The sequence below is a fragment of the Gobius niger genome (genome assembly GCF_951799975.1).
Source record: "Gobius niger genome assembly, chromosome: 4".
In the NCBI taxonomy this organism is placed as follows: domain Eukaryota; kingdom Metazoa; phylum Chordata; class Actinopteri; order Gobiiformes; family Gobiidae; genus Gobius; species Gobius niger.
Genome location: NC_136855.1, coordinates 17,743,582 through 17,849,451, shown reverse-complemented (window position 1 = coordinate 17,849,451; position 105,870 = coordinate 17,743,582). Strand labels below are relative to the sequence as shown.

The 105,870-nt window shown below is 40.5% G+C and overlaps 4 protein-coding genes and 1 pseudogene across 5 annotated transcripts; all 5 read left to right on the top strand.

Annotated features, from left to right (window-relative positions):
- The first annotated feature begins 2,927 nt into the window (after nucleotides 1-2,927).
- LOC306962197 (ATP synthase F(0) complex subunit C3, mitochondrial-like) lies at nucleotides 2,928-4,434 on the top strand. The gene is made up of 4 exons (XM_079555284.1): nucleotides 2,928-3,069; nucleotides 3,439-3,510; nucleotides 3,599-3,795; nucleotides 4,084-4,434. The coding sequence occupies exons 1-4, from the start codon at nucleotides 3,031-3,033 to the stop codon at nucleotides 4,196-4,198; spliced, it is 423 nt and encodes a 140-aa protein (XP_079411410.1). The 5' UTR covers nucleotides 2,928-3,030; the 3' UTR covers nucleotides 4,199-4,434.
- A 908-nt stretch (nucleotides 4,435-5,342) lies between these two features.
- nsun3 (NOP2/Sun RNA methyltransferase 3) lies at nucleotides 5,343-8,839 on the top strand. The gene is made up of 6 exons (XM_079555769.1): nucleotides 5,343-5,613; nucleotides 5,843-5,934; nucleotides 6,017-6,504; nucleotides 7,532-7,686; nucleotides 8,190-8,311; nucleotides 8,512-8,839. Exons 1-6 carry the CDS (start codon nucleotides 5,455-5,457, stop codon nucleotides 8,816-8,818), a joined length of 1,323 nt encoding a protein of 440 aa, XP_079411895.1. The 5' UTR covers nucleotides 5,343-5,454; the 3' UTR covers nucleotides 8,819-8,839.
- Nucleotides 8,840-36,572: 27,733 nt separating this feature from the next.
- Nucleotides 36,573-91,625, top strand: LOC306962233 (ephrin type-A receptor 6-like; annotated as a pseudogene). The gene is made up of 19 exons (XR_013794275.1): nucleotides 36,573-37,121; nucleotides 43,991-44,055; nucleotides 50,699-50,827; nucleotides 50,918-51,067; nucleotides 51,555-51,716; nucleotides 52,444-52,672; nucleotides 65,250-65,405; nucleotides 66,023-66,367; nucleotides 78,516-78,640; nucleotides 79,379-79,541; nucleotides 80,605-80,710; nucleotides 83,299-83,369; nucleotides 86,288-86,413; nucleotides 87,323-87,647; nucleotides 87,761-87,970; nucleotides 88,271-88,420; nucleotides 88,762-88,955; nucleotides 89,400-89,549; nucleotides 90,927-91,625. The product of XR_013794275.1 is annotated as an ephrin type-A receptor 6-like (transcript).
- A 625-nt stretch (nucleotides 91,626-92,250) lies between these two features.
- On the top strand, nucleotides 92,251-95,435 carry arl6 (ARF like GTPase 6). Its single transcript, XM_079555575.1, has 8 exons — nucleotides 92,251-92,431; nucleotides 92,986-93,137; nucleotides 93,240-93,301; nucleotides 93,381-93,449; nucleotides 93,518-93,612; nucleotides 93,713-93,842; nucleotides 94,439-94,494; nucleotides 94,942-95,435. Exons 2-8 carry the CDS (start codon nucleotides 93,018-93,020, stop codon nucleotides 94,965-94,967), a joined length of 558 nt encoding a protein of 185 aa, XP_079411701.1. The 5' UTR covers nucleotides 92,251-92,431; nucleotides 92,986-93,017; the 3' UTR covers nucleotides 94,968-95,435.
- Nucleotides 95,436-97,408: 1,973 nt separating this feature from the next.
- Nucleotides 97,409-102,876, top strand: slc5a7a (solute carrier family 5 member 7a). Its single transcript, XM_079555849.1, has 9 exons — nucleotides 97,409-97,563; nucleotides 98,002-98,226; nucleotides 98,450-98,563; nucleotides 98,701-98,856; nucleotides 98,943-99,091; nucleotides 99,208-99,351; nucleotides 99,491-99,644; nucleotides 100,053-100,270; nucleotides 100,465-102,876. Exons 2-9 carry the CDS (start codon nucleotides 98,043-98,045, stop codon nucleotides 101,134-101,136), a joined length of 1,791 nt encoding a protein of 596 aa, XP_079411975.1. The 5' UTR covers nucleotides 97,409-97,563; nucleotides 98,002-98,042; the 3' UTR covers nucleotides 101,137-102,876.
- Nucleotides 102,877-105,870: the final 2,994 nt, after the last annotated feature.

Sequence of the window (105,870 nt, the reverse complement as noted above, 5' to 3'; positions counted from 1 at the left end):
TCTGTGCGCATTAGGCCCGCCCCTTCAAACTGCTCCAATTGCTCCGTGACCAGACTAACTCCCTGCATGGAATGGACAGGGAAGAGTATGGCAGAGCCAGGCAAACAGACGCCTAACCTTAACCGTTCCTTAAAGAGACATGTTCAATAATGTTTAAAATGTCATGTTTATTGTCCGTTATTTGTCTGTTTCGCCTTGTTTATAATGTCTGCTTACCGTTATTGTGTGTTCATGTTCTGCTTTATTTTTTACTAATCATTTCATATTGTCTTTTGTTCATGTCTATTGTGCTTGTTGTTCTTCGGTCTGTGAACAGCAACCTGTCCTGGGACTACAGATGAAAATGAGCCATTGTGGCTAACTCTGGCATATTTACATGTGGACTCATATCAATTCATATGCACTGTCCAATCTTAAACAAATACACGTCTTTGTCTCTTTAACCTTTCATAGGGCAAGTGACCATTTTTGGTCATTTTTGCACACTTTACACATGGCCTCCCTGCTGCACATCAGTCCGTTAAACTGATCAAGTTTGCAGACGACACCACCTTAATCGGGCTCATCTCAGACGGTGGTGGAACGGCTGGTGTTCTGGTGCAGCCACAACAACCTGGAGCTGAACGCCCAGAAGACAGTGGAGATGATCGTGGACTTCAGTAAAGTCACAGCCCCACCGTCCTCCCTCGCCCTGACAGACTCCCCCGCCCCATCTCCATCATGGACTCCTTCCATTTCCTGGGCACCATCATCCCCCAGGACCTCAAATGGGAGCCAACCATCAGCTCCCTCATCAAGAAAGCCCAGCAGAGGATGTTCTTCTTGCGGCAGCTGAGGAAACTTGAGCTGCCGACCAAGATACTGGTGCAGTTCTACACGGCCATCACCTCCTCCATCACTGTGTGGTTCCCCGGCGCTACAGACCGGGACAGGCACCGACTACAATGCATTGTGCGTGCTGCTGAGAAGGTGATTGGCTGTGAGCTCCCATCTCTCCAGGACCTGTTCACCTCCAGGACCCGGAAGCGTGTGGGTCGGATCACGGCTGACCCTTCTCACCCTGGACTCGAACTATTCACCCCTCTCCCCTCAGGAGGCTACATCCAGACCTGTACCTCCCGCCCAAGAACAGTTTCTTCCCCTCTACCATCAGACTCATTAACAAAAAAATATACCCTATAACTCTGTATTAGACTCATGAATGCAATAACCTGTTCCAGCCATTTGCACTGCTCTATTGCACTATGTGGTATGTCCACACTCAGACCTGCTGTCAACACTTAATGCACCTGTAAATCCTTCCACGCTTTTGTTCTGTGTCAAATTGTTTTTGTATTCATATTTCATTTTAATCTCCTTTATGCATGCCCTTATAGTCGTATAGTTTTAAAGTTTATTATTCATCTAAGTTATATGTCATAAGTTTGATGTTTCATGTTGCACGATTGAACCAGAAAAAAAATCCTAGTTTGTGAACCTGTGAATCAGTTTAGAGACATCAATTTGAAACTTTTGCTGAACATTACAGATATAAATATGAGAAAAAAAGGTATTGCAAGTTTTCATTTAATTTCATGTTTTCATATAAAAAATGAGGCATTTTGTGCATAAAAATGGCCAAAATTGCCTATCTCAGGGAGCCTTTGCAGGACACGTGGATATAAAATATGTAAATATTTGTGAATGAATGTACGGGGGAAAGCCGACTTTGTGAAGCGATGCTGTAGCTACTTCCGAGAACTTATTTCATTGAACGCTTTTAAGTCCAGATTGAGAGCACTTGAGTCGACCCTTTAAAAAGGTCGAAATCTGTGTTGAAATCTTTACCTTTACATGTTTCAGCCGCCATCTGCAGGCCGCTATCAGAAGAACAGGTACAGTTTTGGAGCTTCAGCTCTTGTTGTCCAGTTGTTGGACGGTGGCTGCTCCGCGGACAGGGCCGAAGACTGCGATACTGCGACCAGCCATCTGAAACAGCGAAAGACATACTGTACATCAGGGAGAAGAGGAGAAGTTAGGTCTGGAATTGGCCAACAGAAGGCGCTGTGGGGCTACATTCATACCAGTCAACGCAGACTGCTTTTTGCCAAGTTTTATTTCTGGTCTATGCCGTTCTGTTCCACATTTTAAGAACTCATTGGGCAAAACTTTGGATTTTACAAGTGGTAAATTCTTTCTAAATGTTTCAAGAGATGCATCGTCTCATAGGATAAAGCTCAACATTAAGTTGTCATTCAATCCGAATATCACTGATCACCAATAAAAGCCAGCACTTGGTTAAATTAGACAAATATTAAGTCATGCTTTATTAATCCCCGTAGGGCATCCTCAATGCTGCAGGGGCGGTCTGTAGGAGCAGTGGGCAGACGTGAAGCCAGGCGGTCAGAAACGCGTGGCTGGAGAAGACGACCAATTAACTTTTGACTATTGCCATAAAACTACAATGTACAACTCCGGGTTTTTTTGTTGTCAACCCAGCCTAGCCTTTTTTTTTTTCAATCTTTTTTTTTAACTTTTCACATCTTCTCTGTCAAAAAATAAGCAACCAAAAGACGTACACATTTTTATTTTCTAAAAAAAAAAATAATAATAATAAAGATGCGCTCGTGCGTACCATCGTGCGTGCGTCTGAGGAAACCGGAAAGGAAGATATTCACTGCTGCGCATGTGCACACCTCTCGTGCGTTCGACCTTTACAACAAACCGGTGAGTGCTAATCGTAACCTCCACTGTTGCAAGGTTTTGTTTAGTAATTCATTGAGGCAGCATCATACAGACTTTCTGTACTGTGGTTGCACTGTACTGAGTGACTCTGTCTTCGTAGTTTGCTGCGGTATTTGCGATAATTGTCGGGTGGGTAGCGGATTTTGACCTTATGTGTGTGCACTAACCAAGAACACAATGTACTTGAGCTGCCAATTTCCTATCACTTTAAGAATGAATGACTTCTGTGTTTGAAATGTACTGCTTTATATTACAGACTACGCGTAACACCCGACTGGTTGACCTGTGCGATACGTCCTTCTAATCATGTATGCCTGCGCGAAGTTTGTCTCCACGCCCTCTCTGGTGAGTCGAGATGAATGAATAGAGTTTACTTTGTGCACACATTATGTATCATCATAACCCACTATAGCTGTGTGTAAGCTGTGATGTCATTTAATCACAGAGTTTGTACTGTACACAACTATTGCCCAAAGTCATGTCTCTGTGCATTTTAATAATAACATGCAGCACCTTCTGAACATTATGCAACTAACTTCAGTGTGTATTTAAATACTTAATAGTTGTAGCCTATGTTATCAAACGTTTGTTGTCCATTCTGTGACATGCAACCAATATCATAAATGAAAATATGTGTAATATTTAAGTGTAATATCCGAAGTGCAAGAATTCATCTTTAGGTTGGAATTTTGTTTTGTTTTTCTTCAACACTAGGTCCGTGCTGGATCTCGGGCTCTGTACAGACCTGTGTCATCCGTAGTAATAAGTGATGCAAGGAATGGACAGGTACCGGTATATGGTTTTCCGAGCTCTGGTCTTTTTTTTTTCCCTTTCCTCGTGTAAATTAATAACTGCATCGCATCATCTTTTGCAGACTGCCTCTCTGCTCCCACAGAGTCCGGTTGGCTCTCAGCAGCAGATGGCAGTGCGTGGATTCCAGACCAGTGCGGTGAGTCGTGACATTGACACTGCTGCAAAGTTCATCGGCGCTGGAGCAGCCACTGTGGGAGTCGCTGGATCTGGAGCTGGTATTGGAACAGTGTTTGGAAGCCTCATTATTGGATATGCAAGGTATATCTGATTTTGCTGCATTATTATTTCATGATCAGCCTCCTATCATTTGGACAAATCTCATTCTAATCTCCAAACTCTACTGCATCTTTAGGTATCATTGGCTTTCTTCTGCCAAATCAGAATTTTTTATTGCAACCAAAAATACACTGCCAAACTCTTTTATGAGGCTTCAAAAGTGTTTGTTTTCACAAAAATCTGAAAATATGACTTGGGCAATTGCTATCAGGCTGTTCTGTATTTGCATAATTGTTTCATTGTTGCTTATTTACTTTCATTATTCTACAGGAACCCCTCTCTGAAGCAGCAGCTCTTCTCCTATGCCATCCTGGGCTTTGCTCTGTCTGAAGCTATGGGTCTTTTCTGTCTGATGGTTGCCTTCCTTATTCTGTTTGCCATGTAAATGGTAAAAACTGTAGTAAGGGTCAACAATGTTAACAAGAACTGTTCAAATGAATTGTCAATGTTGATAATACTTGTTCACTGGTGTTTCTTAGAGGACTGTGACCTACACAGCTGTAAAAAACTATAACAAACCAAAATCATTTTTGATTATGGAGATGTTATATTGTATATTTAATCAAATGTTTTTGTTAACCAAACAGTCAACCATTGAGACAATAAAATATTGTATTCCTACATTCTGTGACTGTTTTTATTTTATGTTTAATAATCTACATTGATTTGGAGTATTTACAAATACAATTGTTATGTATTATAAGTATCTACACCTTTTGTCCTATCTGCGGTCCACCAATTCATATTTAAAGTGCCGTTTTTAATTCAGTGCTCAATCCCCAAATGTCAAGCTAATAGATAAGCCCTTGCAAGATAACAAGACAACTAACAAATTAACTATTTAGTTATGTGTTAACGATTACCAATCAGTGTTAATTTTGACAACACATTTTAATTTAGTTTTAGTCTTAGTCTTTTGACGAAAATGTAATTCGATTTTAGTCTAGTTTTAGTCAAAAAAATATCTTCAATTTTAGTCTAGTTTTAGTCGACTAAAATTGCAAGTAAATTTAGTCGACTAAATTCAAGACAAATTTAGTCACTTTGCATTGATAATATTCATTATAATCATATTTAATCTTGTTCCTCTGCTTCATGGAGCTGCTCCACATGAAGAAAGCTCAGAGCTGTTCATTTGGCAGAGAATTTACATGATCTGAGGCTCTTTCAGACGGTCAATAGAAGTTTGGATGATTTTAGTCTCTCCTTTTCATTATTATTTAGTCTCATTTTAGTCGACTAAAATATCTGGACATTTTAGTCATAGTTTTAGTCTCATGAAAAATTTTAATTTAGTTTTAGTCCAATTTTAGTCGTCAAAAATAACACTTTGACTAAAATTAAGACTAAATATTTTAGTCGACGAAATTAACACTGTTACCAATAGATATGGTTTACATTTTTTAAATTGGTAGATGCAGTGTGTGTGTTTTATTTGGATTCATTTTGACCTCTACAAGAGCAGGCTTTATGTGAAGGCCAACGGCGGAACCAATGTCCATCGCTACGTTTGTCAGGGGACGGATATACAGAGCGTACACAAGTGACATTTCGCAGTTTTCTTTTTAAACACTTACACAAATGAAATAAACACATTTCTTATCACATGTTGATCTCACAAAGGTACATCTCATCATTTTCATGTTTTCCGTGAAGTATTGGTATAATCCATGGAAAAATACCTGGTCTACGGTCGGAAAGCGTGTAGGCTGTTCTTGGACATTTGGCTGTAGCTGTCACCATGCACAAGGCTCTTTGGTAAATCCGAGCAATAAGAAACAAAGAACTGCCACAAGCCAGGTAGGCGTTTCCTTGTACTTAAACAGTATGGATTTTAATAAAATAATATGTGGGGGGCTATATGATTGCCAACATTTTCAGAGAAAAGCTTGTAATTAGATATTCAACAACGAGCCACTCGATGTCGTTTTCGCGCATTCTCCACTAGATGTAGCCAGTTTTACATTTAAACAAACCAACTTCATTCACTTTGTATTTTTTCCTCATTCTACTGTTCTTTTTCTTTCAGCTAAGGAGAAAAAAGGTCCCATGTCAATCTGTGTTGGACCACTTTGACCATCAGTACAGGCTGGAGCTTGGGGATTTGTGGACATCTGCGAGGTAGACTTTCACAAAACTCAATATTCATCAGTCAATGTCATGCTTATATTATGGTTTTCATTGACCTTTAGCTTCTCCACAGGGCGGTCCTTTTGAACCCTGACTCTTGGCAATATGGGGTCATGCTCAATAGATTCACTGCTGTGTCAGACGTCAGACGAACTCTCAAAACCCAGGGATTTTTCAGTGTTCGGTCACAGACGGCGGAATCATCACCGCCTCCAACACAGCCTTGTTTGAAACAGCCAGAGGGAAATGGCCCAATGTCGACGGCTGAGTGCATCACCAAAGGCCTCTCTGATGGCTCTAATCTCCAGACTGATTGTGGATCTCATTGTCTGCAATCAGAGCTATCAGAAAGTCCTTTACTACAGTGCTACATCCATCCGTATCCTCAGAGATTTCCCTCACAAGCCCACAGGCCCAGCTGTTTAAAGCAGTATTACCTCCTGAATGCTGCCTCTCTTCTCCCTGTGCTGGCATTGCAAGTCAAAAATGGGGAGAACATTTTGGATCTATGTTCAGCTCCGGGAGGCAAAGCTATAGCTATAATGCAGAGCTGCAACCCAGGTGAGCCACATATACCACTGACTTTCGTGGTATTTTGTTAAAGCTTTCATTTCTTCTGTGCACAATCCTGTCAGTTTTTTTGTATGTTGTTTGAAAAGTAAATAAGCTGAACAATTGTATGGCCCATTATAGGCTTTATTAGTCAGAACAGTGGGGCGACGGTGGCACATAGAGTAGAGCGGGTCGTCTTGTGATCGGAGGATCAGTGGTTAGAATCCCGCAGGGCAAGACACTTCACCCACCTTGCCTCCAGAGTCTTCGTAGACTGTTGTTTGAATGGGTGATTGGTTCCTTGATGTACAGTGCTTTGAGTGCCTAAAGCAGGTAGAAAGGTACTATATATGTAAATGTGACCATTTAACAGTGAAACAGCTTTAACTTCTAGACTGCTGCACTTATGACCCAGTTTTAACAACAAATACCATGTTTCTCTCCCAGGCTTGTTTCTTTCAAATAATACTGTACATCTCTCATGTCCTCGAGATTCTTCTTCTTTAAGGAATAGGCCACCGTTTTTACATTCTGAGATATGTTCTTACCTGAGCTTAGACGAGTTGATGCGTACCTGTCTGGTCTTTAAGCATGCGCTCAGTCACGCAAAAACACCCAACATGTTCTTTGCATTTAGCCTCTCCTCATGGACCCAAACGGGGGTTAAGTTGGAAGCGACCAAGCTCTTCCACATTTCCTCTGTTTAAACACGGTTATGTGAGTAGTTACACGATCCAAGTATAGTCACACAAAATTAAACATGTCGATTTTCCAAGCGGATATAAAGGGTTACTATATTGTCGGGCGTAAAAATACCTTAGGATTACTTTGACGCCCGCACCGTAAAGTCGCTTCTAACTGAGCGCACTCATAAAGGCCAGACAGGTACGCATCAACTCGTCTAAGCTCAGGTAAGAACAGTATATAAAAACGGCAGCCTGTTCCTTTAAAGTAATGATCTAAAGTAGTGTGTGTAGTGACAGTTAAAAAGATTATTTAAAGGCAAACATGCTAGTTTTAATCTGTTTTGTTCCAGCACTTCTCTGCTGTAATGAACCGGATCCGCACAGGCGAGACTGGCTGGCCAAAACCCTGGAGTCTTTTCTCCCTCCCTCAGTAAACAGCTGTGTGATTGTTTCTGCACAAGACGGCCGTTATTTTGGCCAAAGCGAACCGTCCAAATATGACAAGGTGAAATGAACAACGCTGCCATGTTCTCTGCTTTTGTAGCTGGAGTTCAAGATTTAACAAATGCTGGTTCATGCTGCCTTTTCAAGGTTGTTGTTTGAAAAATATCAAAAGAGCAAGCTTTTGAAATGTGCCTAATAAGCCCAGTGGAAGTCTATGGAAAAAATTCAAAACTAGAGCCAAAGAACAAAGTGGCTGATAATGGACCAAAATGTTAAAAGGAAAGCGGAGAGCGACTTGCCATACATACTGTGAAAGTGAACAGTGGGGGACTGTGTGGATGAATAAAAGTACCTAACAAATCTAATCACACATGTCCAACTGTGCTGCAAATATTGGGTTCTGGTAAGCTCACAATTTTGGATCAATATTGGAGAACAAAACCTATGAAATAAATCATTCCGGGCAGCTATGGTCTATGGGGAGTTTTTTTTTTTTCATAGACTTGAGTTTAGCCACTTTTGTTGCTCAACCTTGTTAAAATAGTTTTATTCCATTTTCAACAGGTTTTAGTGGATGCCCCATGCTCCAATGACAGGAGTTGGCTGTATTCCTCAGGTGGTCAGCAGGGGGAGCAAAGATTAAGAGAAAGGGCAATGCTGCCTGCACTGCAAACCCAACTTCTGAAGTAAGTTACCGTTTAACAGTCTTTGGGTGTTCGGGTTCAGTATATCCTGTAACACTGGGACTTATTCAGGACGACTGATGCATAAAAGAAGAGTATTAGTATTTAGTAATGTATTATTTTAAAGGTGTCAGCTCACAACTTAACATTACTAGAAAATAAAAAAAATCATTACTCCTATTTTTCCTGTTAATTTGCTGCAGGTCTGCTTTGTCAGCTGTGTGTCGGGGGGGCACTGTGGTCTATTCAACTTGCACTCTGTCCCGCGCGGAGAACTGCTTGGTGGTGGAGGCAGTGCTGAAAGACTGTCCTGAAGCTGAACTCGAAGACCTGTGGGAGGAGCTTGCTGTTCCTTTTTCCAAACACTTTTGCTTTAGTCATGACCTGAAAGCTCCTCTTCAGAATGGCACAATTGCCCCCTGTGATTCCAAACTGGGCATTTTAGTAGTGCCTCATCCCGGTATGACCTGGGGACCCATGTTTGTATCTCGAATTCGAAGAAAGCTGTGACTTTATTTAAATTAATATGAGTCCTTATATTTATATAGTTTTATTGTGTGGTATATTTATAAAATCCTCCTTCCATCTGAAATCCCTCTTGCCTATTTTTATATTGACGGTATATTCTTCCCCTGTATCTTCAACTATGGTATTTTCAGTTGTGTTTTCCCACAAAAGTTAAGTTTCTCAACACCAACTTCTGGAAAATGTACCAAATTTAACAAACATAACGCCGCTCCAATTCCCATTATTCAGGTTGAGAACATAGCTGTGACGTTTGCAGAAGCAGTCGACAGTGTTGCTCCTGCTGTTCCTTTCACTTGAGATTCTGTTTATGACTCAAAATACAGCTTGACTTTGCCTTTTTCAAAGAGAATTCTGCTAATATAATGTGTTTTAGATTTCAAAATGTTCAGCTCGCATAACAGGCGACACATATAATACAAATGAACCACACTAAAGTTAGATGTGTGCTTAGTCACTCTCTACATCCACTACCCCAGCACCTGCCCCCGACCCAGTGTTAATTAGTGCTAGTACAGCTGCCTGTAGTTAAAGCTCTGTGACTATGGAGTTTAAGTTTCAAATGAAGAATTCGATGTCTATGATAAAGGCAATACAAAATTCAGGTGTCGTTGTGTCTTTATAAACCACAGAGAGACCATCTGACCACACAGACATTATTATCCTTAACAATTTGACACAATAACCAATTAAAATACAGTGTTCAAAAGTGTCCCTGCAGTAGCTGAAGTCACAAATGGTCAGAGTAACACATAGCTATAATAAATGATAAATATATTAAATTGTATAAACTAAAATGTGCTAATATTACACCAATGTTATTTTATCTTTGTGTTGTTAATCTATTAGAAATGCAGCTATAGTCTTTTGCAATCACAATATTTAAGTAATACAAAGATTCTATGATGAAAATGAGTTTTGCACATTCAATAATGAGTGTCTGTTCACGGTGCGGCTGCTTTTCAGCTTTATGTTGCTAAAATCTGAAATTCTGTGGAAAGCCTTAAAGGAATAGGCAACTTTTTTGCATACTGAGACATGTCCTTAACTGAGCCTAGACAAGTTGATGCGTACCTGTCTGGTCTTTACGCGTGCGCTCAGTCATGCAAAAATACCTAACAGTCACTTTCCTTGCCTGTCCCGCTGTCGTACACTTTGCTCTATTAGGTGTTAGTCCATTAAGTTGCAAGTTCAATAATAATTTTCGGACCATTTCTCCACTGCCCTTCTGTGCAGAATCTTGGACCTCATATATGTCTTCTCTTAATGTAATATTACTGTGAGCTTTAGCTGTCTTCACATGGAGATGAGCTCATTCTTGTCCATCGAACAAGACCATTTTGCTTCTTGTGGGACACTGGGTACAAGAACTATTACCGGAAAGGGCTTGGGCTTTTGCAGAACATTTTGTATGACCAAAGTTTGCTTGTTTTTATGTGACTATTTATAATCACTTGCCCCACTTTTGGCTGTACTTTTGCATGTCTTTGCAAAGTAGCCCCGGTATCAGGTATGTACATGGCACTGTATAACATAGCTGTGTCGTATAATTATGCATGTTATAGGCCAAAGTGAGTCTTCATTGGGGTTAACCATGTTCGTGACCTTTGTGTGAACTCGTGCTTGTTGATGCTCCCCATATTGCTGTGTTTCCTCTGGGGTAGAATTTCTAAGCAGCTTTGCCTCCACTTCAAAGGCAGCGAATGTAGGCCTGCTTTGCATAATCAGGTGGGGAACAGCTTTTTGCCACAGAGGCAGGAATTAATTTGTGGCACCGCCAGATGTAATCATTAAAAGCCCGGTCATTGACAGTGCAGTGGGAGGAGGAGGGGAAATTAGCTAGAACAGTAGATGGAGATATGTGGCATTGAGTGGTCATATGTTGGAGAGGACAATAGGCGGATAATCCCAAAGAGCTTAGTTTGGCCATGAAGACTTTTGTTCAGAGTTAGTCCAGAGTGTAACATAAAGCTGATGATGACTTTCACACATTTAGACAGTTTATACTTGTTTTTAGTCTTCAAATATTAAATACCATTGATAGGAACATCACAATGGTGTTAATAACAGAATAGCTATTGAATAAAATGGCAAAAGACATTCGGCTAAAAATAATGAACAGGCGCAAAACCCATTACAAAAGCTGCTCTAACTAGACCATGAAGTAGTCACAGTTCTCTGTTGAGATGTAGGTCCCATGAGGAAAGGTTTTGGAACTACAGCTCTATTATGTAGAGAATATGCAGCCGCGAAGGATGGAGAGAGAAAGTAAGAACAAATGGAGCGGAACCTCGGCTGTTGCGTTGAAGCGCTTTATTAGCTGAAGTAGTTATGCTAAATGTACTTTGGGCGGCAGGGTGGTGCAGAGGTTAGCTCTTGTGCCCCACAGCAAGATTGTCCAGGGTTCAATTCTCACCTGGATGCGTCTGTGTAGGTTTCCTCCAGGTACTTCAGTTTCCCCTACCAATTAAAACATGTACAAATGTGAATTCTCCAGCCATGTACCTTAACCTGCATTGATTTTAAAGTTTCTTTACCAGAATCAGAATGTTTTTTATTGCCATGTTTGAGAACAGGAATTGTTCTTGGTGCAGACGTGCAACATAAAACATATAACAGAGAATTTAGATAAAAGAATAAGCTATAAAACTTTAAACTACACTGCGTTCCAAATTATTATGCAAATTGGATTTTTGTGTCAAAAAGGTAAAAAATAATAATAATAATGAAACTCATGGATGGTATCGTGTCTTGGGGCTGACATTAATCTCAGAGACCTGGGATGATTAGTTTTCAGGTTAAGTCCAGTTAAGGGAAAAACTACTGAAAAAGGGTGTTCCACTTTATTATGCAGTGGCTCAGAAATACATGAGGACTCATTTTCAAACAGTCTTGTTCACTGATGAGCGCTGTGTAACCCTGGATAGTCAAACCAATGGAGTAGTGGATGTTGGTGAATGGCCACAATGTCCCAACAAGGCTGTGACATCAGTAAGGAGGTGGCGGAGTCATGTTTTGGGCCAGAATCATGAGGAGTGAGCTGGTCGGCCCCATTAGGCCCTTTAGGCTCCCTGAAGGTGTGAAAATGACCTTTGAAAAATATGTGGAGTTTCTGACTGACCACTGTCTTCTATGCTACAAAAAGAAGAGCCGTGCTTTCCCGAACAAAATCCTCTTCATGCATGACAACGGCCCATGTCCTGCTGTAAAGAATACCTCTGCATCACTGGCTGCTATGGGCATAAAAGAAGAGAAACTCATGATGTGGACCCCCTCCTCCCCTGACCTCAACCCTGTTGAGAACCTTTGGAGCCTCAACAAAAAAAAACTTCTATGAGGGTGGGAGGCAGTTTTCATCCAAATGGCAGCTCTGGGAGACTATTCTAACATCCTGCAAAGAAATCCCAGCAGAAACTGTCCAAACCTCACAAGTTTAATGGGTTTAAGAATTTTGAAGCTGCTATCACACAAGGGCTCCTATGTTAAATATAACTTGACCTGTTCATTTTTTTTTTTTGATTGAAATAGCTTTTGATTTCAGTAAACATGACCTCCTAATGCTACAAATTCAACAAATGACCATTTTCAGTTAATTACAAGCTTTAAAATGTATTGAAACAATGAGTTGCATAATAATTTGGAACAGTGGATTTTGAGGTTTTTACTATATTTATTTTTCACTAGGACATTTTTTCCACCACATTTAAATGATCCTCTACCAGTTAAAGAATCATTTGAGTTGACAATTTAGAAAATCTTAGAAAAATGTCATTTGCATAATAATTTGGAACGCAGTGTATAAGGCTACAGGGGGCATGCCTAAGGAATATTAAAATAAATAAGCTAAAAAATAAAAATATGGTAAGACGACAGCAACAGACATAGAACAACAGCGGGATTATATTTACAGATGTGTTGGTGTATAAAGTAATAAATTAATAAAGTGATAAAGTGATAGCAGCAGATCTAAGTGTAGACACACCACACAGTGCAGCAGGGCAGATTACATCCATGAGTCTGTAATTAACCTATACGAGCGATCGCTGTTATTGTTTACTTCCGCAATTTTCGCCGGATGTTTTGGTGAATGGTAGGCAACAGCTGATGCATACAGGCCTCTAACTCGGTTTTATATAATGATAGATCTGTTACAGCGCAAGAGAAGCAATGCACTGTTCATAGACATTGTTTTTGCTGATTATAGGATTTTAATAAAATGTTTATGAAATATGAAAATGTAAAATGCCTACCACGGCCAACGGATGTGACGACATTGCGATCGCTCGTATTGGGTCTTGTTTTGTTCATGAGTCTGATGAGAGGAAAAAACTGTTCAAGTGGCAGGATTTATGTGTCTTGATAGACCGGAACCCTTCTGCCTGAGGTAAGAGGGGTGAACAGTCCGTGTCCAGGGTGAGAAGGGTCAGCAGTGATCCGACACACACGCCTCCAGGTCCTGGAGTTGAACAGTTCCTGGAGAGATGGGAGCTCACAGCCAATCTTCTCAGCAGTACGCACAATGCGCTGCAGTCGATGCTTGTCCCGGTATGTAGCGCCGGGGGGAACCACACGGTGATGGAGGTGAGGATGGACTCGATAATGGCCGTGTAGAACTGCACCAGCATCTTGATCGGCAGCTTAAGTTTCTCCAGCTGCAGCAGGAAGAACATCCTCGGCTGGGCTTTCTTGATGAGGAAGCTGATGGTTGGCTCCCATGTGAGGTCCTGGGTGATGGTGGTGCCCAGGAAACGGAAGGAGTCCTCGATGGAGATGGGCGAGGGGGACGGTGGGGTCGTGACTTTCCTGAAGTTCACAATCATCTCCACTGTCTTCTGTCAGAAACCTTGACACTGTGGTTTCAGCTCCTCTTATGTTCTACTAAATGAACTATGAACTTACTTTCTTGGTATGTGTGTGTTTGTGTGTATAACATGCAGTTTACACAGACATTCCATTTTTTATTGGATAAAAAGATGTTTGACTCAAAACCTGTTGGTGTATTTTGTTGGTTTCTAACTAGCTCAGCATTTTAAAGCATTGTAAAGTTTTTTGAAAAAGACAAGACTGAAGTTCTTGTAACTAAAACAGCAGCAAGCTTAAATACAATGCACTAAATGTGTCTTCTTGGCAATATGAAATTGTAAAGTGCCTTTAAGTCTCCAGCTCTATAAGACTAATGCACGATTGCTCATCTACTAAATAACTTGTAAGCAACTGGCACTATTCCACTCCATCCTTCACTTATACATGTTTTCCCACCTACCACGCAGCAGCACAATGGATAAATGCTTCCTTGAGTCATTCTGGAGACGGTCCAGTTGTAATCAAAGCACATTAACCACACTGTCATCACAAGTGTCTGAAGATGATTGAAGATCACGGCGGAAATAACCAGTGGGTGTTATAGGATCTGTATTCATCATGTACTCATCACTCATTTTAGACTTCATTTGTCAATACTCTGTCAGATAAAGTGAGAAGAGACTTGCAGAATATGATGGATTGGTGCGTACTATTCTCTGAGGTAAAAGTTGAGAAAGATTTTGGACTTTTGACTTGTTTTGTTGAGATTTACTATACTTTATTATTTTAATGTTAAGTGACATTTTTATTTGTTGACCATTTTATTTGGTTGGACAGTCCATCCATCCATCCATCCATCCATCCATCCATCCATCCTATTTCTTCCGCTTTATCCGGGGCCGGGTCGCGGGGGCAGCACCTCCTCCAGCTGTTCTGGGGGGACCCCGAGGCGACACCAGGCCAGCTCGGAGACATAGTCCCACCAGCGTGCCCTGGGCCTTCCACGAGGCCTTGTCCCACTAGGACATGCCTGGAACACCTCCCGCGGGAGGCGACCAGGAGGCATCCGGAACAGATGCCCTAGCCACCTGAGCTGGCTCCTTTCGATGTGAAGGAGCAGCGACTCTACTCCGAGCTTTTCCCGGGTAACTGAGCTCCTCACCCGATTTCAAAGGGTGCGCCCAGCCACCCTGCGAAGGAAACTCACTTCGGCCGCTTGTATTCGCGATCTTGTCCTTTCGGTCATTACCCAAATCTCATGACCATAGGTGAGAGACAGTATATGAAGAATTAAATGACAAAACTATTAGGGCATTAGTGGAAAACTTGACTAGTCAACATGGCCCTATCCCTAGTTTCTGTACTGGGCTAAAGCAAACTGGGTGCATAATTTTGAAAAAATGTTTTAGGGGAGTTATTTCAGCGACATGTTCAATCAATTAATTTGACATTTACGACTCATATTTGAGTTGTACTGAAGAGATGTTTTATAAGGCCTGTGAGTGTGCAATTAACCAAAGCTTAATTAAAACTGCGATTTCAGCAATGCTCAATCTTGATTATCATCATTAGAAATATGATATGATAACAGGAATGAAAAACAATTTGAAGACACATGCCAGAGTTGATTTGACTTTGAATGAGTTTTAACTATTCATATTGTCTTGAGCTAAAGGACATTTTGGGGCCCTTATTCAAGGATAGAGGAAAGCTCAGAGTGGATTGTGAGGTAAAAGTCAGCATTGAGCAAAATCTGCAAATAGGATTTTGAAGAGTATAGCTTAAATATGAAGAGCTATGGACTTCACAGCAAATGAATGACATGTGTTTAAGATGGCAAGTGGCTTAGTTGGAGCGTTCCTCCACAAGGACAAAACAAAGGTCAGTGGTGTGACTGGTGACTGTAGTTGTGTTGTTGGGCAAGTTGGGCCTTACCTGTGTTAGTGCAATAATAACAGCCATAATAATAAACAAAGCTCTATGAGAAATATTCTCTGAGTTCATTTTAAAGTTTGCCAAACAACTTTGAGAATGTCACCAACGCACAGGATCATTCACATTGTTTACATAAGGAGAGTCTGTCACAGTGTCATTTTCTCTGTAATTACGACATCTCACTGTCCAATTTGCATATATCTATAGCATGCTGACCAGACAAGTTCAGTGGCCGCTGTTTCGCAGGTCCTGAATCGCCATACAGCCGGTGACACAGGGGCCGTAACGGTGCATAATCTCCAGTCAGCAGCGCTCAGGCAGGTGGCAGAAGTTGAATGCCTTTTATTTATCCTCCCTGTCGATTGCTCCCTCTTCCCTTGCCTCCTCGGCCCCGTCTGTGCTTTCAAAAACTCCCTATTCTTCCTGTCTCCTTGTCGCTGGATGACTTTTTTTTTTTTTTTTTTCGCACCGTGCCTATGCATCAGGCTGTCTCCTCTTGGGCTCACAGTCAGCCTTTGATCTTGCCAGTGCTAGCGCAGAGGTAGACAGTGATGCGCTGTGGCTTTTCGCTACCTATTAATGTCTTAACTCCAGCTCTGCCTGGTGCTGCAGGTCTACTGAGACATCATTTCCACCCAGCACACACAATGACAGACCTGGACATCCTAATCACCACTGTATCGGGAGTGCAACCCCAGCTACATTCAAATTGGACTGGTTTAAAATGTGTATTCGCTGAAATGCAGCAGCAAGGTGAAGCTACATTATGACCACTTGGCTCATACTGTTGGTCACAATTATGATGACAAATTTATGGCCTCAACTGCGTCCTACAACACAAGGCTAAATGTGTATGGGGTTGGATACCTCTCATGTACATGAATGGTGTAAAGCTGTAAAGCTGAAATCAATCATCAGTCATGTAAACAGACTCAGGTAATGTATTTCTACCTTTTCAGTAGGGAAGCGACGATTCACACAAGCCCCGATTCCATTCGATTTCCGATTTTAAGTTCTCGATTTCAATTTTTTTTTTTAGAGAAAATGAATGACTCATTCATACCAATAGATGTTTCGTTCTGCATTATGCATCTGCATTTTTGTCCTTGTAACATACTGTAACTGTCACAATAAGAAAACTTTACACTACAAAAAATTAAAAGACATGAAAATGAACTATAACCATTTTGACATGTGTGCTTGTACATTTTTTCTGCATAAATGAGATATGTAGCAATATGCAAATATGTTTTTTTTTTTTTGCAGTTTGAACATAACACCATTTCGAACTAATTTTACAGTGCAGTTTTTCGCAACAAATGAACGCCTCACTCGGGGCAGCTTTTATAATCATTAAGAGGAAAGAGTGACAGCTCTCTGTTTGGACAAACAGACATGAGGATTTCAGTAGAATCAGAGCAGGTCAGTCAGATGTTTGTCAGTTTACGATCTTTGATAAACTTCTGTCATAATGCTGAGCTCTGCATCAGCCGCTAATGCTGATCTATGACTGTAGCTGCTGCTGATGCCTACACGTGTAGGCCTATGTGTTTACATGGTGTGTTGGGGGAGGAGGAAGGGGAATTTTGGAGCTTGTCTTGAGGGAAAGTTAGGCTGCTGTTTCTAGCGCTGCAATGTGACAATGCAACTATTCTGGCCGGGCAAATTGGAGTAGCTGAGGGTGGCTTTAACATTGATTCTTTTTTCACCTTTTAAGTAGTTTAAATCGATTTAAAATCGATTTTCGATGAATCGTTAGATTTATGCTTTTTAGTTCAAATATTGAAAGAAATGTTAAGCATACACGCTACTGAAAATGTTTCTGTGACCCACCAGAGAACCACTGCCCTTTAGAATCACCAATGAAGTAATTTCTGTTTAAAAACGCAAATAAATCAGCACTGCAATTGCTATTGGTAGAATGATGTGTTTTCATATCTGGGGACACAGATGTGTCAGGTTAACAAACAGGATTCAAATGAACACCTATCTCTGGTTCTCCATGCAGTCGTTCCTTCATTAGAGCCTTTGACAGACACAGACCATCAAAACCACACACGAACTGTACATTTTGAGAAGCCCAAACTTATTAGCCACTACTGTGCTTCATCACTGGACTGCTGTAAACAAGTCTTATTCACTTACAGACCAGGAAAACGTGACAAAAAGACAATATCAGCGAAGTCTAGATAATAAATAACGATGCTGAGATGAAAGGTTTAACCAATATAAAACCTGGCCATGTTTTGTTGAGAAAAGTGTCAAGAAGTGATTCCTGCACTGAGGCAATAAGCAGACTGCTAAATTGAGATAAATGCTCTGTGTGCTCGGTTGCAAAATTGCTTTCCTGGTGTTTCACACACAAATAATATCAAGAAATCATTACCCTCATAACAGTGAAGAATTAGTGGGGGGAGATTTGTTGAAAGTTATGTGGGAAAATATTACGCTGTTCGAAAGAGTACATGGAGAAGACTAAAATTGGAACAAAAAGGACATAGATGGAGTCTAGATGTTACAGAGCAAAACATAAAACAGGTCTAATAAACAGGTGCCAAAATACTTATAGATGAAGAGAATGTGCTAGAAATCCAGTTACATAGTTTTTCATGACTTTATGCACTTTGAAAAACATTCAACCAGAAAACCTATGAAGTGTTTTGAAAAGAACAAGCTCCCTTTTTCATGGCAGTGGCCCACCTGTTGCCTCATACCTCTTTCACAACGTACGAAAAAGCGGCCCAGTATAATGCAACTCTACAGTACAGCACAGTTCAATAGATTGCATTCACGTGGGATCATAATATCATGTTCGTAAAGGTAGGCGTTTATGTCTATGAACATAATAGCATCCAGCGGTGAAGCACTTATAACTTCAATCAAGGGTCAGCAACGTCAACCAGAACTTGGCAAGAAGCCCATTGAGACGGAGCGCGGGTGAGATTTTGTTATGGGGGTACTTTCTTTTCAACTCATTTGCCACTGTGTAGATGACGTGTATCCCTGTATTGTAGTAAATGTCTTCAAAGTTGCCAACTTCGAGAAGACACCTCCAGTCACACCAGTGCGTTAAACTGATCAAGTTTGCGGACGACACCACCCTCATCGGGCTCATCTCAGAGAGAGGTGGACCGGCTGGCGTCCTCACTGAGGTATGTTCTTACCTGAACAAATAAGAGCTTACAAAAACATTAGTATCTCTGCAATTACTGGGCACAGCTGCATGAAACAAAAACATCAGAAAGTGGTGACATCCATGCAGGCTCTATTGATTTCAGTTCAAAAGACCAATTCACACGTTATATTATTGTGAGTAATAAATCCATTTTGGAATTCTGTGAAACTGCTTCACCGCATCTCTCTGTCATGTATTTATTATTTATTAAATTCTAGCCAACCCCTGATAGCTGCAGTGTAATTTCTTACGTTGTTGTGTCATACGAGTCGATGCATAAATTTGAACTTGAGTGGTCTGGCTTATCATAGTTACACACAATAGACTCATCACGCGACACCATTGAAACTAATCCACTCTGAAAAGCATTTGCCAGGATAATCCTTGCATTAGGTTTCCCCACACTGCGCAGTATACAAGTCCTAATTGGATGCAGCACTCATTATGAAGAAGTGACTACCCTCCCTCTCCCTGTTTCCCCCCACTCCTGTCTATTCATCCTTCTGCCCTTCGTTGGAGTGATGGCTCAATTATCATTCCTCACACCTGTGCTTCACAAGTGAACAAAGTGGAGGAGGATTACTCGGCCGTATTTGAAAAAAAAAAAAAAAAGACAGAGATTTAATTTGGCGCTGCACCCTGTTCGGTGGCTGTCAGAGCTCACGCTGCACTGGAGTGAATGTGACAATGGTAATTTAAGAGATTTGGAGCGGGAGCTTCAGATCAATTCACTAAGCGCAGTACTTAACAAAACAAGATCTTAAAGCGCATGAATCAACGTATGAGCAGATAAATTAGGTATAAAGGTAGGGTAAAGGGGATCACCGGTGCATATTAGATTGAACGGGAACGAAAAGTCAAGATATTACAGATTTCGTTATATGAAGCTCATCCATCCATCCATCCATTTTCTTCCGCTTTATCCGGGGCCGGGTCGCGGGGGCAGCAGTCTCAGCAGAGATGCCCAAACTTCCCGATCCACACACACCTCCTCCAGCTGTTCTGGGGGGACCCCGAGGCGACACCAGGCCAGCTCGGAGACATAGTCCCACCACCGTGTCCTGGGCCTTCCACGAGGCCTTGTCCCACTAGGACATGCCTGGAACACCTCCCGCGGGAGGCGACCAGGAGGCATCCGAAACAGATGCCCGAGCCACCTCAGCTGGCTCCTTTCGACGTGAAGGAGCAGCGACTCTACTCCGAGCTCCTCCCGGGTAACTGAGTTCCTCACCCGATCTCGGAGGGTGCGCCCAGCCACCCTGCGAAGGAAACTCATTTCGGCCGCTTGTATTCGCGATCTTGTCCTTTCGGTCATGACCCAAATCTCATGACCATAGGTGAGGGTGGGAACGTAGATCGATCGGTAAATCGAGAGCTTTGCCCTCCGACTCAGCTCCCTCTTCACCACGACAGACCGATACAGCGACCGCATCACTGCTGACGCCGCACCGATCCGTCTATCGATCCCACGCTCCATCCGTCCCCCACTCGTGAACAAGACCCCGAGATACTTGAACTCCTCCACTTGAGGCAAGGACTCCCCACCGACCTGAAGAGGGGAAGCCACCTTTTTCCGGTGGAGAACCATGGCCTCGGATTTGGAGGTGCTGATCCTCATCCCGGCCGCTACACACTCGGCTGCAAACCGCCCCAGTGCGTGCTGAAGGTCCTGGTTCGTTGAAGCCATCAGAACAACATCGTCCGCAAACAGCAGAGATGAGACTCTGAGGCTCCCAAACCGGACACCCTCCGGCCCCTGGCTGCGCCTAGAAATTCTGTCCATAAAAGTAATGAACAGAACCGGTGACAAAGGGCAGCCCTGGCGGAGACCAACACGCACCGGGAACAGGTCTGACTTACTGCCGGCAATGCGAACCAAGCTCCTGCTGCGGTCATACAGGGAACGGACAGCCCTTAGCAGAGGGCCCCGGACCCCATACTCCCGGAGCACCCCCCACAGGGCACCACGAGGGACGCGGTCGAACGCTTTCTCCAGATCCACAAAACACATGTGGACTGGTTGGGCGAACTCCCACGAACCCTCGAGTACCCGATGAAGGGTATAGAGTTGGTCCAGTGTGCCACGACCAGGACGAAAACCGCATTGTTCCTCCTGGATCCGAGGTTCAACTATCGGCCGGATCCTCCTCTCCAGCACCCCGGAATAGACCTTACCGGGGAGGCTAAGGAGGGTGATTCCTCTGTAATTGGAACACACCCTCCGATCCCCCTTCTTAAAGAGAGGGACCACCACCCCGGTCTGCCAATCCAGGGGCACTGTCCCCGACCGCCACGCGATGTTGCAGAGACGTGTCAGCCAAGACAGTCCTACAACATCCAGAGACTTAAGGTACTCAGGGCGAATCTCATCCACCCCCGGAGCCTTGCCACCAAGGAGCTTTCTCACCACCTTGGTGACTTCAGCCCCGGTGATGGGCGAGCCCACCTCCGAGTCCTCAGCCTCTGCTTCCTCATTGGAAGACGTGACGACGGGATTGAGGAGGTCCTCGAAGTACTCCTTCCACCGCCCGACGACATCCCCAGTCGAGGTCAGCAGCCCCCCACCCGCACTGTAAACAGTGTTGGTGAAGCACTGCTTCCCCCTCCTGAGGCGCCGGATGGTTTGCCAGAATCTCTTCGAGGCCGACCGATAGTCTTCCTCCATGGCCTCCCCGAACTCCTCCCAGACCCGAGTTTTAGCCTCCGCGACCGCCCGAGCCGCAGCACGCTTGGCCTGCCGGTACCTCTCAGCTGCCTCAGGAGTCCCACAAGCCAACAAGGCCAGGTAGGACTCCTTCTTCAGCTTGACGGCATCCCTTACTTCCGGGCGCCACCACCGGGTTCGGGGATTGCCGCCGCGACAGGCACCAGAGACCTTACGGCCACAACTACGAGCAGCCGCATCGACAATGGAGGAGGAGAACAGAGTCCACTCTGACTCCATGTCCCCCGCCTCCCCCGGAATCTGGGTGAAGCTCTTCCGGAGGTGGGAGTTGAAGACCCCACTGACAGAGGGATCCGCCAGACGTTCCCAGCAGACCCTCACAACACGCTTGGGCCTGCCAGGTCTGACCGGCTTCCTCCCCTGCCAGCGGATCCAGCTCACCACCAGGTGGTGATCAGTTGACAGCTCAGCCCCTCTCTTCACCCGAGTGTCCGAGACACGCGGCCGGAGGTCAGATGACACAACTACAAAGTCGATCATCGACCTCCTGCCTAGGGTGTCCTGGTGCCACGTGCACTTATGGACACCCTTGTGCTCGAACATGGTGTTCGTTATGGACAAACTGTGACTAGCACAGAAGTCCAATAACAGAACACCACTCGGGTTCAGATCGGGGAGGCCGTTCTTCCCAATCACCCCCTCCCAGGTCTCACTGTCGTTACCCACGTGGGCGTTGAAGTCCCCCAGCAGAACAATGGAGTCCCCAGTCGGAGCACTATCTAGTACCCCTCCCAGAGACTCCAAGAAGGCCGGGTACTCTGCACCGATGTTGGGCCCGTAGGCCGAAACAACGGTGAGAGACCTGTCCCCGACCCGAAGGCGTAGGGACGCGACCCTCTCGTCCACCGGGGTGAACTCCAACACGTGGCGGCTGAGCTGGGGGGATATGAGCAAACCCACCCCAGCCCGCCGCCTCTCCCCGCGGGCAACTCCAGAAAAATGGAGAGTCCAGCCTCTCTCCATATGAAGCTCATATTTCCCTAAATAATTGTCCAAACCTGTACACACACACAGAGCTGATATAATGATCTCGTCTTTGAGCGCATGATAGAAGCCATAGGAGGATGAAACTCATCAACTAGGCCGTCTGCGCGATGGTGTGGGAGGTCGGCACGTTTTTGTCATTGAACTTTGCATTTATAACAAGTTGAAGTAACATTTTTTTTTAGTACTTTCTTCACCTCTGAAAAATGTATGCGTGAAGATATAAATTAGTCATGTTTTTCCTCGATATAAAGACATACAATCCATCTTGCATCCTGTATCAAGATCAAGTGTTTTGTACATGTACATCTGTTGTTCCACCATACAACAGCCTTATACCCCATGTGTCCATCCACCATAGTGTCAGCTCCAATGCATCCTATGAATTTTTCTGTCGTTGAAGGCGGTCTCTCTCTTCGTCTCTTAATCCTGCGTTCCCCTAAGTGCTTCCTCCCGGTCTCGAGCCTCAGGGATCCACACGACTTGATTGTGTTTTGATGTTCTTGCGAAACTTACAAGTGCACTCAGCTCTCTGCACCCATCGTATACATTTTCAAGAGCAGTCAAGCAGAGGAGCAGACGGAGGGGAAGGGGCATATTTACCAGCAATATCGACAGTGGGAATACATACAGAGCATGTCTCTGTGGCCACACTTGACAGGGCGTGAGTAGATTGGTTTAACGCCAGGCGTGTAGTCATAAATATTCATCTTCATTGTTAAAAGTGTTATTATTATTGTGATTGATGTTTAAAGCCACAGTGCGTAAAAATGTAACCATAAATAATATTAAAATGCAAGCATTTATTATATGACAGATATTTTCATAATTAAAAAATACCTCAAAAATGTACAAAGAAACATGGGCCTTTGTCATGAGTTTACCGGGAGTGGGTACGTGTCCAGCTCGTCTCCATGGAGATGTTGACGAAGGGCAGCAGAATTTTAGATTTAAACAGGTTAGGTTCTCATCGAAAGCCATTCCTTGATAACCCACAGCAAATATGCATTTACTTTGTTGAGTTGGCCATTAGGAGCATGTTTTTTGTTGGCAAGTGTATAGTCCAAAATGTTATGCAGTGTGCCTTTAAATACTATGTGAGGTAATCTCTACAAGGTACTACATGTGCACAAAAAACTTCTACTTGGCTACCAAACTGTGGCCACCAACCACCACCACTTACAGACTTCAGGGGTTATTAAATTTCTGCATTTATTTATATATCAGATTTGGGGCCCTAATACTGTTATACTGGCAACATCACATGGAAAGTTAAGTGCAACATGCCAACAAAATAGCAATCTTTTCTGCTTGCATTTAGCACCTGCCTTGATAAATGACCCCCTTAACAGTATAAAAGGTGGTTTAAGCGTCTTGACCAAGAACACAATAGGACCATTCCCTGGTTAAAGCTGTGACTGAACCACCAACCCTCTATAATAATAAAACCACTCTGAGGTGCTGAGAGAATCGATAACCTTTATTCTGTGAATTTTCATATAACTGACCAGTGACTCTATTAGTTTTCATTCAGAGATGGATGAAATGAACATGCTCTTGTTGTGCCCTGGGGCGAGACTTATCACGCACCTATTCTGTGAATGAATATTTGTGTAAGTGATTGATTTGCAATTGGAGCAGTATGTACTATTTAACATCACACATTTCATTCACAAACATATCTTACTATTACACAGTTTCAAACTGTGGGGGTGGTTGTTCATGCGTGCTCACTTCTTGTTGATACAAACAGAGGCCTGTGGTTGACCCAGTCAAGAGAATCGTGGCTGAACATTAACTAAACTACAGAGCGTGGGCCTGAATTTAATGTTTAATTTTCTCATGACTCAGAAAGTCTTTTTCTTTGAACTTCTTTGTCCAATTTCACGGTGTGCACGCTTGCAGTCAAATGCACAAACACAAAACAGCAGAGAAACGTAAAGAATGTACTAATTACTGTGTGCACATACATTTATTAAAAGCTACATCTTCAAAGCAAAGGCAACCCGGTTAATACAATTAATGTTTTTTTTAATGGCAATAATATATAATACTGAAACACCTTTTATAAGTGGTATAACAATTATACAAAAAGGGTTGTGAAAATATGTTGAATTACTAAAAAAAAAATCCAAGTCATAAGTTCATAAATTAAACTGCTGCTGCTAGTGTCTCACATTTATTATGCAGAGTGAGTGATCATGAATAAAGTATGATGCCATAGGTTTGTCCCCTCAAATACATTTATCATTTATTTATTTATTTTCAAGGATTTTTGGCCCGTAAGCTTTATTGGACAGGACAGTTCAGAGTGAAAATCGTGAGCGACATCCAGAAAATTGAGTTTGGACTCAAACCCACAACATTGAGATCGAAACAATGGCATCAGCCCCAACACCTAACTGCACCATTATTCATTAGTTTTAAACTGCAGCCACTATTGACATCATTCATAAAGGATAGAATTTTTCTCAATCAGAAAAATGGGCATTTGTTGGATCAACATTTCGTGGGAATAATGGCATCAATCCTGGCTTATCGAGAAGGAGAAATCTTGGCAACTCACCTAAAGCAATGTAAAATATAGGGCTGTTTTGAAAGTGTTTATGGTCAGTAATAATGCTGTGACAGATTCTAGTGTCTGACAAAGTAGTTTATGGATACAGAGGTCTATATACTCTGTGTACTCAGTCCTGTGTTTGTGGTCAGGGAGAGGGCAGTGTCCTGGTGCTGTCTCAGATCTGCCCCCGAGGCTCCTCTCTGAATCTACTCTTCAAACAGACCCTTTATCTGGACACTGAATTATAATGGAAGTTTGCCTTTGTGGCTGTCAGGAAATGTCTTTAAAACAAACCTTTTGACATTTAAACATACATCAAAACAAATGGTAACAGAATAATGCAATACTCTGCAGCAGGGTTTTGAGGTTATGCATAATGAACACCATAAATAATTCATGTAGAAATATATGTCTATGTTATATAAAGTACATAATAACCAATATAGATATTTTGGTGTAAGAAGCTGCCATCTGTAGGTTGTATTAAGATTGAGGGCATTTTGCATCTCGACTCAAAAGGCATTGTCAGCAACAAATCATCTCTAGCGTCAGGCTGAAAAAGCTATAGATTGGTATATGCTTTAGACAAAAATAAATGATTTTGACCGGACTTCTAGTTTTGATTTACACTGAATAGATTGTTATAGATTGCAAGTTGCCTGATATCTACATGTCTTTGAGCCAAGACCACATTAAATTAGTTTCTGACAGAGGCAAAACATTCTCAAGTCTAATACAACCCAGTAGAATAATAATAATAATGGCGTAGACTTACGCTTTACAAGCCTGTATTACCAAGTTTCTCAAAGCGTAGACACATGATTATGGTCTGCAAGCCCTTCACTAACTCACACTACACCCACACGTATAGGCAAGGTGGGTGAAGTAACTTTCCCAATGACAATGCAACAACAGTCTGCAAAAGTAGGATTGCAACTGCCTTTCGATTATAAGACGATTCTACCACCTGACCTCAGCTTGATAACCTTTTTCTATGAATCATACAACATTTACATTCTTATATGCCTATAAATTATCTAGCTCTTATGGGCTTTAGAACTTGTGTTAATTATTAATGAAATGTTTCTTTTTATACCCAGAGCTGCAAATACACCAATCAGGTTATAGTGACTTCCAGTGGTTCCATTAAGTTAAGTTATAATTTATTGACCCCCGTAGCGAAATTCTTTCTCTGCATTTGACTCATCCTCAATGCTGCTGGGGCGACCTGTAGGAGCAGTGAGCAGCCAGCGTAGGCCGGCACTCGGGGACCCATCTCCAGATGTGAAGCCAGGCTAATGGTCAGAAACACCTGGCTGTTGGATTAACCAGAGGAAACCTACGCAGACACGGGGAGAACATGCAAACTCCAGGCCCCGTCCAGGTGGGAATCAAACCCAGGACCTTCCAGTGGTGTATGAAAATTGTATTTATTATTATTTTTTATCACATAACACTAAAGTGGCATCACTTGAGGACATGTTGATGGATAAACTTAAAGTGAATGTTTTCTGATTGGATGAGACACAGACGGATATTTATACAATTTTTAATGTACAAAATACTACATACCCTAACTTTAAAAACAGTAGGTTTTCATTAAAAAAAACTACACAATTTTCATGTCATTTTTGCTCTATTTGAGTCTGTCTTTACTAGAAAACGATTAATCGATTACTAAAATAGTTGTTGACTATTTCAATAATCGATTAGTTGTCGATTAATCAATTAGTTGTTACAGCTGTACATTACACTTGAAGCAATTAAAAAACGGGTTGCTGGTTACTGCTCTTCTGTCAGATGGCTGGACTCAAAAATATGATAGTTTCGAAGGGCATGGAGCCTTTAATCATGGCAGGATTGGACGTCCCGCTGTGGCTGATACACAGTTAACCCGATCTATGAGGCACAGCTCAGGCCGCTCCTCCTGCCTCGGACATCGATCCTATCGACAGGTGTTTGTCAGTTTGAACACAGATGTTTCATGTTACCCTCCAGACCGAGAGCCTCAGAGCTCAACAACAAAGGCCATTAGCTCAGTGGGAGGGAAGCCAGCCAAAGAGATGTCCTTTAGAGCCGCAGGATGTCACCTTCACTTTCACACCAATTAATTTTAACAAGTATTTTTACTTTTAAACTGCACATTTTTGTTTTGATTTTGATAATGATGGTGTTAAATAGACATTTTCGAAATAATATTCTTAGAAATAGTTTGGTTACAGAGAGGTTTGTAATTCATATCACACTCTTGTACCAGAGGACAATAAAACATCTGGTGAACGAGTAGCCAGTACATAAACATCAACTCTATTTGAGTGTTGACAAGTGACCACTAATATGGGTCGTTATTAGACATTTTTAAACTGGATTTGGCATAAACATTTAAAAAAGTAGCAGCTCAACTTACACCATAGAAATTATTATGGGGCTTTGTTTTTGTGATGGTGTGATATACTGTACAGCTGATGTTTGCAGCTCTTACAATTTGCTAATTGGACAACCTGAAATTGTCATACGAAGTCAACAGAAGTTAAGTTAAAGGGGCTAGATGCAAGTTGGCCATGTTATACTCACTACTGCCACCTCATGTGTAACTGCAGCTTCTATATAAAGCTCGTGCATGATGGCAATTCAGACCCAGAAGGCGCATTGAGTTGCCTTGTGTACGAAATGCGCGGTATAAATAAAGTTGCCTTGCCTTGCGAGACCCGAAGTAAAACTTTGAGTGACAGTGCAGGATTTTAGAGGCAGTTGTGGTGAATAGGTCTGGGCTCATTCTACACACTAGGACATTGCTAGAACATGAAGGGGGAGGAAAATACTTAATTTTAGCATTTTTAAACTCTGTATAGTTCCTTTAAGACCCATACCAACATTCACTGCATTTTGGGTATGACTTGGTACAGCATCTTCAGAAGAAAGTGAGCAGCACTTTTTATTTAGGGGCTGCTGTCTCAGAAAATATCTTCACTTACCATTAACATTTGCATTTCTTTTAACAATAACCGACCTATATTTATTTTCATAGTTGCAGCAGCTACTCGTGGGATCTCAGAAACATTAAGGAAATGTTAATTGTGACCTTTTTTGCTTTTGAATAAAATGAAATCGCTCCTTAGGGGGAAGAGAAACTTTATCAATCAAGCCCGGTGCTTGCAAAGGGCAGAACAAGCTTAAGATGAATACTAAACATTACTTAGACATCTTTTAATTTTCATATGCCCCACTTTTACTGCCCACTGTTGCATGTGGTTTAGCTGTGAATAGTGGAAGCTGTCAGAGTTTGGCTTAGTCCAGTGGAGCCTAATGTAAAGGCTGCACTCGCGGTGAATCCTGCTGACTCCAGTCTTTGAAGCTCAGAGATGCCTGTAGCTACATAAAGTGTCCACTTTGACCATACAGCGTTTAACCCCACATGCTTCTTACCTACATCAAATATAATGGATTCTCTGTGGAGTGAAAGATGAATAATCGGAGAGGTCACTACTGTTGCTAATGTTTTGAGCTCTAGCAACAGTTTGTGGCGGCCTTTAATTTGCCAAAATATAGACACAGTATATCTGCAAATCCTTTTATGAAGAAATATGGAAAATAATTCATGGCTGCCCCCAAGGGAACATCCGGGATAAGGTGAGTATGACAGGTGAAGGAAACACAACAAAGTAGTTTACTTTTATTTACATATAAGATTTGGGGCTCTTACATGGTGATATTTCAAATGTTAAATTAAATGCAACTTGCCCACAAATATTCAATTTTCCATCTTGCACTTGTTATTAAGCACCTGTCTTGATGAATTACCCCCCAACTGCCCATGCTACAAAACCCTACCTTAAAGCTTAAATATATTTTATAAGTAAAACAGCTTAACATGGTCTTACTTTTACTGACTGATGAAAAAAACAACTATATTTAAGGACACCGTTTTTCCATACTGATATATGTTCTTACCTGAGCTTAGACGAGTTGATGCGTACCTGTCTGACCAAACATGCTGTTAGCATTTAGCCACTCCACCTTCTATGGACCCAAACGGGGGTGAAGTTAGAAGCGACCAAGCTCTTCTGCGTTTTCCCTATTTAAATACGGTTACGAGAGTAGTTGCACAATCCAGGTATAGTTACACAAAATTAAACCTGTGGAGTAACCAAGGGGTGCTATATGGTAAGGCATAATAACACCTTAGGAACATTTCAACATCCGTGCAGTAAAGTCAAAGTGCTCCTAAGGTGTTATTACGCCTTACAATATAGCACCCTTTTTTATCCACTTAGAAAATCATGTTTCATTTTGTGTGACTATACTTGGATCATGTAAAGGAGGAGAGGCTAAAAGCAGGTGAGAACATAGCTCAGTTTAGAAAAACAGTGGCCTATTACTTTAAAGGATCTGTTTTTTTGTGTGTTTTTGTTTTTTTGTGACACTGTAATGAGCATAACGTCTTTTTCAGGAGTTCATACAAAATCGATTACTTTACTTTGGCAAAAATGTAATTAATCCTCGATTCAGTGTATGCACAATAATTCCTGTACACAACTATTGAAAGTTGTAGTCAATGATTATTAATGTGATCACTGGCCACGGCTTACTCAGCCAAGTTGATTCTAGGGCTGGGAGAAATGAAAAATGATCATGCCAATAATTTTCTTTTCTCATATTAATCTCTCTATATATATTTAATTCCTTTTCCCCCCCGTTTTATTTATTAACAAAAACAAACGTGGCAGTTATATGGTCTAATTAGGGGTTATGAGATATATCATTTACACAATAAAGTCCAGTTAACATAATTGTTATTGTTCCAAGTTGAATTAAAGGAGTGAGGAACAGGAAAACCTCTTCTAAATGCATCCATTTGAAATGTTGCCGCATTGACCACCAACTCTGCACTAGATTTGGAACAAACTGTCTCTATTTTCCTAAATATCTAGTGTCTGCCATGTCCATTTAGCTCTCCTCCTTTCTTCCTTCCTTCCTCCCTCACTCTTCCGCATGAGCAGCTCAGAGTCTGCCCTAATTGTGTTTTGATGTTTCTATATAGACCTGCAATTGTGCACCATTTTCACAGTGATAACACCACATGCATTTGTCAACAACACGCTGCCTCCCAGAGATGGTTTCTTCTGAGATACACCTCGTCTTTCCCCCCTCTTAGCTTTCAGAGAATCTATCACGTATCTATCTATAAATGCTTGAGGACTTCAGAGGATGTGCAGTGGACCAATAACATCAATGTAGGATGAGACCAAAGAAGACCTCCTTTCCCCTCTGGGGCACTTGTCACTTGTAATCACTGTAACTTATAAACCCAAACACATACAAGCACACACACACACACACACACGCACACTTAAACTAGACCACAAGACTCAACCGAGAAGAGCTTTGGGAGTAAATATTTGTGCTGCGCAAGCTCTAGACAGAGAAACCCTCCTCACCTCAGCAGTGTGCCATCAAATCATGAAATATTCAGGCAACGAGATGGAGGGGAGAGACGAGTGAAAGTGAGAGAAACAGCCGGGGAAAAGGCAGGCCAAAGATGGACGTCCAGAAAAGAATATTCTTGTAAAAACTGCGTGGGTAGGAGTCGGGTTACAGCTTTGTTTGTGGAGAGGGATAGAGAGCGGGAGGAGGAGGTGTGAGAGGGAAAGGCAGAAGGAGCGCGGGCAGAAGAAAGAAAAGGAGAGGTGTGACAGGAGCGAGTCGGTGAGCTGAGGATGAGCCGCTACATGTGCAGGGCAAATAAAGATGTCCGCTGACAGGCAGAGAGGCAGAGGGAGCACAGAGAACAGAGCGGCACCTGTGTGAGGCGCAGCATAGTGAGGACAGGCGCCAGGGAAAAGGGGAAAACTGAAACTGGAAGCAGAGGGTTCAAATATGGTGGACAGGACTATGTGATGATTTACACAGGGGTTTACAGTGAGAGATATGGGAGCAAGAACTTACGTGAACATTTTTACTGAAAGGATGACAGTATCCAATTCCTAGAAGTATTCAGCAGAGAGTCCATTATCTTTCTCTAAGTGAGTGAAAAAAAATGCTGTTCATAGGCTCTCAGTCATACAGGAGTTTTCCTTCATGGTTTACAGTTGTGGATGTTTCAACAAACAAAAGTCCTTTCATTCTAATGATTACAGTCATGCTATAGTGAGGTGAATGTGGGAGTGATGTGTTGTCAGGGCATGTGAGTCAGGCGTCGGATGGCAGACTTTTGGACGTATTAGAGCCTGTTTTAGTTCTGTCTTGATGTGGATATCAGTATAATGAAACGTTTTTTCACATGACCACTTTTTAACACACGTTATAGCATGTTTTAAGTGTAGCATTGATGATGTCCAACATAACAATAACAATGGCTGCGCCATTGCGATTGACTGCGGAAATGCGGGAAGCGAATGCAGAAATTGCATAAACTCTTCAAATTGCATAATCAAATTTGCATAAACTGGTAAAATGCATAAAATGTCATGTTGCATAAACTGTATAAACGGCATAAAGTGGTAAAATGCATGAATGGGATAATTTGCATAAATCCTAAATGGCATAAACTCTTAAGTTGCATAAACGCTTTAAAATGCATAAACTGGTTAAATCCCATAAAGGGGTTACTTTGCATAAATTGTTAATATTGCATAAACTTTTATATTCCATAAACTGGTCAAACAGTTGAAATGGCCTCAGTGCTTGATTGGCAGAAGCTGCACAAATGGCTGAAAGGCCTGGAGTCTCCCCATTGGCTGGATTCCCACATACAAACCAATGCACAAATTTCAAACTCTCATATAAAAAAACTGGAAATCTGCAGAAGGACAATATTTTCTCAAAACCCACAAGTTGCAGAAGCTGAACATGCACAAAGTGCAGAAAATGCAGAAAATGCAGAAAAAAGTGCAGAAAAGCATGGATTTGTGGCAGCCCCATTTTAAGTCAGTGGGAAAAATCTCCGACATTTCGGCCGATTGCGGAAAAAACGTAAGTTGCAGAAGTCCCAAAAGTAATAGCACCCTTCTCCTCAACATGCGGAACGTTTTGATGCATAACTTGCATAAATTGCACAAAGCATGAAGGTGCTGAAAGCTCTAGAAAATCGGGAAAAAGATGGAAGAGGAATAATAATAAAGAACATGAAAACCAATAATTGACTGCGGAAGAATTCCGCAGTCAATCAATAAATGTTGACACAACTTGAATGTGCATTAGCACATTCAAGTTTAAGATACACAATAGGCCTGATTTATTGAGCCAGGTGCTAAACTGCAAGCACTAGGCTACTTCAAATTGTATGGGCACGTTGCACCTGATTTATCATTAGAAAAGTTGCATATTATTCATTGTGCAAATCATTGTGGCCTCTTTGCATTGGCGAGAGACAAACATCTCAACGGTACCTGCTTTAGTATTACCAAGCCAGCAAGCGGTATTGTGAGTTTACAAACACACGAGAATCCATCTTGAACTGCTCCTGCCTTCACCAAACGATTCAAGCCGGCGCGGTCCCAGATCAATGTCAGTGTAAATGTTACTGCCACTATAATATCAATCTGGCTCTTGCTAGGTTAACTTTAGCACATGCTATCCACTCTGCACACACTTGGTAGTGATAAGTTGCTATTATAACCTCAGCTATCCTCATGGACACTGACAATGATGTGGCTGACCAGGGGTAAAACCACAAAACTGGTGGTTTTATGAGGTGCTTCTCTACCGCCTGAGAAACTGAGATGAGGAAAACATGTGTTGTACTAGATTGTAAAGGGGAAAAGGTGTAAGCAGCACCTTGGAAGAAATGGGCACAGAGAGGTGTCGGAGGACCTGGTCTTAGTGGTGTTGTGTTCAATCTGTTGCTATCCTGTGTACCAACATCAAATCCAAATATCCAGTGTATAAAAGGCAAGGAAATGTATCTAAAACTTTAAGTGCTTGGTAATTTGGTCATGTGACTTACAGTAGAAACAACAGTTGACCCATTCTAAGAATTGATTGTTACTATTGTAATATTAATATAATTGTACTGACCATTTAGATTTTTGATACCATATCTGACACATTTTGATTTAGGTCCAATTTATCCTGCCAAGTGAGCTGTATTTTTTATTCCTTAAAAAAATTAAGTAAAAAACAGACTCTTATGTAAACACAAGAGACATATGTTGTTTAAGAGAGTATGGGAAAGTGAAAACATCAATAACAGGTGTTTCAAATCTCTCTTCTGTGCAATGGCACAACATAACGGGACAGTTGTTGTTTGCAAATAGCACACGGTACAGAGCGAGGCTTGAGCAGATGGTCAAAGTAACCCTGCCTGACATCCATCCATCATGAGGGAAAGCATGAATATGTAGGCCTCTCTGACTATGTGAAGATAATAGTCTGAGATTGACCAGCGCTTTCAAAACAAATATGAAGAGCAGAAAGAGCAGAACACACACAATGCAAGGGCATGAAAGAAGAAACACTTTGGGAAAGTACTGCACAAAAGAACAAAATTACAGTCCTATGGTGAAAAGTATAAACATAGCATTATCAACAGTGAAAGTGAATTGATGATTAGCTGTCCATGGTGCTAAAACTAAACTTTTCACAAATAATTAAACTATAGAATGGGGCTGTTTTTGGCTCATCCCAAAACACTGTCATGCTTGCAGCCTTTCTAAAGTGACGAGGAACCCGGTACAAACAGAAAAATCATGCACCAAAAGCCGTGAATGTCTGTCACTGTCCATGGTGCTGATATTCAACTCTATAAAATGCCAATCCCAAAATGTTTATCATCAAGTGACACATAAATTCTGCAAAACAGTTCAACCAATATCAAGACTCAAAGACTGTTGTTCTTAAGTCTTAAGTTTATAAGTTGAATGTCTTCTTCCATCGGCACAAATCATCAAATAATTATAATTTCAGTGCCCATATGGTGTGACAATACTCATAAATGTGAGATTTTTGGATATCATACTCCTCCAATTCATGTCTTTCCTATGCATTCCAGCTCATCTCATTAAGGTTGTGTGTATTTGTATTTGTTAATTTTACTGTTCATGCCATTTATCCTTTGCATTTGACTAAATCTTCAACCCGTTATGCTGTATTTTGGCACCCCAAAGCAAAAATAGTCATGTTGGTGTATCACACAGTATTAGGAGAACATTTTGTATCACTAGTTGGTTTAAGTTATGGGTTTTATGAGTTTTAAATGCTATTGTCATGCAGCACATAACTTGGAGTGTCCCGCTGTATGGCTTTAAGTAGTGGCTTAATATATTGATCAAAGTTAGCAGGATACTTCAATAAAGAGGATTAAACTGTCAGGAGACCCATTTGAATCCTTTGTATGCTTTTCAAAGACATCACTGGCACTGGCCAATGATGAAAGTGGAGGAAGTGTACCTAAGATTCAATCCGTAGTTAGTAGTTTGTTTAGAAGAATGTGCCAAATCCCAGCCGAGCGCTAAAAGAGATTAGTGTCTTGGATCTGGAAGTGTCTGGAAGCTGCTGTAAACAAAAACGTTTCCTCCATGTATTAACGCGTGTACATCTCAGTTCAATAGCTCTCCCCCCTGAGGTGTGCGCCGTTATTAAAGTCAGGATCGCATCTGAGTGAGTGGCTCTGAATATTGCCTGATCAAAACTGAATCTGATTATCTTTGAAAGTGTGTTTTATTGCAAACTGTTTGCTTGTTCCCCGCTGAATTAAATAATCTGACATAAACATCTTAAAATGCTTGAAGTCACATAAACACATTAAAGGATTAAAATGGTAATCCTTATTTTGGAGATGTTTTTGGATGAAAAAAACAAAACAAAAAACGACACAGTGTCAACAAAATTTGTGAGCATAGGAACAACAGGTGCCTTACAGAACATGCAGAAAATCAAATGAGCATGTGCTAAATGGTGAGAAAAGGTGAAGCACAGCTATGTTTGCACGGGTACTGTGGGTTCAATTTTGTTTATTTACATATCTTTGGACAGTTGGAGAAAGTTGGCGTGAGCACCACAAGAATCTCTTACTTTTTCAAATGTAATTAGTATTTTTAGAGTGAAGTCACACCTCCGGTAGCCTCAGTTGTAGCTTACAGATAATAAAGACTTGAGTTCAAGTGCACTGTTTGCAGGAGCCCATCTCTGTTCAAGGTCAAGAGTACCTCGTTGGAGGATTAGCTTAACCCTTTATTGGGCTCTCATTGAAATACTTCTAAATAAATAATTTCAATGTGAGAGTGTTATTGGGGGACATAACACAAGTTTATTTCTGTTTTAACATTTTTCTAGAATTTTCATTTTCATGCAGAAAATCAATGTGAGTGAAGTTACCATACGGTTCCTTGCCCTTTAAGTGGTAAAAAAATACAAAGTTTTATATATAAAATATGCAAAAAGTACTTTCAGGTCTCGGGGGTGCTGGTATTCAGGAGGCGTTGTGTTTTGTGATACAGATGTTTGAATGATCACACCTGTCATAGGCAAGAGTTGTTGTCATGTGATTGTGATTTACAATAGTGGGAGGGGTCAGTCCCCTCTAATATTGTTCGCCTACATTTTTTGCTTTTTTTTTTTAAACCAAAAATAACCTTTGGCAACATAAAAGCATAGTCCTAAGGTTTATTGGTTCTTTTGTCAAGAAAATACTGTAAGTATGAATAATAGGTGCAACAGGCATGTCCAAATATGGACAAAACTAATGAATAAACTTAATCAATGAATGTATGATCAAATATGGTGCCTGCCTTTTTCATTTCACTCATTTCACTGCGTCCAAGACCAACACATATACAATCACTGAGCCCAATTATTCACCGATAAAATGTGTGAGTTTCTTCAACTTACCATGGTTAGTTTTCAAGTTATGTAAAGAAATGTACCATGAATTTGGACAGACTTGGGACTTTTTTTTTTGCGTTAGTTTAGAGCGTGACCGGTCTAGTGGGATCTGTGATGTAGGGTGATCTCTTTGGATTGGCTGAGTGAGGACTACATGCTTCTTTACCTTACTCGTGTTACCAAAAATAGTCACTTGCCCTATAAAGGGATTGATTGTGAATGTTGGAGAACACAAACACTCTATACAGAGGGTCTTCATGGTCCGGGAATCAATCTATGAGGCTAAAGGTTGCGCTAATGATTTGAATGAGATACGTTTTATAGTTCTATAAATACAACTGTAAAAATGTTGTCAAGAATAAATATGCAAAGTGTACACCTTCAAGAAAGTGAGCCATCATTGTGCCATTGTGCTGGTGTGTTGTAGTCTATCGTCTGGTTGGCTTCCTCCCCAGCCAATATAAATAGCATCAGGCCCAGACACATTACTATTCCTCCACCATAATCCAATGCAGTCTAACCTACATCATGACACGGTGCAGATACTGTACTCTCATTATGGTCTCAGATTTCTTTCCATCTTTTCCACCTCTGCTGCGATCAATAATACGCAGCGGCACCCACACATTACTGGCGTCTGGAGGAAACATGTGCCTGAGTATAGGAAATAAAACAAAACAAAGTTGAAAATTTGGCGCTCACTTCAGTCAGCGTGCTGTTGTATAAGAAGCCCCTTGTGTGCTGCGCCAGTGCATCCGTCCTGGGCAAAGCGAGAGAGGCAGAGGAGAGTTAGTGCGCGCACTCAGTAACACCGAGACGCTCCTGGAGGGGTACACTGGATAGAAGTGATGCGCGAAGTCGTGGGATGTGCTTTTTTCCCCTCGCATTTTCCGCTACCATTTTCGGAATAAACACCCCCCCAAATAAGTTCACACGCCGGCACCGCTGGGATTCTACCTTCTGAAATTGATTCGCCTCAACTTAAAACTCGCTCAAGTTTTTGTCGAATTTTTTACATCCTCAGTGATTTTGGACACGTTCTGGATTCAATAGACTAAAACCCTCAACTTCTGGGTCGACACTGGAGTGCGGATACAGGGATTTCTCACGCGTTTTTCATGAAAGCCTCTTCCTGTTTTGCTTTCGGAGGATCTGTACGGGACACTTGCAGTGATTTTAGCTCGGAGCGCACGTGTGTCTGTCACGATGTGCCCCAGAGGGAGTTACTGCGTGTTTTTATTCCTGCTCAAAAGTGTTCTGTCGGAACCGGGAACCACGAACCAAGGTGAGCGTAAAGGACGTCTGATCTCCACTCGAGCGCTGTGTCCACAACATATTCAAAATACAGTTTCACTTAACTTTAACCACTTAAATGGTTTGGTTGCCGAAATCATTTCACGTACAGGTAGGCCTATTGTTCACGAGGTTTCTTTCTGCCAGTTATCTTAAGTTTTAATATGTCTCAAATGCACGTTCTTTGTAGGCAGGTTAATATACGCTGCATTACTGTATCAATTGAGGTCATCCCCTTTTTGAATCCAGCATCGACTGCTTCTCTGGTATTTATGCCAACGCTGTTTTTTAAATATGTGATCTTCACTGAACTAGCAAATGTTATACAATACGACTATACGTTTTATTAGAGTGAGCTTCAGTGCCAGCTTGAAAATTAGTTCAAATATATCTATGTTTGACAAAGGCATCAGCTGCAAAGTATCAAATCTTGAATCTGCACTTAATATAGATGTTTGCTTTTATCTATTTTTTGTTTGCTCCCTTTGCTTTTGGGATTGCCGACATAAATTATTCTACTTTGGCAGATTTCTTATTCCAAGTGCCCAATACTGGGCTACCAGCAATGTGAATGCAGTGATACCCAAAGACTCAAAGAAGACAGTGCCCTTGAACCTCCAATGTCTGTTTATTGTTGCATTGCTGAAACTTATTTGGAGTTTTGGTATGTGTTACTGGAAAACATTTCAAGGAAATCTATTTACTTATACCTACCAACCAATAGCTCACCAACTAACTTAGGCGTAGGTCTTCACAACAACAGATATTTTTCTTGCATTTCAAAAGAATCTTTCGGAATATGTGTTGTCTCAGAACAAGACTTCAAAATCAATCAATCAGGACTAAATAAACAGATATCAGTTAAAGGCTAAGCTAAAAAGGTGGGTCTTGAGCCTGCTCTTGAAAACATGAACGTTCTCTGCAGCCCTGAGCTCCTCCGGCAGGTCGTTCCAGAGGCGAGGGCCGTAATATTGGAAAGACGGCTCACCATGAGTCTTTTTGTTGACTTTAGGAATAACAAGGAGACCCCTGCCGGAGGAGCGTAGGGGGCATGAAGGTTCATAAGGTAAAAGCAGCTCTGAAAGATAAGACGGACCAAGCCCATTAAACACACAGGGAGCCAATGCAGCGAATCTAAAACCGGTGTAATGAGGTCCCGCCTCCTGGTCTTCGTCAGGTCACGAGCTGCTGAATTTTGTAAAAGTTGTAAACCTGAGATACTCTTTTTGGGAATGTAGGGCATAACAGTAGTCGATACGACTGGTGATAAACGCATGCATTAGTGTCTCTGTGTTGGCCCGAGAGAGAATGGGACGGACTCTGGCTATTTAGATGGTAAAAACCTATCTTTGTGATATTCATAATGTGTGGAATAAAAGTCAGCTCAGAGTCAAAAATCACACCCAAAATACTAAACCAGCACCAAAACAAGGCAAATGGAACTAAAATAGGAAAATACGATGAAAACTCACCTTTGGCACATTTATGTAGGCTCTCAGTCATCCAGGAATCATCCATTGTTGTAAAGATTTTTCGAATATCATTGACTGGACTGGTTTGGTTGAGGACGTCTGAAGGTAGAAGAGAAATGTCATCAATTCAATCAACCCAGTCTGGTCCATGAAATTAGAACAATTTCAGCAAACGTGGATGGATATGTTGACACCTAATATAGCAATAACGATAATTCTAGCGATAATTGTTTACTTCCTTACTCACTCATTTATTATCCGTTACAATAACCCGCCATGAAATACTGTCTTTGTTCTGGCATTTGACTGTATAACTATATATGGCCAAAGATAATCCTATAGATGGAGTTGACACTATATCTCTAAATGCCCCCCTTCCGCTGTCGCCCCGACACTATAGGGACTGCAAAGTTTTCCCTCTATATGTGTGACACAGCCTGTCAACTTCACTGCCTATTTCTGTCCTCCGCGTATGACGGCCGGGTTTATTACTAAGTCACACACATCATCATTTTAACACTTATTTGCAAGATGATCCCTCACAGATTATTCTAGTTATAACGTATCGACAAATTACAAAGAAATCGGAATAGCGTAAATCTTGTTTTACTTCACAGTACGTCTAAAGCTGTTTCTGTTCCATGTCGCTTTCCAATGTGTTTTTGTCATCTTCGTTCGTACGCTATCTCTGATACGCACAAACCTCCTATTATAAAAGTAAGATTGACAGATAACATGCTTAAGCACTTTTATTTATTATCCACGGTCAATGATATAAAGTTGACTTAGCACTCACTAGACAATTTTAACATTACAAACAGAAGTAGTAAGTGTATTACTCTAAGTAATTGGGTATTTTGACAACTGTTTATAGGGCATTGCACTTACAGTAAATAATGTTCAGTCTAACAAAACCCTTATCACTTATTTGGCTTTTGTTACCATGCAGTGAACATGCAGCAGCATCATCTACATACACGCTCTATAGGTTATTTTCGGACGCTTAATTATTTATGTAACTAGTTTCTTCGTGTTACTTAACTGTGTTTGGACGTATAAAATAAGACAATCAGTTGTAGATAGATACTGCAATACAATTAGATCATATAATCTGAGTATGAGTAAAAACACTTTTGCTATTACAAGTAAAAAAAACGAATGCAAATTGTTCCGTCTGTATTTTTTTTTTAGTTGCCGTCCACTGGTTTAAAAGTGTGTCCACATTAGCCGCAGTGTGATGCAAATATCGAGTGGGTTATGGGAATCAGTAGGATTAATATTAATGAGTGGACTCTGCGCTGTAGTCATAAGTCACATGGGTAAACCCGCTGCCATAACTTAATCGGCTCTTGACGTCTCCTTCTCTGCAGAGGTCAGTGAGATATTCCCTTTTGAAAGTTTAATGTGTAGGTTATGTACTTTCAAAGATGACAGAGCCCCTTTCTGTTTCAAGATGTCAATGTCTTCTTCTCCTGCACTTCATTTGTGTGTGTGAGTGAGTTTCCCCCAAAGGATGTGTGTATGTGTGTGTCTGTGTCTGTGTCTGTGGGCCTTGGACACGACAGACTTGACAGGACAGACCAGAGAGCGAGGGGCGCACACAGAAAAAGTATTGTGACGAGCATGAAGTTTGTCCAGTCCTCTTCTTACTTATATTATTTATTTTGCCCGTCCCCAACTGAGAAATATTGAAGATCGCATCTGTAGGTCAAGTTAGAAGAAATTGGTGATCTTTTCAGTAGTTTCAGTCATTGTCATATAATTACAGCGACAATACACAGTGGTGCTAAATCCCACCTGTTAAATACCAATGTTCATTAGTAATTAAAGCCATGTATTTCTCTCCACTTTTCTATCATAGTTATTCTTTCTCTTGGTTGATAGGAAGTGCATCTCCTACAATTACACTTCATTCAAATTAGACCTACATATGTTGTTGAGGTGTAATTGTGAAGGCAACATATGCAATGAGAAAACAGAGAAATTTAATGCAGCTCACACCAAAACACGTGATGTTTCGGGCTATGTGCCCTTCATCAGACATGTAGCATTTGGTACACCTGTTTAAGTAGTGTGCTTGACTGCACAAGGTAGTCACATGATACATGTCGGTGATTTTAATTTGTTTGCATTGCATTGTTTACATATTACATGTATTTACCATTTATATATTCAAAATATCTATGTATAATGTTTACACATTTTGCAACATATGCAAATCTGATCTCAATAGGACAAAAATCATATTTAAAACCATACATGCATCAGGGTACCCGTCATATAGTATGGAAATGTACTGCTTAGCTATGTACGTGTGTCCTAGACTGATCTTAAAGGAACAGGCTACTGTTTTTCAATACTGAGATACTGTATGTTCTTACCTGAGCTTAGACAAGTTGATGCGTAACTGTCTGGTCTTTGTGCGTGCCCGTGGAGGAGCTTGGTCGCTGCTAATTCACCCCGTTTGGAGCTATAGGAATACATTGGGAGAGGCCAAATGTTAACAACATCTTTGGTCGTTTTGCGTGACTGAGGACACGCACAAAGACCAGACAGGTATGCATCAACTCATCTAAGCTCAAGTAAGAACATATTTCAGTATGGAAAAACGGTGGCCTGTTCCTTTAATGTGGTGTAGTGACAAACGTGGAGACCACAACTAGCAAAAAGTACACAAAAACACTAAACATAAACACTGCAGTGATGGTCCACCAGGAAGAAGACAACACAGCACCGGTGTATGGATGCTTACAATGAATGTAAATTATAGAAAAAGTGTCACGTCGAATTACAAAATGAGTAATTGTGTAGGCAGCAATGTGAGCATCTTTTAACTCTGATGTGACATTTTTGTTGGCAGAGGCTCAACTTCTGGATTGACACTTTAAGGAAGCTGAGCACAAAAATTGATTTAGTCTAAATCAAAGCAAAATATAAGATGTACGGCAATTTCTGTTTGCAATTGTTCTATATAGAGTCCACAGATAAAGCAGCCGGGCATGCAGTCTCCTCAAAGAGATCAATTGCACTTTACAAGCCTGTATTACCAAGTTTCTCAAAGCGCTATAGGGGATAATAACTACATCTAGGTTAACTTGATGCATGAAGTGCCACTCGACTTGTATGTTTTGCGTTACGTAAAAATCCGGATGAATTATCAATAAGTCCATGTGGGGTGGGGTTGAATGAAGACCTCACTTTTCGCCTCTGACTCAAAGACAGACTTCTGAAGCTAGTTTTTCAAAGCAAGTATTGATTTCACAAAGGCGTGAAATCATTAGTGTCGTTGTTTCATCCAGCCTTTTCAGCGTGTCAGAATGTTTTATGGATGTTAGCAATACTCGCGAGCAACACATTTGAACTGATTACGAAATGCTCTTTTGAAACAGACACTAAAACAGCAAAATGTATCATATAATATGGTGTTGTGATTTCATCTTTCTTTTCCTGTTCATTCAGGGTAAAATCTTGCAGTTTTTAATTAGAATTGCATTGTTGAATTGTCATATTGATTGCAAAAAGAAATCGAGTATTGTGACTGTACTTTGTTAGTTTTAAGTTTAATTAGATACAGGGCTTAATATAGCAAAACTAGGGCATTTTTGATTTCATTATTACTTTGCAGTTTCTCAGACAAACAGCCACATAACTGCAAAACAGAACTATCTGCTTTAACCGGGACCAAAAGCGTGCAGTATTTTCCGATAAAGTGTAATTTCCCATATCACTGTAAGCGGATGATGAATATCCAACTTGCTCTTGTGGGCACACATCTGAAGCGAGGGGAATGTGTATCTTACAACATGGTCATCTATATATTATTCCTGGGGTCCAGAAATAGTTTCCAGATTAAAGATTGATGAGCACTTCACTGTGTATGCAGAAGTGTACGTGATGCTGAGTGAGCAGAGAGCGCTGCTGGAAAAGAGTTGTCAGGATTCGAGACTTGGCCTAGTCATGAGCCACTTTATAATTTCAGGCAAAAAAAAAAAAATCTGTTTGCTTTTGGAACACTTTAATTTTCTTACCCTGCTCTCGTTTTGAAGAGGGGCAAGACCACCGCGCCTTATTATATCACAGTCGTTAATTATAAGTCTGTTCAAACTGAAGAGCTACTTCTCAGTAGAAGTACCCGTCTCCATCTATCTATCAAGCTTTCTTTCAAAACAAGAACAACCCAATGTATTAGCTCAGGTTTGTTTTAGTCTGAGGTGTAATGGAGTGACAGAGATGTGACTTCTAGTATTATAAAGTCCGCCACTGGAGAGGGACGCACTTATTGATAGAGGCTGTAATTAGCCGGTGATGTGAAGACAAAGGAAATTGCACATTCATCATAGCAAATTGGCTCAAAGGCCGAAGCAAAGTGCAGGATAATAGGTCCCTTCATGTGTGAGGCGTGACTGGAGAGCAGACCGCAGCTCGGTACAGCAGCACTTGTGACTTCTCACTTTTTGTTGAACCAGGAACAAGAGGCAAACGTGGAGGGAGCTCTCCTGTGTCACTGCATTGGCGCTATAAGACGGTCTAATTCTGAAATGTTATTGTACATTGGAACTCCAGAATAGGGCTGACACAATTATTACTATATCGACCTATCGTTCATAAATGACCGTGAAACGATGTATTTTGGGCTTGATATTTGATCTTAAGTTTGATTTCTAACTGGAGCAAATTGAGTTACATTGTGTTTCATGTTTATTGCAGCTGTGTGGTATTTTAGGACATGATTATGTACTTTTAGAACTAAGTTTTACTGTCATTTTTATTCATGAGAGTTGACAGTATCTAGTATCATTAGAGTCATTATTATCGTATATCGCGATAATTTCCTGCCTCAATATATCGAACTTCAAATTTGTTATCGTGATAGGCCTAGCTCCTGATTGAGGTCATTAAATGTAAGGTTATAAAATTGTCACTGTGAAATGCAAATTCTGTTTTTGTATCCTTTTTCTAATTTCTTCACATATATATTTTTTTCTGTCCCTGTCTCCATTATCCCGCACATTCCTTTTCTTCCCCTTGAAATATATGGTACTCAGTGACCTGGCCTCTGTGAAGGAGACCTCTATCCCCCACAGTCCTCTCAGACATGGGGCGTGTCTCTCCAGTGCTGGTGTTGTCCGGGCCTCTCCTAAAAGCTGTTATTTCATAGGTGGTTGAATCTGATAAGGACTTCGCTGCTCTGTCGGCTCCTCATTGACAGCTTGATAGCTACTGTCTGCCTTATTCCATTTTTGTCACAGCCATTCGGTTCTCTTTAAATTCACTGTCTGACCTCTGCATTCACTCCTCTGTACTTGACCTGTTTATGCTTGCAACCAACTTATTATTAACTTTCCCCTCTTTTCACATGCCTGTCTTTCCAACCTCTTCACTCCTATAGTGGTTCTGCTGGACACCACAACAGTGCTAGGAGAACTGGACTGGAAGACCTATCCAGTGAATGGGGTGAGTGACGTTATGATGATAATGACGTGTGATAAAATAGCTGAAGGTGATCTTGGTTTTCTGATTGGTAGCAGTCAGATCAGCCAACCAGATGGCTCAATATACTGCCTGTGAGGGGTTTTCAACCTCAAATTATATTTGGTAGAAGGAAGCTGTGTTTCACAGAAAGAAAGAGTATGTAGCATACATTTTACCTGGTTGCTCAAATCTGCCTGCTGAGCACACAAGCACATGTTTGTGGGCATGCCATATCATTAGAAAGGCCAGGACTTCCAAAATTAAGTAACAGGGGTTTAATAAGACCGGAACTAGCTCTTGCACTAGACAGGGGATAGATGCTATGATTATCTGTGAGATCAATACAGGCTTATCTTATATGTCAGGGAGACTCATTTCATTGGATTTGGCGTTGGTGTGGGGCTCATTCTGCTTTCTGACTGGAAAATTGTCTCAAGAACCAAACAAAAAGAAATGTAAACGGAAGGAAGTTTATCGTCCCATAAAATATTTTTTTTGTGAATAAATTCACATTGCAGGGTTCCTGAACAGATCAGTATTTGTGATCTGTGTCTGTGATATCAGATAGGGAATATTTATGAAATCATTTATCAAACCTGCATATCTTTAAAGCTGTTACTTTATTTGATTTGTGGGCAGATAATTTGTGCATATTTGACCTTGTAGTGACCTAACGGCTGTATGAGCGGTCAGCATGGCGCCTTTACTTCCCAGGATCAGTTGTTTGGAAGGTTTTCTCTGCTGACAGAGCCTCTCACCTGAAAACCTAAAAAACAAGTGACCCTGGATCGTCCTGAAGACCACTGTGATGGAAAGTAAAGGCGCCATGCTGGCCACCCATACAGCCGCTGGGTCATGGGTTTGACACATTTTATAAACAAATCAGGAGCATGTGAAAACATGAAACATGATTTAAATACATTTCAGGAAACTCTTGCTGATTATAAATAGAGAAAGGAAGATATTATTACTGGCACTTGATTCTGATCTTTTATGTCGACTTGGTTCAAGTGGAGCAGATCAGAGCTGTTCTGTAAGGTCTCTTCTTGGTGCTTAGACGCTTAACAAACAAAGAATTCCTAGTGTATTTTAATTGAACATGCAACGACTTTACGAGTCATTAGCATACAAACATGTGCAGATTGATTACGTTGAAGTTTTGAACCCTCTTTTGTGTTCTTCCCGGCTCCCAAGATTTTGCTGTAGAATATTGTAGATTTCCTCATCAATTTAATATTGCAATAACAAAATGAATGTTTCATTTAATTGGGGGCATTTTTCGCTGGCCCCTTTCTGTATAACTGATGAGGGATTATATTTTACATTCTGTGGAGCCTGAGAGTTGAGAATGCATAGTAAATGGAAAGGTTAATGGACGTCGCTAATCTAAAATTTGCTCGAGGACCTGAATAAGAAAAACTTGCAATATTAGTTAATTTATCCAAGGCCTGTGGTCAGCAACCATTAAACAACTTTTTGGATTCCGTGGTGACTTCTGAGAAGGACATTTTTCAACCACCTAAAGTCTCCCAAGTGCACTAGTGCTGTCAGGAGCTACAGACATGGACTTCATACAACTTAACAGTTTTTTAAAATGTTAATATTCTTTCTCCAGCTTTTCAAAATGGCAGAGACACTGTTACAATAATGTGTCTATACGCATCTTATAAGGCTGTTTACATTGATTGATTAATTCAAGATTTGAATAACCATACTTAGACACAAAAGAGCTGAAATCAGAGGGGGAAAAAAACACATTTCATGGGTAACATGTTCATCATGTTGTGTTGGAGGTTAAAGGTGAAGGCCATTTTATAGAATGCGTTTAATGATAATTGAGTAATAATAGTTTGGAATGAAGTATTGTCTGTGTCGGTCGAAAATGTTAGGTTTTTAAAATTGTAAAATGTATTATTAATGTGTTATTTGAATCGGCAGCAATAAGGACATACAGTACAATATGTAAATCCATTAAAGGCACACAGCGCAACATTTCAGACTATACTGTTGACATGAGTACAAAACATGCTCCTATCAGCTCGACACAGAAAATGCTCTTACTGCAGTGGGTAATAAAAGAATGGATTTGGATGAGAACCTAACCTGTTTAAATCTAAATTTTGCTGTCACATCTCCATGGTGATAAGCTTGGGACGTACCCACTCCCGGTAAAATTACAGTCATGTCTTCAGAGAGCTGAGCCGTTCAACAAAAGCTCATGTTTGTTTGTTCATTTATGAGGTATTTTTCAATTATGTATTTAAATTTTATTTCTTGGGTCAAATTCTACGCGGTTTGGCTTTAAATCTGCTTTCTTTGCCTGTAATTCCCTCACACCTGATGCGCATATCCTGAAGCAACACTTTCCATTGATATGAAGCCTAGGCGTTAATTCAACCTGGGAGACTTATTTCAGCATCGCATACCTCCAGCCAATGACCGCTCCACCTCAGCCCATCAGCGTAAGAGCCGCACCTCCGTAGCAGCCAATCATCGCCCTCGGTCCCGCTTTTAAGCCCCAGCAATCATGGTGTATTCGCTTCCCAGCACCGCCTCCACCCCATCTCCGCCTCTTCCGTCCACGGCTTCTACCTGCTGCATCTTCACGGGTCTTCCATACCACCACCAGTGTCCAGGCTCCGGGGGAAGGCATCCCTAACTACAAGCAGTTCATCCATACTGACTTTCATACATCGATGTCTACCGCCGGGGTCTGATCGCCAAAACGATTATACATGTCAATAAATCTTCCTAATCGCTGCTTTTGTCTGCTTGAGTCTATCCAGGTAGATTTTGCTTGAGATAATCACAAAATAATTCAAAGAATATTCCATCTAGCCTCAACAACATTTGAGAACAATGTGCTATTTTTATCCAATGCAAGAAACATTACATTTTCTTTACTGCATTTTAATGCCCACTCCTGCAAGTACGCTCAGATAATGTGGTATCAGTGAATTTGATGCATTAATTAGCTGTGCTTAAGGCCTTGCTTGCATCCGCTCTGGTCGGCTAAGTTCATGGGCAATAGGGCACACGATTAGGACGTGCATATTTGATTGCTGTGGGCTACAGTTCATCTCTCAAACCCCTTTTTTTTTTTTTGTGCATTTGTTTTCCCTGCTCTGAACCGAACCGTGCCACCTCCCAGGGGTGCATTTTAGCACTCTGAGGCGCGCAAAGTGACAAATCACCATTTTCCCATGTTTGTATGCATAATGGAGCTCAAATTACTTAATGCTGATCGTATGCAAACCAGAACGCTTGCATTTTTTAAAAAAGAGTTTGCGTTATGCACCATAGAAACGAGGCCACTGACAGAATAGACAAACGATACAACGGTGAAAGAGGGATATAAAATGCTTACAGCTGACTGGTTACTGACATGGGGATGGTGTATGTATTAATAGCAATGTTACCTCTTTGTCTTTGATTTATTTGGACCTCTTTCAAATGTGTGCGCTCACAGACACAATGCCACCCACAGTCTAACGCGGCCCTCTGGTTAACTTTTGTTTCCTCCACACAGTGTTCTCTGTTTGGCACAAATTACTCTAACTTTTTTTTTTTACTATTAGGTGGCTCCAATGAAAACATGTTGATGAACACCACTGACATGAATAGTTTTTATAGATATCTTCAAGTGAATGGTTGAATTCAGCATTTCAACATGAGCTTGCCTTTGCTTTACCTGAAACAGGAATTACCAAATGCAGCTTTGGACCATGACGAAGGCCAATGCTGCTGCTCTCGTGATGTAACACTGATAAAGAGTCATAATTTAAGTGTCTTAATAGACATCAAACAGTGCCCTGAACTTGTGTCAGTCACTACGGGGCTTGTTTAATAATAGCAGCAGTAATACATGCATGATTATTCAGTACCTTGGAGTCCACTTAACTTCTCAAAGACAAGTCAACACTATCGGGTGGCAGTACATTTGAGAGAGCTGTTATGATTGATTAATCATTTAGCCCTGAGGTGTCACATGGAGCTAATTTAGATAACTTATTTCATATAAGATTAATTACTTTCAAATGCACTCAAGGTTAAATAGCAGTTTCCTAATTTGTTTATAATCTGATACCACATCAGCTTTCATTTCCTCCTACTCAGACACAGTTGTATTGAGTACTCAACTTTGGTAATTATAGGTGCGCTCAAATGCTGTCGGGTTGCACAGGAGGGTTAAGCATTCATTAAATAAAGGCCATACCCACGCCCGGATCAGCACGGGTGCAAAAGAGTGCAATGCAATGCGTCAGTCAGATTGTTCTGAAGCTGGCGCTGATGCCACCTTTACTCTGCCCGATCTCGTCATGCAGATCTTGGAAGTGTGAATGAATGATGCAACAAATTGTAAAATGACTTTTAGCGTTTGGACAAGCGGTACATAAGACCAGTGTTGGGGAGAATGCTTTGAAATTGTATTTACTGAATACTTAAAATGTATTTTGTAACATATTACGTTACTTTGTCTGATCAGAGTGCTGTATTCTGAATACTTTGAGTACTTTCAGAATACTTTCACATGATTGGCATTATACTTATGTATAAATATAGCGTATGATTACAAAAATGAAGACAACGATAGTCAGAACACCTGTTATACACTCGCTTACCATTAATGAGGAGCTCTTTAACTCTCTTGGCAAATGCACAGCAGATACAGCATCATGTAACAGCAGTGTTTGTTTGAACTGTGGCATTAAGGCTTTCTCTTTCATCTCTTTCTCTTAATTATCTTAGGAAGAACAACAGGTTAATTTAAAGTTATGTCTTAATAATGTGGTGCAATATGGAACATTTAATGATTGAGCACTGGGATTTATTCCCTTGATATTTGGAAAGTAACTGTATTCTAAATACTCTCAAATGAAAGTGTAACTTTACCAGAATACAGTTACTCAAAATGAGTTTTCTAAATACATATTCTACATGTATTTAGTTACTCCCCAACACTGCATAAGACTAATGCATTATTATTATTAAAACCAAGGCCTGGCCTGCACAGTACATCGTAACATATGCAGACAAATATTGAGATAATATACAAAATATATATTATGTGGAGTTAATTATTGTGAAGTATCCGTCACCACGTTCACTTTACACTTGATAGAACCAAATATTATAATTTACATTGGAGCATACACGGCTACAGTATCTGTTCAGTGATGGAAGGCAGTACTTTGGGCACCTTTTTAATAAAGCTATACTTGGAACAGTTTTTGAAACTATATTTAGTTTTCAGGCCTCGCATGATCAGCCTTTTTATACCCACTTACTCACTAAAACCCTTTTTTCCCCTCAGAAACATTGCATAAGAGACGGTATTCATGCAATAGGTCAAACAAAGGCCATTGCTTCTTTTGGCTAATGCAGTAATAAAGTTTCGACTCGCACCCCTGCTCCTGAGTGATAAATGTATTTGGTGAGTAAGCTACAAATGGACCAGTGCGCTCAGAACAGTGGACAGGTCCCAAAGAGAAGTCACCTCTGCGTTGCTTTCAGTCCATGAATACAGACATCTGTGAGTGCTTAATACAAGAGACCTAATCGGAGCATAACAGAGGAACACTGTGTAAAAGCTTTTGGGCTCTGGCTGCACAAATACTGGTAATATTGTGCAATGTACATTTCACAAATGTCCAAAAGAATGGTTTCTCAACATGGGTAATGATTTGTCTTGATGGAGCACATTTTTTCTTCATCAGTTTGGCTTTAACAATAATTTAATCTGGATTTAACAAAAGTGTCTAAGAGTTTGTGACGAAGTGACCAAGAGTTTTGTTCATAAAGAATGGCTGTGATAAAGAAAAACAGATCCAAGCCAACTTTATATAATTTCACCGCACTCAGACTGCTGCTGTGTGAATTCCCCAATTATTTGTCCATCTTAAATCCACCATTTAATGCTACATGAGCTGTAAGGAAGAGCTAGTGTCAATAAACGGTGGGGCTTTTGATGCTCTGATCATCGCACCGCTAAAGTCAAGCCGACAAATGAGAGAGAGCTGGGTGATGCAACGGCGTGAAAACCCCTGACCATCTCTATTTGAAATGGTTCTCCATACAGGCGGCAGTTGTCAAACAGTTGGAGATGAACTAATCACAATTTTATTATAATAACAGCACATATACAGGGCCTCTCTGTACAGCCATAACATGGTTCGGTGCCCTGGGACAGATTAACAGATTAACTGTCATTTTGCAGCTTTTTGCACCTCAGACACCACTGCCCCAGACTCCAGAGTGTGGGTGTTCAGCTATATTTATGCAGATTCCAGATTGGATTAAATATATACAAAACCCTCTGGATGATAGAACAAAAAGAGCTATGAAACTATTGACCCTTGGCCACAGATGGCAATAAATACCATTAGAAATATATGTGTGTGTTTTTTCTTATTATGAATTACGTATTATCATACGTGCAATTAATTGAAATGTATTTTTATTTTAGTTGTTGGTATATGTGTATTTTATTTGCTGTTTATTGCTCAGATCTACTAATTGTTGATCATTTATTGTGTGTATAAACAACAAAGCAACAGGGTCTTACAAAACAGGCCAACCAGAAACCACATTTAAAACGAATAACAGTGAAATATGCTTATTCCAGTGGGACGCCATCACAGAAATGGATGAGCAGAATCGACCCATCCACACGTTCCAGGTGTGTCATGTGATGGAGCCCAACCAGAACAACTGGCTCCGGTCGGGATGGATCAGACGGCAGGCTGCACAAAGGGTCCGCTCCTCGCCACATCAATAACATTGACCTCTGTTTCAATTATCAATGCCTATTTGCACATCAGAACTCATGACTGTTCCTCTGCAGGTGTATGTGGAGCTGCGCTTTACCCTGAGAGACTGTAACTCCATTCCCTGGGTGTCCGGCACTTGTAAAGAGACCTTCAACTTGTTCTACCTGCTGTCAGATGAGCAGCTCCCCGCCTCCACGCGCTTCAGGCCCACCGACTATGCCAAGGTCAGACATACTCATACTTTAAATCCATCCTACGTGCATACCATACCCTGTACACGAAAGTTATACAAGTCAATCGCTTCTGTATTCATTCATTCATCAAATCCTATACTGTACATATGGCGGTACACTTTCTTTGCTCACTAAATCTGCAACAAAAAGTCTGGAACCTTACCTTAATTGTTTAGTGGTGGTTTCATGTGAGGGTGAATTAGGCTGTTCTGTATAATATTTAAAATATACAGGACCATAGAGACTGTTACGGCTGCACAATCTTCAAATGCGATTTTCAAAATAGTTTGATTTTCTGAATAATACATCACCATGAATGTCTTTGTTGTCTTATATTGTCACACTCGAGATGTAGTGCTCGATGCCCGGACTTCAACTCGTCACACATTATTGGGACCCATGATTTGATTTAAACATCAAACTGAAAGCTCTACTTGGACTTGTGAACGCTGCATCACTCCATATGTATCTGTTTCAGGTGGACACTATTGCCGCAGATGAGAGCTTCACGCAGACTGATCTTGGAGACAGAGTTCTTCGCCTCAACACTGAAGTCCGGGAGGTCGGCCCGATCACAAGAAAAGGATTCTATTTGGCCTTTCAGGACGTGGGGGCCTGTATAGCATTAGTGTCCGTCAAGGTACAACTTTTTTATGTAGCTTTGTAGTTGTAAAGTATTTTTGTACTGTATATTGTTGTAATTTGGCTATTTAGTATTTTTAAAATCTATTTACTTCTTTTTCTATTGCACAAAAGACTATTCATTTTAACATTAAAATCATTTTATCAGTGTAACAATTTGTTAAATGCATTTTTTCCTATACTAGTTAGACCTAACAATGCCTTTTTGAGCATTGTTTGTCTGTTTTGACCAAAGATAAGAATGAAAAATGAAAAGATGACCTTTAGCTGTGATTACAGCACACATTTGCTGTGGCATTGTTTCAATAAGCTTCTGCAATGTCAAAAGATCCAGTGTTGCATTAATCTTTCACAAAGATTTTGTATTGATGATGGGAGAGTGGGACCACTGCGCAAAGCCTTCTCCATCCCAAAGATTCTGGACTCTGTGGCCAATCCATCTCATGCTCCCTGAACCACTCTTTCACAATGTGAGCCCGATGAATCCTGGCATCGTCATCTTGGAATATGCCGTGTCATCAGGGAAGAAGAAATACTTCTATGGAATAACCTGGTCATTCAGATTGTAAGCAGCTGAACTCATTCCTTGAGCACATAGTGTTGCTGAACTCAGACCTGGCCAACTGCAGCGAGACCTGATCATAAGAGTCAGTCAAATCCAGGTGGCGGCTTTGCTTTGGTCCAGCAGTGTATTAAACATGCTAAAGTAGTTCTATCTATTCAAGGTCTTCTACAAGCGCTGCCCGTCCACTCTGAGAAACCTGGCTGCGTTTCCAGACACAGTGCCACACATGGACTCGTCCTCTCTGGTGGAGGTGAGGGGGGCATGTGTGGAGAACGCAGAGGAGCGGGACACTCCCAAACTCTACTGTGGAGCAGACGGGGACTGGTTGGTCCCACTGGGGAGCTGTATCTGCAGCATCGGACACGAGGAGACAGACGGACACTGCCAGGGTGAGTAAGGATTTTGTTCTATGTTAATCATTTTGAAATGGGTCAAGGAAAAAAAAAATAGTGCCTACTTTTTGGAAAACCTCACCTCACACCTCAATATATAAAACCTTGCACACAGAGAGGGAGATTATTTGACAGTCCCAGTTCAGGGGTGCAAAAGAGTGCATTGCAAGCTCATTTTAAAACATGGGCCGCTTCAGTTTTAAATGCATCACACAGGAATGTGCAGCTCTGGAACCTCAATTGTGCTGTAGCTCAGTGCATAGAGAAGTTCCTCTTGAACCAGAAGATTGAACCACAGTCTTGGTACATACAAACACACCGTAGCATCACCATTTCAAGACGGGACTAATGGTTTTGTGCGTCCATCTCCTGAGTCTCTGTTGGTCACGACTGAATTTGTTATGTGGTCTTGGTTACAATGTTGTGTGTGTTACTGTTTTTTTTTTTTTTTTACATTACATTTACATTAAACATCTTCATTTACCAACCGTGTGAGAGCTCTCAGCCAGATATAAATGGAAACAAACAGGGACAATGAGATAAAAAGAGAGAAGCGGAAAAGGGATTGTGAATCTCCGAGGGCCTTCCCCATTCATCTGCAAAGTCTTTCATTTACTGAGCCACTACTCAGCCTCTTAAACACGGGGGCTGCATTGTCTTCACACTCTCTTCCCCTGGCTTTTTTTTGTGCAAAACTCTTACCCCCATTATACATGCTGTAGCTCTTGTAGGCTTATATTTGCATTACCCTTTTCATCTACTTTTGGGTCTTTCTGCCACTTGAAACAAAAACATTAGAGGCTTGTATGTATGTAATTGTATAAATCTTGCATTGAAAGCCTACTGTAATATGAATAAATATTGGCACAAAAGGCACAGTAGTGGGCTTGTCTCTCCTTAGGCCTGACTTGTAGTTCGTTAAGGCAAAAACATCATTATTGGCGTCAAACTGAGCATTAGGAGCAGGCTTGTCATCTATGTTTTGAGTTTTAAGACGGTGTAGTTGCTCTTGTGACATGCGACTGGGAATGTAGTGTGGCTTTAAGTAAGTCAGCCTGCTTATTATTGAAATGTATTGTTGACAGCGTATCATCTAAATGGTTGATAAAGCAAGCAAACGGGTTTATCCAACACAAAAGACTGAACACACATTCTCCAAGATGCTTTTGCACAATAGAATAGCATTGTGTAACAGTAGCCCAACCCTGAAATTAAAATTTAAAGAGATTGTATAGCCATAATTGCATGTTATTGACTCGTATCTGTTCCTACTGAAAGATTTTCTCTTTATGTTCACTCTTCAAAATGTCGTTGCCCCTTGCATAATTTGTGTACACCACTTTTTTTTTAAAACTTTTCATAATTATTGCTATGCTCTTTTGCGTGTGTATCAATTATCTTGTCCAAGTGGCTGTTTTTCTCGAAAAGCTGTTTCAGTTCGTGAACATATAGGCCTACCACATATGGCCTCTGTACAATGCATCTTCCATAATTAGTTGCATCAGCATTACTAAATACAGCCCATTGTCAGCAGAATGGATTAAGAGAAAGTTTAAAGCAACTGTTGAGCCGCTGTGAGAAATCGTTGGCCTGGTTTCTCAATTGGATCGTACCGACAGACTGGGGGCTAGCTGGCTAATCGCCTTCATTTGTTAGTTTCACCGCTAATTTAGCTCACACCTTGTCTTTGTGAAAAGTCCTCCAACCTTTTCTTTTCCCATTTACAAAGCCTCAGACATGCTCAGGTAATTAAGGGAGGCTCTAAATCGAGCCACGTCGCTGCCTGATTACAATGCAAGTTCAGCCAGTGTTACGGACTACATTGTGTTGAATGAGCAAAGTCTCGGTTCTTTGGGGTAAAATTCATGTGCTCCTGTGGTGATGTGGTTGCTCAAGCTATCACCGGTCATTAGCAAAGATGATACGTGCGACTAATCTTTCATTAGATTAATTTCAGCCTTGGCATGGATATATATATATATATATTTGTTCTTTCTAATTTAGACCTTGGGTGTAATTGTATTGGCATCTTAATGACTTTTCCTCTTATGGTGTACATATCATTTGGAAATGTCAGTATTTATGACTTATATAAATCAGACTTTAATGCTCAAACAGTAGTTGTATTTCACAAGCACTTTTTCTTACTTTCACTTGAGTAATTAATCGGGTTTCACTTCTACTTGAATAATATTATTTTAAGCAACACTACTCTTACTCTAGTACAAATTTTGGTTGCTCTACTCACCTCATTTTCCGCTTTATACATATTCTCTTAAGCTTCTCCCATCATCTGAACTGTGTGGTTGAACAACAGAGAAGCCTGTCAGGAGACGTTAGTGAGGAGTTGCCAGCTCTTTGCGCACAAGTGTCCTACATCTCCACTGCCCGGGCGCCGCTTTCTTGCTCAATAGTTGCTTGGATTTCTTTTACAGTTGATGCAACAGTGTCATTGGGATAGCTGCTGCCTCCACTGAACGGGTCACTAAGTCGTGCAGCGCTTGACCCACTTAACACCTGAAAAATGTGCCTCTTTTTTCCGAGCATTGTGCTGCGTTTTACTCACTGAAGTGCGCACTTCAAGGACGGGTTGAGAAATGAAAAAGCAGCTCGGAATCGCTCAGCTGACCTTTCATGAGCTTTGAAAGATATTACATTGTGCCTTGAACTATGAACACGAAGAACCCGATCACAAACCCATTTAACACAAGAAAAAAAAAATCTAGCATGACAAACCATTGCAGCATAAAAAAAGGTTGATAGTCATAGTATAGTTTATTTTCTTAAGAAAGGTAAAGTAGGGTGAAGGGATCGTAAAGGGAGACAGAGAAGAAAAGAGAGAGAAAGAGATAGAAAGAGGGAGAAAAGAGGGAGAAGAGAGAGAAAGAGTAGATGGAAAAGAGAAGAGAGAGATATGTCCTCCTCAGAACTCGAGAGAGATCTGTCCTTCTCAGACCTCGAGATACATCTGTCCTCCTCACACCTCGAGAGAGAGATCTGTCCTCCTCAGACCTTGAGATAGAGAGATCTGTCCTCCTCAGACCTCGAGATACATCTGTCCTCCTCAGACCTTGAGATAGAGAGATCTGTCCTCCTCAGACTTCGAGATAGAGAGATCTGTCCTCCTCACACCTCGAGATACATCTGTCCTCCTCAGACCTCGAGATAGAGAGATCTGTTCTCCTCAGACTTCGAGTGAGAGATCTGTCCTCCTTAGACCTCGAGAGAGATCTGTCCTCCTCAGACCTAGAGTGAGAGATCTGTTCTCCTCAGACTTCGAGTGAGAGATCTGTCCTCCTTAGACCTCGAGTGAGAGATCTGTCCTCCTCAGACCTAGAGTGAGAGATCTGTCCTCCTCAGACCTAGAGTGAGAGATCTGTCCTCCTCAGACCTCGAGAGAGATCTGTTCTCCTCAGACCTCGAGTGAGAGATCTGTCCTCCTCAGACCTCGAGAGAGATCTGTTGTCCTCAGACATCGAGAGAGATATTTCCTCCTCAGACCTCGAGAGAGATCTGTCCTCCTCAGACCTCGAGAGAGATCTGTCCTCCTCAGACCTAGAGTGAGAGATCTGTTCTCCTCAGACTTCGAGTGAGAGATCTGTCCTCCTTAGACCTCGAGAGAGATCTGTTCTCCTCAGACTTCGAGTGAGAGATCTGTTCTCCTCAGACCTCGAGTGAGAGATCTGTTCTCCTCAGACCTCGAGTGAGAGATCTGTTCTCCTCAGACCTCGAGTGAGAGATCTGTTGTCCTCAGACATCGAGAGAAATCTGTTGTCCTCAGACATCGAGAGAGATCTGTTCTCCTCAGACCTTGAGATAGAGATCTGTCCTCCTCCTGACCTTTCATTTAATGTATTTTTTCATCAGGACAATGTACAATTACGTGATGCTCTTGATCAAAGATTATTGTACCAGACTGTAGCTTTTCTAAGCTAATTTACATCTGTAGTCAGAGTTATAACGTGCAATATACAGTGCGGATAATCATTCAGTCATCCCCATCACATCTATAACAGAGGCTAAAACACATCATTCCTCAATCTCTTCATGCACCTTGAACCTTGATCATCTTAAATTCAGCTTCAATCTTCTTGTCCTTGTCTCTCTTTGTCCTGTAGTCCTTCCAGACGTTGTTGTGCTTTTTGCCCTGTGTGTCCTGCAGCGCTTGGCTTCTTGGTTTTCAGCTGATCTTGTTGTTTGTTCGTCTCTTGCTGTGCACGTGTCTTTTTATATTATATGGGTTTGTCTAAAATGACCTCTTTTCCCTCTGAAGTGCCCTGTTTGTCTCCTCTAAATCCATAATTACTTTTACACTTTGGTTCAGATTCTCTCTCAACTCTTACCTCAATGTTGAATGGTCTCCTTAGCCTGTTCTGTGGTGGTTTCATGGCCAGCTGCTCTTCCAGACGAGTCCCATCATTGCGGTGTGGCTCTTCTAGTAGTGCGTAATGTCCGATTCTCTGTCAGCTCCTGTGTTTTCTGGTCCAGCTGTTGAAGCAATTGTGATTTCTGTCCGACCTGTTCTTCCCGATCTATAATCTTCTTCCAAAGACTTGCGTTTGCCACTTTGAGCTGTATATAGTTTGACTTCAGCGCCTCAATGTTCATCTTTGCACTGTCTTTATGGTTATCAATTTCCTGCTGAAGGAGGGGTATTTGGGCATCCTGCTCAGACATGGAAGTCTCTTGTTCTCCTCGTGCAGACCCTCATTGTGGGCATGAAGAGCTTGGACCTCTGTTCTGCTCGCCAGCGTCTCCTGGAGACATTGTGAGCTCAGGCGTTCATTGTAGAGAACTATCTTTAACAAGGCTTTTTCCTACCGCTCCCTCTGCACCTGCTCTTGCGAAGTGAGATTGACCCTCTCAGCTGAAATACAGCATAAGTCGTAGCTCCTAGATGAGTGTGGCATCTGAAGAACGCTTCTTTTCAAAGATTTTCATGTTTAAAACTGAAAAAAACTGTTTGTAACTGTGAAAAAAAGATGCAAATTGCTGAGAAAAGCACCACAAAATGTCACCAAATGTGGCAAAAAATGTGGCAAAATGCTGCTTGTATGACAGGGATGTCTTGTTTGGGATCTTGTTTGTGCTTTCATTCCTTACAGTTACAGTTTCTAGTTTCTAGTTGTGAAAGGATTTTTTTTTCTGCAACCATAGAAATAATATATTACAAATTATGACTTGCACAAGAGAGAAAGTTCAAGTTTTACTCATTAGCAACAGTTACTCAGTACGAAGAACCATTCTGCTAAATTGTTACATTGGCATTTAGAATAATTAAAATAAGTTATTGCTCCTTGAGCTAGTATCCCAGGGGAGACCATTCACAGACAATTAACTGAGATTGATCACTCACTGCATTGTATTGGAAATCTGATAGCGTTACATGCTGTAGCCATTAGCTTTGTGTGAGATTTAGAAATAATTTCAATACGGTCTGTTCTAAGTGGAGCTCGACTGTGCTGTTGAAACTGCTAAGATTTCTGGGATTCCTGGTGCATTCCATATTAATTAACAAATGGAGATTTTAAAGACCTCATTGCCTATGTATATTTTTTCTGTACAAACAATAGAAAGGGGGCGCGGACATTTTAAATTGCTTGTTGTGGTCCAAACTCTAATATCCCAATAATTCACAGGGATCATTTACACATTTCAAGGAGCAATGCTGTCAAGGTGTAATCAACAGCTATAGTTCACGATAGAAAAAAGGTATTTTTTTCATACATGGTGTCTTTTACAATACACTGAAGAAACAAAATACATTTCAATCTACGTTTTCCAAAAGAAAATGAGGTACAGGGCCTTTAAAATGTAAAGTTTTCTTTCACATAAACATGGGTTTACTAGTAGTGACCCTGTTGGCTGGCTCTAATCTCTACTTTTCATATTGTTGAACTAATGTTAGTCTATGGACAATGTTTGCTTGGAGAATTTATCTGTAATGTTGAGTTTATAACATTCCATCTACTGTTTTCGGCTTATCAGGTAAACTTAAAGTGATTTCATTCAAATATTGGGTCAGTGAATCAAAGGCATGCATTTTGTATATCACAAAGAAGCACTTCTTATAATGTTCAAGTTGAACTCTCTCAGCAGTGGCAGCAGAAGTCTCTGAATACGAAAACGCAAATAGCACTTTTCCAGCCGTCTGTGCTTTCTGCTCTATTCGGTTCAGAAATGTCAAGATGTTCTTTCACCGTAATCCTCCAATGGTGATTTGATCTCATTTGCTCTGGGTTAGAAAAGCTTCTATCAACAGTGCAACACATCATGGCCGCGTAATGAATGATTTACAGCTTTAATTCAACTTTTAATCGATATTTTCCATAGGTCTTGCTTGAGCAATGTGGCTGATGATGAAGTTGCTGTAAGTTTGAGCTTGAACTTTGGATGACTTCTGCTTTCTCCTCGTTTTCATTTTGGAACACTGCTTCAAAGGGTAGTGTGATCAAAGCTGTCTGAGAGGCAGCATGGGGAACGAGCGAAAGAGGCAGAGAGGGAGAGAGAGAGGAAAACCCCAACGCTCCCAAATATATTCCAACACGTCCATCTCTCCCCTCCCAACTGCCTAAACAAAGAGCGGCATCAGTGCTTATCAAACCATGCTTTCCAGCCCAATAGTGCTGTGCCAGACGGTTTTGACGGCTCAATCCAGTGCTTTATTATTCTATCGCTCTCATCCAGTGTCAGCCACAAGAGGGTTAAAGCCAGAGATGTTGCTGCTTATATCATGACCTAGATAAGACGACATCACACAGTCATCATGCTTTTTGTTCATTTTCGTCACCCGAATGTATTTAAAAAGCAGCAGCAGTGCCGAGTGGTAGGCAAATAGAGATGTCATTGAGAGTGGTTTTATTTGAACTGAAGCAACACAGCCAAACGGAGGCTGTGCTTTGCAACAAGTGCTTTAAGCTGTATAGCTAGATGTTTCAAATCAGGTTTACTCTTCTGGGGTTGCCACTGCAAATTCTGCCTCTGCCTAGTGCAGATGATTGCATATTGATTTGGCAGGCGCCCTTCCTGATGCAACTCTCCTTTATGCCAGCTTGGACAGAAAGTACTTTGACTTGTGACTAGATTGAAATAAAATATTAAATTTGCCAACAGTGTTTTCTTACAAAGCCACACGTAGCACAGAGGTGAATCAGATGTTAGACACACACATACAACAGACCAAATCTCCCCAGAAGCTGGTATGTTGCAACATAAAAATAAAGCCAGAATGCAAAGAATGCAGAATGCAAAGATATTGTAAAACCATATTTTTCACACAATGGAACAAGATATCAGAGGAAAAATAAGATTACAGAAACTAATGACTGTCACAGCTCAAGGGCAGGTAAATGAAAGACTAGGAAAGTTGTACTGATAAAGGTCCAACAATGTCATCAATCCAGCCCAGTCAAGTTTTCACAACATTGGTTCCCAATCCACATCCCTGTCTTCATAATATCTCCAAAATAGATAACGTCCTCACTCCTCAGATCTCCATAAAATTGGCAATGCTCTCATTTTCACTGTAACTCCTCCTGTCTAGATAGTAAAACTCTCTTGTGTGTCCAACTCACCGCAGCAACTACGCACCTTAAACTTAAATCTTAACCTCACTGATTTTAACACAAGGCAACAGATCAAGCTTATTTTGGTGTGGCCCCAAGTTACGTTTCAGAACTTTTAACTCCTTACAAGGCCCCACAGACTTAGATCCTCAGATAGGTCCAGGTTAGCTGTTCTGAAGCTTTAGACATCCCTTTTATTAGATTTGATTTGGTTTCGTTGTGTGTCTTGTCTTTGTTGTGTGGTGTATTTCAATCAATTGTGTGTTGTTGTGTTAAAACACGTTTGAACAAAACTTTGAAATTGGATCTGTTTGTTTTAAGGACCACTTCTTTGTCAACTGATCTAGGGATATTACGGTGCAATTTTTTTTGTTTTTTGCGGGGATGTGCCAATCTTATGTCAAAGGCCTGTCTATACCATGCACAACTCTCGGCTAAACTCGGGCATCAGTTATTCTGTGTGAACTTCCTATCTGCATATCAAAGCAGAGAGACCTCAGTAAACACACAGTCTGGCTCCATCTGTTTCTGAGAACATAAAGCCAACCTCATACTTACCTGAACAAAGCAAACCTATATGAGATCTTATTATACCATTCAAAGTGCAAGCTACATGGAGTCATTTGCGACTGGTGAAAGCAAAAAAAAAAGAAGGTATTTGTGCACTATATTTTTCTTGTATGTAATCAGTCATTAATTTGAATTGAGTTGTTTTTGGTACTTCGTGATCATCAATTTATGTCTCAATCAAATGTCATGTCTTTTGATTTACTCTTGGACTCCTCAATGGAAGTCCTAACTTTACCCAACCCACAAGGGCTACAAAATTAATAACAGTTTAATCACCATTGCAATTTGCATTTAGCAAAACATAAAGACTGCAATTAGACTGCAATTAAAGTGCTATGCAAAGACAATTCATCTTGTCTACATCTTATTATATAAAACACACTGACCCTGTCGCTTCAATACAGACATGATCTCAAATGCATGGGCTTCTTGTATTAGTTAAGCTGTTTTCAGTTTTCTCTCAAATACTCCTGGACAAGCTTAAAATGTGCTTAATCTTTGTAGATCCTTATCATTTTGTGGCCCTGGCTATTAACAACCTTGTACTGAATATTTCACTAGATGTCCTTCCTCACAGAAGTTATCTGTCTATAAATGGTCTCTCATAGAGATAAACAAACTTGTTTGTTGCTTCTTGAATTTGCATTTTTGCATTTGCTAATGTACAGTTGCTGCAGTATTGTGGATGCTCTCTTAAAAAAATACACAACCGTATTCTATAAACTTTACAATGCATTGGTTTGACTTGAAATACATGTTTTAATAGCTTGTTCGTGAATACTTCTTGAATACTACTACACAAACTGATATTAATATTTGCTTGTCTACCAGTGTGTGTTTGGATGCTTCATAGTTTTTGGATGGTAGTTGCTTTGTGGAGCAGACCTTTGCAGCTTATAGCAGAGAGCATCTGGAGACTTAAATGAATGTGTGCGTTTGTTGCCGTTGGCAGGATTTCTACACTGAGCTGAGTAATATCCAGTGAACGAGGTGTCTGCAGATGGAGCTTTGCTTGACAAATCACTCTTCTCATTAGGCGCCAAAGGAAGCGCCACTTTGGTTTTGTGTTCGGTATTTGTTGTTTCAATAATTCAGGATTCAGCAGTTCAATTCAGCTGTTCGGATACATGTAATCTATTGTAATTGACTGTTTCATTAGCTTCACATTATTACGAGAATACAGGTCACCAACTTACTTATTCTCTCAGGGTCCTTACCAATTGATATGGAAATACCCAATGTGAGGGGACAGACTTTTTTGTGGAGACGTAACAAAGGCATACTGCATAATGATTGTGTTGTATAAAAAAGTATGAATTTGTCTTTGATAATAACAACATTTGAGAAGCCAGAGACCAACCTTTGGGCCCTGAGGCCATTTTTACTGGGTGACATTTACTGTAAAAATCATATTAATTCAGTCAGTGTGGAGAATTGCTTTGATTCCTCCACGGTAATAATAGCCAATTAAATCATCATGCTGTTTTTTAAATGTCTTGAAGGTGTGAAATTGCACTGTCTTGTTTATAACATAACCACACAACAATTAAAACCCCATTTACCCGTTGTGTTTGTAGCTTGTTTCCCCCGGGTCGATTGCGCTGTCTGTCAATCATTGCCTGTGTGATCTCAGTGCAGACAGCTCTGTCAAACTGCACCCAAATTATATAAAACAAAACTTGACTACAGAGTTGACTAACTGATACGTTGACCTCACAAATATGAATTGTATAGGCCGAAACTGGGGTAAACTGCAGCAATAGCCACACTGCCTCAGGGAGGATATACTGTCTTCTCATTTACCTGCTCCTATAGGCTTAAAGGAATAGGCCACTGTTTTTATATACTGAGATATGCTCTTACCTCACTTTAGCCGAGTTAATATATCCCCGTCTGGTCTTTGTCCGTGCGCTCTGTCACGCAAACGGAGCACATACGCAGCCTCTCCCACATGTCATATAGCTCCAAAAAAGCTCACGATAGAAGCTACCAAGCTCTTCCACGTGTTCCCTATTTAAATAAAGTTACGTGAAGTGTTTTCATGCGAAGTATATTTACACAGAAATGTAACGTGTCGATTTTATGTAAGGGATAATGTATAGAACGCTGGTCATTATCGGGAAAATAAGTACCGACAGGGCGAACCGGACCCCGACGCGAAGCGGAGGGGTCTTGTTTCGCCCTGAAGGTACTTATTTTCCCGATAATGACCAGCGTTCTATACATTATCCCGCTTATTATACAGCCATTTGCCAACTGAACACACACAACATAAATTTCGTACACTTTTATGAAGGCCGAAAGGTTTATTTAATGACATCCGCGACAAATAGTTCCCAAAAGTTTGCGCGTTGCGCTGCAGCGTTTTGCTAGGCTAGAAGCAGCAAGGCTAGCAGCTAGCCTAGCTACTTAGTTGAAGGCGCAGTTGGAGGAATGGTGGTGAATCTTTGGGTAAATTGAAAGTCAGACTCACGCTAACTTCACGAGCAATTCCCCCAACTTCTCTCGCAGTGACGGGGACAGAGAGAGTGTCCGCTACTACGTACGCGCGGAGTGATATGAAAGCACGAACTCCGTTGCCATGGGCAGCGGTCATTATTTTTTTCAGAGGTCCTTTATCAGAAAATAATGACCGGTAGAACGTTGGGAAATCCCATTCAAATCAACGGAGCGTTCTACTTACGTTGTGAAGAGCCGTATAATAAAAGCAAATAAAAAGGGGAACTATATTGTGAGGTGTAATGATACGAGGAGCAAAACGTCCGCGCAGTAACTCCTAAAGGTTATTGACGGAAGTGAGCGGGGGAAGTCTTTAGGAGTTACTGCGCGGACCAACAATGTCCTATTGTGTAGAATGAGCTCAGATCTGCTCATCACAACTGCCTCTAAAATCCTGCACTGTCACTCAGAAAGGTGTTAATTCGGGTCTGAAGTGCCGTCATGCACGAGCTTAATATAGAAGCTGCAGTTACACATATGACCTGAGGTGGCAGGAGTGAGTATAAAATGGCTAACTTGCATCTAGCCCCTTTAAGGTTAGGGTTAGGGTCGTATATGTTATTACTTTATGTACCTCCAGAGTACAAATACACATAAATCCATTGTGTATGTAACACATAGTTACATGTTATTACACATAGTTACATAGCACTTTACATTGTACTAAATGTGGCAGGTACGATGTAGTAAGGGTAGTGTAAAATAAAGTGTTACCCTATATTTTACACTACCTTGATACAATGTACCTAACTAAATTTAGTGCAATGTAATGTGCTCTGTAACAATCTGTAATAACTTTTACCTATGGGTTAGATACACAATGGAATAACTTGTATTAGTACTTTGTAGTTACATAATGTAATCGGACACGAGACCCTGAGGGTTAGGGTTTAGGTTCGGGGTTAGAGTTATGTCTTATTACATTATGTACTTACAAATTACAAATACATATTATTCCGTTGTGTATCTAACCCATAGGTACAAGTTATTACAGATTGTTAAAGAGCACATTACATTGTACTGAATTTAGTTAGGTGCACTGTATCAACCATATTTATACATAAGAATCAGTGCTTTCAATGCAAGCTTATGTTTTGTCTGTGTTTTGGTATTGATTCACCCATCATCAGTGAAGTACCAGCTCAAGTCTGTCAATCCTTGTGCCCGTCTTTAGGAATTAAATGGCCAACCATCAGAAATGGTAGCCTGGCCAGCCATGCTATTCTCTGTTTATTCGAAACTGTGTGTATGGCAAGTGTGTATGGCAGGCCAGGCTACAGAAATGGGACCCACGCATACGTCCAGCAGCTCTAACCAGTGAGTCACAGAAGAGCTTGAGTACTGTGCTTTATGAAGTTTTCTGTTTTTGGTGTTGGATTCTATTGCAACTCGAGGGTCCTTTATTGCCTGAGAGCTGTTTCTGTTTATACAGTGTCTCATATCCACCCAATAATCAAAATGCATGACTGTTGATGTTACTAAGAAAGAGGAGGTCACACTGACTACTTACCGACTCCAGTTAAGTCCTACAAAAGATCAAAGTGTGCGTATTCTTGCTTCATCCAATTTGAATGTTAATTTTTAGTTTACTACCCTAACTTTTTGCAAGTAGATCCACACACACATCTTAATATGTTTTGTCACACAACACAGAAAAGTAAAAAAAAAAAAAATTGTGTGAATAAACACTGGGAGCCACAAATGAAAAAAGCAATCTGAAAAGCTGAATTATATTACTTCATAGAAAGAAAGAAGAGGAAGGATGCAACATGAAGTTACCAAAACTGGTGCAATATAACATACAGTGTAAAAGAACTTGAGAACAACTGTTGAAATATGCCATGTCATTCATAAATTAATGTAATGTGTTTGGTTAAGACAAAGAAAGATTCATTCCACTCTTAACTTACTGTGTTTTGTCATCTGTTGTGTGTCTGCAGCTTGTAAGCCAGGATTCTTCAAGGCGTTTGCTGGAAACACAAAATGCTCCAAGTGTCCCCCTCACAGCTCCAGCCACGACCAGGCGGCCACTGTCTGCCACTGTGACAAGAGCTTCTACAGAGCCCTCAAAGACCCCTCCACCATGGCCTGCACAAGTCAGTACTGCAGCACATTCATCTGGACATGTTATGTTTCCCTTTCTCTGTGGCGTTTTCAGATAGTTCCATTGCCATCTGTTATACTGGTGCACTTTTTTGCTACTTTTCTATTTGTTTTATGCAATAAGTACTAAATGTAAATGCAAGCTTATGCTTCCACACCTCAACTGTGAAAACAACATCTGGTATTCTATCTGTCACGGGAGAAAAAATCACAAGTACCATGCTCTTGAAGGTTTGACGCCCACCTTAAAAACCGTGCTCTACAAACTCACAGCTTATCCCTAACATTATTAAAAACCTGAGTGAGGTAAAATTACTTTAAGTTAGAGAGATGTGAGAGATGTCCAGACGTCATTACAGGCTTAATAATAATAATAATAATAATAATAATAATAATAATAATAATAATAATAATAATAATAATAATAATAATAATAATAATATAGAATAATAAGAAAAAATGGAATCGAAAACCAGTGTCAAAAATGACTAAAGATAAAAGAAATATGAAAACTAAAACTACAGTTTTTTAAACAGGGAGAAAATAACCATGAGGCACCATCATTCTTATTGGGAAACCTATAATAAATAGCATCTGTCATCTGTCTTAGGACCCCCGTCTGCTCCCAGAAACTTGGTGTCCCTGATCAACGACACGGCCCTGTTCCTACAGTGGATGCCTCCGCGGGACAGTGGGGGCAGGAAAGACCTCGCCTATAACGTCCTGTGCCAGCGCTGTGACACCTCGGACAGTGGGGTAACCCAGTGTGAACCCTGTGAGCCCGACCTGCGCTTCATCCCCAAAGCGGTGGGTCTGACCGGGACGTCTGTGGCCATTCTTGAGTACGCAGTACATGCAAACTACACCTTCCACGTGGAGGCGGTGAACGGAGTGTCCGGGCTGGGATTGGCTGCGAGATCTCTGGCTAATGTCACAGTGAACACACACCAGGCAGGTGAGTAAAGTGCTTCCATGGAGCTTGAGGGTGTTTTCACACAGGCTCTAGTTAAAGCTACATTATTAATTGTCCATGAGAGTAAATCCTACGCTGACAGAAAAGGCGAAGGGAGATAGGGATACTGTACAAACTATTACACAATGGAAATATTGTTTTTCACTATAACTTTGCTGTAAATACTGTTTTAAGTGGCGCTAGCCCACAGTTAGCTTTGCCCGTTGGCCTGTTAGCTTCTTCTTCATGATGCAATTGTGGTTTTCTGGTCAGTGACACCAGGGGAAGATTACCAAACACACTATCATTCATCCTGGCCTATTGTACATGTTTTTAGTAGTAGGGGAAACCTACGCAGACACGGGGGGAGAACATGCAAACTCCACACAGAAAGGCCCCGTCCCTGGTGGGAATCGAACCCAGACCTTCTAGCTGTGAAGCACAAGCAGTAACCGCTGTGCTACCGTGCCGCCCATTTACAAACAAAGATGTGCGGCTCACCTCTCCTAAGAAATGACTATAACTTTACCGGGAGTGGGTATGTCTCCAGCTCATCTCCATGGAGATGTTGACGAAAGGCAGCAGAATTTTAGATTTTAGATTCTCATCCAAATCCATTCTTTAATTACCCACTGCATTTTAAAACTCCGTATGTCCTTTAAGTCGACCTAAAGGGGCTCTCTTTCCCTTCCTGCCGCACAGTAAAGCTCTCCTCTACATGAGCCGATTAAGTACATTTCTCCTCGCCTCGCATATCAGCCTCATTGTATTTAACCACGGGAGCGAAGAGTGACCATAGCGCATATTGGGGAAGTACGCATCTGCGTGCATGTCGACGCATTGACAAGTCGATGCCCGTTGTCATTGGAATAAGTTTGTTGAACAGCTGATCGTTGTTATTTGGCTGATGGTGCGACGTCTGTTGTGGGTGCATGTGAACAGGGACTGAAGTAACTTTGAGGTAAATGCAGTTGAAACTAGGGCAGTCTCGGGCCGATCCATAAGGCGCTCTAACATGTGTGAATACAGCCTCAAACTATTGTTATTATTGGTTTGTGCATCAATTACATTCATAGATGCTATTTTTCATACTTATATTGAGGTCCGTTGAGGTTTGATGAGTAATGAATAATGCATAATGTGGCTGTTTTAATTATTTGTTTGTATTGAGAAAAACAGGCTTTACAGAGTATGTTTTAAATATATTTCTATGTATTTGTATTTATTTCATTATTTATTTCTTTGCTAACAACTAAAAGTAACTTGCCCGTGTGTTCAGGGTATTTATGGATAAACTCCAATGGTTGCATCAAAAACCAAAAATCTGAGCTCAGCCCACATGCAAATCAGTGCCTGGTTAGAGGCGGATCATTTACTGTGGGGAAAGCTGAAAGAGTAATTATTATTTTTGCATTAGAATAATTAATATTCTAGTGATGAAAATATGTGAAACTGCGGGAATACTTTTGAAACATTTATCATGTTAATCCTGCTTGCGTGGGCAAAGCTGCCATCTGGAGTGCAGAAAGTTTCCCTATAAACTGCTTTTAACACCTTGAGTTGTCAGAAAACAACAAAACCGGGAAAACTTTTTATTTTTCACATTTTTCACAAACATGTCATATGAGTAAATCCAATGATGTTTTTAGCCACTGAACATTTTCTTATTTAAATTGCTCTGGGGGTTTTTGATAGCCTTCTGTTCATGTAATAATCTAGATCGTGGCCCAAAGTAAAGCACCACTTCCTACAAATCGTATGTGTCCGAACAGAAGCATTTTATTTTTTACAGGTATTTGGTGTCTGATGTGTGTAAATTCTGTTTATTTTCTGACTCTAAATCTGTTTCCAAATCTAAGCAAAGAGGCATAATCCAATGTCCAAGGCAAATTGGATAATTTATGTAAAGCAGACAAGGATGAATGAACCAAACTGCATGCATTCTGTTTCAGTACTGGAGCTCTGTGATAGAAATCAACTCATATCAATGTGTATGCCAAATAACAATCTCACAGTCCCATTAGTGCTGTGATTACCATTGCTGCTCTGATAAGAAACTCCTGAATGAAATGCCTGATTGCATCTTCATAAAGGTTTCACAAGGAGAGAGGAGATTAAACTGTCATGTGAACAAATATTAGTCTGTGCCCCTGTTCAGGATTCCCTCTGTTCAGAAGCACAGCGGCAGCAATAAAGTAGGAGATGGTGTGCTGTAAATGCTTTGTGGAGCCTTTTACTGTTCAAATGCGTTCATAACTTGGGCTGCACAATTTTGTATAACTGTCTAGTTGTGATATTTCTTACAAGTAATTGTGAGTCAGTCTGTGATTAATGTTTTGAAATCAAGATTCAGTTTGCCGTGCACATTTTAAAGTTCAAGCATTAACTTTCGAGAGGAGACTGAAGTAGAGAAGATCTCAGTTGTCTTTCTGTGAGGAGTTGGCATGTTCTCCCAATTTCAGCATAGGTTTAAAGGTGCATTCTGCGATTCTCTGTATGTGGAAAAAAAAAGGCATTAAGTGTGTATTTGGCCTTTTAGTGACCCAGTGGCTGTACGGGAGGTTGTCTTGGCGCCTTTGCTTTCCATCGCAGTGGCCTCTAGGATGCTCCCAGACTAATTTTATTCAATTTTTTGTAGGGTTTCTGGTAGGTTTTTTACATGGAATGTAACCATGGGGACAGATCCATCAACAGTGAAATTCTACAAGAAAACCTAAAGAACAATAGGTCCACCGAAATGGAAAGTAAAGGCGCCATGTTAACCACCCATACAGCCGCTGGGTCACTGAAAGGTCAAAAATAAACTAATATTAAGTTTTACCCCCATAAAAAGTTGCATAATGCATCTTTAATTCAAGTCCTTCAGTGTCCCCAAACAAACATAGAAAATGTAACAGATTCTCCTCTGAGGTTAGGATTTTTTTTTTTTATTAAATGGAGCTCAAATAACATCCAAGTAAACATTCATGCACTTATTTATAAAGTAACATTTATGTCCAAGCATATATAGTGTATACGTCGTATATTGCATATAACAGTGTGGTTCCTCAGCCTCTCCAGCCATTGGCTAGTTTCTCGCCACTTTATTTTTGTTAATTTGGAGCAGTTTAGAGTTTGTGATTTTATTACTTGTTTTCTTATCATATGAGCTAATTGTGATTATTCATTTCACACATTATCTGCAGCAGAATTGAATGCCATATATTTTGGAATTGAGATATGATGCTGATATGCTGTCACATTGTCATTGAGGACAGATGTCACATGTCTTGGTTTGTGGCAGAGCCAGACTGAATGCAAATCATCTCAGGAGGAGGAAAAGGCTGCCCGTGGGAATGTTCCCATTATCATGTTTAGAGTGGATTAACTTGTCAAACTAGCATCTCGCAGGAGACACGCAGCACACAGCAGATCCACAGTGCACATTTGGCTCACAGCCTCACACCTCCAGACAGTAGCATTGTCTTAGTCAGTGCTTCATGCCTTCACAGCAAGTCTCTGTACAGCCAACGCACTTTTCAGCATCTCGGGATGTTCTCTCAATTAGTGTGAATGACAATGGTAGGATGCCTCGCTTGTTAGGCTTGCAATTAGATCTACAACGGAAAGTATGACATTGTGAAATCTTGCAGTGTTGACAGAACAGGCGATATTCTATTTTTACAGATATAACGGAGGAGTTCAATTATGATTATTGTTAAGACAGAATGCTGCTTTAGACATACAGCAAACAACAGGCACTAAACCAGGAATGAAATAGATCTGCATTTTACTGGATGAGGTAGTCTTAGAAGCAAACCAATGTAGACCAGGAGTACAATGAACATTTTGAATTACATCTGGTTTAGTCCTGGCATAGTCCTGTTAAAGATGGTCCTGGTGGCATTGAAAAAACGATTTATTTGATGTTTGAGAACCACTGATGTAGTTCCTATATCCTGCAGATTTTCTGTACAATAATGAGTTTGTGAGCAAGATTACCCCAGAAATAATTATGCCTTGAGCAATTTTATTGAGCAATTTAATTATTATTATTCACAAGTTTTGCCATAATAGTTAATTTGATATTATATGCAGCATTTACAACCATTTCAGTTTTTTATCTGTTTACACCCACACTATTTTAATGCAATTTGCTGCTTAAGTATGTTTTTAAAGTGTTTAATGCCTTAAGTAGTTTTACTTTCATTTCCCGGAGACGTTCTTGCCTTACTAAACATCTGCTCACATTGACTTGGAAAGCCGAGCTCACTGCCAAATGCATCTCAGACAGTGATGAGCTTTATGCAATTGATTGTGATATCACTCCAATAACGAAATAATAGCCAATCAAAGGCAGAATTAGCACTTAAATAGGTTTCGCAGTGAGAGGGAGGGGGCCTTTTTATTTTGTTTGTGTGCTATCTGTTTGCAAATTGCCTATTAATGCCTCATTATGCTTTTAATTAGGCTAAAGCTATTAATCATAATTTCTAATCATTTCTCTCCCAGTCGCATACTGCTATTCTAACCACAAGTTATAGTGATGGTTGTGTGGCACCAAAACTCATTGTTACACAGAAGTGGATGAACTACAGCTCCTTTTTCTACTTGGAAATTTCTTACCACCAATAAAAAAAAATGTGTGACCAACATAACCAGTACTGTTTATAAATATTCTACCATGAAGATATGAGACAGGCCTCAACTCTGACAAAATTCAGGCTGAAAACGGCTCTACTCTGCTGTGCACATGACAACTCTTTTCTTTTGTCGTTTTCCAAAGATTATTTGCCCTTGATGCGTAGTTTTATAAACCTTCACAAGCATACGAGAATCCATCATGTGCAACTCGCACTTATCTTTGATTCATTGACTGTCATTGTTCACTTCCCATTTACATTAATTACTCAATTCGAGAGAGAATCCATGATGGCAGCTCAGTCTTCTCCTGTTGAGCATGTTCCAAAAAAGAGCACTGTGTCTCCACAGTGCTCCTGGGCCGAACCAAAACTCACAGCTGCTGAAATATAACATAAAGCCAGTGTGGCTACAAATATTTTTCTCTTCTCAGCATTGGAGCGGTTAGTGCTTGTGCTTCGCAGCAAGAAGGTCCCGGGTTCGATTCCCACCTGGACGGGGCCTTTCTGTGTGGACATTGCATATTCTCCCCATGTCTGCATAGGTGTCCTTCGGGTACCTCCGGTTTCCTCTACCTCTAAAAATATGTACAATAGATGAATCCTCAGCCAGGTTATTCTGACCATCAGCCTGGCTCCACATCTGGAGATGGGTCCTCGTGCAGCACTGCCGTCGAAACTGATCCTTACGGGTTGCCCCAGCGGCATCGAAGGATGGGGCAAATGCAAATTTTCCTACAGGGACAATAAAGTATACCTTAACCTTACCTTAACCTTAAACCGTGTCTTTTTTTCAAGTATCTTTAAAAACAATTAAAGTCTTTGGAGCCAGGCCCATTGAGACATGCATTATTGCATCCTCTGGAGTCGCCCCTAGCAACTAGGGGGTGATATCGCAGCAATGTCAGCCCCCTGCCATGAGGACCAAAGAGAAGTGATTTTCTCAAGCATTGGTTTGAATCACGCGGCAGTATTGCTGTCAGTGACCAATTAAAAACACGGCAATGACGGAACAGCACGAGGTGCTCGATATTTACAAACAGAGAACATTTTTAAAAACTAAATGTTTTGCGGATATTGCTTTGCTATTGCTAATTGTAGTGGTTTGTTGTTTTGAGAATATTAATCTGCTAAAACAAGGCACACTTGATGCAATCACTGCAAAAGTTCTTCCTCATTTCAAACACTGTGAACTGCTCCAGTTTACAGATTTATACATTACGGAAATACAGAGATAATGTTGTTTGCACTGCAATATAAATCTGGCTCTTCCCAGGTCATAATTTTATGTTGGTAAATACATTCCTGTATTTCTGTAAAGCACTATAATTGCTCTGTGTACAAATTGTGCTTTACAAATAAACGTAGCTTGCTTTACTACAAAAAATAATTCTGCTGCTGCTACTACAACTGTACTCATACTATCTGACTGTTCTTGTGTTATTGTTGATGTTTCTACTTTTCCTACTTTTACACATTTTATTACCATACTTTGGCTATAATTACTCATAGAACAAATATGCTGATTGCAACTAATTTGGCTGGCGCTGTTATAGTTATTACACCATATACCTCTTTAATCATTTACAGAAAGAAATGAAAGAAAATCCACATTTGATCAAATAATTGTCAATTCAATCCAAATCAACATTGTGTCGCTTGATGAAATGATGATGTAATTGATGTCATTTTGTTTTAGCCTGAACCAGTGCTTCTTGTGTGTGCGCACCAGGATGCTGGAGTTTTCATAATCCCTGTAAGGTCAGCAGTATCGGGTTAAATCTCAAGGAAGCGTCCGATCACAGCGAGAGCTCGTGTTTAGTGCTCTCTGTGCTGCTGCGGGTCCTCTCTGCACTTTCTGTTCAGCAGCGCCTCCCACTATGTTCACTGTGGTCTTCTGTCAAGAGCGAGTGCATAAACACGGCCGGCTTCTCTTTGTTGTTTGCATATAAGAAAAAAACAAGCTGCTGATACAACGAGAGAGAAGCCGCAAGCACAAGGCAGATTGTAACGATTTGGAGAAATTGCTTTTTTGTGCTGCAGTAACTTCACAGAGATTACCAAACATGTGGGTTAGATAGCACAAATACTTTCTGTACTGAGAAAGAAAAGGTTTTTTTTTATTATTATTATTATTTATATTTAACTTTTTGTATATTTAATTTCAAGGCAATTATCTTCTTTACAGCAACTTTAGCAGCAGAAATATAGTAATTACAGTAGTTATAGCAGCAGCAGAAGAAGCGGTAGAAATGTAGTATACAGTCAGTATGTAGCATCATGGTGACACCTCTTTCATTGACTAAGGTCAGTATGTCACTCATTCTTTGACTTTTGACACTTGAGGAGTCCTGGACGCAGCTGTGTGTGCACAGTCTGCTGTGCACCACATCCTTCCTGTAATAGTTAGTGAAGAAGATGTTCTCTTATATCTCTTCTTGAAATAGATACAAGTCGTCGCTTTCTTTTTGTTGGCTTTCTGACTTCACGTCTATGGCTGTAGTTGTTGCTTGTTGCTGTTGTTTTAGCAACAGGAAGTAGATAATATAAAGTCCCTTTTTTCTTTACAAAATTCTTTAAAAAAAAACATTTGATAAAGAACATAATAACATACTATAAATATGCTTTTCAATTAAAAAAAAATAATAGTTTTGAGTATTACTTTCTTCCCAAGTAACTTTTGCTTAAGTTAAAAGTGTAAGTTATTTAACTTCTAAACCTTGCAGATAACAAGGTTTTTATCTAAATCATAATAAGTGGCTGTACTTACTCCACTGTACTACTTTTTTATTGCTGCTCCTTCTGCCTACCCAGAAGCACATGCTCATTGCACATATGAAGATATCTTTGGTGTTTCGGTCGTGTCCTGATTTTAGATTTTTTTTCCCTCTTTTCTCTGTGTTTTTCCGTCTTGCTCTGGGAATAAGGCTGGATTCTATTTATATGCTCAGATGCTGGGGAGATGCAACCTCGTGGGACTCCTCTTCTTCTCCCTCTTCACTCTCTCCTCCCCTCTGTCCTTCCTCTATCCGTTTGAGCATTTATACTTCAGGGCTAACCTATTTTCACCAATTTACCGAAGTAGCGTCTTGTACATTGTTTTAATTCATCACTTTGATTTAGCTGAATTTACCAAAAATTGTTTATAACTTTTCATAGCAGTGACAAACCAGTTTAGCCTCTGGTTAAGTTTATAGGAATAGACATAATTTGTTTCTTGCATTAGATTAAGCATTTTTTAATGCATTTCTCCATGTGATTGCTTAATTCTTGACAAAATGTTGTCCAGGACTAAACCAGTTGGCCTACAACAAGATAAAGGCTATGCTAGATTAACCTAGGCAGCAAACTTTCAGTTGTTCTGGTCTGTTCCATAGAAACAAAGGTTTTCAAAGAGTAGTCATATGTACGAGGTTTTTACCTCTTTTATACTGAATACATGTAATTTGTGGCCAAATCCAAATGAAACAAAACCTGATAAAAAAAAAAAAGGATTCAGGTTTCTGTGTGTGTGTTTTTTCCTTTTGAAATAATCACTTGGTGTTATAGAACTCATTGGGAAATCAAAACTAAACCACAACAAATAGAGGGAATATAAGTCACGTCACAACATAGTACGGAAAATGAAGCCAAATGAGTTTAAGTGGCCATTGTTATTATTTGTTTTAACACTCAGCGTGAAACGTTGAAGGTTCCTGTTTAGAATGAAAATGATGTAGGTGCAAAAAACAACATCCACACTTGCCCTCATTAAAGAAGGATTACAATTGAAATAAAACTGGCCCTAAAACAGAAAACAAAAGGATTTTGATCACAAGAGGAAATCCACTTAAAACCCTCAAAACCAACACGAAATCCACTGCCAGGTGTCAATGCTTTTTACAGATGACAAATACATTCTGCTAATATTGTTGGAAGGTGTTTTAGGTTCAAAATGCAGCTCATGTTGACAGTAAAAACAGTATGGATGTAACATTATGATGCCGTGAGCACTGTCACATGCCACAGCACTGCTCAGAGGCACAGAATGGTCCTCTTGGGAAGTGTTGGTGGCTGTGGAAATCGCGGCCGTTCTTGGATTGATATGCTCCGGATGTTGGAGCTTTTCCTCTTTGGATTTGGGTTGTTTCCCCCTGAGGTCCTCTCAGTGCCTCTCCTTGCATAAATTTCTGCTTCTTACGCAGGATAGCTGGCTGCAGATATTTTCAGTCTCCAGCTTCTCCCTCTCGTTTTACTCAGGATTATAATATAGACGTCTGTGAAACTGTCACGACAAGGAAGACAGAGTCACAGCCAAGGTTTAGCCATGTTTCGAATACAGTTCAGCCGTTCTGAATGACCTGTTTTGATGCGTTCTCCAGTTAGCAGACTTGAGGCATGGGCATACCCCCACCTCGATGTACTTTAAACCCAGATTAGTTGTCAGAAGGTTTTTTATCCAGCGTCTCCTGTACTGAGTTGTTTTATAGATGAAGACATTTCGCCTCTCACCTTTTCAGCACTGATGATCTTTTAGCAGCCGTGGAATACATATTGATCTAAACCCCTCCCTGTATGTACTCTGCCTGCTGCCAAATGTTAGTCATTAGTGCTATGACTCTTGAGGTGAGAGGCAAAACGTCTTCAACGGTTCACTCTGTGGGAGAGTATGAAAACTATATATGTTTGGGAAACTTATAGTATAAGCAATGAGAAAAACAATGTTTCCATTTGCCCTTGTCATTTTTTTAAATTGTGCAATTATACTATTTTTCCATTGGGATGGGGATTTCTGGTCATCGCTACGGCAACACTGTGAAAGAATATGACATGGGTTTCATTGACTTTTTTAATTGGAACAACGAAATGGAAAATTTCTACCAAATATCGTACATTTTCGTCAAACTACGTTTTTTAGTCCCCATATAAATGTTATCACCTTGTCGCACTTTTTTTTTTTTTACATATCAGAGCAAATGGGAACATTGTTTTTCTGTACAAACATGTATAATTTTGATACTCACAAAAATCCGGTGAAATTACATAGTGTACCGGACTATCTAAAACAGGGGTGTCAAACTACTTTAGGGTTGTGGGTCGAAATTCAGCTCCCACGGCACATATATAATGTAAACAAGAAAATACTATGGAAAACATTTTTCCCATAAATGAATAATAATGAGCTGTCATTTGGTGAAAGCCCCAACTTGACTGTAGCCTAATCAATAACAACGGCTTACACTTGTATTGCACTTTACAAGCCTGTGTCACAAGTTTCTCTAAGTGGTACATAATAGTAATTATTCATTGACTCCACACTCTGTGGTGGTAAGCTGTTATTAAAGCCACAGCCGTCCTGGGGCAGAATGTCCATTCACCACGTGGCTATAATGTGTTGTTCATATCTTGATCTCTTATATAAGCGCCCTCTGCTGGACACGTGCGATTTTTTTTAATTTTTACGCTGCCCCCCAGTGGCTGGAATGACAGTTTCTGTTTTTTCTTTAAAAAATCATAACTGCACAGGAATGGGCATAGACACTTACTTTTCTTTTACATACTCTGGAATTTATGCACTATACCAGGCAGGGGCCTGATTAAATCCTCTCGGCTCGCAGTAACTTAAACAAACCAGTACACATGACAGATTATATAACTTTTGTATACGATGAAAAACTCCTGTATGATTGAGAATTCACAAGCTACATTTTAGTTCAATAGTGGCACATTTTTGTAGACACTACAATGTCTTGTTTCCAACCAGTTATCGTCTATAAGCCCCCATGTTCTATCAATGTGTCTATCTATTTACGACAGGAGTACCTCTAAAGAAATAGAATTGGGGTAAAAACTTAAAACTTTTTCACATGATATTTGATCACATATTGTTAGTATTTGCACAGTTCCAGAGTTTATACAGCAGTGCTCTTGTCAATACATGCTGTTGTGTCTGCTGTTTACCATCACTACATTCGAGAAGCAGCCAGATTGGGACTGGGATATTCCCACAACATCTTGGCGCTCTGTGTGGGGCTCAGACACCAGCTGCCCACCGGACACAGCGGCCCATGTAGCTTCACGTAGCTCAGGCGACAGCAGATGTTTCTTCTGGCTCCAACAAACACACTTATGGACCGAGCAGTTTGTTTTAGTGGAGTTTTGTAGGTTTCGCGTGTTGGGAATATATTTATGAAGTTTCTTGTCACCAGAGCTTCAGGTTGGGGTTCACATCTCAGCAGAACCAATAATCCACAAGGGGTCAATGAAAGATCACTCATATATATAGATATTTTCATACTAATTTAGCTCTTCTAATGAGCCACAAAAAAGTGATCCATCTCTTTGCAATAAAGCTCTAAAAACTATCATGTAACGATGCCCTTGTTAGCTGTACTTGAACAAGCCTGAAGTCTTCATTCTGTTGCGCTTTGAAAGAGGAGACACTTTTAAACATGAATATAGGACAGAATTTGTATTCACTCAATGTTCCTGGCTCACTCCACAACAGAGGAATGAGCCGTATTCGTTTTCCAAATAATATTCCGTCCATGTGAGGGATTTCTGAATAATTAATGGTAAATATTTGAATGTCTGAGGGGAGATTTTAGCTGTCTGTGTAGCTTTGCATAAAATATTTTCATAATTTGCCGTCATAATAAAAATGATCAAGGGTGCAATCAGACAGTTGTAGAAACTGTAAATTGTCACATTTAGACATTCTCTCTGCGGGAGTTTATTTTTTCGTTGCGTTTTGTTTTTGTTCCAAACAAAGTTGTATACTCTGCTTTCAATCTTGAGTTAATGCAACAATTTGTCAGAAAAGTCATTTATGGCTGAGGCTAGCTTAATTGTCCCTGTGGGATAAATGTGTCCTCATTTCACCCATCCTTCAGTGCTGCTGGGGCAACCTGTCAGCCAGATCAGTGGGTGCTGCAGTGAACCACTCACACACTCAACTCCAGCTCCATCGTGATACCTATTGTGCACGGATTGGGTTGATGGGGGAAACCTCAGCACCAGGAGAAAAACCCACACAGACACAGGAGAAGTCCAAGAGCATTCAATAAAATTGTATGACTGATGAATGTTTATGTTTTGATGTTACTATTGCAGTTATGACAATCTTTCATGTAGATTAAAGACTTAAAAACATAGTCCTCCCTATGGCTTTGTGGCTAAAATATTCCCCAAAACCATATTATTTCTCAAGTTTCAGATAAAGAGTGTGGCTCAGTGGCTGGAGCAGTAAATGACTGTAATCACTCATATCTGCGGAGCCCCAGGGCCGGGACAGGTGACTGCGTGTTCCAGTTGTCAGCCATTTTTCTTAATTTCACTTCCCACTCTCTTCCTCTGGTGTTATTTGATGCTCCGTCGGCGTGGCAGTGTCTCTGTAACTATGTGTGTGTGTGTGTGTGTGTGTGTGTGTGTGTGTGTGTGTGTTTGTGTGTGTGTGTGTGTGTGTGTGTGTGTGTGTGTGTGTGTGTGTGTGTGTGTGTGTGTGTGTGTGTGTGTGTGTGTGTGTGTGTGTGTGTGTGTGTGTGTGAATGCAGGTCCAGCACTGGTGGGGGTGGTCAGGAAGGACTGGGCCAGTGAGAACAGCATCGCCCTCTCCTGGGAGCAAGTGGAACAGCCGCCAGCAGACATCGTGGATTATGAAGTCAAGTACTATGAGAGGGTAATGGCTCATTTTTCCCCCCAGTTCTCCGCCGTTGGCCATTACTGCAGACTAAAATATTACTTTTTTTTTTTTTTGTCAGAGGCTTATTTAGACAGAATAGCTCAGTGGGCAAAAGCTCCTTCTGCAAAATGTCAGAACCAGGAGAAGAACTCAAGATGTTGAAGCTGACAAAGTGAAAAGCTTATGTGTTGCAGGAGCCAGCCTTAACCAAAGGCCATCACAAGTTACTGTGAAAGACTGAGCTGGGTTAATTTGATGTATTAGCTATGGCCAGAGGTATAGACTAGACAAATTACACGCATATTAACTAACTCATTTGCTGTGTAAAACATCCTTTCCAAATCCAGTATAATATCATGCATTGAAATCAGTACATTAAGTGGCTCGCGTTTTTGACTGACCTATTTAGGAGAATGAGTGGTTTTGTATTTTGTCCTAATGCACATAGTTTTGGTGGAGATTGTATGACTTTCCATTGTTTCGCATCGGTTACAATAAATGGTTGAGGTCTCGCTAATGGGAAAAAATATTCAGATGTGCACAATAACCACGGCTCACAGAACAATATGCATTGTTAGCGCAGAGAAGCACAAATTTAGGATAGACTATTCATAAGTCATTTCTAATTCTGCTGTGCTCACCATCTGCTGGGGGAGCTAATTGGATAAAATGAAGTACTTTGTTCAAACACTGCGCTTTTGTAATGCGTGCACTTTATTATTGTGTCTGTTACAGGAGCAGGAGCAGCTGAGTTACTCGTCGACCCGCACTCGCACGCCAAGTGTGGTGGTCACAGGCCTCAGACCCTCCACTGTGTATGTGTTCCATGTGCGCACACGGACTACAGCCGGAGTCACCGCATACAGCCCCAACTTTGAGTTTTCCACTGCTGCTGAAGGTATATATGTACATTAAGTTAATGTGTGTTTCAATGTAAATTGAAGAAAGACTCCTGTAAAGTACATGCAGAGCATCCAAATGGCCGAAGTGACTAGTGAGAGTAAATGAGTTTAACTCCAATTGAAAATCTTCCAACATTTGGCTATTTGGTTTTAATTTGGCTTATTGGCTTTTTCTCTCAATTACAAGATGGAAAAATACTGTCTGACATCCCCATTCTTATTTTGGGAGAAAATAGGTGTCCAGCTCAATTCAAGGTGAAGGTTTTACAGGGCAGGAAGCCAGGGGTGGTTGATTCACCCGTGTTGATCAACAACCCTATAAAAACCTTGGAGACACTTAATGGCCGTTCTTCTTCAGCATGGATCACTAAAACTCATTGGTGCTTCTTCAGCCGTAAGCTATTTATTTTTTAATGTTGATGAGCGCTGTAGGTTCTGATTCAGGCTGTGTTTATTATAGTCCTTTATGCTGCGCGCTCATAATGCTCCGCTGAGCCCAGACCTGGAGGAAGCAGCCTCCGCAAGAGCCATGCTTCAAAAGATAAATCTGGATGTACACCTTTACACGCTTTCGTGCACACACCCAAGGACAAACCATATGGAGCAGAAGAAGTAGTTCCAACTCGGTTGTCAAATAAAAGAACTGCAATTTCACAACATTGATATCGTTGTAAGTAACACATTGTCTAAGTACAAATGTAAAGTGCGCTAAAACCTGTACAGGCATGCTGTATACTATTTTCCCAATATGACAATAAAGTGAAAGCTTTTGTCTACAACAATCACAATTATTGTAATGACTACCGTTGCTACACTCAACATTTTTCTTTCTTTTCTTTTCTGTTGAGCATCACTACCAGGCCTAACTTTCCCTTCTTTTACATTTTACAGATTTAAAATTGTCCAAAAGGTTTTGCGTAGAGGTAAAATGACTAAGTTTGTATTACTTTCCGCTGCTCCGCCGCTGCGCCCACCTTAGAAATCCCCTAAGCAGTTCTTCAATATGGCTCTTTCTCACGAACTGGCTGGATATTTTTTGTTGCTGTGCGTTCTCCACAGATCCCGACGTTGCCGACCAGGGCCAGGTTTTGGTGGTGGTCACGGCCTCAGTGGGGGGTTTCTCTCTGCTGGTCATTCTCACCCTGTTCCTCCTCATCACTGGACGGTAAAACACACTTCTAAACCCATGTGCACTGCATGACAGACAGATGTTTTTGCTATACATACTTTGAAAGAAAAAAAAAGAATGAATCTTTTTGGACTATTTGGGATTTTATAAGCAGCTCCAATATTTGTGGAGAGGTCTGTGCATTCAAACACGTATTCTGTCTCTTCCCATGATCTCTATTGTGATGCCTTCTCAGGAAGTCCTTTAATGGAGTCCCTTTGCGATCAGGCGGACAGTCTTATTTTCCAACTGGCTGCGCCAATTTTCTGGCTAATTACTCACCATGTAATGCATGTACCAGCACTTTGCTCCCTCCCATTAACTTCGGCAGGTTCGAGCAGATTTGTGTCCTTTGGTTCGCAGACTTTTTTATTAGTCTCAATTATTGGTAAACTTTGATGAATGGCTTTGAATCTGAATTTTTAGAAGACTCCACATAACAGAGACCAGACCATTGATCATGGGGACCCTGAAACATTCACTCAAAGCTTTGCAAGAAATATGAAATGCAGCTCTTGTGAAATTATGAATATTGTTTCAAAAGTATGCAAATACTGTTGCTCCAAAGGTATTACTCCTTACTGTCAGAGGCGTAGGAAAAGTGCTTGAAGCTGCTATGTCCCTATTCTCAAACCAAATAAATCTGCAATGTATACGCAATAATGCCTTTGTATAATTCAGAGAGGTACATCAAACTGTTCCCAGTCAAAGTGAAGTCAAACTTTTGTAAATGTTAATATTACACATCTGATTCACTTTGTGTGATGCCAGAGGGACGGCCAGGTCCCTTGTCCTCCCACTTCTGCCAAAAACAAATACATGTGTGGATTTATATTATTTCTGTGCGATTTGAATAATGTTGTTGAGATAGATTGAGAAAGAGCAGGATGCTTGAGGCCAGAGTGTCGTGGAGTGAAATCAATGGACGTCATTTTGTTATGGCCGTGTTATTCAAGTACTTTTTGCTTTCATCTATGATGTTTGGGAATAAAGTTGGGCATATGTATGGTTATTTGAACTTCTAAGCCAGAGGTCACTAAACGGTGGACCTCGGTCTGGATACGGACCCACGCGCCAACCCGTCCGGACCCAAACATTGGATCCGAACTTTGGACCCGAGCGTGAATCCTCTCAGATGAGCAGCTGCGTGTGCTCTCTTTCTCTCTCTCTGACTGCAGCAGAGCGGTAACTACAGCCCAGATGAACAGGAAGAGAGAGTTCTACCCCTGAGCTCCTGAAAATGTTTTACTTTTTTTAGAAATGGCTGCGGAATGACTGAAGTACGGCTTGCTAAAAACAAACAGAGGACGTCCTAATTAAATATGCACGCGCGATCATAATGCGTAAATAGCACGGCTGCTTCCCGATCTGCAGCGATCAGGTCTCAACCAGGACTAAACCTGGACTAAACCTGGACTAAACCTGGACTAAACCAGGTCTAAACCAGGACTAAACTTGGACTAAACCTGGACTAAATCAGGACTAAGCCAGGACTAAACAGAGCTCAGTGTGTTGAACTAAGCAAAGAGGGGAAACACATGGCATATACTGTACTATGTGCACATTGTGTATAAAAGAGGCCCTATGCTTTCTGCTATTTAGGAGCCAAAATGTATTTTTACAGCAGAAAAACAATAATCACCGGATTCAATTAATTGCATTGTCTTCAAATCACAGTAATATGTATAATAAATAGTTTTTATTTTCAGTTTGTACCTTGGTGAAATTTAATTTGTGACCCCTGTTCAATCTTGTGCCTAAGTGCTTTCTCTAAGCTAAATGAGTGTACTACTAATAGTATAATACATTTGTAAAAAAGAATAAGAAAAGAAAATCAAGAAAATCTGTTTATTTATATCCATCATTAAGTATTGCCACATCCTTAAGCCAGACACTTAGTTTGTTGCTGTGTTTGTTGAGCGCACTTGTTTGATATAAAGTGCTCTGAGGAGCTGTTCAAAACACTTCTGACTGGACTTGAAGGATTGTGCTTCATCCTGGATCAACTTTTTCTGTGAAAACGAACTTAACTATAGACAATCTGCGAATTAACTTTAAAAGCGTTAACTTTATTGGTTAAGTGGCATAGTCTATTCTTGCAGAGGTTTTTCAAAGTTGTTTGAATCGACTATGCTCCATCTCTCTTCTCAGAGGCTTCTTACCAGGAAGTCATCTGAAGTCATAATGTAGATTTGTAGATTTTGTTCAAGGATACAATGGTGAGCTGCTGTTTTATAGTGAACTGTAACGGGAGATGGAGTTCATACAACATACACTGATACAATGCAATCTATGTGGGATAAGTTGGACATGGATTGTTGTGTCGGTGGTGAGAAATAGAGCATTATTTCTTTTCACCAAACAGGTTTTTGGCCTTGGTAATGCAAATGTGACTCGCGCTGCTCTAGACAATATGGTCAGGTCATTGACTGGCTTGGGGAAGAGCAACATCCAAATATCACCATGGTACACTGGAGGACATGCATGCGTTTCTCCAAACAAATGAAGGAATTGTTTAAGAGGAATCAAGTATGTTGTCAGCACTTGGGCCAATACTGCCTTCTCTTTTGTGGTGTCCTCCACAGGTGTCAGGGGTATATCAAAGCCAGGATGAAGTCAGAGGAGAAGCGAAGGACACGTTTCCACAGCGGACATGGTAAACAACTCCTCGCTTTGGCTCTCGGCTCAATTCACTTCACGTACTTACGATGCCGATTGAAGTTTTGGGAGAGACTAGAGCAGTGTCTGTACGGTGCATCTTCCTCATACCCTTTGGCAAATGATTTAATTGCATTTCTTTAGTTATCTTTGGATATGCAGGCACTTCGGCTTCTAACCAGTTTGATAATGTGGCGGGTGCTACGCTCACAGGTTTGTATTCAGTTATTTGTACACACCTGCGATTTCATTTAAAAGTGGCGGCAGCTTTTGTGTTATGTGACATTGCACTTGAAGGTACAATTTGTGATGTACAAACTGTTTTTAGGTGAAAAGCAAGCAACAGTAGCCTGCTGTGTTCAAGTCACTGAAGGCTCCTATTAGAGTCTTTGCAAATTGCGCTGGATAGAGACAAATAGAAGTGTCAAATATCAGGGCTTATTACAAAACTGATTATGAGTTTTAATGTCAAATGCCTTTCCTGATATGACATTCTGTATCCAAGACAGCTTGTAATCTGCTGAAGATGACCTGTAAAGCACATATGGCAGCTTAAAGTATTGATAATTTGCTGAAATAGGCAACAAAGTGAAATTTTAGTTTGTGTTTGACTTAAAGTGAAATATTGTGATGTTTTGATCCTGCTTTGTCTTTGAACTACATGGTTTCGACCTGGTTTGGTCCTTGTTTAGACTTGGTATAATCTTGTTACAGACATGATTTAGATCTTCGGGTGCAAATAGTGTCTTAGGTGATGCTGTGAAAAGTGTGAGAACCACTGGACTGAACCGTATACGAATCCTATATCCGCATACTGCTTTTTTTTTGCTTTTGATGTTGCTCTTGTTTTGTTACTCTTCCCTTTAGAGGATATAAAGATGCCACTTCTTGTTATTTAGATTTCGAGAAAAGGTTGTTGAGTCCAGTACGATGTAAAGCAAGGTTTGAGAGTTATCATTAAATGTTATACAAGTTAGGATGTTCCTCCCACAGCCTTTTGTTATTGTGTTGTTGATGTTACGGTGCACAGGGGAGGCATCACCAGGACAGGGGATGCCACCAGGCTGAGCTCTCTGTAAAGAAATATCTGTCTCTATTACAACAGTGTTTAGACTCCCAGGAGACAGAGCCACAGCCAGACTTTCAAACTGGAATCCATCGTCGACGATGTCTTCAACTTTTCCACAATATGCGCTGACACTTCCATAAAGTACAGTCAGTCTCCAGTTCTTGTGGTACTTGGAGGTGTACCAGGGGCTGCTTCACTTATCATTTGTGCCAGTCATCATGCACAGTGCTTACTGCAGCAGCATCTCCACTGTCAGAGGGAGAGGGAGGAGGAGGAGGAGGCTGGGTTTGGGCTTCCTGCGATGTCTTCATCTACTGCTGCTCTGGGGCATTTTTTCAGTTTGCCGTTTTTATCTCGGCGCATACAAATTGTAGGAATTATCAAGGGGAAAGCTAAAAACCACAAGGTTAAATGACAAAATATGAACACAAAACATATTTCCTCCGTTGTTCTGCGAGAGATTCAGTCCGCTCAGTGAAGGATGTAAAGCGTTTTGATCATTATAATTTAGGCTACAATTAAAACCATGTATACAGTAATTATAATAAAGAACACAATTAAAGTCATGATCTGTTTAAATCTACTAATTTTAATAAAAAATGCTAAAATTAACTCACAACTTGCAATTTTCTGCTTGTAAAGATGAATACGCTGCTTATTGTAGTTAACAACTACAAGGCTAATTAAATATGAATACCGGTAATATACTTATTTATGGCCTACCCCGTAATCCTCAGCAGAGTACTAGTGCTTAATAATACATTATTAATACTTAACAAGCACCCCAATTTTGCTTCCTAAGCATGAGGTATGTTAAAGGTGCATTATGCAACTTTTGGTGCGAAAAAAAAGTTGAGATTTGTGTGTATTTGACCTAGCAGTGACCCAGGGCTGTATGAGTGGCCAGTATGGCGGCTTTACTTTCCATCACAGTGGTCTCTACAATGCTCCAGGATCAATTATTTTGTTGTTTTTCTGGCGTGAGGGTCCGTCAGCAGTGAAAACCTTCCAAACAATTGATCTTGGAGCATCTTAGAAACCACTGTGATGGAAAGTTAAGGCGCCATGCTGACCACTCATACAGCCGCTACAAGGTCAAATGCACACAAATATCAACTTTTTTTTCCCACATAATAGTTGCATAATGCACCTTTAAGAAAGAAAAATGCATTATTACTTGTAGACAAATGCTAATTTTCATTGACTGGGTAAAATATGCCATAATCCTAATGTTTACGGGAGAGAGAGAAACTATGACACTGCATGCTGTATGGTAATTACATGCAGTATTTCATGAAACACAAACCAAAAAAGTTTATTTAAGCTTATGGCGCATGATTCAATTCGTTTTGTTTGTTTGTTTGTTTGCTTCTTTCATTCTTAACACGATAATTTTACTCTAACAAAAAACTCAGACAGTCGGAGACAACTGTACTTTGAACTTCTAAGCAACTCTTGCGTCTGATGCGCTTTCACAAAAGAACCAGGATATTCATGTTTGCTGGAATGAAACGACTGAGAAACGACTGAATGCCTCTTCATGTCTTATGTTACATATTTCATGAAACTCTTGATTGCTTTTCACTTGTGTTGCGTTATTATTTTCATGTTGTCTCTCTTAACTTCAAGTTTATTTTTACTGTTCCTAACGGTTGTGGGAAGTAGTTTGAGAAAGGCTTAGAAGGCAAATGTTTTCCACATTTTCATAAACATCAAACTTGTTTAACTATTTATGGACGCCTCATCCTCCCTCAGGCGTATCCTGCAGCTGAATTTTTAGACTCTCCAAACAACTCTATACCTTCCTCACTGATTTATATTTCCTTCTCTTCTCTTTTTTTTTCCAGTGCCGTTCTCTGGCATTAAGACCTATGTGGACCCTGACACGTATGAGGACCCTACACAGGCGGTGGAGGAGTTCGCCAAAGAGATAGACCCTTCATACATCTGCATCGAGAGGGTGATTGGAGCAGGTAAAACACGTCACTAGAAATAATGTGTACTGACAGGAATGATGTGAAGTACTCATTTTGCATAAGACAAGCTTTATAAAGTTTTTGTTGTTCAGAGCTGAGTTACCGAATTTGACGTTATTTATTGTGCTGTAGCAGAGGGGAGTCAATGCACATTTTTGAAAGCCGTTATGTTCATTGCTTTATTAAATTGAACAGCTTGTCTTTGCTCACTGGTCCATGACTTATTTCAAAGGTGCCCTTTGTTTGCGTTGTTCTTGTAGCATGGGCTCCATCTACTGGCATTAAGGTGCAATTACAGCAGTAATCTAATTTGAATATTTAGTTTAATATGGTTTGTTACAATGTTCAGCTTTTTTTTCTTTTTATTGTTTTGTGTCTAATGTTTATTTCTCTTTAAAGGGACAATATAGTTTAAAAATGTTCAAATTAAGTATTTTCCTCCCCCTACATGTTCCAACAATGTCCTAAAGTGTAGAATGAGCCCAGACCTGTTCACCACAAATGCCTCTAAAATCCTGCACTGTCAGGTGTTAATTCGGGTCCGAAGTGCCGTCATGCACAAGCTTAATATAGAAGCTGCAGTTACACGTATGACCTGAGGTGGCAGCAGTGAGTATAAAATGGTTAACTTGCATCTAGCCCCTTTAATTTGATTAATTATTATGTTTTCTATTCAATGAGGATTGGCAGAGCTTAATAGAGATTTTTTTTTCTATTTGCAACACCTTTGTATTGTAATGTATTTACGTGCTAAATTGTGCTAAAGTGGATGAGATACGATAGTAACTAATGAAATGTTTTTTGTTTTGAAAAGTTAAATTTGTCCAAGGATCGAGCTGCTTTTGTTTTATCCTGTTTGGACCAATCAAGTTCATGCTAATTCACATTGCGTTCGTCTCCTTGCAGGTGAATTTGGAGAGGTGTGCAGCGGCCGCCTGCGATTACCCGGCAGAATGGACATCCCGGTGGCAATAAAAACACTAAAAGGTGGATATTCAGAACAGCAGCGGCGGGACTTTCTACGAGAGGCGTCGATCATGGGGCAATTCAACTGTACTAACATCATCCGGCTGGAGGGGGTTGTAACGAATAGTAAGTTTCATCAATTGCTGTTGGATAGTTTTTGCAGTGTGTCGTTCATTGTAATGTTTTTTTAATTCTCTTTTCAGGTAGACCAGTTATGATTGTAGTGGAGTACATGGAAAATGGTGCTCTTGATTCGTTCCTGAGGGTGAATGCTGCTCCCTTCTTTGGTTTATATTCAAAAATAAAAATGCCCGGCTGGAAAAATATCAGTCGTACAGTGGTAGTAGCAATGTTTTGTGTTTTGTTTCTCCACTCCAGACTCGCGATGGTCAGTTCACAGTGCTGCAGCTGGTGGGCATGCTTCGGGGGATTGCAGTGGGAATGACCTATCTTTCAGACATGGGTTATGTGCACCGGGACCTGGCAGCCCGTAACATCCTGGTCGACAAAAGCCTGGTGTGTAAAGTGTCAGATTTTGGCATGTCCCGAGTCCTTGAGGAAGACACTGAGGCGGCCTACACTGCTACTGTAAGTAGTTTGCTGGAAGATTTTGTAGTTATAATGTAATAAACAGTGTACTATTAAACATGTTCTGAATTTTTGAGGTAACACTAAAGGCATATCTATTTTTTTTGTATAAAAATATTCATCTGCATATATCGTACTAGTAGCTTGTAAGCTCTTAATAAATAAATAAAGTGTGAAACAAAATTCATTACGCATTTGCTTGTTCATGACTGATGAGTGCTTGTTAACATGTATTCATAATTACTTCATTATTAGTCAATTTTTACTGCATGAGTAACATTATGCCCTATTTGCCTTTAGGGAGGAAAGATACCAATTCGCTGGACTGCGCCAGAGGCTATTGCCTATGGGAAGTTTTCAACTGCTAGTGATGTTTGGAGCTACGGCATTGTGATGTGGGAAGTGATGTCCTATGGTGAAAGACCATACTGGGAGATGTCCAATCAAGATGTAAGCTACAGTTTGTACAGTATTTGTCACTGTTTTTTTTTTCGACACTATATGTTAATATTGTAAAGTCCAACACAGAACAACGTTGATATTTAAATTAGTATAAAATATAGACTTTATTGTGGTCAACGAAAGGGAATTTACCCCAGACTTTTAACAGCACAACTTTAATTGAGAGCAAAATGTACACATTATTTTAAAAGGTAGAATATTTAACAATGCAGATGAATTGTAAAATATTTTTGGTATGAGATTGGCTTCATAAAACAAATAATTAAGAGGTCTGAATTCCCTGTGTGTACCATTGTAAATTCCATTGCGCATATATTGGCTCTTCGCAGGTCATTTTATCCATTGAAGAAGGCTACCGTCTCCCCGCGCCCATGGGCTGCCCTGTTACCCTGCACCAGTTGATGTTGCACTGTTGGCAGAAGGAGGCGGGACAGCGACCGTGCTTCACCGATGTCCTCTCCTTCCTGGACAAGCTCATCATCAGCCCTGGGAGTCTACTCACTTTGGCCACCGACACTCAAAGGTAAAATATAGAGGCCGGTATTCAGAGACCGACTAAAGTATCATCAGACTAAAGTTGTTATTAATACAACTTGCACTTGTTGGAAACTTTTCAAAAAGCAGTCATCGCACCTGGGTTGTAACAGAACTGATGATATGTATGTTTCACCTTATCATCCAAGACTGTTCCACCGAGCCATATAATGAACACAATTTGATTGAAACTTTCTACGTGCTTTATTTAGCATAACAGCATAGTAACAAGACATAAGGCCAATGGAGATTTTAAAATGTATACATGTCTTTGATTGATTCTCTTGGGTGAGTAAAGATAAGCATACATTGAAGTTAAAAAAACAAAAAACAAAAAAAAAACATTCTATTACCTTATGTCACCGTTTGTTATGAACTTACATGTAAGGTGTGGATTTTCCTGTTTTTACATATCTCTGTTTCTCTGTGTCAGTCTCAGTGACTCTCCAGACGAACTGCCAGACTACCCTCTGTTCATCTCCATCGGCGACTGGTTGGACTCCATCAAAATGAGCCAGTACAAAAACAACTTCCTCGCAGCTGGCTACACAACTCTGGACTCCATCTCCACCATGAGTACAGAGTGAGTGGCAGAAAAGTAAAAACAAAACCATTAAAAATTGACATAAAGCGCCAATATTTACTAGTTTGGTTAATTATGTTTTTTTTAATTTTAATTATTTACTTTTTTCAGAGGAACAGATTATATTCATGAATAAGGAACAACCCAAAAAATACTATACCTATGCAATACAATATTAAATACTGAATTCCTATTATTTAAAAATCGTTTTTGGGCATCACATGTTTGGTATTCACTAAGCCGTTTAGTTTAGTTTAGACAAAAAGACTGACATGGTTTACAGTTCCTTGTTTATCATAGGGACGTCTTTTCGAAAAGTAGTCACTTCATCTGGGTTGTTCAAATTTTTTGCTTCTCATCCAAGAATCTCCTTCAAACAAAAAACAGCCCAGTCTTGATTTTGAAAACTTATGATGGAGTGCTCGTGGACAACTGAGAGCTTACACAAATAGGTTCTAATTTAGTGTTGGGTATTAAAGTGTCTGTAAGTTTGCAAAGTGAGGAGAGATAGAGATTTGTAAGTGAACAATCAAATTCCTCCCCTCTTTAACCAGAAAGCCTTTGTTAGTGAATGAAGAGAGCAGGAACAGACTTTTCATAAGTAAACGATCAAGCTCCCACCCCCTCCCCTCCCTATTGGACCTGACAGGCTGGTTCACAGGAAAAGCTCGTCTCATTGGTCAATGTGGGAGGATACTAGACTGATTAGTTGCTGAGATCCGGGAAGGAGGGACTTTGCAGAATATTATATATATACATTATTACTAACTTTACATCAAAGTTGTCGATTTTGCACATTTTGTCAAATTTGCAATACATCCAGACTATTGCTTTAAAGATGCTCTTTTAAGCTTGTACGTATCTTAAAGGGGCTAGATGCAAGTTAGCCATTTTATACTCACTACTGCCACCTCAGGTCATACGTGTAACTGCACCTTCTATATTGAGCTCGTGCATGACAGCACTTCGGACCCGAATTAACACCTTTTTGAGTGACAGAGCAGGATTTTAGAGGCAGTTGTGGTGAACAGGTCTGGTTCTACACATTAGGACATGGCTGGAACATGTTGGGGGAGGAAAATACTTAATTTTAACATTTTTAAACTCTGTATAGTCTTTAAAATGTTTCAGAATAATTACTGTAGAGTCCAGAACTGGGTGACATGGCAAAATAAAAATAAAAACATACTCTTCTTCTTGTTCTTTTCTCTTTAATCTTGGTTTTAGATTCACTATTATCTTTTGCGAAAAATCAAAAGCGCCATGCCAATAAGCGCTTGATTCAATGAAAATGTGAATAATTGTGCAGCACTAGTCAAACCTTAAACAGTACGGAGGTCAAAAAAAACAAAACATGTTGTTTTGTCTTTTCTTCAGTGACATCAGACGAATTGGGATCTGTCTGATTGGTCACCAGAGACGGATCATCAGCAGCATACAGTCTCTTCGCCTACAGCTTCACCATATCCAACAGAACGGCTTTCAAGTGTGAAACCGTTTCATCCATTAAAACATGTTGAACACACTGGACTGGAAGTGAACCAGACTACCAGAGACCCTCCACATCCCCAACATTGATTAATTGCAAAAACACCAGACTGTCAGGTGTTGCAGGTGCACCACTCACCGCTGAAATGGGAGCTGTCAGCTGCTTGGGCCAGATGTCGTCTGTAGTTCACACCACACATCTTCAGATCAACAGAAATTCAGCCGCCACAACAACCAAACCTCTGTCAGCGCTGGACACAAACTCTCAATAACTCAGCAAAGGCATCTCACTTGAATTTTGGACCGACTTGCTTCCCGTAGTATCTTCAAGTGTTCACCAATACCTCTTCTCTCTCTTAATGACAATCTGATGTTGACTTTGAAAGGTGACAAGTTACCTCATGAGCTGATATGATGTGGATTTGGCTAAATGCGATGATGTATGGATGGTCAATTTGATGAGTTATTAGACAATTCATCTGACCAACAGTGTGGTAAATACAATCATGCTTTTGAACTGAAGACCGTTGAATGTCAAAAGATTTTATAGAAATGTATCCTCATGAAATGCAGTATGTCTTGTACAAAGTCTTGTGGAAGCTGTATGTTTTATTCAGTATGTTCCTTAATAAAACAAGATTATTTTAATAGTTTTCTCTCAAGTTCTACCATCTCAAGGTTTTGTTTTTTTGTCTTATTGTCAAGAGCAACAATTATAAAGCTCGTTGAGATGCTCACACCCACTTTGCTGCCACTTAAGGACACACAGGTTTTCTGGACATGGAGATGTGTCAGGTGAGTTTGTCAAATATCTGCTAGTAATAGACCACCAGTGTTTTGAAAAGGCAAGTGAGATGTTGTAGGAAGTGACATTATTAACAGCCTATGAAAAGTCTGCCCGTAAGCGAACTGTTATTATTTTATTTGTTTTACCTTTTATTTTTTTATCAGGCAAATTTGTGAAAGCACACCTTGGGATTAGGCTAAGAAAAAAGTTAATCTTCCGTGAATCAAAATTGTTTGTTTTTCGTTTGTTTGTTTGTTTGTTTGTTTGTTTGTTTGTTTGTTTGTTTGTTTGTCTGTTTGTTCAATAGCGTAATAATGTTAAACTGTAAATTGAGCTACTTGGAGTTGAATGCTGTTTGAGGCTGTTTTGTTCTAGTATTTGTTTGGCTCATGGTTAAGCATGAGAGGGAAGGCGGGGCGTCATTACGTACACGGTGGGTTCCCCTAGCAACAGGGTGTAAATAACCCAAAGGAGAGGAGGCAAGACGCGAGTATGAGAGACAAAAATAAAACGATGCTCTGAAGCAGATATGAGAGATAAAAACTAGTCTCGGCGTGGACCAAACCCCCGATCTGAATACACTTGAGAAACATTGAAGGTTAAAGAGGTAAGTAAGGGATAATACGCTATTTTGTTAGGGTGCTACTGTTAGCAATGCCGCTAGTTTGTTAGCTTACTAGCTAGCGTTACTGATTAACACAAGCAGCAACGAAGTAAGATGTTTAGTTAGGCCTACTTCTATGAGGTTTTCCTTTTCAGATTACATTATAGCGTGTCATGTAGGAAATATTATTAAAGGCAAATACGCAAAAGTCTAAATATTGTAACGTTAATTCTTTCCGAAAGTAGTTTATTGTTTGCTAGCTTCATTTTACGTCAAAGAAGAGATTAACTGGTGTTAGTAGACAGCGCTAACAACTCACTGAAGCATTAGGCGAGAGGGACAGCTGAACGTTAGCAGCATAATAAAGCTGAAACCTACTGTAGTAAAATAACAGGAGCCACAGATTTGTGAAGTATGGGGGACAAACTGGTCTTATGTCACAGAATCAGCCTGAAAGCATTAACTACAAATATATTTTTTTGGTGTGTGTGTGTGTTTTAATGATGTCCTTTTGGATAATCTTGCACTACACTGAAAATATTTGTCTTTTTTAACAGGTTGTAGAGACAGCTCACGTGTTGGAGAGTCAATGGGGCTGTTTGATAAGTTAGCCTCATGGCTTGGACTAAAAAAAGAAGTGAATGTGCTCTGTCTTGGTCTGGACAACAGCGGAAAAACGACTATTATTAATCAGCTCAAACCATCAAACGTAAGAATTTAAATGTCTACCACAGTGTCATTTGACACAAATTGGTTTCAACAAATGAAGAGGCATGGATTCTAGCCAAATTTATTACCTTTTGTGCTACAGGCTCAGACTCAAGACATTGTCCCAACAATTGGTTTCAGCATTGAAAAGTTCAAGACATCCAGGTATATAGGACTTTAATATCGTTTACATCTTCACTTCAGTCATCACTGAAAGGGTATTTGACAAATGTTCTTTTTCTAGTCTGTCCTTCACTGTGTTTGATATGTCTGGCCAAGGTAGATACAGAAATCTTTGGGAGCATTATTATAAGTAAGTCATCTAATGTTTTAATACTAAACAAAACAAATGTGACTATTTTAATATTGTCTTCTTTTTAGGGAAGGTCAGGCCATAATATTTGTCATTGATAGTGCCGACAAGCTGAGGATGGTGGTTGCTAAAGAGGAACTTGACACATTACTAAATCACCCAGGTAAATTGTATTGTTTTGTGAGTAATCATAAACATGAAACAGTATTTACACTGTAGTACATGAAGAGCATGAAACAAGTATAATTGTGTCCAATTTGTAGATATCAAACACAGGAGGATCCCAATTTTGTTTTTTGCAAACAAAATGGATGTCCGGGATTCACTTTCTTCAGTAAAAGTTTCACAACTGCTTTGTTTGGAAAACATCAAAGATAAACCATGGCATATCTGGTAAGAATGTTTTTATTGCTTCTAAATGTGTCCGTGTGTTGCTCACAACTTCTTGGCACTGCAATAATGAAGTGCGTAGTTGTTACAGTATTTGACTAAAAAGAAATAGGTGCCATCGTGTCTATTGTGCACACAAACTCAGTTGGATTTATCATCTCCTGCATTTGACCTTAAAATAGAACGCACAAGGCAGCAAAACCTGAGTGCTGGATCCAAAGTAAGATTACAGAGATTTAAAGAAAGGGTCCGCACAGCAGTGAAAGCTCCCAATTTTTTATTGTTTCTTACACCATAAGTATATGTGGCATTTCCGGCCTCAGACGGACCTTTCTTTAAATCTCTGTGATAGTATTTTAACCTTTAACATTTGTGGAAGTCAAAGGACAGAATGTGAGTACAGTATATTCAGAGCCACTCTACTGTCATGGTTTCCTTTGACTCTTGACAATGATAATGATTAATGTTTTCAGCTCTGCTTGTGCATTTCTGCTGTGACAGCTCAAATGTCTATTCTCTTCCTTTGTATTTTGATGGAAATGTATTGGATACCAAGTATGTTTCAATCAAAAGAAACATAATATTGCCTTATATTTCAGTGCAACCAATGCTTTGAAAGGTGAAGGTTTACAGGAAGGAGTCGACTGGCTTCAAGGTATGTGCAACCATCACTGGGGGTTTTGTGTCTTATGTGCATTTATGAATTGGAACTTGGAAGTATGTATTCTTAATTACTGTCCATATGTTTTACTTAATTTCTTCATTAGAACAAATTGTTCAGTAAGTATTTCAAGTGCTCTATTCCTGACTCCCTGAAAGTGTATGTGTACTAAAATGCAATTAGCGAAAGCTCCTCACCCAAAACATTTCTCAGTTTTTAGGCTTAGTGATGAGTGCCCGACCAAACCTCCCAAGTTTCCACATTTTGAATGAAGACTTTTTGACATAATGTGTTAAAGAAATACTTTCAGTATCCAGCATAGCTCAAAATACAAAATGTGGAAATGCTGCCTATATTTAGTGGAGTGCTTTCATAACCTCTCATTATTTTATCAATGCTTTTGGTATTCATTTTGTTTTCTTAACTTATATTTTTTTCCAGATCAAATCAAAACAATGAGAACATGAGGCCATGAAAAGCAAGACCTTCAATGCAGAATGATCATGATGGTGGATTAGTTTCTGAAGTTTATAAAACACAAAATGAGCAGCTGTATCAAACTGATCAAATCATGTCTTAGTTTTGTTTTTTGTTGAATGTAAATTGTATGATTTCAAAGGAATCACAAACACTTTATTTATTTTTTATCTTTTTTACCAACCTTACTCAAGAGTACATTACAGAAAATAATTGTATCAGTTGCAAGTTTGCTTTTAAGGATTCCCTCTTAAAATGTCACGTAATCTTTTTATACCTACTGACTAAAGACGTGTAAAAATTGTGCCAGTTTTGTTTTTCAGGGCATAGATTGAGGAAGTAATAAAACATATCTATATAATTATTAATGTTGCTTAATCATGGGTGATATAACTGTAGAAAGACAATAATGCATCAATTATTATTTTTGATAGGCTGATAGTAATGTTGATTGTAACTGAGATGATAAAAGTAATACATTTGTATATTTTAATAATGCCATTGCTGTTTATTTTTTTATTACATTAATTGTTTTTATTATTATTATTAATCAAAATTAAATCAATCTAAAGCCTAAACCAATTTGCAAATCTGGTTTTCATAAAAGAAATATTTTTTTTAACTCTTCTGCCCCTTAAATTGCCATTTTTGTAGCAGATCAAATGAGATCAAATGAATTTGACATTATGTATGTACGTCACAGCTTTTCTCTTATCTTTGAAATTCTTCCATCCAACAACCTGTAGAATTGTCCAAATTTGCTTTATTTGTAATTAATGTCAAGTAAATGACAATTATTTGGGGAATATGTGTTTTGATGTATACATACAATGTCATATAATTAAATTGATTCAGTTTTGTTTAAACCACGTTTTTTCTCCCCCAACCTCCCCAGAGAAAACATCTTGCGCTCTGCCATGCAGCAACAGCTGCTCATTAGACATCAATCATTTTGCCCTGCACAATTAAACTAGTCAACATCACCATTTTTTTTTTTTTTGGTGGTAAAGTAGGGATTTTGATTTAACCAAATAACAATAAAAACAATTATTACTTAGGCTACTTAGCGTATAACTGAGCCAACCATTGGAGCAAAACGTCTTTTCTAATATATCACATACTGTCAATGGGTAATATCAATGGCACCTCTTACTTATTAAACTCATAAAAGTAGTAACTGAAAGTTCCCCAGTTGTTTTTTACAAACTTGTGCAAACGTCCTTGTGCAGTTTTCAGCTGGGAAAAACGTGTTCCCCAGCCCTCGAGGACCACTTGAACGTTGGAACTCTGGAAATGTGGCTGCCTCTGTTTATTTCCATTATTTGATCCTGACTTAAGAGGTCATTCATACGACCTCTCTCCATGGTCCTGAAAATGTGTCTGCTGTAGCCTACTATCACCAACAGGGGGCGCTCACCGCATGGAGCTGTTCCAATAGTAGCCTCGTGTTACTTACACCTTCAGTGAGCTGAAGCATTTGTGTGAACTAAGCCTTGGGATTAGAAATCTCCAGACCAGCGGTTCTCAAATGGTCACAGAGGTTCACAAGCATTTCACTGGGAACATTTTTTTCAATATTTATTTACTGAAAAAGTACAAAGACTAAGACACTACCTGAGTCCGTTAAAATTACAGTTTGAGTTGTTTTTTTATCATGATTTCAACTTTACTAATGCTCATTCAATAATCATTAGCAGGAAATTCCAGTAGGCCTAATTTACATTTTGTATAAAGAATACGATTTGGGTCTCAGCTTGTCATCCTATAGGTGATGGTGGGTCCCGATGCTATAACCACTGCTCTAGACCAATTCTAATTGGAAGGCCGTCAGTTTTGACAAGAACAGTCTGATTAAACGACTTAGTTCAGACTGTGGAGACCTTTAAGAGCTTACATTACAATGATGCACTCAGAAGTGAGAGAAAGTGAGGGCAATTAAAAATATATGTTTGTAATGTACATTTATTAAATATACTTGGGTTTTCTAAGATTTATTGGACAAAGCAAAATTGTATAGGCTTAAACTACACCAAATGAGACCAAACCCTAAGCTCTAAAAGTAGCTTTAATTGTACAATCTTTTCAGTTGGCGGCAAGATAATTGGTTTGTAACGGAAAGGTTGAGTGTAAGAAAGTGACAGGGGCTAAAAGGCCAGTAACCAGCTACATGTAGACCACCGTCTGGGACCTTGATCGTATAAAATATTTGGGAGAAATATTACCACTCACAAGTTCTTAAAACCTTTTGTATAGAGCAATGATACGAATGTTTGTGTCCTTCATTGACTGAAGGAATCCAGTCCTCTCGTGTGCGTCTGGTGCGCGCGGGGCTGTGACGTGTCTCATACATGGCGCTCATTAAAGAGGGACGTTTTGCTCCTCTGACGCGCGTGTCAGCCCCGTCACGGCACCTGGAGCCTTATAAGCCTCCGCAAGTCACCCGAGAGACCCACACGAGCGTCTCATTTCACTTCACTTTTCTTCGATGCGTCAAGTCGGACATAATGCCATTTTTATAAACTCTTCACTTTTGCTCGTTGCTTCCTGCGCCAGGAGACACAGCACATGACTCTAGGAATATTTGAGGTATGTTTTTGTTGCTCTTATGTAAAAAGAAAAGTAAGTAAATGATCAAAACAACTGTATATCCGTGTGTAAAGTAGACAGTCTTGTTTGCACAATGAGGGGAATGGAGAGGAAACATTGAAAAGGCATGTTTGAACTTACGTAGGCAAAGCATTTAAAACATTACGTATTGAACCTTAAAGGTATTTTACAAAATGTTGCCACTTTTCATTTTTAAAGAACTTGTGTAGGCTGGAATTACCCCAAATTAAAATAAAACGAATATTACTTTGGAAAAGGCATGCATAAGTAAGTAATAAGTCTATTGCATTAACCTATTCCACACATCAGTATTGAATCCTGTCAAAAAAAAGCCTAAACAGTTTCACATTTGGGTTTTCAGTTTTAGTGCGTGAATTGAGTTGAAAAGCATTAACTTTTCTTTCTGTCTATCCGTAGGTGCCCTTGCCCCGCCGCTCCTAGCGCTTGACTCGTGCACAATGGCCATCCACTTCGAGGGGCTTGTGGCTATAGCGTTCTTCTATCTCCTGATCCTGTTCGTGGGCATCTGGGCCGCGTGGAAGAACAAACACTCGGGAGAGGCGGAGGGCACGGACCGCAGCGAGACGATCATGGTTGGAGGCAGAGACATTGGATTATTTGTTGGTGGATTTACCATGACAGGTACTTCGAATGGAGATGTGTATTTGTGCTTCATGTGCATCTGGATAAAGTTGCAGCAGTATACAGCAGTAATAAGGTTCATGCTTCAGTTATTCTGCAAAAGTAAATAAATAAAAATGTTTTCTAAAAATCTGTTCAACTTTAAACACTATGTACATCTATAGACATGTATAATTTATTCCAACAATTAAGCTCAATTCAATGTTTTTCTTGTTGACCCTAGCGACGTGGGTTGGAGGAGGGTACATCAATGGCACTGCTGAGTATGTGTACTTACCAGATTATGGTTTGGCCTGGGCACAAGCTCCCTTCGGTTATGCGCTCAGCCTGGTTGTAGGTGAGCTATGTACATCTTTGTTATGTTCATTGTTACGCTCATTTTAATTTCCCCAATTTACCAAACAATACATTAACCTCTTGACCTCATATCGGACATGTGGCTGCGCCGGTTGATGCATGCACTCTCTTTTAAAGGTGGCCTTTTTTTTGCCAAACCCATGCGCTCCAGAGGTTATGTCACCATGCTGGACCCGTTCCAGCAGCTGTATGGCAAACGTATGGGAGGCTTGTTGTTTATACCAGCTCTCATGGGTGAGATCTTCTGGTCCGCAGCCATCTTGTCCGCACTTGGTAAGTTCATGCTGATCGACGCATGAGTCAGCATGTCCTTTATATTTTATATCTCTGTCTGATATTGAGTATTTTTGCTATTCCAGGAGCCACCCTGAGTGTCATTGTCGACATCAACATCAAGATGTCAGTGGTCCTCTCTGCGCTCATTGCGATCTTTTACACTCTGGTTGGAGGCCTGTATTCGGTGGCTTACACTGACGTTGTGCAGCTCTTCTGTATTTTTGTTGGTCTGGTGAGTCAAAAAGGAAATGGATAAAACTACACCAATTACCAGTCTCAAGAGGATTTTTGCTTTTCTACATAGACTTTGATGTTGTCCTAATTATTGTGGTTTCTGTGTGGTTTCAGTGGATCAGTGTTCCCTTTGCTCTGAACAACCCAGCAGTGACGGACATTACACTGACTGCTGTGAAGCAGGTGTACCAGTCACCCTGGAGAGGCAGCGTCAGCAAGAGCGACACCTGGGTCTGGATAGACAACTTCTGTCTCTTGGTAAAGACATGCATTCATCAAACTGGGGAAACTCAATCTTATCACATTATGCTTCAAATTGATCTATAGTGCATGTTTTCAACAAATATTTCGTCAACTGCAAATGAGAACAATTACAAATCCTTCCCGGTTCTCTCAGATTTTAGGCGGTATCCCGTGGCAGGTGTATTTCCAGCGCGTTCTGTCTGCCTCCTCTGCCACATACGCCCAGGTCCTGTCGTTCCTGGCTGCGTTCGGCTGCCTCATCATGGCCATCCCTTCGGTGCTCATTGGAGCCATCGGAGCCTCCACAGGTTAGACAGCTCTCTTATATGCACACTGTTTGTGCTTATGTTTGTGCAGGAAACATGTTGCCCTTAGATCTGAGAGAGGCTTGGTAAATGGCAGCTGGTACACCTCATCCATAATGAAGCAGCAATCCGTTTAATAACCGTGGTTTGAATATTGCATTAGAGGATGACATGGGACCAAATTAGAGCTTTGATTTCTGCATTTTTAGATCACTTTCGTTTGTGAACATCTGAACACACCCGACATTAACTTTACCAGTGTGTCTGACCTTCTCAAACAATTGTGAAAGGAAATATATGATACTCACCAGAACATTAGGATTACAATATAACTCAAAGTAGTGATAAACCTACGTCATGAAAGTGATATTTTTGCTGCTTTTAAAAGTGTTAAAACTTTGACCTCTTCAGACTGGAACCAAACGACGTACGGGGGACTGTCCCCTAAAGAGAAGAACGAGGCGGATATGATTTTACCCATCGTCCTCCAGCACCTCTGTCCACCGTTTGTCTCCTTCTTCGGTCTGGGCGCTGTCTCTGCTGCCGTCATGTCCTCTGCAGACTCATCTATTCTGTCGGCCAGTTCCATGTTTGCCAGGAACATCTACCAACTCGCATTCAGACAGTCGGTTAGTAATTAATGATGTGATTTTTTTCTTTTCCTTTTTTATAGAACAAGTGCTCTGTGATATATATACTATTTTGGTTAGAAATATTGTGAGCCCTTATGTACAACCTCACTCCATGCATGTTCTTCTTTTCTTCTGCTACTCCATCTCACTGATCCAAGTGCAACCTTTTCACGGTTTTCATTTTTTTGCAGGCTTCTGACCGTGAGATCGTGTGGGTAATGCGCATCACCATATTTGTTTTCGGAGGGCTGGCCACCCTGATGGCACTGGTCACCGGGACGGTCTATGGCCTTTGGTACTTGAGCTCAGACTTGGTTTACGTCATCATCTTTCCTCAACTCATCTCCGTCCTCTTCATCAAAGGGACCAACATGTACGGCTCCGTGGCAGCTTACGTTTTTGGCTTGGTGCTGCGTATTGGCGGAGGAGAGCCGTACTTACAGCTGCCCCCGTTTATCTATTACCCAGGCTGGACCACTGAGAAAGTTTTGAATCACATAACAGGAGAAATGGAGGAGCTTGTCATTCAAAAATTCCCTTTCAAAACTGTCTCAATGTTGGCTTCTTTTGCGGGTAATGTGGCTTTTTCATATCTGGCCAAGTACCTGTTTGAGAGTGGGAAGCTGTCGCATAAGTATGACTTCCTGGACGCCGTCGTATCCAAGCACAGTGCAGAGATCATGGACAAAACGACACTGGTGGCCCGTGGGAACAACATCGGTCTGTCGGAGATGGCGTCGGTGAAGCCGAGGTTGAGCGTCACGTTAGCGGCAGCGTTCACGCGCCGCGACACACTGCCCACAGAACCAGTGGAGGAGGAGGAGGAAGAGTCAAGCCCAGACTCCTCACACCACGAAGAGTGAGTGACAAAACGAGTAAGCTGAACCTCGACGGGACAGTGTGAGCCTGATAGGTAGATCATGCCTGTGTGTGGTAAGTGGAGAGCAGCCATATTTCTGAATAAACTGTGCGGCCATTTTGAATTTCTGAATATGAAATCATTCTGTGAAGTAAGTTACATGATAGATATGGCTCGTAAACCATTTTGCACTGTTTGCCGAGCCAGTTTGTGTAGCTTGATAGACAAGTGATATGACAGCACAAATCTGGTTAGGAAACACCTTATATATTAAAGGCAATAATAATATATTGTAGCCATTGTTAGCTTTCACAGCTGATTCAAAAATAAAGCAGGATATTTTATAGCTTTAACTACACAGCCACCGCAGTAGCATTAGAGTAACTGTTTAGAAGGCAACACAGTTTTATAGTTGTAAAACAATGGCATATACAATATTAAATGCCACTCATGCATTAAGCAACAACATTGTAGATTAGAATAAACTTTATTGTCCCCTGGAGGGAAATTTGACTTGCACTTTCACCACATAACATTCAGACAAAGCAACATTACATAAAAAATAGAATACAATAGAAGATAGTAAAAAAAGTGCAACAAGGAAGGTGCTTGGAATGTTAGCCTCAAATGATTTAGAATTCAGTAATTTGTGCCAAAATGACTTTTCGTTTGTTTCGTCAGTACCGCTGACTGTAAATGGCTAATTATACCCGATGACTGTGAATCAAAATGTAAAACCATCCATGTAATGTATGAATCATCGATGTACAACTGTAGATAGTAGTTGAAGCTCTGTATCCGTCAGGTGTCGAGATATATCTGACCATAAAAATCTATGTTAAAAATGTCAAGTCAAAGAAAAAAATGTTATTGTATTCGACTGCCTTAAACGAACACTATAGTAACTTTCGCGTTCTCAGCTCAAACTGCAGTGAACAGTGACTTGAATATGAATGTAAGCTGGAAGTGATCTCACACTATCTAATCGTGTCCCTTTTACTGCTGTCTGTTGAGCATTTTGTTTGTGACGTCAAACGGTGAGCTTCGCAGTGAAACAAAGAAGACCAATCATTGTTTTAACAGCACTGTACACACTTTTATTTTCTGTGAAGTGTTTGTACAAGAGGATAATATACGTATAAACCAATATGGTGAAAAGTATATGGGAAAATATACCATTAAATACTTATTTATTTTTGATGTTCTAAAAAAAAAATTAAACAATAAAATGTAAATGTTTCAGAACAAATATAAAGTCTACTTTTGCAAAAATGCCCATTTATCGCTTTTTTCTTTCTTTCTTTACGTTTCTAAATAAGAGTATATATAGTTTTTGTAGCGGTGTGGTTCTGGTTTACAAAGGCCTTAAGCCAGGACCAGGGAGGGGACATGTCAGAAAACGTGACTGAAATTACAATGGCTTGGCTCGCATCTTTGTCCCACTCCACGGCCCTCAATAAAAAGAAGACATCTTAAAATAGCCCCCTGGCTCTCTCTCTCCCTGCTTATTTACATTACCTTAAGTGCTGTACTTTCGTCTGGGACTCTGGGAGGAGCCACCGGGAGGCTGCGTGAGGTTGAGAGATGGACTGAGACTGGACTTGACTTTCACGGGGCGGAGCTTTCTTGGCGCCTGTTGCCATAAAACTCACCAATTACGGGGATGACGCAAGTGCCCCGCCCTTTACGAACGTCCTTTCTACTGACCTTGAGAAGTAGGAGACAATTCCATAAAAGGACCTGCAGGAGGGGGGTGGGGGGGAAAACGTGAGCGTCCCGGGGCCCATTCATAGAAAGTACCTGAAAGAGCACTCATGGTAATTAACAATTATGAGGCACAACTGTCACTTGTCCAAAAGTCAATCCATTTATTTGGGGATTTACGGATGTGCAAGGATATTATTGGGGGATGGTACCCGCCAACAGATTTACTTCATGGTTATTTTTAGACAGTTGTCATTTACTTGTTGAGTTCTGGCCAAGACACTGCAACATTTTCTACAACAAGCAACACTGTTTATGTGCGTTCACCTTCCTTGAGCTGTTATTCCTGTTGGACCTCACAAGATAAAGCAGTGTTCTGGGAAGTGAGGTCCACAGCGTTATCAATGAACACAGCAAGATGATATCATGGATGGCACGGATGCAGATACCAGCCAGGCGTGTACATTTAGAGGTGAACGACGCCTCTAAATGTGGACATGCAAGCATAAAAACATATCATTGCTTTTAATGGGAAAAAAAATAACCAGTCAAAAAATGTCAGTGTGCGTGTTAGCAAGACTAATAAAAAAGGATATGAAAACTTTACCATTAGTGTACCACAAAAGCGTGACAAGTCTATTGCTACTCTTGGATTGTGTGCATTCTGCAGAAAGCCTGCCATGCAGACTGCCCATATCTCATCTCAGGCTGAAGCACCGCCATCTTGACAGCGCCTGTCTATTTATGTCCTTCTTAAGTAATGGCCCCCGTAATTTAATTTGAGAAAAACTAATTGAAACATGGGCAGGGAGCTGTGGTGGTATGGGTCTGAGCTGGATGGAGATAAAATGTGTGGGACGTTACTACAAACCGAGAACCATATGCACAAGATGATAGTAGATCTAATTGCTTCCTATATATCTGACCATCGTCTCCATTAGGCCTTAGGAGAAAGCTATGGGGGCTTCTTTAGCGAAATAAACGTAGTGCAATGATCTAATCAAATCAGTAGTGGAAACCCAATTACCAGGCAGCCTTCGTCCCCCCCACATGCAGCCGGACCACAGGTAGAGAGAGGGACCACAGTCTGGAGATGAAGGACACTATGTAGAACTGCAAAAGTCCAGGCTTGTTGATGAGTCACGCCTTGATTTTTACTACAGAGTTACGTGGGAGGCAAATGCATATTTCACCAGAGCCTGATTTTATGAGAGCCAGATCAATACAAATGGAATTGTTCTTTTTGCCTTAATAAAAGCCCACGGAAAGGGTCATAAATTAGCCAAAACGTTTACTTGCAAGGGCGGTTTTCTGATTGAGTATTATGCAGCTCATTATGCAAAAAACAGGAGGTTATGGCATTTTCCCAGCACTGGTTTGTGTATTTACAGCATCTAAATAACAAATATCAGCTTTTTCTTCAGCTAGTATTTCTGGACTTGCATCTTATAAAAGGTCCCTTACCAGATTTCTTTGATAACAGACAATGAATAAGGGCGTTAGTTTAACTGCTAGTTGTGGTCCGAAATATTCACATTTTTAACATCTTGAATTGCCCAAAGCTGTGAAGGTAAAGCTAATAACAGTTAGCCTGTTACTTCAATTAAAATGTCTTTATATTTAGATCGGCAGAGCACATGCAGTGATCTTTATTTTCCACAAATGCCAGCTTTAATATACAGAACAAAAACAAATTTAATTGAATGTCTAGAAAAAGAAAAGGGGTACTGGGCTATTACGTTTCATTACAGTCATTTACAAATGTTCATATAATAACATCAAATAAAATGTTACAGATTCTACTACATAAACAAATATACCTCTGTATTACTTATACTGCCTCAAATGATTTCTAAAACTTTTTTTTTCTGACCTTGAAAAACATCATTGTCCGTCCAATCCATTGCCAATGCTCAAAAACATGAACAGAAAATACAATTGCGCTGAAATAAACAAAGCTAAAAATGGGGGGTTTTCATATGCTCATTGAGAGTTTTCTCTCTGCATATTATGATTTTACAGTAATCATAGCTTTGACTTTTGTTTTCTTCTTGTAATATAGTGACATGCTCTGACAGTACTGTACATGCATCGCGCTGTCATACATGTTGGTTAAATACAGGAGGAATGAAGCTCCTCAGAGGCAGGTCAGCAGTTTCTCTGTCCATACAAAAGTCAGTGGGTAGAATAATGTAGAGGCCGCACACACACACACTTCACTTACAAAGACACACATTAGCCCCAGGGGAGCTGTTCACTCAGAGACTGAAGACCAAGATGAAGAGAGAGGACGAGGGAGGAGGGGCCGACCATTTGGAGACGGGACGCGGGACACTGTGTTAACGGATACAGACAAGTGCCTTTTTCAACTAACTCTATATACTCTTGTCTATGGGGAACTTGTGTGCGCAGTGAGGATCATTGCACAAAGGCAGAGTCAAAAAGCTTGATGTATATTCCTTGTTTTGTCAGTTCAGTTTGATTAGAGACTTCCAAAAACATGCAGCAATATTAAATGGTTTTGCATGCAGTCAAAGCAAAGCAGCAGCACCTCCATGGAGACAAGCTGGTGATGTCCCGCCTCCAACAAAGTTACAAGTCAGGTCTGGGTAGAGGTGAAACTGGGTGTTTTTCACGATGCAATGGCTACTTCCTGTTGTCTATTATCTCCTCTGAAAAAGAGTAAACAAAACAAAAACAAAAAACATAGCAGAAATACACCCACGTCTTGACATGCACCAGTAAAAGTGACAATCATTGTGTATATTGTGGGAACACAGAATGGTCAACGCAGTGGTCCATTCATTAATCTGTACAGACGAGCGTTTGAGAAGAAATAAAGGACGAAGAGGAAAAGTGTTGTCATTGGTCTGAGCTCATCTCGACGTACATCACTGTCCCCTCCTCCCCTCCTGATCGTGTGTGTGTGTGTGTGTGTGTGTGTGTGTGTGTGTGGGGGGATCACAATGAGTGTCCCGCCTGAGTCCGAGCCAGAGGATCCATTAGAGCTGATTGAAGAGCACAAGGGTCCAGA

Bases quoted from the DNA above. Each gene is read 5' to 3' on its own strand.
- LOC306962197 (XM_079555284.1), top strand. From the start codon at position 3,031: ATGTATGCCTGCGCGAAGTTTGTCTCCACGCCCTCTCTG. The intron at 3,070-3,438 runs GTGAGTCGAGAT...CTTCAACACTAG, and splicing joins TTGTCTCCACGCCCTCTCTG to GTCCGTGCTGGATCTCGGGC. The intron at 3,796-4,083 runs GTATATCTGATT...ATTATTCTACAG, and splicing joins CTCATTATTGGATATGCAAG to GAACCCCTCTCTGAAGCAGC.
- arl6 (XM_079555575.1), top strand. From the start codon at position 93,018: ATGGGGCTGTTTGATAAGTTAGCCTCATGGCTTGGACTAAAAAAAGAA. The intron at 93,302-93,380 runs GTATATAGGACT...TTCTTTTTCTAG, and splicing joins GAAAAGTTCAAGACATCCAG to TCTGTCCTTCACTGTGTTTG. The intron at 93,450-93,517 runs GTAAGTCATCTA...TCTTCTTTTTAG, and splicing joins CTTTGGGAGCATTATTATAA to GGAAGGTCAGGCCATAATAT.
- slc5a7a (XM_079555849.1), top strand. From the start codon at position 98,043: ATGGCCATCCACTTCGAGGGGCTTGTGGCTATAGCGTTCTTCTATCTC. The intron at 99,092-99,207 runs GTGAGTCAAAAA...GTGTGGTTTCAG, and splicing joins TCTGTATTTTTGTTGGTCTG to TGGATCAGTGTTCCCTTTGC. The intron at 100,271-100,464 runs GTTAGTAATTAA...ATTTTTTTGCAG, and splicing joins AACTCGCATTCAGACAGTCG to GCTTCTGACCGTGAGATCGT.
- nsun3 (XM_079555769.1), top strand. From the start codon at position 5,455: ATGTTTTCCGTGAAGTATTGGTATAATCCATGGAAAAATACCTGGTCT. The intron at 7,687-8,189 runs GTGAAATGAACA...CATTTTCAACAG, and splicing joins AACCGTCCAAATATGACAAG to GTTTTAGTGGATGCCCCATG. The intron at 8,312-8,511 runs GTAAGTTACCGT...AATTTGCTGCAG, and splicing joins CTGCAAACCCAACTTCTGAA to GTCTGCTTTGTCAGCTGTGT.